The sequence below is a fragment of the Lithobates pipiens genome, unplaced genomic scaffold, assembly GCF_037356315.1.
Source record: "Lithobates pipiens isolate NorthernLeopardFrog02 unplaced genomic scaffold, aLitPip1_a1.2 Scaffold_18, whole genome shotgun sequence".
NCBI lineage: Eukaryota > Metazoa > Chordata > Amphibia > Anura > Ranidae > Lithobates > Lithobates pipiens.
The window spans coordinates 562037150-562159045 of NW_027507758.1; the positions used below are offsets into that span (position 1 = coordinate 562037150).

Sequence of the window (121896 nt, forward strand, 5' to 3'; positions counted from 1 at the left end):
GCTAAAAAAAATATATATATAATGTTTTGGGATTCTATGTAATTTTCTAGCAAATAAATGATGATTTTTACATGTAGGAGAGAAATGTCAGAATTGTCCTGGGTGCTCCAGAATGCCTGATGGCGCTCCCTGCATGTTGGGCCTCTGTATGTGGCCACACTGTGTAAAAGTCTCACGCATGTGGTATCACCATACTCGGGAGTAATAGCAGAATGTGTTTTGGGGTGTAATTTGTGGTATGCATATGCTGTGTGAGAAATAAACTGATAATATGACAATTTTGTGAAAAAGAAAAAAAAAGTAAAAAAAAAATCTGGATTTTGCAAAGAATTGTGGGAAAAAATGACAACTTCAAAAAACTCATCATGCCTCTTACTAAATACCTTGGAATGTCTTCTTTCCAAAAAGGGGTCATTTCTGGCATGTTGGGGTCTCAAGAATTGAAATAGGCCATCAGTACTTCAGGTGTGATCAATTTTCAGATATTGGCACCATAGCTTGTGGACTCTATAACTTTCACAAAGACCAAATAATATCCACCAATTTGTACTTATTTTTACCAAAAATATGTAGTGGTATAAATTTTGGCCAAAATTTATGAAGAAAAAATTACTAATCTGCTAAATTTTATAACAGAAACGAAGAAAAATTCTTTTTACATAATTTTCTGTATTTTTTCTTTTATAGCACAAAAAATAAAAAACCCAGTGGTGATTAAATACCACCAAAAGAAAGCTCCATTTGTGTGAAAAAAAGGACAAAAATTTCATATAGGTCCAGTGTTGCATGACTGAGTAATTGTAATTCAAAATGTGAGAGCACCGAAAGCTGAAAATTGGTCTGGTTATTAAGGGTGTTTAAGTGCCCAGTGGTCAAGTGGTTAAAGATGTGTATATTTTTAATTTTGTATCAGCACCTAACCAGTATGTCCTGAGGATGCTATCAAATTGGGAAACGTATTTACAAGCAAGCATGGAGAAATTCAATGATCTAACCGTCTAATACATACACACATTGTTTTCTTTGTTATGGATCCTTTTTCATATGCATTTCAAAAGATTAATCTCCAAAATATGCCCCTTTCTGAGCAATGACAAAACAAAGCTCTTAACTCACTACCTGGTCATCTCTTGCCTCGACTACTGCAACTCCCTTCTCACTGGATTACCTTTACATAGTCCATCACCCCTTAAATCCATCATGAATGCTGCTGCCAGATTCATCCACCCTACCAATCGCTCTGTGTATGCTACTCCTCTCTGTCAATCCCTCCACTGGTTTCCATTTACCCAGCAAATTAATTTCAAAATACTAACTACTTACAAAGCCATCCACAACTTAGCCCCCAGTTACATTACTAGCCTAGTCTCCAAATACCAACCTACTCGTTCTCTTCATTCCTCTAAAGACCTCCTGCTCTCTAGCTCCCTCATCACCTCCTCCCATACTCGCTTCCAGGACTTTTCCAAAGCCTCTCCAATCATATGGAATGCCTTACCCCAATCTATCCAAATATCTCCTACTCTACTAGCTTTTATATGATCCGTAAAAAACCTTCTCTTTAGAGAAGCCTACCCTACCCACACCTAACAACTGTTTTTTAATTTTCTCCATCAGTTTATTCCCCACAGTTATTACTTTTTGTTCCACTTAACCCTCGTTTCTAGATTGTAAACTCTAATGAGCAGGGTCCTCCGATTCCTCTGTATTGATTTGTATTTTAAGTGTACCATCTGCCCCCATGTTGTAAAGCGCTGCACATCTGTTGACGCTATATAAATCCTGTATAATAATAATCCATACATCCATGACTGTTTTATAGATTATCTGTTGACCTTGTCAAGCTATAGGGTGTTGTCTGTTTTGTCATAGGTTTTTAATGATTTTGTAATAAAGCGTATATATTTTTATAGAACTTACTGCCTCACGATATGCCCACAAAGTCTGCCCTTTTTCTTATATAGTTTTTTTACAAACTTATTCAATCCATATATAGCAATATTATAAGATTCCTAATGCTTTTTTGAATTCCGCTGCTAGTCCAATTGCTTTTACACTTCCAGGTCTGTCCCATTCCCTTACCTAGAAAAACCTTTAGGCTGTTTTCACACTGGGGCGGTATTCAGGCGTTACAGCGCTAAAAATAGCGCCTGTGTAGCGCCTGAAAAAAAACGGCCCCTTTCACTCCAGTGTGAAAGCCGGAGGGCTTTCACACTGGAGCGGTGCGCTGGCAGGACAGTGAAAAAAGTCCTGCTAGCCGCATCTTTGGAGCGGTGAAGGAGCGGTGTATTCACCGCTCCTATACCGCTCCTACCCATTGAAATCAATGGGACAGCGCGGCAATACCGCCGGCATAGCGCCGCTGCAGCGGCGCTATGCGGGCGGTTTTAACCCTTTCTCGGCCACTAGCGGGGGTTAAAACCACCCCGCTAGCGCCCGCAGACCGCTGCTAAAACGACGGTAAAGCACCGCTAAAAATAGCGGCGCTTTACCGCCGACGCCCGCACCGCCCCAGTGTGAAAGGGGCCTTAGGGATTGTTCACACCACTTGTGGTGCAGGAATACATGCAAGAGCATGCATTTTCCTTGCACTGCAAGCAAACACACTACTCTCTGCAGATGTGCCCAGCTGCCACAACAACTCAATTGAAAAAAAAAAACACGCACTCCCACTTTTTAGGCAGCCCATTGAAATGAATGGACTGTCGAAAAAATATATTGTAAACAATGTCCCATTCACACAGGTGCTCTGGCTGTTACAGCAACATGAAAGAGTGGGTTGTTCCTGTGGCTGGATCCATCTGTTACACTATGGGGACACAGCAGCTGTATGAACACAGCCACAGGATTTAATCTAATAGGTGTGCAGGTCTGGGTGAGTGGTCATAAATGCACATGGTCTGTGTTCACGGCCGTACACCTGCACCCACATGCTTGACAAATTAGGACCTATGGCTGTGTGCCCACAGCTCCAGCCACATAAACCACCAACTGACACTGTGCAGGCCACAGCACCCATGTGAATGAGACCCAACACCTCATTCACACAGTGCTTTATTCACTCAATACAGTTTTATCCTTTAGATTTAGCAGGAATTATTTACCTTGTGCCCGCTAATAATGATTTTAGTGTATTTTTAGCAAAAATATAATTTTGATATTTTCAGGTAGGCTGTACGGGGCCCCATGATATCCAACAATGGCCCTGGATACCATACTGTGATTATTGGGATGACTTAATATTTGCAACTGTACACAAGATGAATGGATTAATTGATATATGAGGAGATTATATCACGTGTATTGATCTTATCAAATATTTTAATGCTAATAGCTAGCTACCATAGTTTACTACTATCAACTGAACAGGTGTTATGTGGCATGAATCATAACTGCTAAAAACTATAAGAGTTGTAGATCATTTGATAGTTTAAAAAAAAAAAAAAAAAAAAAAAAGAGCGGCGATAAAGGCAAGACATTTGTCTTTGTAGAGTGATCTTTTTTTCTACAATGAAACCACAGTAGAATAGGACACAACAAAGGAGGAGGGAACAGGAAGCAGAAATGGAGAAAGCATTGAAAATGATTGAGAAGTCTTATATAGTAGGACCAGATAAAAAACAATCCATGAAAAGTCAGAAAGAGCAGAAAAAAGGGCCTATAGGAAACCTAGCTAATCAAGGAATAGACTCTCTCAATCAAACAAAAACCCATTGTGAAGGAAAGTAGTGAACTACTGGTAAATCTGGACACAATGGAAAAAAATTGCAGATGGAGCATGAAACCGTACAGACATCACAGATCCCACGAGTCTCATGGGGGTTGGAGGGGAGATCGATTGCAAATACGTCTGTGGTATCTGTAACAGACTCAAGTGGATGTAGAGACACCAGATTATGAGATGAACAGACAAGAAATAGACGAAACACAAATAAAGATGTAAATATACAGCGGAATACCCCCCCCCCCCCCTTCCCCCGTAATGGAGGAACCAACCTTGAGAGACTTTCTTATGGCAGTACAGGCCTGTAATAATTCCCTGTTATTAAAAAATCAGATATCAGAGCTAAAAAAAGATATCGTAACTATGAGAATCAGAAAATATGTGAAATAACTACTGCGGTGGAAATGAGAGTAGGAGAATTGGACTCAATATCGTTGATAAAAAAGGATACACATTTGATAAAAACACAGATAAGGGATCAAACTCAAAGAATGGAAGAAATGGAGAATAGACAAAGATGCAATAATGTCTGTATACTAGGTCTACTGGATCAAGAGGGCGGCCAATGAGCGGTTACATTTTTTGAAAAATGGTTAATGGACATTTTTGGGGGGGAGAGATTCTCCAAAATGTTTGCAATAGAGCGAGCACATCGTATAACAAGTCATGCCCCCTCCGCTGGAGGTAGACCCAGGTCAATTATTATTAGATTATTAAACTGCCAAGATAGAGATAATATATTGTCTAAAGCAAGACAGAGAGGCAGAATTGAGTATAATGGCAAGAAAGCGTCCTTCTACCCAGACTTCTCGGTAGAAGTACAGAAGCAGAGGGCGAAATTTAAGAAAGTTAAGCGGCGATTATTTGCACTAAAGATTAAATATGCAATGTTGTTTCTGGCCGAATTATGTATTACAGATGGGGATAGAGTTACATTTTTTGATACACCAGATGCAATTAATACGTGGCTGGATAGGAGGCAGGAGTAGATTGGAAATGATGATTGAAGAGTAGACAAGAGAAGCCGGGGTGAGAGGGGGATTTTTCACCTCCGGAGCTTTTTTTAAATTTTTTTTATTTCCCATGGAGGGGGGGGGGTCTTACTCCTCCTCCCCCATCTGGGTAGCTATAATGGTACAGATGTAACGTTGGAAATGGCTACAGTGGGCCCCCTGTATGGGTATGTTGAAGTATGAAGAAGTATGTTGTTGTAGCTGATCGGAAGGAAAGGACTTTCAGCTCGGAATGGTAGTGTACAGATACAGATTGAAGTGAGATGGGAGGGGGAAAGGGGGATGGAAGTAGTAGGACTTTATGTAGTGAAGGAGGATGGGGGGAGGGGGGGTGGTTACAAGGGTGGGTGGTGTGTGTTTTTTGTTTGTTTTGTTTTTTTAATGATATTTTTGTATCTTCTCTATACTCTCCCATCTCCTCCTCCTCATCTGTCCCTCTTGGCTCCCTCTCTCTCCCCCTCTCCTACCCTTAGGGGGTCTCTGCTATGCCCCATAGACTCTCATTCTTTGTTCTTATTCTTGTCTTTTTTTGATGCAAGATGACAAGTACAAGGAAAGTGATGTTATGGAATGTCAGAGGATTGGGGGATAACAAAAAGAGATGTGTGGTAAAAACTAATTGAACTCTATGATCCTGCAATAGTCTGCCTGCAGGAAACACATAAGGGGAATGAGGATGACAAAATGTTTCATACATTTAAATATAAATATGAAGTTCATGCTGCATATTCTACATACTCCTGTGGAGTATTTTAATTTACCTGTAAGCAGTGTATTAAAGATTAGTGATGGACGAACTTCCGACGGGACGTTTCGCGAACGCGAAATGCGAACGGACCCAAACGTTCGCGAAACCGACCGTTCGCCGCGGGCCCCATTGACTTCAATGGGAGGCGAACTTTGCAAACCTTCATGTCGAATTTGCGGCCACGTGGTAATTATTAGGGGGTAAAACGTAGTCCCACCATCTGGACAATGACATAATACATGTATGAGGTGAATTTGGGATCGATAACTACAAGCATTTTTATTTTATTTGGGAAATTGTTCTAACAATTCAGGACTATGGAGCTAATGAAGGCAATGGAGGAGAGGGAAGGTCAGGGACCAGGGTAGGCAAAGAAGAGGGTGCAGGAGATGATCACCAGCAGCGTGACATACCGGAATGACACATGCACCGTGATAGAGGCATCTGACAGCAGCACCGTAATACAGAGCACTGACAGCAGCACCGTGACATACAGCGCTGACAGCAGCACCGTGACATACAGCGCTGACAGCAGCACCGTGACATACAGCGCTGACAGCAGCACCGTGACATACAGCGCTGACAGCAGCACCGTGACATACAGCGCTGACAGCAGCACCGTGACATACAGCGCTGACAGCAGCACCGTGACATACAGCGCTGACAGCAGCACCGTGACATACAGCGCTGACAGCAGCACCGTGACATACAGCGCTGACAGCAGCACCGTGACATACAGCGCTGACAGCAGCACCGTGACATACAGCACTGACAGCAGCACCGTAAGCAGCCCCAGGAGGAAGTCAGCACAGCACAGGGATGGTGTGATCCCCTCATAATAAGAACCCCCAGGAGGAAGTCAGCACAGCACAGGGATAGTGTGATCCCTTCATAATAAGAACCCCCAGGAGGAAGTCAGCACAGCACAGGGATATCATAAGCAGCCCCAGTAGAAATATGACACCGCTCAACCTCTTCAAAGAGGAGGGTAGGGGCATATAGTACGGTGTGCTTTTTTGGGTCAAGGAAGTGAGCCAAATGAATTAAGAAGGTCTGTGTGCTTGATTAAAAAAATAGTTTATAGACATATACATGGTCTACTGGTCACATGTGTTGAATTCCTCCGAGATCCATGCCTCATTCATTTTTAGAAATGTGAGGTAGTTAACACTGTGGTGAGCTAGGCGAGTACGCTTATCGGTCACAATCCCCCCTGCTGCGCTGAACGTCCTTTCGGACAGGACACTGGATGAGGGGCAAGCCAACAGTTCGATTGCAAATTGGGCAAGCTCTGGCCAGAGGTCAAGCCTGCCCACCCAGTAGTCTAGGGGTTCATCACTCCTCAGAGCGTCCACATCGGCCGTTAACCCAATGTAGTCGGACACCTGACGGTCTAGGCGTTCCCTGATGCTGGATCCGGATGACACCTGTCGATGGGTCGGCTGAAAGAATGACCTCATATCCGAAGTCACCAACACATCTTCAAACCGGCCTCTTCTTGCAGGCGCTGTTGGATTGGTACCCGCAAATCCTTCTCTGGGAGTGGGAATTGCTCCTCTGCCAGCGCACGCAAAAGCAGAATGCAGCATTTCTCGAAGCAAGGCCTGGAAGTGCTGCATTCTGACAGCCCTCTGCGACGGCGGTAACATTTCCGCCATTTTGTGTTTGTACCGGGGGTCTAAGTACGTTGCCACCCAGTACTGGTCCTTGACCCTCATGCTTTTTATACGGGGGTCCCTATTAAAACACTGGAGCATGAAGGCCCCCATTTGCACTAAAGTGGAAGCGGTGTGGTGGCCTGGCTCCTGCTCATCATCCAGGATAATGTCGTCCTCTTCATTCTCCTCTCCCCATCCTCGCACAACAGGGATCCCAGAAAGGTTTAAAGCATGCTCTTCTTGCTCCTGCTCATCCGCCCCGGCACCATCCTCCTCTGACTCCTCATCAGACTCCTGTTGTTGACTTGTCTCAGATAGAGTAGCCCCCCCTGGGAATTCATCCAGCATTGCGACTTCCTCATCTTCCCGCTCCTGCTCCTCCACAGCCTGATCAATGACACGACGCAATGCACGCTCCAGAAAGAAGGCATAAGGTACCATGTCACTGATGGCGCCATGGCTGCGACTGACCAGTTTGGTGATCTCCTCAAATGGCCGCAGAAGTCTGCATGTGTCGCGCATGAGCAGCCACTGGCGCGGTGAAAAAAAACCCAGCTCCCCAGAACCGTTTCTTTCGCAGAGTTCATACAGGTAGACGTTAACTGCACGTTTCTGCTGGAGCAGCCTATCAAGCATATAGAAGGTTGAGTTCCATCGCGTCGGGCAATCGCAAATAAGACGTCTGACCGGCAGATGGTGTCGCCGCTGAATGTCAGCAAGGCGAGCCATGGCCGTGTAAGATCTTCTGAAATGGGCCGAGATTTTCCTTGCCTGCCGCAAGATGTCCTGGACCCCAGGGTATTTGACAAGGAATCGCTGCACGACCAAGTTTAAGACGTGTGCCATGCACGGCACGTGCGTGATTTTGCCCTGTTTCAATGCGCTAAGCAGATTGGCACCGTTGTCACACACCACTTTACCAACTGTCAAATTGAGCGGTGTTAGCCACTCATCTGCCTGTGAACGCAAAGCTGAAAGGAGTGCCGGGCCAGTGTGGCTCTTTGCTTCCAGGCACAACAGACGCAGCACGGCATGGCAACGTCTCACCTGGCATGTGGAATAGGTTCTGGGGAGCTTGGGCGGTGCAGTGGAAGAGACGCTAGCAGCGGAAAAGGAGGAGGCAGCTGAGGAGGAGAGGGAGGAGGATGGAGTAGGAGGAGGAGAAGAAGAGTCAGGCCTGCATGCAATCCGTGGCGGTAAAACCAAATCTACACGGGTGCCACGGGTTACATGCTTGACGGCCGTCAGAAGGTTCACCCAGTGGGCAGTAAAACTGATATACCTTCCCTGCCCGTGTTTGCTAGACCACGTGTCTGTGGTCAGATGTATCTTGGCACCGACACTGTGTGCCAGAGATACATTCACTTGCCGCTGAACATGGCCATATAGCTCTGGGATGCCCTTCTCTGAGAAATACTTCCTTCCTGGGACCTTCCATTGTGGTGTTCCAATGGCCACAAATTTGCGAAAGGCCTCCGAGTCCACCAGTTTATATGGCAGTAGTTGGCGGGCTATGAGTTCTGACAAGCCAGCCGCCAACCGTTGGGCAAGAGGGTTATCCGGCATCATCATTTTTTTACGCTCAAACATTAGGCCCACGGAAGCCTGCCTTTTTGCAGAAAAATGTGAGCTTGGCGTGATGGAAGGTGGAGTGGAGGACAATTGTGAGGAGAGAGGAGAAGGAGAAGTAGAAGACGAGGCTGGACGGTGAGAGCCTGCAGTGTGGCTTTGTGTGTTCCGTTGCTCCCACTGGGCTCGGTGATGGCTGCTCATGTGCCTTCTTAAGGCGGTCGTCCCTAGGTGAGTATTGGGCTTACCGCGACTAACGCGTTGACTGCAAAGATTGCAGATGGCAACGCTATTGTCAGCAGCGGACACGTTAAAAAAAGCCCACACTGCGGAGCCATGTGCCGGTGTCCTGGGAGCGCCAGATGTGACCGTACATGGTCGATGACTCGCTCCTGATACATTTGCAGTCTGCTTTGTCCCTGCTGTGCAATGTAAGTCATTGCTGCTTCTCCTCCCTATCTGCTGGTCCATATCTCCCTCTGAACTCCCCTCCTCTTCCTCTCTTGTGGGCACCCACGTGACATCACTAGACACGTCATCATCAACGTCACCTTCCCCACCGCTATAAGTAGAGATCTCGGAGTAGGCAGCAACACCGGGGACCAACCTCCTCCTTGGGCTGATCTGGGTACTGGCGTCAGACTGCTGAGTAGCGCTTGTTGCTACCTCCTCTTCCTGATCCAATACCAAGAGTGGCTGCGCATCAGAAATGTCCTCTTGATATGGATCGGAAAATAATTCCAGTGACTCAAGCGGAAGGTATGTGGTGGTGGTGGTGGTGGTCGTGTTGTTGGTGGTAGTGTCTTTGGGGGTGCACATAGCAGAGAGTGAAGAAGAGGGTGCAGATCGAGAGGATGAGGAGGGTGCAGAAGAGTAAGGCTGAGCGAGCCACTCAACCAAGTCTGGTGCATCCTTTAAAGTAATTGAACGCACCTTCTGCAACTTCCCACTTTGGCTCAAGCCTGTTGCTCCTGCCCTACCCCTACCACCCCTGCGGAAGGGCCTGCCTCTTCCTCTGCATGTCATTTTTTAAATGACCCTGTGACAAAACTCTTAGTCCCTATACCGCTGAAGGACTGCTGCAGTATAGGTGAGCGGTCAGCAGTGGTGCACGTCAACCCTATCTATTGTGGACCTATAGCGGTCCTTACAGAACAGCAGACTGTACCGCACTCAAGCCTATGTACCGTAGCACCCTATACCAAGTTACCAGTCCTTATAAGAACTTTTGTGGACCAAGCAGGTTGTGTATTAGTGTTTAGCAGACTGTACGTCAGTCCCTATACCGCTGAAGGACTGCTGCAGTATAGGGCAGCGGTCAGCAGTGGTGCACGTCAACCCTATCTATTGTGGACCGATAGCGGTCCTTACAGAACAGCAGACTGTACCGCACTCAAGCCTATGTACCGTAGCACCCTATACCAAGTTACCAGTCCTTATAAGAACTTTTGTGGACCAAGCAGGTTGTGTATTAGTGTTTAGCAGACTGTACGTCAGTCCCTATACCGCTGAAGGACTGCTGCAGTATAGGGCAGCGGTCAGCAGTGGTGCACGTCAACCCTATCTATTGTGGACCGATAGCGGTCCTTACAGAACAGCAGACTGTACCGCACTCAAGCCTATGTACCGTAGCACCCTATACCAAGTTACCAGTCCTTATAAGAACTTTTGTGGAACAAGCAGGTTGTGTGTTAGTGATTAGCAGACTGTACGTCAGTCCCTATACCGCTGAAGGACTGCTGCAGTATAGGTGAGCGGTCAGCAGTGGTGCACGTCAACCCTATCTATTGTGGACCGATAGCGGTCCTTACAGAACAGCAGACTGTACCGCACTCAAGCCTATGTACCGTAGCACCCTATACCAAGTTACCAGTCCTTATAAGAACTTTTGTGGAACAAGCAGGTTGTGTGTTAGTGATTAGCAGACTGTACGTCAGTCCCTATACCGCTGAAGGACTGCTGCAGTATAGGTGAGCGGTCAGCAGTGGTGCACGTCAACCCTATCTATTGTGGACCGATAGCGGTCCTTACAGAACAGCAGACTGTACCGCACTCAAGCCTATGTACCGTAGCACCCTATACCAAGTTACCAGTCCTTATAAGAACTTTTGTGGACCAAGCAGGTTGTGTATTAGTGTTTAGCAGACTGTACGTCAGTCCCTATACCGCTGAAGGACTGCTGCAGTATAGGGCAGCGGTCAGCAGTGGTGCACGTCAACCCTATCTATTGTGGACCGATAGCGGTCCTTACAGAACAGCAGACTGTACCGCACTCAAGCCTATGTACCGTAGCACCCTATACCAAGTTACCAGTCCTTATAAGAACTTTTGTGGAACAAGCAGGTTGTGTGTTAGTGATTAGCAGACTGTACGTCAGTCCCTATACCGCTGAAGGACTGCTGCAGTATAGGTGAGCGGTCAGCAGTGGTGCACGTCAACCCTATCTATTGTGGACCGATAGCGGTCCTTACAGAACAGCAGACTGTACCGCACTCAAGCCTATGTACCGTAGCACCCTATACCAAGTTACCAGTCCTTATAAGAACTTTTGTGGAACAAGCAGGTTGTGTGTTAGTGATTAGCAGACTGTACGTCAGTCCCTATACCGCTGAAGGACTGCTGCAGTATAGGTGAGCGGTCAGCAGTGGTGCACGTCAACCCTATCTATTGTGGACCGATAGCGGTCCTTACAGAACAGCAGACTGTACCGCACTCAAGCCTATGTACCGTAGCACCCTATACCAAGTTACCAGTCCTTATAAGAACTTTTGTGGACCAAGCAGGTTGTGTATTAGTGTTTAGCAGACTGTACGTCAGTCCCTATACCGCTGAAGGACTGCTGCAGTATAGGGCAGCGGTCAGCAGTGGTGCACGTCAACCCTATCTATTGTGGACCGATAGCGGTCCTTACAGAACAGCAGACTGTACCGCACTCAAGCCTATGTACCGTAGCACCCTATACCAAGTTACCAGTCCTTATAAGAACTTTTGTGGAACAAGCAGGTTGTGTGTTAGTGATTAGCAGACTGTACGTCAGTCCCTATACCGCTGAAGGACTGCTGCAGTATAGGTGAGCGGTCAGCAGTGGTGCACGTCAACCCTATCTATTGTGGACCGATAGCGGTCCTTACAGAACAGCAGACTGTACCGCACTCAAGCCTATGTACCGTAGCACCCTATACCAAGTTACCAGTCCTTATAAGAACTTTTGTGGAACAAGCAGGTTGTGTGTTAGTGATTAGCAGACTGTACGTCAGTCCCTATACCGCTGAAGGACTGCTGCAGTATAGGTGAGCGGTCAGCAGTGGTGCACGTCAACCCTATCTATTGTGGACCGATAGCGGTCCTTACAGAACAGCAGACTGTACCGCACTCAAGCCTATGTACCGTAGCACCCTATACCAAGTTACCAGTCCTTATAAGAACTTTTGTGGACCAAGCAGGTTGTGTATTAGTGTTTAGCAGACTGTACGTCAGTCCCTATACCGCTGAAGGACTGCTGCAGTATAGGGCAGCGGTCAGCAGTGGTGCACGTCAACCCTATCTATTGTGGACCGATAGCGGTCCTTACAGAACAGCAGACTGTACCGCACTCAAGCCTATGTACCGTAGCACCCTATACCAAGTTACCAGTCCTTATAAGAACTTTTGTGGAACAAGCAGGTTGTGTGTTAGTGATTAGCAGACTGTACGTCAGTCCCTATACCGCTGAAGGACTGCTGCAGTATAGGTGAGCGGTCAGCAGTGGTGCACGTCAACCCTATCTATTGTGGACCGATAGCGGTCCTTACAGAACAGCAGACTGTACCGCACTCAAGCCTATGTACCGTAGCACCCTATACCAAGTTACCAGTCCTTATAAGAACTTTTGTGGAACAAGCAGGTTGTGTGTTAGTGATTAGCAGACTGTACGTCAGTCCCTATACCGCTGAAGGACTGCTGCAGTATAGGTGAGCGGTCAGCAGTGGTGCACGTCAACCCTATCTATTGTGGACCGATAGCGGTCCTTACAGAACAGCAGACTGTACCGCACTCAAGCCTATGTACCGTAGCACCCTATACCAAGTTACCAGTCCTTATAAGAACTTTTGTGGACCAAGCAGGTTGTGTATTAGTGTTTAGCAGACTGTACGTCAGTCCCTATACCGCTGAAGGACTGCTGCAGTATAGGGCAGCGGTCAGCAGTGGTGCACGTCAACCCTATCTATTGTGGACCGATAGCGGTCCTTACAGAACAGCAGACTGTACCGCACTCAAGCCTATGTACCGTAGCACCCTATACCAAGTTACCAGTCCTTATAAGAACTTTTGTGGAACAAGCAGGTTGTGTGTTAGTGATTAGCAGACTGTACGTCAGTCCCTATACCGCTGAAGGACTGCTGCAGTATAGGTGAGCGGTCAGCAGTGGTGCACGTCAACCCTATCTATTGTGGACCGATAGCGGTCCTTACAGAACAGCAGACTGTACCGCACTCAAGCCTATGTACCGTAGCACCCTATACCAAGTTACCAGTCCTTATAAGAACTTTTGTGGACCAAGCAGGTTGTGTATTAGTGTTTAGCAGACTGTACGTCAGTCCCTATACCGCTGAAGGACTGCTGCAGTATAGGGCAGCGGTCAGCAGTGGTGCACGTCAACCCTATCTATTGTGGACCGATAGCGGTCCTTACAGAACAGCAGACTGTACCGCACTCAAGCCTATGTACCGTAGCACCCTATACCAAGTTACCAGTCCTTATAAGAACTTTTGTGGAACAAGCAGGTTGTGTATTAGTGTTTAGCAGACTGTACGTCAGTCCCTATACCGCTGAAGGACTGCTGCAGTATAGGTGAGCGGTCAGCAGTGGTGCACGTCAACCCTATCTATTGTGGACCGATAGCGGTCCTTACAGAACAGCAGACTGTACCGCACTCAAGCCTATGTACCGTAGCACCCTATACCAAGTTACCAGTCCTTATAAGAACTTTTGTGGAACAAGCAGGTTGTGTGTTAGTGATTAGCAGACTGTACGTCAGTCCCTATACCGCTGAAGGACTGCTGCAGTATAGGTGAGCGGTCAGCAGTGGTGCACGTCAACCCTATCTATTGTGGACCGATAGCGGTCCTTACAGAACAGCAGACTGTACCGCACTCAAGCCTATGTACCGTAGCACCCTATACCAAGTTACCAGTCCTTATAAGAACTTTTGTGGAACAAGCAGGTTGTGTATTAGTGTTTAGCAGACTGTACGTCAGTCCCTATACCGCTGAAGGACTGCTGCAGTATAGGTGAGCGGTCAGCAGTGGTGCACGTCAACCCTATCTATTGTGGACCGATAGCGGTCCTTACAGAACAGCAGACTGTACCGCACTCAAGCCTATGTACCGTAGCACCCTATACCAAGTTACCAGTCCTTATAAGAACTTTTGTGGACCAAGCAGGTTGTGTATTAGTTTTTAGCAGACTGTACGTCAGTCCCTATACCGCTGAAGGACTGCTGCAGTATAGGGCAGCGGTCAGCAGTGGTGCACGTCAACCCTATCTATTGTGGACCGATAGCGGTCCTTACAGAACAGCAGACTGTACCGCACTCAAGCCTATGTACCGTAGCACCCTATACCAAGTTACCAGTCCTTATAAGAACTTTTGTGGAACAAGCAGGTTGTGTGTTAGTGATTAGCAGACTGTACGTCAGTCCCTATACCGCTGAAGGACTGCTGCAGTATAGGGCAGCGGTCAGCAGTGGTGCACGTCAACCCTATCTATTGTGGACCGATAGCGGTCCTTACAGAACAGCAGACTGTACCGCACTCAAGCCTATGTACCGTAGCACCCTATACCAAGTTACCAGTCCTTATAAGAACTTTTGTGGAACAAGTGAGTTGTGAATGTTTAGCAGACTGCAGCAGAAGGGCAGCAGTCAAGTATAATATCCTTTCTATATTTGGAAGAAAGAATATTATACATGTACAAGCCTATTACTGTACCACTGATACCAGTCCTGAAAAGAACCTTTGTGGAACTAATAATAACAGCAAGTCTTTAAAATTACCCTCACTGCCTGACAACACTGCTTCCTTCCTGTCCCTATACAAATTGGCAAAAAAAGAGAACGATTAGTGGTTACTGGAACAGCTCTTTTGTGGACCTTGATAGTAACAGCTAATGATGATGATGATGATGATGATGATGATGAAAGACTAATCTGGCTGTCCCTGTAGCATACACCGTCCTTTCCCTTTCTCTAAACTAACAAAAGACACTCAGGCTGCTGCAAGAATCAGCAGCACAGCAAACCTATCAACACCTAACACCTATACCAGTCCTGAAAAGAACTTTTGTGTACCAAATAGCTAGTGGTTTATCTCTCCCTACTCCACACAGGAACCTGTCCCTATCTTAACAGAAGAAAGAATGTAAAATGGCCACCGGATCGGGTGTATTTATAGGTTAGGGGGAATGTACAAGTGTCCATGTGCTGTCATGTCTCAATTGGCTGTCCTGTATCACATGATAAACGTGTCACCAAAGGTTAAAGTTCTTGTATACATTAAACACGTAAGTCCGCCGCGGCGAACGACGGAAAAAGGCGTTCGAACGTGCGGACCGCGAATGTCGGAAATTCGCCGCGAAACGACCGCCGGGCGAACCGTTCGGCCATCACTATTAAAGATCTGTTTGCCTAAATACTGCCCTGTATCCTCTGCTTTTTGCTGGTTAAGGTAAGAACGTTTTCTTTCAGCTATATTTTTCTTGTCTTCGTTTATGGCATCTGCAGGTCTCTTAGGGGTCTAAGTCTTAAAGGGGCAGGCAAAAAAAAAAAAATGTATTATTGTTTATTTTTCTGTTTATTGGTATTGCGAGAAAATTATTTTTTTATTTTCCCTTCAGTCTATACTGTCTACTCTTTTCCATGGAGTCCACTGCCCACTCAGACCGCCGACAGCAAGAAAGGTAAGAGGCTCTACCGCCATGAGTATTGAAGAAGGGGAGAAAAAAAAGAGTGCCGACTGCTAAGATGCTGCTTTTTTTGGCAGCCCTACCAGAGCAAGAGGAGCGAGTTCCAGACATGGAAGAGGGTCAAGTCGCACTTCTAGTAGAAGATCACACAGGAGTCACTCCAGGTCCTCATCTCGTCAGAGACATGGTCGCTCTCATCTCAGTCATTCGCACCACAGTCACCCTCGGCATAGCCGGTCGGACCACAGGAGGTCTCCTTCCTCTCATCACAGCCATCACGCCAGACCCGCAGCTAACGCCTGCTGGATATGCGGCGCACCAGCCCTGCCAGAAAAACTCGCCTGCCGTTCTTGCTTCAATGAAGCAACTAAAGAGAAGGAGGCGGACGCAAGAATAGCTACTGATCTTATAAGGGAATCAGTACGGGAATCTATTTTGGAGACAACAGCACCCGCTATGGATGTGGCAGTCCCCAGTACATCCGCTGCGCATCCCTATCACTCCCAGGCTTCAGAATCATCTTCTGATGACGGCCAGGAGATGTCTGCAGGGTTTGATTTTTCGTTGGTGGAGCCCTTTGCAAGATCAGTCAAAGAGGCTATCGGCTGGGAAGACATTATTACTGAGCCTCAGAAAACTCGCAAGTATTTCCCCAATTTAAAGAGATGCCCAGAGTCCTTTCCGTTCATTGAGGAACTCGGAGATCTTATTAAGGACGAGTGGGAATCAGACAAACAGCCAAGCATTGCTAACAGGCTAGCAAAAATGTATCCTCTAGACGAATCAAAGGTTAAACCTTTAGTTAATGCTCCCATAGTGGATTCCTCCCTGATGCGTCTGGCCCGTCATGTCACCTTACCTATCGAGGACGCAGTCTCTTTTAAAGATGTACTGGACCGTAAAATGGACTTGGAATTAAAAAATGCGTATTCCATGGCAGGGGGTTCCTGCAGGCCGGCTATTACCACGGCGGCGGTGGCAAGAGCAATTTCGGGATGGGCGGCTAAGATAGAGAAGGATCTTCTAGATGGTACAGAGATGGAGAAAATAGTTTCTTCTTTGCAAGAGATCAGATTGGCAGGTGACTTTGTAGCGGAGGCCTCAGTGGACATCATAAGGTCCTCGGCCAAAACAATGTTGGCATCGGTGACAGCAAGGAGGGCCTTATGGCTGAAACCATGGATGGTCGATACAGCATCTAAAATTAATTGGTGCAAAATTCCTTATGATGGCTCTAATCTTTTTGGTGCCAAACTAGACTCGGCCATTTCCAAGGTCACAGGAGGGAAATCTGGGCTGATTCCCTCCGATAGAAGACCCAAGGCTCAGAAAGGGCCTTCTTTTAGACGCAATCTCCCGGATAAGTGTAGGGAGTCCAGATCCTACCGTCCCGGCAAAGAGTTCAGAAGAGATTGGAAAAATACTAAACCTTCCTTCCTAAGAATGCAGAAGACCAAAGCTACACCTGCAGGGGAGCACCCAAAACCTTTTTGAAGGTTTGCCCGCCCACCCAGCCCAGGTGGGCTCCGGGCTAAGGGGTTTTCTTCAGATCTGGACAAGACATATACAGGACATTTGGGCACTGTCCACAATCAAGTATGGGCACAAGTGGGAGTTCATGAACAGGATTCCAGGAAACCACTTTCAGGCTACCAGACAACCATCCACACTATTCAGGAGAAATCTCCTTGTAGAATATGTAGCGGATTTAAAACAAAAAGGGGGCTATTGTGGAGGTTCCATCGGCTCAAAGAGGGAGAGGTTTCTACTCTCCTTTATTTTTGGTGAAGAAAAGGACAGGAGATTTTTGTCCAGTATTGGATCTCAAAAGGCTCAACAGGAACATCAGAGTAGAAGCCTTCAAGATGGAGAGTCTCCAATCCATGCTCCTAGCAATAAGTCTGGGCGATTGGATGCTGTCAGTAGATTTGTCAGACGCCTATCTTCACATCCCAATCCATCCGGCTTTTCAAAAATTTCTTTGATTCGCCATCAATCATTGCAATTTTCAGTTTCGGTGCCTTCCATTTGGCATCTTGTCAGCTCCCAGGACATTCACCAAAATTCTTTTACCATTAGTGGCATTCCTCAGAGGGAAAGGTCTTAGAATTCATCATTACTTAGACGACATCCTACTTTTTGCAAAAAGTCAAGAGTTATTGCTTCAGCACCGAGAAATTCTTCTTTCAACCCTCCACAACTTCGAATGGATCGTAAATTGGAAGAAAAGCAGTTTACAACCCACTCAGAAGATGGTGTTCCTAGGAGCACATCTGGACACCGAACTGAACAGAGTTCAACTCCCACAGGCAAAGATTCAGCCCCTAATTCAAAAAAATGCGGAGGCTGCTGTCAGCAAATCATCTGTCAGCCAGGGTCTGTCTGAGTATGCTGGGATCCATGTCGGCTACCATACCCATGGTGCAATGGTCCCACTGGCACATGAGGACCCTGCAAAACTCCTTTCTCAAGCAGTGGGATGGAGTGTCCATGCATCAGATCATTGTCATCTCAAGGTCGTTGAAGCGATCAGTATGGTGGTGGACACACCAAAGCAATTTAGAAAGATACAAGCTAATAGTCCCTCCGGACCCAGAAGTGGCGACTTCGGATGCTTGCCAGAGCGGCTGGGGAGGCCACTATCAGGATCTAGCAGCCCAGGGCCAATGGCAGTTCCAAGCCCTAGGAGTGGTTTCCAATATATTGGAACTCAGGGCGGCCTTTCACGCCCTGACGGCATTCACGCCTCTACTTTTGGGAAAGAGTGTGCTTATCAGGATGGACAACAAGGTGGCAGTATCTTATGTACAGAGAAAGGGAGGTACCAGAAGTGTTACTCTAATGAAGGAAGTTCGTCCCATTTTAGAATGGGCCCAGATTCACCTGGCGGACTTGAGAGCGGTGTATGTCCCAGCAGCGCAGAATGTATTGGTCGACTATCTGAGTCGGAGATCGTTGTCCAACGAGTGGTCTTTGAGTCCTCAAATTTTTTCTCTCCTGACGGAAGCCTGGGGGACGCCAGAAAGAGACCTAGCAGCCATACCTATAAACACCAAATGTCGCAGGTTCCTGTCAAGGAATCCGTTTCCGTCAGCCAAGGGAATAGACTGTCTGGTCCATCCATGGAATTTCAAGTTAGGGTGCATATTCCCTCCTACTCCATTGATTGCGAGGTTCCTATCCAGACTTCGGAGGTCCTCAGTGTCACGGTCCCTACCGTGTATTTTGGACAGCCAGGTGTAGTCACGCCTCAAGTGGCTCTGGGTGGTATTGAACTCATGACTGCCAGTAGTTGTTCCCGTTACCTTACCTCTGAGCCACACCTCAGTTCTATTCTGCCTGCTTTCCAGCCATGTCTAGTTTTGCATTAGTACTGTGGGCAATTCTGTTTGTACCTTTCACTCTTGGATCAGCTGTGGCAGGTTACCTAATCAGCTAGGATATAAAACACTGCCTCACTCTGAGGGCTTTGTCAGTTCATTGTCTCTTGTTGCCAAAGGTTCCTGAGTTCCTGAGTTCCTGAGTTCCTGAGTTCCTGAGTTCCTGAGTTCCTGAGTTCCTGAGTTCCTGAGTTCCTGAGTTCCTGAGTTCCAAGACTGACCCCGGCTACCGACCCTGGCTTGTATATCGTTTATTCTGTCTTCTGGAATCCCTGACTACGGCTTTACCTGGACAATCCTTTGGCAAATTCCTGTCAAGCCCCCGTGCACAGATTCACAGCCCAGGTAGCTTATCTGTTTGTTACTGTGGGCTGTGTTTATTTGCAAGGGTGAGCCTACATCTCTGCAACATGGACTCCAATCTAGGTAAGCCCTTACACTCAGTAACAATAACCGCAGTGATTCCATTCTGGCCAAGGAGGCCGTGGTTTACAACCCTTCTGCAACTCAGTCTCCAACCGCCAATTCCTCTTCCACTAAAACCAGACCTTCTCTCACAGGGACAGTTCCTCCATCCAACTCCTGAGAGGTTGCATCTGATGGCCTGAAAATTGAGAGGTCTAGACTGAGGGCGAGAACAAGGCTGTTCTCAGGAGGTAATTTCTACCTTAATGCAGGCTAGGGAAGTTTCTACTAATTCCATCTACCCAAGGATTTGGGAAAAGTTCTGCCTCATGGCCCAAGAAAGAGATTGGAATCCTCTTTCTCTGGAACCGCCTCAAATTCTGGAATTCCTTCAGTCGGGAATTAACAAAGGCCTCAGTTCAAGTACCCTCAAGGTGCAGGTTTCTGCTCTTTCCGCTAAAACAGGCACAAAATGGGCTTTCCATCCCCTGGTCATACAATTTCTTAGAGCTAGTCTGAAGATAAAGCCTCCTAGGAAGCCTATTTTCCCATCTTGGGATCTGTCAGTAGTTCTCCATGCCTTTTCCAATCCACCATTTATTCCTGTGGAGTCTATTTCACTATGGGACTTGACTTTGAAACTTACTTTTCTAATTGCCATAACATCAGCCAAGAGAGTGTCAGAAATTCAAACTCTGGTTATTTCAGAACCTTATTTGTTTTTCTTTCTGGATAGGGTAGTTCTTAGACCCTCAGATCGTTTCATACCCAAAGTGGCTTCTTCCTTTCACTATAACCAAGATATTGTACTTCCATCCTTCACTGATGATCAGGGAGAGCCTCATCCGCTGGACATTAAAACCACCATCACCAACTACTTGTCAGCGACCATCTCCTTTAGGAAGATGGACTCTCTCTTGATTATTCCTCATGGAACCAGACGCGGGCAAGCAGCTTCCTCACGCACTATTGCAAGCTGGTTGGTGAGAGCCATTAGAAAGGCATATTCCACTAAGCATTTGGCAATTCCAGAAGACATCAGGGCTCATTCTACTAGGGCAGTGGCTACCTCCTGGGCAGCATATTGCAGGGTTTCTCCGGAGACGATTTGTAGAGCAGCAACCTGGTCTTCTGAACATACTTTCTTTTCTCACTAAACTCTGAAGTTTGCCCATTTGTCCTTGGCAGATTTTGGTAGATCTGTTATAAGAGCGAATTCTTCGGCATTGTAGGAATTAAATATTTTTTGCATTTACCCACCCGTCTGGCGAGTTATTTCCCAGTGTATGCTGCCATGAAGGCGTCAGGAAAATGGAAAATTGTATACTCACCTCTCTGTAATTTTCCTTTCCTGACACATCTTCATGGCACCACACAATGCCCTCCCGTTTTTTTTTGTTTATGATGATATTTACAGAGAATGCAGCGGGGGTCTCCCCTTCAAATTTCTAGATAACCAATCCTGTCAGGTTGTGGAGGCAGAGTCACAACCCAAGTGTTTGGTGCCATGAAGATGCGTCAGGAAAGGAAAATTACGGAAAGGTGAGTATACAATTTTCAGTTTTTTTTCCTTGCGAAATGACACTTTGTGCAGGGACAGTTCTAAGCACGAGAAACATGCGACCCTTCACAGGTATACTATAGATACCCCCCAGGTATGAAATTTAAAGGAATATTACACTTTTATTGTTTCACTTTAATCATTATTAAAATCACTGCTCCTGAAAAAACGGCCATTTTTAAAACTTTTTTGTTGCATTGATCCATGTCCCCTGGGGCAGGACCCGGGTCCCCAAACACTTTTTAGGACAGTAGCCTTTAAAACTAGCACTTTAAATTGTGAACGTTCGAGTCCCATAGACTTTAATAGGGTTCTAAAGTTCACACGAAGTTTAGGTCTGTTCGCAGGTTCTGGTGCGAACCGAACAGGGGGGTGTTCGGCTCATCCTTAGCGAACAGTAACTCAAGTAACGACTCGTTACAACCAAGGTGTGCAGAACACCATCTCTGAATGCACAACACATTGAACCTTGAAGCAGATGAGCTACAGAAGCAGAAGACCACACCTTTGACACGTCTGTCAGCTAAGAACAGGAAACTGAGGCTACAATTGCGATTCGCACAGGCTCATCAAAATTGGACAATAGAATATTGGAAAAACGTTGCCTGGTCTGACGGGTCTTGATTTCAGCTGTGACAATCACATGGTAGTGTCACAATATGGTGTAAACAACATAAAAGCATGGATCCATCCTGCCTTGTATCAACTGTTCAGGCTGGTGGTGGTGTAATGGTGTGGAGGATATTTTCTTAGCACACTTTGGGCCCCTAAAGCCCCATACACACTATCAGATTGTCTGCTGATTTTTTCCATCAGATTTACCAAAACCATATAATATGAGGTCAAACCTTAGGGGTTTCAATGTGTATGCAATCAGGCAGGCCCTTCTACTACATGGTTTTGGTAAATCTGAAGGAAAAAATCATCAGACAATCTGATAGTGTGTATGGGGCTTTAGTACCATTTGAGCATCGTTCAAACGCCACAACCTACCTGAATATGGTTTCTGACCACGTCCATCCCTTTATGACTACAGTGTACCCATCTTCTGATGGCTACTTCCAGCAGAATAATGCACCATGTCACAAAGATCAAATCATCTCACCATTGGTTTCTTGAACATGACAATGAGGTCACTGTACTCCAATGGCCTCCACACTCACCAGATCTCAATCCAATAGAGCACCTTTGGGATGTGATGGAATGGAAGATCGGAATCATGGATGTGCAGCCGACAAATCTGCAGCAACTACATGATGCTATCATGTCAATATGGACCAGAATCTCTGAGAAATGTTTCCAACACCTTGTTGAATGGATGCCACGAAGAATTAAGGCAGTTTTGAAGGCAAAAGGGGTCCAATCTGGTACTAGCAAGGTGTACCTAATAAAGTCGCCAGTGAGTGTATAAGCAATATATTTTAATAAGAGCAGTTCACACCGATGTGGTGAGCTGATGTGTACTGCCCTGTGCGTTAAAAAATAAATAAATGGAATTCTGGGCTAATCTTAAAACTTTTCCATCCTAACACCTATACCATCTAACCTGTGGAATAAAAATGCACATACTAAACTATTTTCATGCTGCTCTGGTCCTGGTCACGTCATCGGGTCCCCTGCGTTAACCAGTGCCGGCTACAGGGGAGAGAAGTTAGTGCCCAAAATGGATGGGCCATACTAAACCTATGGGTGATGTCACCGCACAGGCATAACCAGCTGTGGTCGATAGCTCTGTCTATGCCCCTGCACAGGCCAGTGCACATCAGCTCACCACATTGGTGTGAACTGCTTCCAATAAAATATATTGCCTTTACAGTGGATAACAGTGACGGTGCACCCATTAAGGGCGCATAGGCGCCACCCCCTCTATGTAAAATGAATAAGATTCATTCATTACATGAATCAATCGATGGCCGCTCTAGCCACCCCCTATTCAGGCATCCAGACACTTTTCGGATGCCGGGTGCCTGAATTACAGCATCGAGGGGTGTTCTTTTTTTTAAAGCACCCGATTAGAGCCATAGGCTCTAATAGGCTTCAAAAAAGGTGAACTGCGAGCGCAGAGCATTGCGCTCACAGTCCAGCCAGGTGTGTTAGCAAAGCAAATGGAGGGGGGCGCAGTGGCTGCATAATATGGACACAGAGGGTGTATATGGTGGGCACACTTGGCTGCAGCTGATGCGTCCCCCCCCAAAAAAAAAATTTGAGCACTAGCAGCCACTGGTGTATAAGCACTGTCACGTGATGATCAAAGCATGCCAGCACACCTGGTGTGTGTTGTGTGAACCATAAAGTGTATCTACAACTAAATACTTCAACTTAACGTTAAATGTTGTGGCTTAGTTGTTTTTTTTATTCAACCTTGTGGTGACAACCTTTACCCACTCTACTAAATCTATGGCGGGACTGCATTGTCACTCTAGGACAGAAATCATTGTAAAACTGCAGAACACCTCCCTCTCTCTATACCTTCAAAGCATAGGAAAGGATTTTCTCAAATTCACAGAGAGAGCTTGAAACAATGCTGACAATTGTGCTGTGCATGTGAAGCACGTAGTAATATATATTTTTTTCAATTATTTGTTTCAGCTCTGTGCTGCTCATCTGCTCCAGCCTCTTTCAGCAACTTCCTATCTATATGCACTTGTTCCATTGGCTACACATCATTGCCGTGGACTGGTTCCCCAACAGTATGGGTGCACACAGGCAACAAGAATTTTCTGAAGGCTGATAATGGCTGCTCATGTGTTTCTTTAATGGCCACATGGACTTTGTTCTGAAAATGCTAGTTGTCTGGCTGTCAGTGTTTTCCTACATGCCATACTCTTGGTACCAGAGCAAGCATGCACATTAGAAATTGAATCTTATTAATATAATCTTTGTCATTCATTAAAATGCCATATGATTTACATTAACCATTTAAGGTTTTATGTGATTCTTTACATTTTCCATGATAAATGTACAGTTATTGTTTGAATTTTCCATATTCACATATATTACCTTAAACTTCTGTATACTGTGTATCTTCTCACATGTAATTGCAACAGTTTATTATTTTTTTTATATCAATAAAAAATAAAGTGAATCTGAATTTCTGATCTGCATACACCTTCCAGTATGTTGTCTTAGACTGGCCATACATTTTACAATTTTCTTATTAAATGTTCCTTTAGATTTACCAAAAGCATATAATGTGATATCAAGCCTAAACACTTTCAATGTGTATGCAGTCAGGTAGGCTCTTACACTACATAGCTGAAGTTAAAGTTAAGGCTCCTTTCACACCGGTGCGCTTTGCATGCCCCACAGTGCTAAAAACAGCGCCTGCAAAGCGCCCTGAAATAGCTGCTGCTGTGTCTCCAGTGTGAAAGCCCCGAGGGCTTTCACACTGGAGCATTCAAAAAAAATCCTGCAAGCCGCATCTTTGGAGCGCTGTGTTTACCGCTCCTAAAGTGCCCCTTCCTTCAAAACAATGGGGCAGCTCTGCAAAGCGCCACTACAATGGCGCTTTGTGGGCGGTTTTAACCCTTTTAGCGGGGGTTAAACCACCCTGATAGTGGCCGAATAAAGCCGCTAAAATGGCGGTAAATCGCCGCTAAATATATCGCCGCCTTTACCGCCAACGCCTGCGACGATCCAGTGTGAAAGTAGCCTAAAGGAATTTGAACAAGAAATTTGTGTAATATATGGCCAGCCTTAGAAAGCATTGCAGACTTTGGATCAGCATGACATGCAGGAAAATGGCATTTCCAGGAGAGGTGTACAGTTATCATGCTCTGAAAATACAGATTGCTATTGGAGGGTTCAATAAAACTGACAGCTTTACAAAGATTGAAAAAACCTTTCTGTACACCCATCTCCTATACAATGTGAAGCCATATAGAGGGTAACTATGTGCCTGCAGGCTGCCAATCACAGGCATGTTTTTCTAATAAAAAAAAATACTTTTATATAAAAATAGTGCCATTTATACTGTTCATAGGATAATGCTATTTCCTTATATAGCGATCCTTTAATTGCCAAGTGTATCAATAAGAGATACATACCAAAATCAAGTAAAAACTTTGCTTCCTCTCTGGCTGGGAAAAGTTTTGTGAAAGCCTGCACAACCCCAATCAGAGCTCATCAGTGACAGCTGTGTGAACACAGTACAGCCAGACCTCTGTACATTAACCCCTCATTGTCTGAACACATTGCATGCATACTAAACTGGAAAGAGACGCTTCTGAAGGTAAATTGATGGCTGCGTCACACATTTTTAGGACCGATTTACACTAACTGCATTATAAATGCTTTGCTTAGCATAATAGTTATTTTTTATTTTTTTTGTACATTGAAGTGTGACAAATTGTAACTTTTTTTGTGGTCTTTGCACAACAGTGTGTTGCATTGCAGTGACCTGCAGTGTCCTGTGGTGAACTGTGGAAAAATTCAGTAGGTCTGCATTTTTCAAAAGTGCACAACGCACCCACTTTGTGGTGTGAATAAGTCATATGTGCCTTTGTGGTGCCTGGCATTGATTTGGTGCAAATGCCAGTCATCGCACACAGTGTTGATGAACACTTGGGCTAGGTTCACATCTATGCATATGCGGTTGATGCATTTTTGTAGCACATTTTCTAATATATTTAGCAATTTTTCATGTGCATTTTTGATATGTTTTTAACCCCTTGTCTACTGGGTACTTTTACCCCCTTCCTGCCAAGTCCAATTTTCAACTTTCAGCGCTGTCACACTTTGGTTGACAATTGCAAGGTCATGCAACAATGTAGCCATATGACATTTTTATAACTTTTTGTTTTCACACAAATAGAGCTTTCTTTTGGTGGTATTTAATCACCATTGTTTTTTTTTAATTTTTTGCTAAACAAAACCAAAAATGTTTCATAGTTTGTTATAAAATTTAGCAAACAGGTAATTTTTCTCCTTCACTGATGTGCACTGATGAGTTGGCACTGATGAGGAGGCACTGATGAAGAAGCACTGATAGGTGACACTGATGGGCACTGCTGGGCAGCACTGAGAGGTGAAACTGATCAGGAGGCACTGATGGGCATTGATTAGCAGCACTGGTGGGCACTGTGGAGACTGCAATGATAATGAGGACACTGAGAATCAGTGCCCTCGTTAAGGCTGGATTCACACCTATGCATTTTTAATGCTTTTTGCATTTTGTAGATTTGCACTACAGTCCATTTAACATGGTTTCCTATGGAACACATTATGTAGAGTAAACCTGCAAAATGCAAAAAACACTAAAAATACATAGGTGTGAATCCAGCCTAAAAGTGTAGATGTCCCTTCAGGCCTGGTTCACTCCTATGCAGGTTGCAATTTGCACATTCCAGGTGCATTTTGTGTTTTTCAATGCACATTTTTGATGCATTAAAGTCTATTGAACCAAAAAACAGAAAAAAGTCACTGCCCCTTTCCATAAAATGCACAGATGTGAATGTGATCCATAGGAAACCATGTTATATGGAGTGTAGTGTGTTTCTGCAAAACTGAAAACACACTATAAAATGCATAGGTGTGAACCAGGCCTTAACAGAAGGTGGTTATCAGCTCTCCTCTCCTCACACTGACTGCATGAGGAAAGGAGTGCCGGTAACCAGCTTCTTTTTACATTGTTATCAGCTGTCATTGGACACAGCTGATCACTTGGTAAAGGGCCTCTGTGAAGAAGGAAAAACTCAGTGAGAACAAAGCGCACCGCAATGGTCTTGAGGGCAGTGCGATCACAGGCAAAGTAAGCCCACGCTGTAGCCATCATTTGGCTATAGCGCGAGTGGGAGGTACTTAATTCCTTTTGCATTTTCTGAGAAGTGGGATCTGTTCTCATGCAAGAAATCTCACCAAAAAAAAGCATGAACATGCATTTTTCATACAATTCAATTTGAAGTCTATGGAGCCAAAAACTCACTGTGCTGTATGTAAAAAAAATCCTTACACCTTTACAAAGACTGTATTGCAGGAAACTTCATAGATGTGTACTGGACTAATAGGAAAAAAAGGTAAATGGATTGTAGTGCGTTTCTATGCATCTAAAAACACACAACAAAATGTATAGTTGTAAACGTAGCCTAGGGCCGGCCATACACGCAGGACCATTTTAAGGCAGGGCAAAAGGGTCTGCTGCCCTGGGCCCCGTCATTGTTGTGGGGCCCAGAGTAGCTGCCTCATACTTGCCAACTATGCCAGTTTAAATTCCCTTATCCCTTGAGGTTTTAGTCCCATGCTGTGTCCCGATATCTCAGTGTAAAGTTCTGTTGCAGCTGCCCAGCTCTGCCCTTTTGCCATGTATAGATGACTCACCTATAGACCCTGTGTTTACATGTAAATAACCTGCATTGACATGTAAATAGCAGTGGCCCCCTGAGGTTATATCTACCAGCACTTCTGCTGAATGCTGCCCACTGCTGAGCATGATTGAAAGTCCTACCTATTACTATAGTCATTAAGCCTAACATCAGCCTGTTCTGCAAAGGTAAGCAAATTGGAGGTGGAACCTTCTTCAAAATACCAAGGTGCCACAGCACCCTGAATTTTGGTGCATGTGAATACGCACATCTCAGCCAATGGATGAGGGTGTCATTAACAACTATTGGCACTGCTGTGTATCTGCTAAAGGGCAGCATGTTTCTGTGGTGTCAGGAAAGTGACTTTGCATGTATGTATTCTCGACACACACAAATGTGAACACAGGCTAAATGTCTCAGTTACATTGGTGGTCAGTGTAAATCTTCTCATTACATTGGGGCTTGGTGTACAATCCTTTAGTCACACTAGTGACCAGTGTGAAGGTCCCCCTTACATTGGTGGTCAGTGTAAATCCCTCTTTACATTGGTGGTTACTGTGAATGCTCCTATTACATTGGTGGCCAGTGTAGAAACCCCTCTTTATAGTGGCAATCGTTAAAAAAATCCAAACTTGCATTTGTGGTCAGTTTAGAATCCTCCCTTATATTGGTGATCCATGTAGAAGCCCCCTTTAAATTTGTGGTGAGTATAAATCCCCCTTTCATTGGTGGCTAATGTAGAAACCCCCCTTTATTGGCTGTTGATGTAAAATCCCCCATTACATTGGTTGTCAGTGTACATTTCCCTTTACATTGGAGTTAAGTTCAGAATTTTCCTTACACTGTTGGTCAATGTAAATCCCCTTTTATATTAGTGGTCAGTGCAAAATTTCTCCTAACATTGGTGGTCAGTGTGGAAGTGTCACCTTACATTGGTTTTCAGTACAAATCTCCTCGACAATGGCTGTCAGTGCAAATTCCCCCTTACATGGAGGTCATTGTATATTCCCCCTTACATTGGTGGTTGGTGTAAATGCTCTAATTACATTAGTGTTAGTGTAGAAATCTCTCTTTTCTATATGTGGGTGGCAAAAAATCCTCTGTTACATGGTGGTCAGTGCAAATATATAGAAATAAAAATAAACTCAATATATTCCTGTGTATTTGAAATTCATACTAGTGTCAGGTGTTGTAAATCATATGTTAGTGTTAGGCCTCGTACACACGTTATGAAAATCAGAAAGGAAAAGTCTGAAGATGAGCTTTCTGTGGATTTTCGGATCGTTAGTATATTGCATTCGACAGACGATTTGGCTTTTACATCAGACAAAAGCTGGATGTGCAGGCTATAAAATTTTGGTCTGGTGTGAACTCAACGTCTTATTTTCGGATGGTCAGTACAGAAATCCATCACACAAAAGTCGAAAGTGCAAACACGCATGCTCGGAATCAAGGAACGACTGGGAAGAGTTTTTGTTCTTGAAAACTACTGTTGGTAATCTAGAATTAACATTCGGGATGCAACAATTGATGAAATGTCAAAATTCTCATCTTCTTTAATGGGATAATAATGAAGCTGCTTTTAATGCCAAACATATTTTAAAAGGCATTTGTTTTGTATGATCTGAAAATCGCGAATTAACGCTCACCAAACTTCCACTAACATGAAATTAGCAGAAGGGACCCAAAGGGTGGCGGTTGAGAAATTAACTTCCTTTTTATATTCTCATAGTACGTCACTACGTTCGTGTTTGTCAAATGATAATTTGCAGCTAGCTAGTATGCTAGACAAAATCCTGCACACGCCCTTTTGACAAAAATCAGACGTTCGGTCGTCTAACAATCAGACCGTGTGTACGAGGCTTTAGAAACACATTTTTCATTGGTATATATGCAACCGCTAAATATTACTAAAAAAACAATCCATATGATATAAGTTCATAACCATGTGCAAAAATATCCCCAAAATAGACAAATAAAGTCCATTGATGTTTGATTAAAAAAATCAAAAATAAAATGACCAGTGCTCTTTAAAATGCTTCAAAATATGAAGTTAGCAATTCATATACAAGTTCATAAACATTTGTAGAAAAAATATACAATATATTTCCTCATTATTGAAAAAATAATTCTATTAGTAACTGATAAAGTGACAGGTACTCTTTAACCACTTGCCGACCGCCGCACGACGATGTACGTCGACAGAATGGCACGGGCAGGCATATGGGCGTACCTGTACGTCCCTGCCTTCCCGCGGGTGGGGGGCCCGATCGGGCCCCCCCCGGTGCCTGCGGCGGTCGGTATTCATTCGGGAGCGATCCGGGATGAGGGGGCGGCCATTCATTCATGGCCACCCCCTCGCGATCGCTCCCGACGAATGGAAATCCTTCGTGACATCACTTCCTCTCCTGTAATGTAAACACAGGAGAGGAAGTGATGTAATCTCTCCTCCGTGTCGGTATTTTTCGTTCCGGCACCGAGGAGAGAAGATCGGTGAGTTGCACCAACACGACACTTCACAGTAGAACATGCCAGGCACACTCACACCCCCCCTTTACCCCCGATCACCCCCCCCAATTACCCCTGCCCCCCCAGTCACAGTGACACCAATGAATTTTTTATTTTTTTGCATTGGTGTCATTTGTGACTGTAATAACTGTTAGGGCAGTTAGGGTTAGCCCCCTTTAGTTCTAATGTACCCCTCTAACCCCCCCAATAAAGGTTTAACCCCGTGATCACCCCCCGTCGCCAGTGTCACTAAGGCTGGGTTCACATTGCAGCGGTTTATGAGAACGGATGTGATTCGCACCGCACTGCAGTGCAAATCACATCCGATCTCTGCGATTTGAGTTTAGCCATTCGCTGCACCCGCCGCACCCGCCGCAAATTCGCACGGGACCCTTTTTTTGGTCCGCAGCAGAATCGGATCGCATGGGTGTTCACACCATGCGATCCGAGTTTGCAGATCGCACTGCGATATGCGAACTGATCTGGGGGTGTCATTAACATTTCACTGACACTCCCAGCAGTTCGCATAGGGCAGTGTGAACTGCCGCTGGGAGGCATGCGATGCGGGAACCCGCCGCGGATTCGTGGCGTTCCCGCATCGCTCCAGTGTGAACCCAGCCTAATAAGCGATCGTTTTTCTGATCGCTGTATTAGTGTCACAGGTGACGCTAGTTAGGCAGGTAGGTATTTAGGTTCGCCGCAGCTTTTTATAGCGCCAAGGACCCCCATATACTACCGCATAAAGCCCCCTGATTGCCCCCTAGTTAACCCTTTCACCAGTGATCACCATATAACTGTTACAGGTGACGCTGGTTGGTTAGTTATTTTTTTATAGTTTCAGGGCACCCGCCATTTATTACCTAGTCTCACTAGTGTACCCCTAAATTTAGGGGTGTCTACTTTCCAAAATGGGGTAATTTGGGGGGGGTTTGTGCCATCTTGGCATTTTATGGCCTTCAAAACTGTAACGCCCTTAGAAAGCCTGAAGGCGGTGCTTGGTTTTCGGGGCCCCGTACGCGGCTAGGCTCCCAAAAAGTCCCACATATGTGGTATCCCCGTACTCAGGAGAAGCAGCAGAATTTATTTTGGGGTGTCATTTCACATATGCCCATGGCATGCGTGAGCAATATATCATTTAGTGACAACTTTGTGAAAAAAAAAAAGTTTGTAATTTTCCCGCAACTTGTGGCAAAATATAAAATATTCCATGGACTCAACATGCCTCTCAGCAAATAGCTTGGGGTGTCTACTTTCTAAAATGGGGTCATTTGTGGGGGTTTTGTGCCATCTTGGCATTTTATGGCCTTCAAAACTGTAATAGGTAGTGAGGAGTGAAGTCAAATATTTACGCCCTTAGAAAACCTGATGGCGATTCTTGGCTTTCGGGGCCCCGTACGCGGCTAGGCTCCCAAAAAATCCCACACATGTGGTATCCCCGTACTCAAGAGAAGCAGCAGAATTTATTTTGGGGTGTCATTTCACATATGCCCATGGCATGCGTGAGCAATATATCATTTAGTGACAACTTTGTGAAAAAAAAATAAAAAAAAATTAAAGTTTGTAATTTTCCCGCAACTTGTGGCAAAATATAAAATATTCCATGGACTCAACATGCCTCTCAGCAAATAGCTTGGGGTGTCTACTTTCTAAAATGGGGTCATTTGTGGGGATTTTGTGCCATCTTGGCATTTTATGGCCTTCAAAACTGTAATAGGTAGTGAGAAGTGAAATCAAAAATTTACGCCCCTTAGAAAGCCTGAAGACGGTGCTTAGTTTTCGGGGCCCCGTACGCGGCTAGGCTCCCAAAAAGTCCCACATATGTGGTATCCCCGTACTCAGGAGAAGCAGCAGAATTTATTTTGGGGTGTCATTTCACATATGCCCATAGCATGTGTGAGAAATATATCATTTAGTGACAACTTTGTGTAAAAAAAAAAAAAAAAAAAAATTTTTTTTTGTCATTATTCAATCGCTTGAGGCAAAAAAATAAAATATTCAATGGGCTCAACATGCCACTTATCAATTTCCTTAGGGGGTCTACTTTCCAAAATGGGGTCATTTGGGGGGGTTTTGTACTGCCCTGCTATTTTAGCACCTCAAGAAATTAGATAGGCAGTCGTAAACTAAAAGCTGCGTAAATTCCAGAAAACGTACCTTAGTTTGTAGATGTGACAACTTTTGCGCAAACCAATAAATATACAGTTATTGACTTTTTTTTTACCAAAGACATGTGGCTGAATACATTTTGGCCTAAATGTATGACTAAAATTGAGTTTATTGGATTTTTCTAATAACAAAAAGTAGAAAATATCATTTTTTTTCAAAATTTGCGGTCTTTTTACGTTTATATCGCAAAAAATAAAAATCGCAGAGTCAGTCAAATACCTTTAAAAGAAAGCTCTATTTGTGGGAAGAAAAGGACGCAAATTTCGTTTGGGTACAACATTGCATGACCGCGCAATTACCAGTTAAAGCAGCGCAGTGCCAAAGTGTAAAAAGACCTCTGATCATTTAGCAGCAAAATGGTCCGGTCTGAAAGTGGTTAAAAGTGCTTCCGTAGCCGTGTATACTAAATTCATGCGTTGTGCTGGTGCTCCAACTCATGCTCCCCCTTCTTTTAACGCACTCACCAGAGAACTTTCCCCTCTGGGGGTAGAGCGCTTTCACGGCACACGCTGGCTAAAACAGCAGACCTCAGATCCACAGTTGGTTTGTTGCTCCTCTTTCCTTTAGCTTTTCTGAATTGGTTCACGTCAAAGCCCTCAGGTTAGTTTGTGACTCAAGACTTGCTGGGCTTTTTCAGGTGGAAGAACTGTTATCATGTTTGTTTTGGTGGCCCCATCTCTTTACACAAAGCTTCTCTACTGCTATCCATTTTTGCTGGTCACCATTGATCCGATAAAAGCAAATCAACCACCAATATATAAGAACTATAAATAGCCAAAACTTCATATAGATTACAGAGTAAATCAGCATTTTGTTTCACAAAAGCAATCTTCATCAGGGTTAAGGAAAGGTGGTACATTCTGAAATATAAATAAATATACACCGGGTTTAACACTGGCTATTACACCAACATTATAATATACACTATTGGTAAATAACTGACAAAGTCATAATCAATATTAGAGTAGGCATCGCCAACCAGCATGAGTTGCAACATCTCCAACAGTGGGAAGCACTAAGAAGGCCAAACAAGATCTTGGAGGTCTTGTTTGGTATCATTTGTGCTTCCCGTGGTTGGAGAGGTTGGAGATCATGCTGGTTGACAACAACTATTCAGATTTTGAATATTAATATTATACAGGATTTAGCACCAACCGTCTGCACAGTGTTTTACAACATAAGGGCAAACAGTTACAATATCACTCAATACATGAGGAATCAGAGAATTTGTAATTTATTTACCAGTAGTGTCTACTATAATGTTGCTGTATTATCCAGTGTTAAATCTGATGTACAGTATCTCACAAAACTGAGTATACCCCTCACATTTTTGTAACTATTTTATTATATCTTTTCATGGGACAACTCTGAAGAAATTACACTTTACTACAATGTAAAAGTAGTGAGTGTACAGCTTGTATAACAGTGTAAATTTGCTGTTCCCTCAAAATAACTCAACATGCATTACACCCCTAAGTGAAAATGTCCAAATTGGGGCCAAAGTGTCAATATTTTGTGTGGCCACCATTATTTTCCAGCAGTGCCTTAACCCACTTGGGCATGAAGTTCACCAGAGCTTGACAGGTTGCCACTGGTGTCCTCTTCCATTCCTCCATGACGACATCACGAAGCTGGTGGATGTTGGAAACCTTGCGCTCCTCCACCTTCTGTTTGAGGATGCCCCACAGATGCTCAATAGGGTTTAGGTCTGGAGACATGCTTGGCCAGTCCATCACCTTTACCCTCAGGTTGTTTAGCAAGGCAGTGGTCATCTTGGAGGTCCGTTCGGGGTCGTTATCATGTTGGAATACTGCCCTGTGGCCCAGTCTCTGAAGGGAGGGGAACTGGATAATAGGCAGAAGGATATCACGTTGATGGGAGTACATACTGTAGATTTTTTCCAGTGAGCGTCTTTCAGCGGAGGCATGAAATGTGTGATACTGAGAGGTGTCTAAGAGAGTGGTGTATGGGTTTGGAGAGTGTGGAGCAAATTTTCAGGGGGTGCAGATTTGCGCAGATTTGCTAGGGTGGTATGGGAGAATTAAGTGAGAATGATTGAGGATTTGACTGGTTTGAAAAATTTGAGGTAAGAGATGGTAATGTATGGGTTGTGGAAGTTAGGAAAGAAGGACTGATGGTGAGAGTGGGAGAGTGTTATGGATGTTAGTGAACTGTGTGAAGGAGTGTTTGTGGGATTTTAATTTATTTTTTTCAAAATGGAATGTTTGTGTGAGAGCACGTTTGGCTGTATGGTATGGGTACCATGATTGATAAAGATGGGGGTGCAAGAGTTTCAGTATTTTTTGTTTATTCTTTGGCGTTATGTTTACTAAGATCATAATTTTTGATATGTCTTGTGTTTTTTGACACAATGGGGTAAATTTTACTAAGGCCCCTTTCACACTGGGGCAGTGGGGGCATCGGCAGTAAAGCAGTGCTATATTTAGCGCTGCTTTACCGTTGTTTTAGCGGGGCTATTTGCCGCTAGCAGGGCAGTTTTAACCCCCGCTAGCTGCTGAAAAGGGGTTAAAAGCACCTCTGCAGCGGCGCTTTGCCGGCGGTATAGCCGCACTGCCCCATTGACTTCAATGGGTAGGAGCGGTTTAGGAGCGGTGAATACAAAGCTCCTTCACCACTCCAAAGATGGTGCTAACAGGACCTTTTTTTACCATCCTGCTAGCTCACTGCTTCAGTTTGAAAGCCTTGCGGCTTTCACACTGGAGTGAAAGGAGCCACTTTTTTCAGGCGCTATACAGGCGCTATTTTTAGCGCTGTAGCGCCTGAAAAACATCTCAGTGTGAAAGAGGCCTAAGACTAGTGAACTCAGAATTTGGTGCAGCTGTGCATGTTAGTCAATCAACTTCAAACTTCAGCAATTAACCTTTGGAAATAAAACCTGGAAGCTGATTGGTTTGTAAACAGAGCTGCACCAGATTTTGCACTCTCATTTTAGTTTTAGTTTTCTTTGCTTTGCAATATGCAATTTTTCTTCTTAGAAATTGTAAAATGAGAGTTTTCTTCATTGCATTATGAAAACGAATGATGTTCTGATGTTTCTTTTATTGTTGCTGACTCCTGCTATTTCTTTTCTTTTCTTTTTAAGGTAGGACATTTGGATGTGGAGGGATAGGGAGAAAGTGAAAACAGATAAAATAAAACTAAGTTTATTATGTGAGAGTAAAAGGCCAGAAATATTTTTCGGACATGCAGCAATTTTACCAGGCTACAATGATGAGAGAGTGTAGGAAGGTTTCATCATTCTAAAATATAATGTCGCGTACACACGTAGCCGTCTATCCAACGGACTTAGTCTGGCGGACTTCCCGCCAGATTGTCCGTCGGACTTTCCGAACGGGCTACTTGCCCACACACGGCACTTTTTCAGCGGACTAATACGGCGTACTAAGTCCTCCGTACTATCCGCTCTACTTTTGAAATGAACGGACTCGCCCACGCACGCGGAGGAAAGTCTGCTCCTTTCGAGCGGGTCTCCATGAAGGCGGGGCCTGCGAAGGAGACGTCGCTGGCCCGGCCGCCTGGTATGGACTTAAAGGGGAACCCCAACGCCGAAAAAAATCGGCATGGGGGTTCCCCCAGGTCCACATCAGACCCTTGTCCAAGCACGCTAACCGGCCGGCCAGGAAAGGGGGGGACGAGCGAGCGGCCCCCCCTCCTGAGCCGTACCAGGCCGCATGCCCTCAACATGGGGGGGTGCCTTGGGGAAGGGGGGCCGTGCGGCCCCCCCACCACAAAGCACCTTGTCCCCATGTTGATGAGGACAAGGGCCTCTTCCCGACAACCCTGGCCGTTGGTTGTCGGGGTCTGCAGGCGAGGGGCTTATCGGAATCCGGGAGCCCCCTTTAATAAGGGGGCCCCCGGATACCAGCCCCCCACCCTATGTGAATGAGTATGGGGTATAATGTACCCCTACCCATTCACCTGTGAAAAAAGGACAAAAAAAACACAGCACAGGCTAAAAATAGTTTATTGCACAGCTCCGGGGGTCTTCCGTCTTCAGGGGGTCTTCTCGCCGGACTCCTCCGCTATCTTCTTCTAGCTCTTTTGCTAGCGGAAGAGCCCGGCTTTCTTCCTCGCCGTCGCCCTTCTTCCGACTTCGGGGGTCTTGTCCCCCTCTTCGGTTCTTCTGCCGGGCCACCGCGCCTTCTTCTAGCTCTTTTACAGGCAGTGGCCCGGTCTTCTGTCGCCGCTGCCGCTGTCGCCGCCTTCTGTTCTTCTGTTCTCTTCTTCTTCTTCTTCAGATGTTGCCTCGCCGAGTCCTCCGCTCACAATGACGGGGACAGGGCATGCGGCGACTTATATAGGGACATCGCCGGATGATGTCCCCGCCTATTATGATGTCACAGTCCCAGCATCCTCTTGGACTGTGACACCGTAATGGGCGGGTACATCATCCGGGATGTCCCTATATAAGTCGCCGCGTGCCCTGTCCCCGTCATTGTGAGTGGAGGACTCGGCGAGGCAACATCTGAAGAAGAAGAAGAGAACAGAAGAACAGAAGGCGGCGGGTAGGGGTACATTGTACCCCATACTCATTCACATAGGGTGGGGGGGCGGTATCCGGGGGCCCCCTTATTAAAGGGGGCTCCCGGATTCCGATAAGCCCCTCGCCCGCAGACCCTGACAACCAACGGCCAGGGTTGTTGGGAAGAGGCCCTTGTCCTCATCAACATGGGGACAAGGTGCTTTGGGGTGGTGGGGCAGCGCGGCCCCCCCTTCCCCAAGGCACCCCCCATGTTGAGGGCACGCGGCCTGGTACGGCTCAGGAGGGGGGCCGCTCGCTCATCCCCCCTTTCCTGGCCGGCCGGGTAGTGTGCTCGGACAAGGGTCTGATGTGGACCTGGGGGGACCCCCACGCCGATTTTTTTCGGCGTTGGGGTTCCCCTTTAAGTCCATACCAAGCGGCGGGGCCAGCGACGTCTCCTTCGCGGGCCCCGCCTACCTGGACACCCTCGCTCGAAATGAGCAGACTTTTCTCCGGGCGGGAAAAGTCCGCTCATTTCAAAAGTACGGCCGAAATGCGAGTCCGGCGGGAAGATTGGAGTGCAAAACTACTTTCTAAGTCTTCAGTTTGCCGGACTTTTCCACCCGCTTGTTTGATCGTGTGTACGTGGCATAAGAGTATGTTTTCTCAGAGCAGCAATCCAGAAAAACTGAACTGGTTAAATGGACAGTATTTACTATTTATTAGCTAAAATAAACTAAGATATTTTTGCTTTACTTTTGTTAATATGTATCAATTAGAAAATAGGTTACAACTGTTTTGTGTTGCCTTTTTATTGATTATACTGGTTACCACCTATATGCATACCTATCGTGGTGAATTCATTATTTTCTGGTTCTTGTCTGTATTGATACACTTTCTTCTTTACTTATTACTAGATATATTTATTTTGTGCTGATACAAGCCCCAAAGTGTCTATCTATCTATCTATCTATCTATCTATCTATCTATCTATCTATCTATCTATCTATCTCCAACAAAATAAATAGTAAAAAAAAATTGACAATAGATATTTGCAGAACTTTTATTTTTTTACTTTTTCTTTTGGAAAGCAAAGGCACTTTATACAATTAAAATTAAATCATGAATAAAATAAACACAATTAATAAGTGCCTTAGCCTAATAGGTTTCTATAGAAAAATAATGTATATACAATTATTAAACTCAATGATGCACTGAATCCAGTATTAAATTATGGTCACCACTAAAGGCCACTAAAAAACAAAAAAAACAAAAAAAAACTTACAATTGTACTCATGTAGTTTATTGGATTTAATTAGTTGGTGAATTTGGTTGAGATACATTATTCATGCATGTGGAAATGTTTCTGGCATTATCCTCAAAGAATCCAATTGTGCTGCTGTTATCACTGACATTGACAGTTTTTTTAAATAATACAATGTAACACACTGGTAAAAGGTGGCATCCTATGATGCCAAAGATAGAAGAAAGAATGGCGACTATTTGTACTGCGGAGAGGTACATGCCCTTTGAGTTCTTATAGACAGGAATAAAAAGAATCCAAACAAACATATAGACAAGCATGCTGAAGGTGATACTTCGGGCCTCGTTGTATTTCTCTGGTAGTTTCCTTCCCTTATAAGCAAGAAGGAAGCAAGTTAAGGCAAGCAACCCAATGTACCCTAACATGATACCAAAGGCCACGTAAGATCCTTCATCACAATACTTGATGATGAGTTGAGGTATGCTGTTATCGGTCATAGGAGAGGGGCTTTTTAAAATGAGCCACACTAAACAAATAACAACCTGACTACCGGTTAATACAGCCACAACAATGATTGAGCGCTGGCGAGTAAAGTTACCTATTAGCTTACCCTTTTTGGCTGACTCAAAAGCTATGAGGATCATGATAGATTTAATTAGAATGCAGTTGACAGCAAAGGTGAAGCTAATGCCATACAGGGGCTGTCTAATCTGGCAGACTACAGTATTCGGCTCTCCAATGAAAAGCCAAATGCTTGCTGAGCTAAATATTAGGGACACTATCAGAAGGTATGCGTAATGACCGCCTGCAGCCTTAACAGAGGAATTGTTAGCATTTTTCACAAAGAGGATTCCTATCAATAGTAGGACTACAATTACAAATGAAGCAAAAGTAAGAAAAGTTACAGCAAATGGGTCCTTCCACTCCAGATATTGAACCGTCTTATTTTCACACCACGAGCTTCCATTTGATGACCACTGATGGGAGGGGCACACAAAGCACTCATCCATGTCTGGAAAAATTAGTTATAAAAAATATATATATATTTTTGTTATTATTTGCATGCATTTTGCAAATGAACATTCAGTGCATCAATTGGAACCTAAAGCAAAGATGACCATACTGTGCCTTCCCTTCCTGTTGGAGCTGAGATGGGTGGTGCTGGTGTGTTGGACTCTACAATAGCCGGACCAATGTAAATAGGAAAAATTACAACTATTGTTCACCAGCTCTTAGGTTTACTAAGGTATGGTCAATGGAAAACTTTAAAACAGAAACACATGATTGGCTAACTTAATCACTTGAAAAAGGACATCCATTTTATTTGGGTACAGTGTTGCATTACCGTGCAATTGTCAGTTAAAATAACGCATTGCCGTATCACAAAAAATGGCTTGGTTATGAAGGGGGACTCCACTTTAAAAATAAAATATAGTAAATAGAATTTTTTTTATTATTATACATACAATTGTTACACAAGTCACATTGTAAAAGTCAATGTAATATGGTAACCTTGATGCATTTTGTACACAGACTGTCATTTCCTCCTTGTGTGATGTAAAAACTGATTTTCCCAGAAGTCTGCACTAAGATGCCTAAGTCATATTTTAGGCATCTCTGCAATAGAAATGTCAATTTTGATAAGATGCTCCCCAAAGGTCAAGCACATCTGCAGGGATGCTAACACTGCAGCTTTCCTCATTAGAACTCAGTAAGTGCATCAGCTGATTAATAATGAACCAGACACTTCTATTCAAAATGAATATGAGATCAGTCTGGTGAAACGAAAAGCAATTTCTTCACAGACACAAAAAGTGGTAATGTGATACCCTTCTCTTTAAATTCTTGCAGTGTACATCAATCTACCAGAGGCTTTTTTTTTTTTACTCTAGATTAATAAGAGTTTAAACATACTGTATATATATACACACACACACACACACACACACACATATATATATATATACAGTATCTCACAAAAGTGAGTACACCCCTCACATTTTTGTTAATATTTTATTATATCTTTTCATGTGACAACACCTGAAGAAATGACACTTTGCTACAATGTAAAGTAGTGAGTGTACAGCTTGTATAACAGTGTACATTTACTGTCCCCTCAAAATAACTTAACACACAGCCATTAATGTCTAAACCGCTGGCAACAAAAGTAAGTACACCCGAAGTGAATATGTCCAGATTGGGCCCAACTATCCATTTTCCCCAGTGTCATGTGACTCGTTACAAGGTCTCAGTTGTGAATGGGGGGCAGATGTGTCAAATTTGGTGTTATCGCTCTCACTCTCTCATACTGGTCACTGGAAGTTCAACATGGTATATATATATATATATATATATATATATATATATATATATATATAATGTATATACAGTATCTCACAAAAGTGAGTACACCACTCACATTTTTGTAAATATATTATTATATCTTTTCATGTGACAACAGTGAAGAAATTACATTTTGCTACAATATAAAGTAGTGAGTGTACAGCTTGTATAACAGTGTAAATTTGCTGTCCCCTCAAAATAACTCAACACACATCCTTTACTGTCTAAACTGCTAGTAACAAAAGTGAGTACACCCCTAACTGAAAATGTCCAAATTGGGGCCAAAGTGTCAATATTATGTGTGGCCACCATTATTTTCCAGCACTGCCTTACCCTCTTGGGCATGGAGTTCACCAGAGTGTCACAGGTTGCCACTGGAGTCCTCTTCCACTCCCCCATGATGACATCATGGAGCTGGTGGATGTTAGAGACCTTGCGCTTCTCCACCTTCCGTTTAAGGTTGCCCCACAGATGCTCAATAGGGTTTAGGTCTGGAGACGTGCTTGACCAGTCCATCACCTTTACCCTCAGTTTCCTTAGCAAGGAAGTGGTCGTCTTGGAGGTATGTTAGGGGTCATTATCATGTTGGTAGACTGCCCTGCGGCCCAGTCTCCGAAGGGAGTAGATCATGCTCTGCTTCAGTATGTCACAGTACATGTTGGCATTCATGGTTCCCTCAATGAACTGTAACTCCCCAGTGCTGGCAGCACTCATGCAGTCCCAGACCATAACACTATCACCACCATGCTTGACTGTAGGCAAGACACACTTGTCTTTGTACACCTCACTTGGTTTCCGCCACACACACTTGACACCATCTGAACCAAATAAGTTTATATTGGTATCATCAGACCACAGGACATGGTTCCAGCAATGCATGTGCTTAATCTGCTTGTCTTTAGCAAACTATTTGCGGGCTTTCTTGTGCATCATCCTTAGAAGAAGCTTCCTTCTGAGACGACATGCAGGCCAATTTGATGCAGTGTGTGGCATATGGTCTGAGCACTGACAGGCTAACCCCCCACCCCTTCAACCTCTGCAGCAATGCTGGCAACACTCATTTGTCTATTTTCCAAAGACAACCTCTGGACATGACGCTGAGCACGTGCACTCAACTTTTTTGGTTGACCATGGCAAGACCTGTTCTGAGTGGAACTTGTCCTGTTAAACTGCTGTATGGTCTTGGCCACCATGTGGCCGCTCAGTTTTAGGGTCTTGACAATCTTCTTATAGCCTAGGTCATCTTTATGTAACACAACATTTCTTTTTTTCAGATCCTCAGAGCGTTCTTTGCCATGAGGTGCCATGTTGAACTTCCAGTGATCAGTATGAGAGCGATAACACCAAATTTAACACACTTGCTTCCCATTCACACCCGAGACCTTGTAACACTAATGAGTCACATTTCACCAGGGAGGGAAAATGGCTACTTGGGCCCAATTTGGACATTTTTACTTAGGGATTTTGTGTAATTAATACCTCGCACCACAAAAATGTATTCTAATAAATTAATTGATATATATGCAAAGAGCTGCTAATCCCCTACCTAGGTATAATATATCTAGTGCAATATGAAAATAAATGTGATGGGGAGTGCTAAATTACTGTCAATAGTTATCAGTGAATAACCATATGAACAATATACTAATAAATATATCTATAAATATATATGCCTTGATTGCTTCTATTAGTGAAAAATCTCTAATAATAAAGCCAGTGATAAATCAATGAACTGTGTACATATGGTGAACGTGCTAAATAATGGTATATATATCATCCAACAATGTATTCACAACATATGCTGAAAAATTTGGATTCAACAGTGAGTTCACACCATAGCTGGAAAAAAACAAAAATTACAAAACATACCAAAAATAACACAAAAAATAAAACAAAACAAAAAAATTGTCCAATGTAGAAAGCTACAAAAGATGTAATTCTTCCACTTTTAAGATGAGCCACTTTTACCGACTAGATTGTTCACCCAAAGTGCTCTGTGAATGGATGTCCGTTTACCAGATGTCGTTGATATTTTCGTCCATATTGCAGCAAGTAAAATCTTGCTAAGGCTATATTTGACCTTCTTTTAATTAAAAAGGACAATGACTTCTGGTAAGCGGACATCCATTCACATGGATGCGAATAGAGCAAAAAATAAAAACCACAGAGGTGATCACATACCACCAAAAGAAAGCTCTATTTGTGGGAAAAAAGGACATCAATTTTGTTTGGGCGCAATTGTCAGGTAAAGCTATGCAATGCTGTTTCACAAAAAATGGCCTCATCATTAAGGCGGCAAATCCTTCCAAACTTAAGTGGTTAAAGTGGAACACTGCAGTAAGTAATCATATACAGTTATTCGTATTCCTGATTAACCTTAACTATGACATAATGATGTAAGCTACAACAATGTGGGCCCTCTGATTCTTCTTGTATTGAATTGTATTGCAACGGTTTTATCTCCTTCCATTTTTTAAAGTGCAGTGCAAGCTGTTACATAGTTACACAGTAGGTGAGGCTGAAAAATCCACTTCAACCTGTGTGGTGTGTATCAGTGTCTATAATGCATTCCCATATCCCCTATCGCAAGTCCCACGGACTCGATGTCCACAGGGATCTTTTGATTGGTACTCACCTCTCTGCCGGCTTCCGGGTCTTCAGGGAGTTCCGTCTGAGATCCGGTGACGTCACGGACATCTACATCACTGGACTACTCCCCCCTTCCCCAAGTGCCCCTGTCTGCTAACGAAGGAAAGGGGGGAGGAGTCCAGTGACATCAAAATTCTGATTGAATGTAACTCATACGGGGGAGCAGCTATGCATAACATCACCCGCTGCTGCCCTACCGAACTAACACGATTGTCGGCTTTACATGCTGTGTTTTTATCATCTTTATATGAGTAGTTTGTGTTTGAACACAAAAAATAAATCTTATACTTAAGCGGTGAGCACATAAATCTTTTCTTTCTACCCATGACCTGGCGTCCTTCCTGAGATCTAAGGAAATGTGAGAGAAGTTGATGGTCCGTGTTAACCCTTTTGATACCCGCTTGCATGACCACCTGTTTGCACAGGGGTCCATGCCATAAGATAAGAGTGATTAGTTAGGCCAGAGGTGGAGGGATTGTCACACTACTGTGGAAAAAAAATTACTTATGTCAGTGTTACAGTTTGAATTTAAAACATATTTGTGTGAACTGTGAAATTAAGTCATGGATTGTGGAAACTAACTAGTGTCGGGTGATTGTATATAGTGTATACCACATTTGCCACTGACTAATGCAGAGTTGCAACGCAAGGAGATCATCTAAAAGTAGTTGGATCTGTATGTGCATTATAATCCAATAAAAATTAGTCGATTAATCGATTAAAAAAAAAATCAATTAATTGAACACGAAAATTTTAATCAGTAACAGCCCTATTTCTTTTTCTTGTGGAAAAACTGTGGAAAAAAGGCATTGTGTACAGTTGCCTTCTTTGTGTCATCTGTAACCATCCTCATCTTTTAAGTGTGCAATGTGCTCTGTTTTTGTCTTTTTACTGATAATATATCTAAAAAACTTTTTTGGGTTATGTTTACTTTCTTCCACTATGTGTCTCTTGTAATCTTTTGTAGCCACCTTGATTGCTATTTTACATTTCTTGTTGCATTCCTTATAGCGATGGAATGCTGGTGTTGGCCCATTCCCTTTATCATTTTTAAAGGCCATACTTTTCTCCTTGATGAGTCTACTCACATTACGGTTTAACCACCCTGGTATAAATTTTGCTCTTCTATATTATTGCCCATTGGAATGCACTGCTTGATACCTTTATTTAATATGCTCCTAAAGCATTCCCTTTCTTTTCTGTGTTCAATGACTCCAAAATTTGGTCCCAATTAACCACTTGCTTACTGGGCACTTAAACACCCTTCCTGACCAGACCAGTTTTCAGCTTTTGGTGCTCTCACACTTTGAATGACAATTACTCAGTCATGCAACACTGTCCCCAAATGAATTTTGTGTCCTTTTTTTCCCACAAATAGAGCTTTCTTTTGGTGGGATTTGATCACCTCTGGGTTTTTTTTATTTTTTGCGCTATAAATGAAAAAAGACCGAAAATTTTGAAAAAAAAAATATTTCTTTGTTTCTGTGATAAAATTTTGCAAATTATAATTTTTTTTTCAGAAATTTTGGCCACAATTTATACTGCTACATATCTTTGGTAAAAATAACCCAAATTAGTGGATATTATTTGGTCTTTGTGAAAGTTAGAGAGTCTACAAGCTGTGGTGCGAATCGCACAAAATTGATCACACCTGATGTACTGGTGGCCTATCTCATTTCTTGCGACCCGAACAAGTCAGGAAAGTACAAATACCCCCCAAATGACCCCTTTTTTGAAAGTAGACATTCCAAGGTATTTACTAAGATGCATGGTGAGGTTTTTGATGTTGTCATCTTTTTCCCACAATTCTTTGCAAAATTAAGATTTTTTTTTTTTCTCACAAAATTTTCAATGTAATAGGTTATTTCTCTCACATGGCATGTGTATACCACAAATGACACCCCAAAATACGTTCTGCTACTCCTTCTGAGTATTATGATACCAAATGTGTGAGATTTTTACACAGCCTGGCCACATACAGAGGCCCAATATTGAAATAGCACCATCAGGCGTTCTAGGAGCATAAATTACACATTTCATTTCTCAACCACCTATTACATTTTTGAAGGCCCTGGAGCACCAGAACAATGGAAATGCCCACAAAGTGACCCCATTTTGGAAAGCTAACACCCCAACGTATAATCTATGAGGCATAATGAGTCGTTTGAATGGTTCATTTTTTTCCCAGAAGTTTTGGGAAAATGTGGAAAAAAAATGAAAACGCATTTTTTTTACGCAAAGTTGTCCATTTATAAGATATTTCCAACACATAGCATGTAGATAGCAAAAATGACACACCAAAATACGTTCTACTACTCCTCCTGAGTATAACGATACCAAATGTGTGAGACTTTTACACAGCCTGGCCACATACAGAGGCCCAATATTGAAATAGCACCCTCAGGCGTTCTAGGAGCATAAATTACACATCTTATTTCTCAACCACCTATTACAGTTTTGAAGGCCCTGGAGCACCAGGACAATGGAAATGCCCACAAAGTGACCCCACGTGGCACTGACGACACGTGGCACTGACAGATGGCACTGGAGGCAGATGGCACTGGAGGCAGATGGCACTGGAGGCAGATGGGGCTGACAGATGGGGCTGGCAGATGGGGCTGGCAGATGGGGCTGGCAGATGGGGCTGGCAGATGGGGCTGGCAGATATCGCTGTAAGATGGGGCTGGGGCTGGCACTGGGGCTGGCACTGGCAGATGGCACTGGCAGATGGTGCTGGCTATTTGCTCTGGCTAATTGCTCTGGCAAATGGGGCTGGCAGATGGCACTGCAGCTGGCAGATGGCACGGGCGCTGGCAGGTGGCACTGGCAGATGGCACTGGGGCTGGCGGCACTGGGGCTGAGGGCACTGGGGCTGACGGCACTAGGGCTGACGGATGGCACTGGCGCTGGCAGGTGGCACTGGCGCTGGCAGGTGGCGCTGGCAGGTGGCACTGGCAGGTGACACTGGCACGTGACACTGGTGGCACTGGGGCTGGCGGCACTGGGGCTGGCGCCACTGGGGCTGACGGATGGCACTGGCAGGTGGCACTGGCAGGTGGCAGGTGGCACTAGCAAGTGGCACTGGCGGCACTGGCGGCACTGGTGGTGGCAGGTGGCACTGGCAGGTGGCACTGGCGGCACTGGCACTGGGGCTGACGGATGGCGCTGGCAGGTGGCACTGGCGCTGGCAGGTGGCACTGGCGCTGGCAGGTGGCACTGGCAGGTGGCACTGGCACTGGCGTCACTGACGGCACTGGGGCTGACGGCACTGGGGCTGACGGATGGCACTGGCGCTGGCAGGTGGCACTGGTGCTGGCAGGTGGCACTGGCAGGTGGCACTGGCAGGTGGCACTGGGGCTGACAGCACTGGCGGCACTGGGGCTGACAGCACTGACGGCACTGGGGCTGACGGACGGCACTGGGGCTGACGGACGGCACTGGGGCTGACGGACGGCACTGGGGCTGGCAGGTGGCGCTGGCAGGTGGCACTGGCGCTGGCGGCACTGGCGCTGGCGGCCCTGGGGCTGACGGCACTGGGGCTGACGGCAGGCACTGGCGCTGGCAGGTGGCACTGGCGGCACTGGCACTACTGGCAGATGGCACTGGGCTGACAGATGGCACTGGCACTGGGGCTGACAGATGGCACTGGGCTGACAGATGGCACTGGCACTGGGGCTGACACTGGCACTGGGACCTTGCACTGGGATTGGCACTGGGGCTGACACTGGCACTGGGGCTGACACACAGATCGCTCTCCCTCCTCACACGCTGTCTCTGTGTGAGGAGGGAGAGACACTGCAATGGGAGATGATCTCATATGTTTACATATGAGATCATCTCCCATTGGCAGCTGCGATCGCGCTGGGAACGGCCGCTTTGATTGGCCGTTCACGGCGATCTGTATTTGCCTGTCTCCGGGAGACACGGCGAATACAATACTTCCGCGATGCGCGCCCCCGGCCGCGTGCATTGCGGAAGTAAACACCAGGCCGTCCAGGGATGGCCAGGCGAAGGAACCCGCCCGCTCTAAGGCCGTCATTCGGCTATAGGGCGGGTGGGAGGAGGTTAATATCATGTAGCAATAACCGTAGTCCAGAAAAATTAGCTTGTTTGAAATTTAGTGTTTTTGTACCACCCATATGCCTCCTTTTCCTGTGATGTATGGTAAACACGATCATCCTATGATCGTTAGATCCCAAGCTGTCCTGTATCTCTACATCTGAGATCAGACTTGGATCGTTGGTAATTAGTTGATGAATCCACCATTTGGGGCATGAAGTTGTCCTGTAAAACATTCATGAGATGACAGGCCTTTAGTGAGTGAGCTATTCCCTTTGCCCAGTCGATGTCAGGGTAATTGAAGTTCCCCATTTTGATTACATTTCTCTGTTTCCCTGTCATTTCTAAGTGAGATGGTAATTCCAGCTCCTCCTCCTCCTTCATGTTGGGTGGCCTATAACATACCCCCACTATTAATTTCCCTCTCACCTCCTCTCTTTGAAGTTCTACCTATATTGATTCCCCCTCCCTCCTAGTTCCATACATAATGTCGCTCCTCTTTACCACCCTTACATCACTTTTTACATATAAACACATCCTTCCCCCTCTTCTACCTTCCCTGTCATTTTGATACAAGGAATACCCCTGTACAGTGGGGATCGAAAGTTGTGGCACCCCAGGTAAAAATGGGTATCAATGTGCATAACAAAGCCAAGGAAAGATGGAAAAATCTCCAAATGGCATCAAATTACAGATTAAACATTCTTATAATATGTCAAAAAAAGTTAGATTTTATTTCCATCATTTACACTTTCAAAATGACAGAAAACAAAAAAATGGCGTCTGCAAAAGTTTGGGCACCCTGCAGAGTTAATATCTTGTACTGCCCCCTTTGGCAAGTATCACAACTTGTAAATGCTTTTTGTAGCCAACCAAGAGTCTTTCAATTCTTGTTTGAGGTATCTTTGCCCATTCTTCCTTACAAAAGTGTTCCAGTTCTTTGAGATTTCTGGGCTGTCCGTCACTCACTGCTCTTTTAAGGTCTATCCATAGATTTTCAATAATGTTGAGGTCAGGAGATTGTGAAGGCCATGGCAAAACCTTCAGTTTATGCCTCTTGATGTAATCCCCCGTGGATTATGAGGAGTGCTTAGGATCATTATAAATTTGTAGAAGCCATCCTCTCTTTAACTTCAGCTTTTTCACAGATGGCATCAAGTTACCATCCAAAATTTGCTGAAATTTTGTTGAATCCATTTTTCCTTCTACTCGTGAAATGTTCCCTGTGCCACTGGCTGCAATACAGCCCCAAAGCATGATTGATCCACCCCCATGCTTAACAGTTGGACAGAGGTTCTTTTCATTAAATTCTGTGCCCTTTCTTCTCCAAACATACCTTTGCTCATTCCGGCCAAAAAGTTCTATTTTAACCTCATCGTTCCACAGAACTTGTTTCCAAAATGCCTCAGGCTTGTCTATATGTTCATTTGCAAAGTTCAAACGCTGAGTTTTGTGGTGAGGACGTAGAAGAGGTTTTCCTCTGATGACTCTTCCATGAAGACCATATTTGTACAAGTATCTCTTTATAGTGGAATAGTGTACCACAACTCCAGTGTCTGCCAGATCTTTCTGGAGGGATCGTGCAGTCAAATGTGGGTTTTGAATTGCTTTTCTCACAATCCTGCGAGCTGTTCTGTCTGATATTTTTCTTGGTCTTCCAGATCTTGCTTTAACTTCCACTCTTCCTGATGACTGCCATTTATTAATTACATTCCGAACAAAGAATATTGACATCTGAAAACGCTTTGCTATCTTCTTATAGCCTTCTCCAGCTTTGTGAGTGTCAACTAATAGTGTCAACTATTTTCAGTTTCAGTTTTCTGCTTAGAAGAACCCATGGTGCTGATTGTTGGGGCAAGGTCAGATGAGTCTGGCCATTTAAAACCTTTGAGATTGACATCACCTGGTCTTCCCAGACAATGATTGAGAACAATCCATGACTCTGGCAGGTCTCAGCTTTGCAAAGGGGGCAGTGCATGCTATAAATGCTGCAGGGTACCCAAACTTTTGCAGACGCCATTTTTTTGTTTTCTGTAATTTTGAAAGTGTAAATGATGGAAATAAAATCTAAGTTTTTGACACATTATAAGAATGTCTAATCTGTAATTTGATGCCATTTGGAGATTTTTCCATCTTACCTTGGCTTCGTTATGCCCATTAATACACATTTTCACCTGGGATGCCCAAACTTTTGATCCCCACTGTATATTGGCCAGCACAATGTGTGAGCTGTCAAACCAAGTTTCAGTTATTCCCACAAAGTTTAAGTCTTCCTCATGTAATAGCATCTCCAGATCCACTATTTTGTTAGATGGACTCCTAGCATTTGTGTATACGTCTCCTAGTGCTGCATGAGTACATATTGTTTTCATCCCTTGTTTTTCCGGGCTTTTTCTTTGAATTTCCCAATCACTTACCCCGTGATTAGTTGTTATAATTATATTTTCACTGTTATTACTATTGCTGACTCTATCACCCTCTGTTACACGCTCCTTATCGACTATCGCTTTTTCTGATCTCTCTCCCCAACACCTAGTTTAACCACTTGCTGATTGCCCACCATCGTTTTACGTTGGCTGTTTGAAGTGGAATATCATTGTAATGGCATCAGCTAGCTGCCATAACCCCAGTATCCACTTCTTCAACAGGCAGTCGGCATTCAGATAAATGTCTCAGCTGCGGTTTCGCCGCAAGATCACTTTTATCATTCCTCCTTTGCAGCTTGCCGGCATCGCTGGCAGCAGCTGAGCCAAACAGATCCTGTCCCCTCTGTGGTATGGAGCTGAGTGTCCCCCTGTTCCCTCTGTGTTGATGGGGACAAGGGCTTCAACCCCACAACCCTTGCCCAGTGATTTGGCAAGGGCTTATCGGAATATGGAAGCCCCCTTTAACAAGGGGACCCCAGAACCCGCCCCCCATGTGAACGGGTATCGGGTACATTGTACCCCTATACATTCACCAAAAAAGTGTCAAAATGGTAAAGGTTACAGTAGACAAATCGGGACAAGTTCTTTTAAAAAAAATAAAATACATTTCCCACAATGTCCATTCATCTTCGATCACAGCACCCGACAGACCAAGGAAAAATAAACAAAAAAATAAATCCACCTCCATGGAAGGCTCCCGCTGACTGCAAGCTTTTTGCATTGACATCTGTTATATAGCTGACCCCGCCCCCTCTCACATCACTGGGTGGCCCCAACCTCAGCTATATAACAGCTGTTGATGCAGAAATCCTGCAGTCAGTGGGAGCCTCCTATGGAGGCAGAGTTTTTTCTTTTCTTATTTTCCCCTCAGTCCATCAGACGCTGTGATTGAAGATGAATGGACATTTTTTTTTAAAGAAAATCCCAAATTTTCTACTGTAATTTTTATACTTTTGTTGGTGAATGTGTAGGGGTACAATGTACCCAATACCCATTCACATGGGGGGGCAAGATTTGGGGGTCCCCTTTTTAAAGGGGGCTTCCAGATTTCGATAAGCCCCCGCCCGCAGGCCCCCACAACCACCAGTCAAGGGCTGTGGGGATGAGGCCCTTGTCCCCATCAACATGAGGACAAGGTGCTTTGGGGGGACCCCAAAGCACCCTCCCCATGTTGAGGGCTTGTGGCCTGGTATGGTTCATGAGGGGGGGCACTCCTGCGGCCTGCCAGGTTGCGTGCTCTGATAAGGGTATGGATTAATGGGAAGACCCCCACAGCATTTTTTCATACCAGATCTGAAGGGCCTGATATGGTTTATGGGGGGGGACCCTCACGCAATTAAAAAAGGAATTGAGGGAACCATGAATTCCAACATGTACTGTGACATACTGAAATAGAGCATGATCCCCTCCCTTCAGAGACTGGGCCGCAGGGCAGTATTCCAACATGATATCGACCCCAAACACATCTCCAAGATGACCACTGCCTTGCTAAAGAAGCTGAGGGTAAAGGTGATGGACTGGCCAAGCTTGTCTCAAGACCTATACCCTATTGAGCATCTGTGGGGCATCCTCAAAGAGAAGGGGGAGGAGCGCAAAGGTCTCTAACATCCACCAGCTTCGTGATTTTGTGGAAGAGGACTCCAGTGGCAACCTGTGAAACTCTGGCGAACTCCATGCCCAAGAGGGTTAAGGCAGTGCTGTAATATAATGGTGACCACACAAAATATTGACACTTTGTGCCCAATTTGGACATTTTCACTTAGGGGTGTACTTTTGTTGCCAGCGGTTTAGACATTAATGGCTGTGTGTTACGTTTTTTTGAGGGGGCAGCAAATTTACACTGTTATACAGACTGTACACCCACTACTTTACTTTGTAGCAAAGTGTCATTTCTTCAGTGTTGTCACATGAAAAGATATAATAAAATATTTACAAAAATGTGAGGGGTGTACTCACTTTTGTGAGATACTGTATGTTTTTTTACATTTTTGTGCATTTGTTTCTTCTCTCACCTAACATTAAAATTATAGACTGATCATTTCTTTGTCAGTGGACAAATGCACATAATCAGCAGGGGATCAATTCCTTTTTTTCGCTCACTGTACATTTATATCCAGTGGTTATAGCCGATGCTGCAAAACTGGGCCTGACTGAACATAATACATTTATTAATCTGCCCACAAGATGGTAAACCTATCATTGTAAAGTTCAGTATGCCAGTGAGATCCCATTATACCTACCAGGCATGGGGGAGTAGGTGTTTTCTGCACATGCAATACATTCATAGCAGCAGCTGATAAATGAATGCTTCTTGAAATACCCAGGCTTGCATGTTGCCGTACAGTTAGAAAAGGGGACCTGCAAAATAAAATGGCATAATTAGAACCAAACAAATATAAAACCTGCAATTAAATTGCAGAAAGTTTTGGAAAATGATGCAATAACAGTTTGGCTTAGGCCCCTTTCACACTGGGGCGGGAGTGGCGTTGGCAGTAAAGCAGCGATATTTTTAGCTTTTAGTTTTAGCGGCGGTATGCGGACGCTAGCAGGGCGATTTTAACCCCCACTATCGGCCAAAAAAGGGTTAAAACCGCCTGCAAGGTGCCGTTGCTGCTGGGAAACATGTGAGCCCTCTCAGCGATGACAGTACAGTGCTAGAGGGGGTCATTCCAAGGTCAGTATTTCATAATGTGCTAGTATGCTAGCACATTATGCGATTACCTTGCAGGTTGTTTTTTTTTTTTTTTTTTTTTTTACAACATCCGTGGTTTACAACCACTTTAATGGAATTCCTACCTTCATGACAGCATACCACAACACATGGTAACACATTACCATATGTTGTGATGTACTGTTTTGCAAAAAATAGTACATGTACATGCATTTTGGTGCTTTTAGCAGCTAAAGCAAAGCAAAGCATTGCTCAAATGCCAAGTCAAGTTTATTTTCATTGTTTAGGGTATGGTGCCAATCAGATGAGCTCTCTCGTGAGTGACCACAGTGTCCATGGTTCAGGTGAATCCTGGAAGTGCACAGCACTGGATCCTAGAAGAGTTAAAGAGGAAGTAAACCTTGATGAGTTTACTTCCTCTTTCATTCCCTGCAAAGGTAAAGCATAATGGACTACTATGCATCGAATAGTAGTCCATTATATGTGACTTACCTGACACAGGAGCCAGAGAAGTCAAGGCATCCATCTTCTCGGTGGGTCTCGCTGCTCTGCCGCTGTCATTCGACGAAGCCGCAATGACGTCACTCCCGCGCATGCGCACAGGAGCCGCCACTCGTGGCATATCGACGTTGACCACGGCATGCTCAGTGCGCCTGCGCACCGCTGTCTATGGCGCATGCACCGTAGACAGCGGTGCCTGTCTTTTGGCAAATATCTCCTAAACCGTGTAGGCTTACCTGTAGGTCAAAGTTGGTTCTAAGGGTTTACAACCACTTTAAGTGTGATATAATGAACACCAAAGCATTCATCATATTGTACAGATCAGTGGTATGTAAGTTACAGCACAATGTATAACCTGGGGTGGTCCAATGTTTGTAGTGTAAATTGGAGTGTACAGATTGAAGAATATATTATTCACAGTGTAGAATGTGGGGGTTTCAGGAATATTTAATGTACAGCACAGGGTACAGATTGGGGAAGTGGGGAAACTATAATGAAAAACGCATCTATAAAGAGGGTCATTCATAAATATTCATAAATATGTAACATGCTGATTAATGTACAGGGTAGAGTAATGACAAGTATATAGCTTAAAGCACAACATAAAGAGCGGGGCAGTCGGGAATTTATCATTCACAGAACAGTGTACACAGTGGGCTGGTCAGGAGCATAGAATGTACTGCACAAAGTACAGAGTTGAGTACAGATTGGGGTGAACAGAAGTACTGGTTGTAATATACAGTTCAATATAAAGTATGAGTGTTATAAAAGATGGTTATTCTTTATTACATGTAGCCCTGGTTCCTGACGAGCAGGAGCTATTGTTTCTGAAAAGTTAACTTGCCTGAAGCCACAGTTGGGCTTCGAGATTATTTCTCTAAATTTCTGGTTTCAGTACCAGTCCAGCTGGGTTGCACTGGGTTCTCCTTGACTGCATGTGTCGCTGTCACCGCAGGCAAGAGTAGAAACGCAGTCTAGATGGATGCATTGAATGCCACTTATCTCTCGGAACCAGCCCAGTGGGAGTGTTTCCTGCTGTGCATTCTGGGGGATGGTATTTAAGGTACCGACACCATGTTGGCGGGGGATTACATTCTGTCTGTTTGGTTCTGGTGGGTCCTCCTGACCCAGCCCCATGGCCCTCCTGGCCTGGGGTGCGGAACTATACATCCTGTGTCTCGGGGCTGGCTGGCCCGGGATGACGCAACTGAAGGGATAGGCCCGAGTGAATTTCGGAGCCTACTGATCCAGGGATGGTCCTGTGACGTCTCATCAGAAGGGAGAGGCCCAGCAACTGAAGAACCCCAGGTGAGGACTCATTCAGGAGAAGACTGTGCACAAGGCTGGTTTCTCTGGGGGAGCCTGGAGGCTTAGTTGAAGGACACAACCTGGATCAACACTCATACGGTATCGCCAGATCGGCTGAGAGAAACTGGTACTGTATGTCAGTTCTTTAAATTTATCCACATCCCTCAGTAACGCTCAAGTGTATCTCACAAGTCTGTGGCAGAGACTTTACCGAGCATCCCACCAGTTGCTAGGCCTAGCGAGAGAGGTCTATCCGGGGGTTGTTGAATACAGTTGTGGAACAGTTTTATTCTCTGGATTCTCTTAATACTTTCACCCTGCAATTTAAGTGCCTGAACTCACCCCTAACCCTCTACCCTCCATTAAGAGACTTTGTTTTTCTAAATAAATAACCCAAAAGAGGATTCAGTGTCAGTTTCAACATTCTTTGGGCCATCTACCACGGGATCCCCAAAACGGAGAAGCAAGCAGGTGAGGTAACGGTAAGCCCAAATCAAACCAGCAGCTCCTTCAGGGGTTAGTGCTACATACACATTATATGTAAACAGCTGGCACATGTACTTTCTTTAGAGCAAGCAGGCTATTATTATCTATGCATTATGCACATGAAATACATCACATGCACAAAGATACATACCAGACTCTCATCAAAGATGATCTTTTAGATCTGTTACAGAACACTATGCAAGGAAATAAAAATGGTGCGGGCCCTGCCACCCAAGTGTATACCAGACCCTTAATCCGAACATACAGCCTGGCTGGCTAGGAAATGACAGTTCCCTCGTCTCACTGAATGTTCCCCCCCACCTTCATTCCCCTAAAATCTCTACATGCTCACCTCACCTTCAATCCACTCTACTCTCTCCATCCTCACCTCACTTTCAGTCCCCACACCACTCTCTGCGCTCACCCCACCTTCAGTCACCATACCGCTCTCCATGCTCACTTCATCTTCAGTCCTCACACACCGCTCTCCATGCTCATAGTCCCCTTCAGTCTTAATTCTCTCTATGTTTACCCCACCCTCAGTCCACTCACCTCTCTTTATGCACATCCCACTTTCAGTCCTCTCACTTCTCTCCATGCTCACCTCACCATCAGTCCACTCAACTCTCACTATTTTCTTCCCACCTTTGGTCCATCCATCCTCATCCCATCTTTAATCACATCACCTCTCTTCATGTTAACACCACCTTCAGTCCCCTCACATATCTCCATACTCACCGCACATTCCACCTTCAGTCCCTTTTCTCCAAGGTCCCCTCACTTTCAGTCCCCTCACCTCTCTTCATGCCCCCACTATCTTCAGTCCTCTCTCCATGCTCACCATGTTGGATTGGATGGCTGATCTCTGCTCTATTTAGACAGCAGGAGTAAGCAGCACATTGTGTAATCATAGAAGCCAACAGTCGCAATGATAACCAGCCCCCTGGCCCCCATGTTGAACAGTGTATGAGATGTGCTTTGATTTCACACTGTAAGACAGATGGGCTAAAGCCAGCCATAGATGAAAATTGCTTGATTCCCCCATCAACACAGTCAGTGTTGATGGGGGAATCCCTACTGTGAAGCCATTGTGTTCTCCTGCAGGGGGGCTGGGGGAGCCGTCCCTGTCAGGAGAATACAGTGATTACCGCTAGTGGCTATATTAGCCACTAGCAATAATCACATGTAACATTTGATAAGCTTGTTGTACCTAAGTTGATTGATCTCTTTGGGTACATTCAGCCTGCCCATACATGGTTTAAATCTCAGCCAGTGCCTGCTGAATTGGCCGAGATCCAAACCGTCTATGGCCTGCTTAGATTGTGGAATAATTTACAGGGACTTAAAGTGGTTGTAAACCCTTACAAACCCTTACAAACCACTTTGACCTACAGGTTTAGGAGATATTTACAAAAACACAGGCACCCCTGTCTATGGCGCATGCGCAGTAGACAGCGGCGCGCAGGCGCACTGAGCAGGCCGCAGATCACTGCAATATGTCACTCGTGTCGGCTCCCGTGCGCATGCGCGGGAGTGATGTCATCGCGGCTCCGGCGAATCACAGCGCCGGAGCAGCGAGACACGCAACTCACTCCGGGATACATGGCAGCGGCGAAGATGAAGATGGAGCACCGCTCCGGGGGCTTCGTTCGCTATGCATACTAGCTCATTATGCATTTGCCTTGCAGGTTGCATTTTTTTTTAATAGCCTTTACTTCCTCTTTAAGGATCCACTAGAGTAATTGGTTTGGTTCAGCTGTCCCTTTTGTCTATATTTTTAAGGTGGCCATGGTCACAGTCATACAATATCTCTCTGACAATGGCAAAATGAATTATTAGCGTGGGGTGGGATTAGGTTTTTTTATTTCCTTTGTCTACTTGTACCTGTGACACCTGCATCCTCTCCTTTCTTTTCATGATGTCGCCAAGGCACCAAGATTCAAAAAATCTCCCCAGTGAGGACCTCAAGAGCAATAAAAAATTGAAATAGATTCTGATTTTTACCTATTTTTGAAAAAATGAAAATACAAGTTTTTGGCTGGAATTTAGCTTCAGGATAAACTAGAAGCCCAACTAAGAGCATTGTGATGACATCCCCTTAAGGGGCAGGTCCACAATGCTTTGCACTCACTTGATGTAATCATTCAAGGTGCTGGGGTTTCATTCAAACTAGAAGACTGATGCCACGTACATGATCAGACTTTTCGACAGACTAAGTCAGACGGAACGAATCCGACGGACAATTCGATCGTGTGTGGGCTTCATCGGTCCTTTGCTGTCTAAAAATCAGATAGACTTTAGATTTAAAACATGTTTCAAATCTTTCTGACGAACTCAAGTCCGGTCGAAAAATCCATTCGTCTGTATGCTAGTCCGACGGATGAAAACCAACGCTAGGGCAGCTATTGGCTACTGGCTATGAACTTCCTTATTCTAGTCCGGTCTTACGTCATCACGTTCAAATCTGTTGGACTTTGGTGTGCTTGTGTGTGGCCAAGTCCGTTCATTCGGACTCCGCCGAAAGTCCGTCTGGAAGACCATTGGACCTAGTCCGTCGGAAAACCCAGTTGTGTGTATGCGGCATTAGAATGTTTAATGTTTAAATGGAATTAAGCAGGAGAGCAATGGAAAAGAGGTTGGGATTGCAGCCAGAGATGCTTTTGGCACCTTCAGGGCCATTATTATTTTTAATTTGCCCAAAGCTGAACTCTACCTTGAACATTTTATCTTATCTGATGTCATAACCATAGCCCTTGTCTAAAATTTTCATTCAGAAAAATAAATCTATTGCACAATATAACAGAGCTATGATTAAATTAAACATGTATTATTTGTCATTTGTTTGTTAGCTTGTGTTACATACCGAGCCGTTGACATTGTTCCAGACAAGAATACTTTGGTTTATCGTTAGATTTTGATTGACTGTGTTGTACTGCCCGACAATAATCATTTTAACAGATTTATCCATCAATTGCCAGTTATACAAATTATAGCTGCGTAACACTTCCCCAAATGAATTAAAGTGGAATGATTTACCATTGTAGGTAAAGTTAGTTTTCCTTAATTCTGCAAGGAGCTGTAAAATAAAAATGACAATGATCAGCCTTTTTTTCAATAACATTAACAATTATTGTCTACTGCATTAGTTACACCTGATTTTTACTACAGCTGGGAGAATCTGCCTTTGCTTGATTTGCCAAGGGCTTAGGCCGCGTACACACGCGCGGACTGTTTGCCCAACCTTGTTCGTCAAACAGTTTCGGCAAACAGTCCGCTCAAAATTTGCATGAGCGGACTTGCCCACACACGAGCGGACTGTTTCAACGAACTGTTTGCCAAACAGTCCGCTCAACTTTTGAAATGAACGGACTCGCCCACGTAAGGCGGAGGCAAATCCGCCCATTTCGAGCGCGTGTACAGGTAGGCGGGGCCCGCGAAGGAGACGTCGCGGGCTCCGCCGCCTGGAATGGGCTTAAAGGGGAACCCCAACGCCAAAAAAAATCGGCGTGGGGGTTCCCCCAAAGTCCACACCAGACCCTTGTCCGAGCACGCTACCCGGCCGGCCAGGAAAGGGGGGCGAGCGAGCGCGCCCCCCCTCCTGAGCCGTACCAGGCCGCGTGCCCTCAACATGGGGGGGTGCCTTGGGGAAGGGGGGGCCGCGCGGCCCCCCCACCCCAAAGCACCTTGTCCCCATGTTGATGAGGACAAGGGCCTCTTCCCGACAACCCTGGCCGTTGGTTGTCGGGGTCTGCGGGCGGGGGGCTTATCGGAATCCGGGAGCCCCCTTTAAGAAGGGGGCCCCCGGATACCGGCCCCCCACCCTATGTGAATGAGTATGGGGTACAATGTACCCCTACCCATTCACCTGTGAAATAAAGTACAAAAAAAAACACAACACAGGGGAAAAAATATTTTATTGCACAGCTCCGGGGGTCTTCCGTCTTCGGGGGTCTTCTCGCCGGACTCCTCCGCTATGTGTGTGTAGCTCTTTTACTAGCGGAGGAGTCCGGCTTTCTTCCTCCCCGCCGCCGGCCTCTTCTCCCGACTTCGGGGGTCTTGTCCCCCTCTTCGGTTCTTCTGCCGGGCCACCGCGCCTTCTTGTAGCTCTTTTACAGGCGGTGGCCCGGTCTTCTGTCGCCGCTGCCTTCCGTTCTTCTGTCGCCGCCTTCGGTTCTTCTGCCGGGCCACCGCGCCTTCTTGTAGCTCTTTTACAGGCGGTGGCCCGGTCTTCTGTCGCCGCTGTCGCCGCTGTCGCCGCTGTCGTCGCCGCCGCCGCCGCCGCCTTCCGTTCTTGTTCTTCTTCTTGTTCTTCTGCTTCTTCTCCTGGAGATGTTGACTCGACGAGCTCTCCGGCCGGAATGCCAGAGCCGCGCTGTGCGGTCACTTATATAGTGACAATGGGGCGGTGTCACATGGTATATGTCACATGGGTTGGTCACATGGGTTGATGTCACATGGGGACTATGACATCGTAAGGGGGCGGGGTCACCATGTGACCAACCCATGTGACATATACCATGTGACACCGCCCCATTGTCACTATATAAGTGACCGCACAGCGCGGCTCTGGCATTCCGGCCGGAGAGCTCGTCGAGTCAACATCTCCAGGAGAAGAAGCAGAAGAACAAGAAGAAGAACAAGAACGGAAGGCGGCGGCGGCGGCGGCGACGACAGCGGCGACAGAAGACCGGGCCACCGCCTGTAAAAGAGCTACAAGAAGGCGCGGTGGCCCGGCAGAAGAACCGAAGGCGGCGACAGAAGAACGGAAGGCAGCGGCGACAGAAGACCGGGCCACCGCCTGTAAAAGAGCTACAAGAAGGCGCGGTGGCCCGGCAGAAGAACCGAAGAGGGGGACAAGACCCCCGAAGTCGGGAGAAGAGGCCGGCGGCGGGGAGGAAGAAAGCCGGACTCCTCCGCTAGTAAAAGAGCTACACACACATAGCGGAGGAGTCCGGCGAGAAGACCCCCGAAGACGGAAGACCCCCGGAGCTGTGCAATAAAATATTTTTTCCCCTGTGTTGTGTTTTTTTTTGTACTTTATTTCACAGGTGAATGGGTAGGGGTACATTGTACCCCATACTCATTCACATAGGGTGGGGGGCCGGTATCCGGGGGCCCCCTTCTTAAAGGGGGCTCCCGGATTCCGATAAGCCCCCCGCCCGCAGACCCCGACAACCAACGGCCAGGGTTGTCGGGAAGAGGCCCTTGTCCTCATCAACATGGGGACAAGGTGCTTTGGGGTGGGGGGGCCGCGCGGCCCCCCCTTCCCCAAGGCACCCCCCCATGTTGAGGGCACACGGCCTGGTACGGCTCAGGAGGGGGGGCGCGCTCGCTCGCCCCCCTTTCCTGGCCGGCCGGGTAGCGTGCTCGGACAAGGGTCTGGTGTGGACTTTGGGGGAACCCCCACGCCGATTTTTTTCGGCGTTGGGGTTCCCCTTTAAGCCCATTCCAGGCGGCGGAGCCCGCGACGTCTCCTTCGCGGGCCCCGCCTACCTGTACACGCGCTCGAAATGGGCGGACTTTCCGAGCGGGAACAGTCCGCTCATTTCGAAAGTACAGCGGACAGGCCCACACACGGGCGGACTGTTCGCTCAAACACAGTTTCAGCGGACAGTTTTTCGGAATTTCCGAAAGACTTTGTCCGTCCAACTGTCCGCTGAAACTGTCCGCTGAAAGCCCACACACGAGCGGACTGTCCGCCCAAACACTGTTCAGCGGACAAGGTTGGGCGAACAGTCCGCCCGTGTGTACGCGGCCTTAGCGAATCCTGTTTGAAATTCAGTAAACTTAAACTTATTGGTGAATCCCGTCATTAAAGTAAAACTAATGGCTAAATATATTTTTTTCATTTTAGATAGAGTGAAGCCCCTGTACACACATGGGACCAACGTAGGGAGACGTCAGGTGGTTAAAAAAAAATCGTCCAACTTTTGGCCCATATGTGTTTGTTGGTCTGTCCGACAGAAGCCAGCCGTTTTGGCGGAGAGCACTGATTGGAGTGTTCTGGCGAGGGGACGCCCCCCTGTCAGAACAAAACAGCTCAGCAGGGGAGATTGCATACTAAGATTGCATAGTTAGTACAGAGCTGTCAGATTTTTTAAATGCAACCTGCTGGATTGAATGGAAAAAAAACAGAAAGTGTGTACCGGGCTTAAGGGAGGGTTATAACTCCTGTCAGTTTATTTTGCCATCTGTGTTAGGGAGATTTACCTTTATTTTCTGTCTCATAGCCACAATAGGAAGTAAGAAGAAATTCCCTGAAAGTGAAGGGGATTCCTGGTTGTTAACAGAGTCACCAGGATAAGCTCCCTGTTGGAGGATTTCCCCTCTGCTTCTGTTCTAGTGACACGCCAACATTTAGGATTTTCTTTCACTTTCAGTCTCAGTGATAATTGTAAACAGGACAAACTGTCGCTAATGGGAACCAAGATATGTGTGTAAGCCACTCCGGCTGTATAAGGAATGACATCCTGTGCCCACCGCTGTGAGTGCTGGCCGGCAAGGGAGCTTGTCTATGCCCCAAGTAATGGTAGCCAGTGATGGGGGTCCTGGGAGCCACACATCAAATCAAAACCTGCTGTGTGATAGTGAATGACAGTCTCAGCCTTGTTGGGGGTCCAGGCTGAGACTGCCATTCATTATCACACAACAGGCTTTTGACTTGATGTACGGCTCCCGGGACTCCTATTCACTCTCTGTCGCTAATGGGAGCACAGACCGCAATAAAAACCTAACGTTCTAATTCTTCACTCTACCCAAACTTTAAAAAAAGATTTGCCTTTGTTTATACTTTAAATTCTGTTTATTTTTAAGGATAATAAGCAAAGTTCTTCAACTCGTTGTTCAACCGGCTTCTGTCGAATGCGCATGCTGGATAAACCAGCAGCCGACCGACTCCCGATCAGAGATTTCAGTCAATGGCGGAGAACGCTGATCAGAGTGTTCTGGTGGGGGGGCCATCCCCCCTGTCAGAAAACAACAGCTCAACAGAGATCACTGGAGTAGCCTCGCATGGTGTCTCCGACCGGAGCTGTTAGTTTTTTTTGTGCGACCCAAAAAACTGTAATGCCACGTACACACGATCAGAATTCCGGCCAGAAAAAGACAGATGAGAGCTTTTCATCAGAAAATGCGACCGTGTGTATGCTCCATCGGAATTTAGCTGTCCGAATTTCTGCCAGACAAAAATTGATAGCATGTTCTCAATTTTCCCAACGGAAAAATGTTCTATCAGAAATTACGATTGTGTGTATGCAATTCCGACATGCCAAAAATCACGCATTCTCAAATTCAACTACGAGACAGAAGCTATTGGCTACTGGCTATTGAACTTATTTTTTCTATTCCCGTTGTACGTGTTGTACGTCGCCGCATTATAAACGATCGGAATTTGGTGTGACCATGTGTAGGCAAGACAGCTTGAGCTGAATTCTGTCTGGAAAACCATCAGAGCTTTTTCCGATGAGAATTCCGATCGTGTGTATGCAGCATTCGTGTGTACCTGGCTTAGCTATTATTTTTTAGGGGTGGGGGGTGCAATGAATGGAAATGGTATAATGGGATGGTTTAGGCACACGCTGATCTTGTTGTTTTTAATTCTTTCAAGCAATGCAGGGCTGCAAACAAAAGGCAACTGCACAAAGGGTTAGCAAGTAACATGTGAATGCTTTACTTTTAGTATCTTAAACCTAAAAAAAGATTCTATCTACAAAAAATCAAACATTTCTTAAAGAAACGAAAACCCCAAAGTGACACACCCAAAACAAGTGTCTGTTTTAAAGATGCCTAAAGTGTTACTAAACCCACAACAGTAAAATCAGTCTGTAGATGCAGTACAGCATGCTTGTTATACTCACTGTGGAACCTAAGGGGTTAATCATCTGCATTGTGTAAATAGGCTGTTTGATCCTGTATGCACAGATCCTCTCCTCCTTGCATTGTCTCCAAAACATATCTGGATAAGACAAAGGACAAAGTAAATTGAGTCAGGCTGCACATGTACAATTTGGTGTGTATTGCTAGAGAGTTTTTTATTTTGGGGGGGCATGTGATCAGCAGAGGGCCAATCAGCACTGTCCGGACAGAAGGTCAGGTGTCCAGCATCCTGATAGGACAGCCAGTGCATTATGAAAACTCCTCCTACAAGCTTTAACCAGGTACTTATAGAAGTCACAAGACTGCTATATACTGCTGATGGGAAAATGTATTTAGCAGTTTATATTTACTAAAATAATTGCATTTTCATGTTCTGTGTACTGTGGCAGACCAGATATAGTGAATGCAGAGTCCTGGGTTTAGTAACACTTTAACCCTTTCATGACTAAGCCTATTTTTGGAATTTGGTGTTTAAAAGTTAAAATCCATATTTTTTGCTAGAAAATTACTTGGAACCCCCAAACATTATATATATATTTTTTAGCAGAGGCTCTAGAGAATAAAACGGCGATAGTTGCAATATTTTATGTCACACGGTATTTGCGCAGTGGTGTTTTAAACGCAAATTTATGGGAAAAGGGACACTTTCATGAATAAAAAAAAAAAAACAGTAAAATTAGCCCAATTTTTTTGCGTAATGTGAAAGATAATGTTACGCCGAGTAAATAGATACCAAACATGTCACACTTTATAATTGCGCGCACTTGTAGATTGACGACAAAGTACGGTACCTAAAAATCTCAATAGGCGACGCTTTAAAAAAATTTTACGGTTACCAGGTTAGCGTTACAGAGGAGGTCTACTGCTAGAATTATTGCTCTCGCTCGATCGCGGCGATACCTCACATGTGTGATTTGAACACCGTTTACATACGCGGGCGCGACTTCCGTATGCGTTTTCTTTGCTTCGCGAGCTCGCGGGGACGGCGGGCGCTTTGAAATTTTTTTTTTAATTTTTTTATTTATTTTATTTATTTTAAAATGACTAAATTGTTTTAAAAAAATAAAATAAAATTTGATCACTTTTATTGCTGTCACAAGGAATGTAAACATCCCTTGTGACAGTAATAGGTGGTGACAGGTACTCTTTATGGAGGGATCGGGGGTCTAAAAGACCCCCCACCCCTCCTTTACACTTCAATGTATTCAGATCGCTGAAAACGGCGATTCTGAATACCGGATATTTTTTTAAAACCGGCGCCATTGGCAGCCGAGTAAACGGGAAGTGACGTCATGACGTCGCTTCCGTGTTTACGATGAGGAGACTGGAACGAAGCCGATTACGACTTCGTTCCAGTTCCTCCCCAGCAGCCAGAGCCGACGGATCGCTAATCGGTGCTCCCGATCGAGCGGGAGCACCGGTAACAGCGGCGAGAGGCGGCGGGAGGGGGGGACGTCCCCTCCCGCTCCTCCGGCATAACAGCCGAGCGGCTTTTAGCCGCATCGGTTGTTATGGCTGGAAAGCCAATCGCCCGCTGTAAAAAACGGTACCGGGATGATGCCTGCAGGTGCGGGCATCATCCCGGTATACCCCCCGGAAGCCGAGTACGCAGATCTGCGTACGCTCGGCGGGAAGGGGTTAAGGTCATTGTACCTATATTGTAGCAATTGCTACATGAATGAATGAATGTTCACAAACACACCAGAAAGAACATAAAGGAGGAGGATTACTGCACAACTGTGGGACATGATTTCTCAAAAATAAAATATTCTATGGAAGACATGAATGTTTTGGATCCTTAAGGGCATTTCTAAAAATTCTCAGGAAAGGAAAACTTATGAACTATTTATGATAATTCTGTTTGATTCATGAGGTAATGGACCGAAGGTGGACCTCAGGTTTCTAAATCACTATCTAACAGTTGTTGAAGTTGTGAACTTTCTCACCTCTGTGCCTTGCTCCCCCTCTTTCACATTCCACAGCTCCATTATTTGCTCTTTATCTTATCAATTATTTACCTTTGTCTGCTTGTGTCCTTTCTTTCCCCTCTCAGAGACTTTTGCCTTGCTAGTTTGTCTTCTTGGTGGAACTTTTGTAAGTCAGTACTCTTTGGACATTAGAAGAAGCCCAAAAAGGCTTGTCCTAAAAATGTAACTGCTAATCTGGCTATACAGTCAATCTACTAGTGTTTTGCCAACTTTAGTGCAAAAAAGTGTAGAGATACCCCAGTAGGAGCCGCTTAAGTTTGTTCAGTCCATTACTCTGCCTCTCAACCCCAGTAAGAGCCCATTCACACAGGGGCAACTCCTGATCCGACTTCAGGTCGCCCCTAGTCGCCTCAGGTCGCCTCAGGTCGGACAACATTTAAAAATCAATGTAAGTGAATGAGAGCCGTGTTAATGCACACTACTGAAGTCGCTCCGACTTCAAAAAAGGTTCCTGTACTACTTCTATCCGACTTGTAGGCGACCGGTACCCATTGATTTCAATGGAGGTCGCCTCCAAGTCGGATCTCTGTCTATACGGAGGCGACTTTGACAGAATTATCAGCTCTCAAGAGGGAACTCCACGGCAAATTTCTGAAAAAAATTCGGCGTGGGTTCCCCCTCCGAGAGCATACCAGGCCCTTAGGTCTGGTATGGATTCCAAGGGGAACCCCCTACGCCGAAAAAACGGCGTGGGGGTCCCCCCCAGATCCACACCAGACCCTTATCCGAGCACGCTACCCGGCCGGCCAGGAAAGGGGGTGGGGACGAGCGAGCGCCCCCCCCCTCCTGAGCCGTACCAGGCCGCGTGCCCTCAACATGGGGGGGGTGCCTTGGGGGAGGGGGGCGTGCGGCCCCCCCCACCCCAAAGCACCTTGTCCCCATGTTGATGAGGACAAGGGCCTCTTCCCGACAACCCTGGCCGTTGGTTGTCGGGGTCTGCGGGCGGGGGGCTTATCGGAATCCGGGAGCCCCCTTTAATAAGGGGGCCCCCGGATACCGGCCCCCCACCCTATGTGAATGAGTATGGGGTACAATGTACCCCTACCCATTCACCTGTGAAATAAAGTACAATAAAACACACAACACAGAGAAAAAGTATTTTATTGCACAGCCGGGGGTCTTCCGTCTTCGGGGGTCTTCTCGCCGGACTCCTCCGCTATGTGTGTGTAGCTCTTTTGCCAGCGGAGGAGTCCGGCTTTCTTCCTCCCCGCCGCCGGCCTCTTCTCCCGACTTCGGGGGTCTTGTCCCCCTCTTCGGTTCTTCTGCCGGGCCACCGCGCCTGGTCCGGTGGCCCGGTCTTCTGTCGCCGTCTTCCGTTCTTCTGTCGCCGCCTTCGGTTCTTCTGCCGGGCCACCGCGCCTTCTTATAGCTCTTTTACAGGCGGTGGCCCGGTCTTCCGTCGCCGCCGCCGCCGCCTTCCGTTCTTCTCCTTCTTCTTCTCCTGGAGATGTTGACTCGACGAGCTCTCCGGCCGGAATGCCAGGGACGCGCTCCGCTGCCTCTTATATAGGGACAATGGGGCGGTGTCACATGGGTTGATGTCACATGGGTTGGTCACATGGGTTGATGTCACATGGTGACCCCGCCCCCTTACCATGTGACATCAACCCATGTGACCAACCCATGTGACATCAACCCATGTGACACCGCCCCATTGTCCCTATATAAGAGGCAGCGGAGCGCGTCCCTGGCATTCCGGCCGGAGAGCTCGTCGAGTCAACATCTCCAGGAGAAGAAGAAGGAGAAGAACGGAAGGCGGCGGCGGCGGCGACGGAAGACCGGGCCACCGCCTGTAAAAGAGCTATAAGAAGGCGCGGTGGCCCGGCAGAAGAACCGAAGGCGGCGACAGAAGAACGGAAGACGGCGACAGAAGACCGGGCCACCGGACCAGGCGCGGTGGCCCGGCAGAAGAACCGAAGAGGGGGACAAGACCCCCGAAGTCGGGAGAAGAGGCCGGCGGCGGGGAGGAAGAAAGCCGGACTCCTCCGCTGGCAAAAGAGCTACACACACATAGCGGAGGAGTCCGGCGAGAAGACCCCCGAAGACGGAAGACCCCCGGCTGTGCAATAAAATACTTTTTCTCTGTGTTGTGTGTTTTATTGTACTTTATTTCACAGGTGAATGGGTAGGGGTACATTGTACCCCATACTCATTCACATAGGGTGGGGGGCCGGTATCCGGGGGCCCCCTTATTAAAGGGGGCTCCCGGATTCCGATAAGCCCCCCGCCCGCAGACCCCGACAACCAACGGCCAGGGTTGTCGGGAAGAGGCCCTTGTCCTCATCAACATGGGGACAAGGTGCTTTGGGGTGGGGGGGGCCGCACGCCCCCCTCCCCCAAGGCACCCCCCCCATGTTGAGGGCACGCGGCCTGGTACGGCTCAGGAGGGGGGGGGCCGCCCGCTCGTCCCCACCCCCTTTCCTAGCCGGCCGGGTAGCGTGCTCGGATAAGGGTCTGGTGTGGATCTGGGGGGGACCCCCACGCCGTTTTTTCGGCGTAGGGGGTTCCCCTTGGAATCCATACCAGACCTAAGGACCTGGTATGCTCTCGGAGGGGGAACCCACGCCAAATTTTTTTCAGAAATTTGCCGTGGAGTTTCCCCTTGAGCTCATTCTCTGCTTGGCCGCGGCAAAAGTCGCCTGGCCTGGGGCGACTTGTAAGTCGTCCCAAGTCGCGCTTGAAGTCATCACAAGTCGTTTTGAAGTCGTCCCAAGTCGCCGCTGTCAAGTCGTGTCCAAGTAGCCTGATCAAGTCGCCTACAAGTCGTGTTGCCCCTGTGTGAATGGGCTCTAACAGTCTCAGCTCCCTCTGGCACACCTGGCAATAGTGTAAGTGCAATAACCAAAGAGAAACACACACGTAATGAAAAAACATAGGAATTGTCTTTACTGCAATATTTCTATGGAAATATAACAGACAGTAACAGTATATTTTCAAGTAATCAACTGGAGAGCAATAACTGAGATTAAGAACAATATAGTTCAATACTATATTCAGGCTGCTTTCAGGGGATTCCAAACCTGAGAATGTCCCCAAGAGCAGAGGCACACTTAAATGGCAAATAAATCACAATATGACACTTTATGTTGGATTGGTTACCTCTACTCAAATTTGGCTCTGAGTCCAGGCAGGAGGAGAGCAGAAGACTGACCCTCTTTATGTCAGATCTCTCTTTTGTCTCCTGACTAGGGATGAGCCGAACACCCCCTGGTTCGGTTTGCACCAGAACTTTCGAACGGACCGAAAATTCGTGCAAACTTTTGAAACCCATTGAAGTCTATGGGACTCAAACGTTCAAAATAAAAAGTGCTAATTTTAATGGCTAATATGCAAGATATTGTCCTGAAAAGGGTTTGGGGACCCGGCTCCTGCCCCAGGGGACATGGGTCAATGCCAATTTATTTTTTTTAAACTGCCATTTTTTCGGGAGCACTGATTTTAACCACTTTCGGACCGGACCATTTTGCTGGTAAATGACCAGAGGTCTTTTTACAATTTGGCACTGCGCTGCTTTAACTGGTAATTGCGCGGTCATGCAATGTTGTTGATTTTTATTTTTTGCGATATAAACGTAAAAAGACCGCAAATTTTGAAAAAAAATGATATTTTCTACTTTTTGTTATTAGAAATATCCAATAAACTCAATTTTAGTCATACATTTAGGCCAAAATGTATTCAGCCACATGTCTTTGGTAAAAAAAAAGTCAATAACTGTATATTTATTGGTTTGCGCAAAAGTTGTCACATCTACAAACTAAGGTACGTTTTCTGGAATTTACGCAGCTTTTAGTTTACGACTGCCTATCTCATTTCTTGAGGTGCTAAAATAGCAGGGCAGTACAAAACCCCCCCAAATGACCCCATTTTGGAAAGTAGACCCCCTAAGGAAATTGATAAGTGGCATGTTGAGCCCATTGAATATTTTTTTTTTTGTTTTTTTACACAAAGTTGTCACTAAATGATATATTGCTCACACATGCTATGGGCATATGTGAAATGACACCCCAAAATAAATTCTGCTGCTTCTCCTGAGTACGGGGATACCACATATGTGGGACTTTTTGGGAGCCTAGCCGCGTACGGGGCCCCGAAAACCAAGCACCGTCTTCAGGCTTTCTAAGGGGCGTAAATTTTTGATTTCACTTCTCACTACCTATTACAGTTTTGAAGGCCATAAAATGCCAAGATGGCACAAAACCCCCACAAATGACCCCATTTTAGAAAGTAGACACCCCAAGCTATTTGCTGAGAGGCATTTTGAGTCCATGGAATATTTTATATTTTGCCACAAGTTGCAGGGAAAATTACAAACTTTAATTTTTTTTTTTTTTTCACAAAGTTGTCACTAAATGATATATTGCTCACACATGCTATGGACATATGTGAAATGACACCCCAAAATAAATTCTGCTGCTTCTCTTGAGTACGGGGATACCACATATGTGGGACTTTTTGGGAGCCTAGCCGCGTACGGGGCCCTGAAAACCAAGCACCGCCTTCAGGCTTTCTAAGGGCGTAAATTTTTGATTTCACTTCTCACTACCTATTACAGTTTTGAAGGCCATAAAATGCCAAGATGGCACAAAACCCCCACAAATGACCCCATTTTAGAAAGTAGACACCCCAAGCTATTTGCTGAGAGGCATTTTGAGTCCATGGAATATTTTATATTTTGCCACAAGTTGCGGGAAAATTACAAACTTTAATTTTTTTTTTTTTTCACAAAGTTGTCACTAAATGATATATTGCTCACGCATGCCATGGGCATATGTGAAATGACACCCCAAAATAAATTCTGCTGCTTCTCCTGAGTACGGGGATACCACATATGTGGGACTTTTTGGGAGCCTAGCCGCGTACGGGGCCCTGAAAACCAAGCACCGCCTTCAGGCTTTCTAAGGGCGTTACAGTTTTGAAGGCCATAAAATGCCAAGATGGCACAAACCCCCCCCCAAATGACCCCATTTTGGAAAGTAGACACCCCTAAATTTAGGGGTACACTAGTGAGACTAGGTAATAAATGGCGGGTGCCCTGAAACTATAAAAAAATAACTAACCAACCAGCGTCACCTGTAACAGTTATATGGTGATCACTGGTGAAAGGGTTAACTAGGGGGCAATCAGGGGGCTTTATGCGGTAGTATATGGGGGTCCCTGGCGCTATAAAAAGCTGCGGCGAACCTAAATACCTACCTGCCTAACTAGCGTCACCTGTGACACTAATACAGCGATCAGAAAAACGATCGCTTATTAGGCTGGGTTTACACTGGAGCGATGCGGGAACGCCACGAATCCGCGGCGGGTTCCCGCATCACATGCCTCCCGGCGGCAGTTCACACTGCCCTATGCGAACTGCTGGGAGTGTCAGTGAAATGTTAATGACACCCCCAGATCAGTTCGCATATCGCAGTGCGATCTGCAAACTCGGATCGCATGGTGTGAACACCCATGCGATCCGATTCTGCTGCGGACCAAAAAAAGGGTCCCGTGCGAGTTTGCGGCGGGTGCGGCGGGTGCGACACGAATTCAGCCATACTATCTGTATGGCTGAACTCGAATCGCACAGAGATCGGATGTGATTTGCACTGCAGTGTGGTGCGAATCACATCCGTTCTCATAAACCGCTGCAATGTGAACCCAGCCTTAGTGACACTGGCGACGGGGGGTGATCACGGGGTTAAACCTTTATTGGGGGGGTTAGGGGGGTAACTTAGAACTAAAGGGGGCTAACCCTAACTGCCCTAACAGTTATTACAGTCACAAATGACACCCGCCAGGTGATCAGGGGGTTAAACCTTTATTAGGTAATAAATGGCGGGTGCCCTGAAACTATAAAAAAATAACTAACCAACCAGCGTCACCTGTAACAGTTATATGGTGATCACTGGTGAAAGGGTTAACTAGGGGGCAATCAGGGGGCTTTATGCGGTAGTATATGGGGGTCCCTGGCGCTATAAAAAGCTGCGCCGAACCTAAATACCTACCTGCCTAACTAGCGTCACCTGTGACACTAATACAGCGATCAGAAAAATGATCGCTTATTAGGCTGGGTTCACACTGGAGCGATGCGGGAACGCCACGAATCCGCGGCGGGTTCCCGCATCGCATGCCTCCCGGCGGCAGTTCACACTGCCCTATGCGAACTGCTGGGAGTGTCAGTGAAATGTTAATGACACCCCCAGATCAGTTCGCATATCGCAGTGCGATCTGCAAACTCGGATCGCATGGTGTGAACACCCATGCGATCCGATTCTGCTGCGGGCCAAAAAAAGGGTCCCGTGCGAATTTGCGGCGGGTGCGGCGGGTGCAATGCGAATTCAGCCATACTATCTGTATGGCTGAACTCGAATCGCACAGAGATCGGATGTGATTTGCACTGCAGTGCGGTGCGAATCACATTCGTTCTCATAAACCGCTGCAATGTGAACCCAGCCTTAGTGACACTGGCGACGGGGGGTGATCACGGGGTTAAACCTTTATTGGGGGGGTTAGGGGGTGCATTAGAACTAAAGGGGGCTAACCCTAACTGCCCTAACAGTTATTACAGTCACAAATGACACCAATGCAAAAAAAAAAAAAAAATGACATTGGTGTCACTGTGACTGGGGGGCAGGGGTAATTGGGGGGGTGATCGGGGGGGTGTGAGTGTGCCTGGCATGTTCTACTGTGTAGTGTCGTGTTGGTGCAACTCACCGATCCTCTCTCCTCGGTGTCGGAACGAAAAATACCGACACGGAGGAGAGAATACATCACTTCCTCTCCTGTGTTTACATTACAGGAGAGGAAGTGATGTCACGGAGCATTTTCATTCGTCGGGAGCGATCGCGAGGGGGTGGCCATGAATGAATGGCCGTCCCCTCGTCCGGGATCGCTCCCGAACGAATACCGACCGCCGCAGGCACCGGGCGGGGGCCCGATCGGGCCCCCCACCCGCGGGCAGGCAAGGACGTACATGTAAGCCCTTATGCCTGCCCGTGCCATTCTGTCGACGTACATCGTCGTGCGGCGGTCGGGAAGTGGTTAATGACGATTAAAGTGAAAAAAAAAAGTGAAACATTCCTTCAAAATTTGGTGCCGGGGGGGGGGGGGGGTGTCTATAGTATGCCTGTGAAGTGGCAAGTGTTTCCCGTGTTTAGAACACTCCCTGCACAAAATGACATTTAATGGAAAAAAAGTAATTTAAAACTGCTTGCGGTTTTAATGTCATGTCTGGTTCTGGCAATACGGATGAAAATCATTGAGAAAAAAAATGGCATAGGTAGCCCCCCTGCCCATTACCAGCCCCTTTGGGTCTTGTATGGATATTAAGGGGAACCCCCGTACCCAAATAAAAAAAAGGAAAGGCGTGGGGACCCCAGGCCCTATATACTCAGAACAGCAGTATACAGGCAGTGCAAACAAGACAGGGACTGTATAGGTTTGTTGTGTTAAGTAGAATCTGTTTGTAATTTTGAACTGGTACATTTTTAAAGTGTAACTCCAGTCAAAAAATCTATTTTTCAGCTTTTTGGAAAACATAGGGAATGCTTATCACCCCTGTATAAATTTTTTTGGCCATCCGTCTTTTTTCATCTCAATTTCTGTTGTCTCCTTCCGTTTGCAAGTAGTAGACGTTTGTAAGTTGGATGTTTGAAAGTAGGGGCCTGCCCTATATGCTCTGCAGAAATGTGGGCCTAAGGTGTTGGTGTTGTCACAATGCTATAAGCCCTCAAAGTGACTCTTGGTGGGTGCTGGGTGGGTGCAGGAATGGGCCCTGCTGGGAAATATTATATCAAGAATTGTAATTACATGCCCCTGTTAAACAAGGGCTGGAAAATTGGGCCTTAGGCACTGCTTGCTGGTGGCACGACACTGAAACCTCTCCCATATACTCTAGTTGGAGTGCAGGAATAAGCCCTGCTGCAAAGCATTGCATCCAAACTTGTAATTACACGCCCCTGTTAAACAGGGGCTGAAAAATTGGGCTGGTGGCGTCACCCAGAACCAAAAATGTTCTTCCAAGCTATCAGCGGGATCATTGAGTAGGAAGAGGATAGTCAGCCAACATAACAGGACAGTCACTCAGCATTAGCATAGGCAGTCTTGAAAGGATGTGACATTTCAGGAAAAATTATTCAGTTACATCAGCTTCAGGTGCTTGGTAGCTGGTGATGATCCAAGACTGATTCATCTTTATGAAGGTCGGTCGATCGACCGAGTCGGTGGACAGGCGCACCCTGTGATCGGTTACAAAGCCATCAGCGATGGTTGCTGGAACCGATCATACCTTGGAGCTGTGGACTAAAAAATGGCTGCTGGACACTGAAGGCTAATATAACAAAAACCTCAAAAGCACATGGCCCTGCTAATTCTAACCCTCCTCATACACCACTGGCTATGAGTTGTGAAGACACCGAATTCGGTTTCCCCTTTGATCACCCTGGTACTGAAACCCTGCTCAATGGAGGGAGGTATGGGGTAGTACAGAATAAGAGAGGCAAGCGTAAAGGAGGGCAATTACGCCAGGGAGGTATTTTTGAATCATCATACAGACAATACCCATGGAATCCCCCACAGGAGGACTCAGGACCCTATGGGAATTATGGTTATGGGGGTAGTTCTGGTTGGGGTTTACATAATGAGATCTCAGGTGTTGGTTATAATGAACAACAAAACAACATGGGACCTTTTAATATGTATAATAACAGAGGGAGATGGAGGCACCCCTATCCTAACCCCCTGCCCCTTCAGAACCGTTTTGCACCATTACAGACTGGTCCACAAAGAGGTGGGGATTTTCCCAGGGCACAGAGAGGTATGGGGAGAGGGGCCCTTTGTGTCCCCCCCAATCCAGGGGGAAGGGCAAATATGGCCCCCCTAACTCCCAATCCAAACAATGCACCAATACAGAAAAGAAAACTCGGAGAGGTAGGAGAGGAGGCAATCGATTTCAAAAAAGTTAAACCCCAGTAGGTGCAGGGATCTATAACTTGAGAGGGGTAACCCTGGATGAAAATTAGATTAAAGTTTTAGACAAAGGTCTCAAATATGCCCCTGTTCGCAATTTAAATACATTTCAGACATATATTAGTTTAAAAAAGTATGTCAGGAACCTAAATATCAAAAAATACCATCTATCCAACACTATGGGTAGGATGGAATCTGACAAAACAGTGTCATCAAGTTTACATTCCACTTTTCAGAATAAGTCAGTATTTAACCCTCCAAACTTAGATTCTAAACATATAGAAGTCTTCAAAAACATGGTCAGTAAGGACCTGGAAATTTTGAAGATTCGTAAGGTCAAAGACCCAGAGTTTATCAAGAAGGGTATTAAATCTTTGTCCGCACATAAGGATCTAGTGATACGACCTGCTGACAAGAGAGGGGGTTTGGTTGTGCTGAGCAAATCATATTACAATAATGAGATGGAGAATTTACTCCAAGATCATAAAACTTATGTGAAACTTAACAACGACCCCCATGATGTAATTTTAAAATGAATTACATTCCCTGATAGCCCGTGGTAAACATATTGGTGTTTTGAATTCCAAAGAAGCATCATATTTAGATCCTCTTTTTTACGTCACCCCGGTAATTTACTTCCTTCCAAAAATACATAAGGATAGTGTAAACCCTCCTGGCCGACTGATTGTAAATAGGATTGACTCAGTCTCATCGAGACTGGGTCGTTATATCTATGTTTTTCTTCAACCTATGGTAGTCAAGACTAGATCTTTTCTGGAAGACACCAAACGTGATTCAAATTCTAGAAGCCCTCACAATCTCTCCATCTAGTTTTCTCATTACTGGAGACGTGAGCTCCTTATATGCTATGAAGATGCTTTGACTGCAGTCAAATGGGCATTTTCAGAACTGTCAAGGAGGCATAAGAACTTTATTTTAGACTGTTTGGAGTTCTGCCTATCTAAGAACTATTTCTGGCATGGCAGGCAGTTTTATTTACAAACAAGAGGTGTCGCTATGGGGGCTCGTTTTGCTCCCAGTGTCGCCAATCTATTCATGGCTAACTGGGAGGAAGATGTTCTCTTTAAAAACAGACCCCCCCCCCCCCCCGAGCTCATTTGTTATCAACGTTATATTGATGATATCGTTATGATTTGGGAGGGAGAAAAATCTAATTTGGAATGTTTTATGGATAGACTAAACTGTAATTACAGAAATATAGTTCTATCTTGGAATGTAAGTGTAGATCGAATAATCTTTTTAGATCTAGATTTCACAAAAGATGGGCATAATATCAAAACAATCAATCATTTCAAACCTACTGACCATAATGCATACATCCCCCTTGGGAGCTGCCACCACAAACAGTGGTTGTTGCAATATCCCAAAGGGACAATTTGTACGTATAAGACGCAATTGTACGTATGAATCTGATTATCTCTCTCAGGCTCAGGTCTTGTCAGCCCATTTTGCACAGAAAGGGGATGATAATTCTAGCATAAAAAAAGATATGGAAGCTGTTCAGAAAATGGATAGGGGCCTATTGGTATCTGATGGCCCCAGAGACAAAACAAATATCTCTAGTAATATCAGAATGGTGCTTGATTATAATGTGCAGCATAAACAATTTGAAAAAATTGTGCGAAAATATTGGTCCATTCTTAAACAGGACAAAATATTGGGACCAGATTTGTCTGAGTTTCCCCAATTTGTTTATAAAAAAGCTCCGTCCCTTCGTGATAGACTCGCCCCTGGAGTAGTTGATCCACCTATCCTACATGAAAACAGGATTTTTAATCTCCTAACTGGTTTCTATGCGTGCGGGCAATGACCGCCTTGTAGGAAAGTTAAGAGCAACATGAGGAAAAAGAAAGAGTTCATAGCAACTGCGACCAAAAAAAGTATCAGATTAAAGATTTGATCACTTGCTCCACATCTGGAGTGGTTTACATGATGGAATGCAAATGTGGCCTCCAATATGTGGGAAGAACTTGAAGACCATTGCATGTTCGAATAGGAGAACACATTAACAACATTAAAAAAGGAGAGATTACACATAATGTTTCTAAGCATTTTAAGCTGTTCCATGATAAAAATCTGGCAAAATAAAAATTCTGGGGTGTTGAGAAGATTACCCGCCACTGGGGGGGGGGTAACTTCATACGGCAGTTGAGCCGCCTAGAGTCTTTCTGGGTCTATGAGACCCAGGTGGGGGTCCTAACGGGACTTAACATGGAGTTTGACTTGAACTGTTTTATATCTGATCGTTAATGCATGCACAAAATGTTTTATATTTGATCGTTAATGTATGTATAAATTTATTTATGCTGTAAAAGGAGGTTGCAGTGACACCAGGTTTCGAATTAAAATTATATTTTATTTTATATAAAAAAAAATAAAAAATTATAAAAAAAATGTTGTGATGGTTTTGTAATTCAAATTTTGTTTGAATTTCCAATTGGGGTACGGAAAACGTTCTCTAAAAAATAAATTTTTATAGGCACTACATTGTATGATTTCTTGAGGAAGTGATTCCCAGCAATGAATGGATGTTGACAGATGGGTGCATTTATTTGCCCATTTGTTTCCACTAGGTGGTGTTGTGCTCACCTTGAATGCACATGCTGTTTGTGATAGTTAATATAATAAGATCTCTTAGTTTGGGAGGGTTAGGTATATGATGAGTTTTTGTTCATCTGCCTCCCTTTCTGTGCATTTTAACGGGGTGCTGTGGGTGGGATGTGCCCCTTTCTGTGTTGCGCTGTGGGGAGTCTCTGCCTGTTGGTGTATTTTTGCACCTTGTTGCATTGTACCTGGATGACGTCCATCCCCGTTTTTTATATGTCCCTATGGCAGGCCTTAGGGGGTGTGGCTATTACTGTGGGGGTGGAGGCGATTGTGCATACTGATTGGGCGGCCGCCTTGCATGGCATTCTGTTGCGTCTCGTGTGGAGTGACGCTGGCGGTGCTGTAGACGGAGGTGTCGTGGGAATCGTTCAGGTCATGTGACCGTTCTTTGTCACATGACCGCGAGCCTATCCATTGGCTGCACCTTGTCGCGTCATGCTTGCAATGACGCTGATGTTGCAGCGAGGATAATAGTCATTGGCTGAGCACTGTAGTCACATGACGGAGTCTTATCATGTGACCTTTTCTGGTCATGTGACTGTATCACATGACGACAGCGATTTTGATACACACAGCGTTTGTGGATTGCTAAGGTTGAATAAAATGTAAGTAAGAAAAGCAATTATAGCAAATTATTGCACTAGCTTATACTTCCAATTTTGACCATTTTTTGCTGCACTATCCTCATGAGACCGTGAATATAATGCTATGGGGAATAATATTGGTATATAGAAGGGAAGTATTTAAATGACCTGAGAGTGCCGACCTGTGATTGGTTAATGAGCTTGTACTCAGGTGAACCCAGCAGGTGACACTAATTAGGGGGGTTATAAATTAGTAAATGGTTGCAAGGGCCTCTATATCTGCTGATGAAGTCCCGCTCAGGACGATACACGTACGGCAGGACCCTGGAACGTCACTGCAACCATCTTATCGCATTTTTTACCTTATGGAATTTTCTGTCGATGTTTACAAACCAGCACTAGGCTTTAGTGCTCTATATGTGAGTACCTGTTCATTTTAATAAATTCCGTGTTTTATCCATACGGTCTGCACTATATATATTTTTTTGATTTTATGATACTGCACTTTGGAAATACTACAACGCTAATCAGGAAGCCGAGTTTAATCGACCTGGGCCATTGGAATCTTGATGTGGGTCCACTGGAAGTGGAAAATGTCTGCTTGACCTATCTGTTAAATCAGGGGTCCATTCCTTGAGGTGAGTGGCTGGGCTGTCTGGTGGTGGAATCACTGAGTTTGTTGACACTTTAGAGATATCTATGTGAGCTTGTATCAACACAGAGGAACTCATCACTGTTGTCCGTTGCTATTTAAGCTCCCTCTTTATAAAACTTTTAATTTTATTTCGTCTCTCATTTGTTGAGGAATTTTATTAGGATATTTTAGTGCTGCACTATCTCTGTTACTAAACGCATTGCACAGACCTTTCTGCAAGGCCTCCCGGAGATGTCTCATCCGCTGCTCCCTCTGCGATGGCAAGTTAATGTCTGCAACCTTGCCCTTGTACCATGGAGAGTGGCTAGCCAGTAATGGTCCCTTTCCTTGATCCAAAGAATAAGAGGATTCTTCCGCAGGCTTTGCAGGATCAGGGAGACTAGCAGCGTAGGTTAGCTGAGGCATTCTGTGCGGAGTCCTCTGGGTCACTAAGGACAACATGATCCGCAGCCACCTCCTCCCAGCCACGTACAAGTCCACAGGTTTCTTAGGACTGTAAATCATCCCTAAAAGACTGCTGCTGCTGCTTCTGATACTGAGTGCCAGGCTCCACCTCCATGCTGACACAATCCTACTCCTACTCCTCCTACTCCTCCTCCCCCTTGTCCTCTTCCTGTGTGATGGGTGGGACAGCAGGAACACTGTCTGGATGAGAGGCAAGGAAGTCCTCCTCTTCCTGCCTCTATTTTGCCTCAAGTGCCCTGTCCATTATTCCACGGAGCGTGTGCTCCAACAGGTGGACAAGAGGTACAGTGTCACTGATGCATGCACTGTCACTGCTCACCATCCTCGTGGCTTCCTCAAATGGTGACAGGACAGTGCATGCATCCCTGATCATGCCCCACTGGCGTGGTGGAAAAAAACAAGCTCCCCTGACCCTGTCCTGGTGCCGTAGTCGCACAGGTACTCATTGATGGCCCTCTGCTGCGTGTGCAGCCGCTGCAGCATGGCCAACGTTGAATTCCACCTGGTGGGCATGTCACATATAAGATGGTTTTTGGGCAGGTTCAACTCCTTTTGGAGCTCAGCCAGCTGAGCGCTGGCATTAAATGATCAGCGGAAATGCACACAGACTTTCCTGGCCTGCCTCAGGACATCCTGTAAGTTCGGGTACCTGCCCAAGAACCGCTACACCCCCAGGTTAAGGACGTGAGCCACAGAGGGCACATGGGTCAGTTGTCCCTGTTGGAGGGGTCGGAGAGGAGGTTGGTGTCTTTGTCGCAAACCACCATTCCTGGCTTACGCTCGCGTGGCGTCAACCACCTCTCGGCCTGCCCCTGCAGAGCTGACAAAATATCTGCCCCAGTGTGGCTCCTGTCCCCCAAATAAACCAGCGCATGGCATCTTTTTGCCTGTGTACTTGCATAGCCCCTTGAACGCCTATGGAGCACCGCTGGTTCTGAGGACAAAGCACTGGAAGAGGCCATGGAGGAAGAAGAAGAGGAGGGGGTGGAGGAAAGAGGTGTGTCACAACCAGTAGTAGCATTTTGGAGGCGTGGTGGAGGAACAACCTCCAACACTACTGCAGCTTGTCCTGCATCCTTCCCAGCTGCCAGAAGAGTGACCCAATGGGCCGTGACAGATAGGTAACGTCCCTGTCCATGCCTGCTGGACCATGAGTAAGCACTAATATGCACCTTATCGCTGACTGCCCTGTCCAGCGAGGCATGGACATTTCCTTCCACATGCCAGTAGAGAGCTGGAATCGGCTTCCGTGAGAAAAAGTGGCGTTTGGGGACCTGCCACTGAGGAACCGCACATTGCACAAACTCACGGAAGAGGGCAGAGTCTACCAACTGAAAAGACAGAAGTTGAAGTGCTAGCAATTTAGCCAAGCTAGCATTCAACCTTTCGGCATGTGGATGGCTGGGAGTGAACTGCTTTCGACGGTCCAGCAGCTGGGGCAGGGACATTTACCTGCTACAATCAGACATCGGTGTACTGCTAGCAGAGTTCCCACAAGTACTTGGCTGTGACACACCTAATTCAACACCTTCATTCCTCTCAGTGCAGGTTTCAGAGAGGACTGAAGGTCTAGTGGGGTTGGAGATCCCAAATGATGAGGAGCAAGGAGAGGTCCGCTTTGTTCTTTGGTGTGGGTCTTTAAGGTACGATTGCCAACAAGCTGCATGGCAGGTCAACATATGTCTGGTCAAGCATGTGGTGCCCAAGCGGCTGATGTTTTGGCCACGCGAGATAAGCTTGAGACATATGTTGCAAATAGCAGAGGTGCAATCTAATGCACTGGTCTCAAAAAAGGCCCACACCAAAGAACTTTTGGAATAACATGCAGAGGCAACGCCCTGCACAGGCGGAGCTCTGCGGTGTGATTCAGATGGTGGGCTGCCCCTAAGCTGGCCCCTCGGAGGGCATCCTGCCTCATTGGAGATGTGCCTCCTCCTCCTCTCTCCTCTCAGGCACCCACGTGGAGTCATCCCCTCCCTCTTCATCACTGGAGCAAACCTGGCAGTATGCTGCAGCTGGTGGAATATGACAGAAGATTGCTGTCCTTCTTGAGCATCCCCTCTCTCTGCGCTCACGCTACTGCCTTCCTCTAGCTGGGTATCATCATCAGAGCCTTCAAAACGCTGGGCATCCTCCTGGAGCATGTACCCAACACTCTGCTCAAACAGTTCGGGGGACTCCTCAGGAGGACATGGTGGGTCTAGGGAAGGAGTGACTGATGACATTGAGACGAGGGAAGAAGACGCGTTGGCAGCTGCTTTGCTAGTACCCTGAGCCTGGGTGAGAGAGGATGGGGAGGATGAGGAGGGCTTGGTCATCCACTCTACAAGTCTTTGGCATGATGCGGCTCAACAAGTCCAGCTGCCGAAAATAAGGACAAGCATGTCCCATGGCCACGTGCTGATGACGATGCACCGCGTCCATGACCAGCACTGTTGTCTCTAGACACAGAGCCTGCTGGCCCTCTTTTATTGGCTTGTGACTGTCTGCCCCTCCTTTTTGGCCTTCCAGACATAGTAATGGCTTGCAAGGAGATGGGAAAACCAGCAATTGGGTAGTGTATACTGTGCTGGAGGCACACAACACCCACTGTAAATGCTGCAAATGTCTGTATTAGAGAACACCAGCAATAAAGGGAAGCTACAGGTGTATACTGTGCTGGAGGCACACAACACCCACTTTAACTCCTGCAGATGCCTGTATTAGAGAACACCAGCAATAAAGGGTAGATTCGGGTGTATACTGCGCTGGAGGCACACAACACCCACTTTAACTCCTGCAGATGCCTGTATTAGAGAACACCAGCAATAAAGGGTAGATATAGGTGTATACTGTGCTGGAGGCATAAAACACCCATTTTAACTCCTGCAGATGCCTGTATTAGAGAACACCAGAAATAAAATGTAGATTCAGGTGTATACTGTGCTGGAGGCACACAACACCCACTTTAACTCCTGCAGATGCCTGTATTAGCCCTTGTACACACGGTCGGACATTCCGACAACCAAATCCGTCGGATTTTTTCCGACGGATTTTGTCTGAAACTGTTGCATACACACGGTCGGACAAAGTTGTCGGAAAATCCGATCGTTCAGAACGTGATGACGTTATTTCGTTATGACGGGACTACGTTCACGCTACTAACCAATAGCTTTGGTGTAGGAATTTGATCTGAGCATGCGTGGCACTTTGTCCGATCGGAATTCTCTACACATGATCTGACAAGGTCCGATCGGAGCATGTTGTCGGAAAATTTTATAGACAAGTTGGAAAACTTGGTCCGTCGGATATTCCGACGGAAACAGTCTGATGGAGATCACACACGGTCGGATTATCCAACAATATGGTTCGATCGGACACATTCCGTCGGAATCTCCGACCGTGTGTACAAGGGCTAAGAGAACACCAGCAATAAAGGGTAGATACAGGTGTATACTGCACTGAAGGCACACAACACCCACTTTAACTCCTGCAGATGCCTGTATTAGAGAACACCAGCAATAAAGGGTAGATTCAGGTGTATACTGCGCAGGAGGCACACAACACCCACTTTAACTCCTGCAGATGCCTGTATTAGAGGACACCAGCAATAATGGGTAGCTACAGGTGTATACTGTGCTGGAGGCACACAACACCCACTTTAACTCCTGCAGATGCCTGTATTAGAGAACACCAGCAATAATGGGTAGCTACAGGTGTATACTGTGCTGGAGGCACACAATACCCACTTTAACTCCTGCAGATGCCTGAGAAAAGAACACACTATCCCTGCCTATCCTTCTATCCCTGCACGCCGGAACACACTACACAAGGCTGCCACACTGGCGGCCTTATATACTGTGGGGCGTGTACTAAACCCCCTGAGCTATAATTGGCCACAGGCATTCTTCTTGTGGCCAATTATGGCTCTCCTCGCTGCCTGCGCTGTGATTGGCCAAGCATGCGGGGTCACAGTGCATGCTTGGCCAATCATGAGCCAGCAATGCACTGCAATGATGCAGTGCATTGTGGGCCATGAGCACCACACAAATTTGGCACGAATGGCCCATAACTTTCGGTATTCGCCGAACGGGCGAACAGTCAGTGTTTGAGTCGAATGTGCGTTCGACTCAAACACCAAGCTCATCCCTACTCCTGACACCACAGGCCCAACGACAAACACTGTACTGTATTCAATTCACTATGTAATTGCTTGACTTCCCTGATAAACTATCCCGCACACCCACTGCATATCAGTATCTCACAAAAGTGAGTACACCATTCACATTTTTTTAAAAACGTTATTATATTTATTCATGTGTCAACGCTGAAGAAAGGACACTTTGCTACAATGTAAAGTAGTGAGTGTACAGCTTGTATAAGCCCTTGTACACACTGTTGGACATTCCGACAACAAAATCCGTCGGATTTTTTTCCACTCAGAATAGGCCTCACCATGGTCGACCAAAGAAGTTGAGTGCACATGCTCAGCATCATATCCAGAGGTTGTCTTTGGGAAATAGATGAATGAGTGCTGCCAGGATTGCTTCAAAAGTTGAAGGGGTGGGAGGTCACAAGCTGTACACTCACTACTTTACAGTGTAGCAAAGGGTTATTTCTTCACATGAAAAGATATAATAAAATATTTACAAAAATGTGAGGGGTGTACTCCCTTTTGTGAGATACTGTACAGTAGTATGTGTGTGCGGGCCCATATGGCACTAGTAGCTTCAGACCTTTTGGAGAAAGATGAGGCTTTGTATTTTCAACTAGCCAGGGACGTTTTTAAGGCAGGGCAAAAGGGGCAGCTGCCCTGGGCCCTGTCATTGTTGTGGGGCCCAAAGCAGCTGCCTCATACTTACCAACTATCCTGGTTTATATTCCCTCATCCCTTGAGGGTTTAGTCCCGTGCTGTGTCCTGATATCTCAGTGTGAAGTGTTGCTACTAATGCTGCCCAGCTCTGCCCTATTGTTGTGTACAGATGACTCATCTGCAGACCCTGTGTTTACATGCCAGTTACCGGCATTCATATGTAAATAGTGCCGGCCGGCGTCATTGATATGTATATCATGCCCCCCTGAGGTCATATCCACAGTAATCTCTAGCAACCAAGCAACAAGCACAAATCATGTGCTGTAACCACTAGCTATTAGTCAGTGAGCCACAATGTGTGCTGTAACCTCTAGCAAGCAGTCAGTGAGGGGTAATGATACACCGTAACCTCTAGCAACCAGTCAGTGAGCGGTAATGATACACTGTAACCTCTGGCAACCAATCGCAATAGCTGCCTGATCTGATTCAGTAAACTGATTTTGAGTCTAGCTGCTATTTGTTGTATGTCTCAGAGCAGGTGGAGAGCAAAACTGTATGAGGGGGGGCCCCAAGAAAAGTTTTGCCCAGGATCCAATCAATATTAAAGACGGCCCTGACTCTTATTGGTGCACTTAAACTCCTGGAAAGCAAGGGCAAACAACACAACTGGCCCAGATTATCAAGTAAGGAATGCAGGATCTTCCTCAGCAAGGTGAAAGAACAATTGTGTCTGTAAATAGTGGATGAGTTGAACACCCCCCGGTTCTGTTCACAGCAGAACATGCAAACAGGCAAACAATTCACACGAACACCATTAAAGTTTATGGGACACAAAGGTAAAAAATCGAAAGTGCTAATTTTAAAGGATTATATGCAAGTTATTGCCATAAAAAGTGTTTGGGGGCCTGGGTTCTACCCCAGGAGACATGTATCAATGCAAAAAAAAAGTTTTAAAAAACTGCTGTTTTTTCAGCAGTGATTTTAATAATGCTTAAAGTGAAACAATAAAAATGAAATATTCCTTTAAATATTGTGTCTGGGAGGTCTCCTTAGTCTGCCTATAAAGTAGCACATCTTTCCCATGTTCATAACAGTACCACAGAAAAATTCCAAAAATGTAATTTAAAACTGCCTGCGGCTGTAATGTGTTGTCAGATCCCGGCAATATAGATAAAAATCATTGAAAAAAATGGTGTGGGTCCCCCCCAGTCCATTACCAGGCCCTCTGGGTCTGGCATGAATAGTAAGGGGAGCCCCGTGCCAAAATGTAAAAAAAATGGTGGGCCCCCCCAAAATCCATACCAGACCCTTAAGGTCATGTGACAAGATAGGGGTAGGGTCACTCGTTTACATCACTAGGTGGTCCCTCCTTCAGCTGTCATCATGAAAAGGCTGCAGTCAGTGGGACGCCTCCCATGGAGGCGGAGTATTTCCGGTTTTTTTCAAGGGGCCGTCAGCACTGTGATTGAAGATGGATGGATATCATTGGGGCACTTTTTTTTTTTAAATAAAGGACTTGTCCAAAACTGTCTCCTGTCATTTTTACTTTTTGACACTTATTTGGGTGAATGAGTAAGGGGGACAATGATTTTTATCGGTATTGTCAGGATCCAGAAATATATTACAGCCGCGAGCAGTTTAAAATTACATTTCTTTCTTTAGAAATGCAATTTTGCTGCTCTCATTCATGACATTTTGTACGGCCGCTATTTTTAAGGAGCCTTATATAGTGTGGGGTGTGGACTCAGAGTGTGCTGTGATTGGCCAAAGCATGCAGGTCAGCTGCCATCAATGCACTGTGATCTCGCAGTGCATTGACGGTCTCGCAGTTCATTATCAGGCGTTCCACGGGCACTCAAATTTCTCACAAACACCTTATACTATTCTAAATTTGGCGAATGGGCGAACACCGGATATTCAAGTCAAACTTATGTTCGACTCAAACATCGAGCTCATCCCTAATACAATGTCTCTGTGAATGAATGGCCTTATCCTTTAGCCCTGTGGCAATACAAGTGTCAGCAAGATGACTAACAGCAAGGATGTCTGTATACAGTGTCCATGTAATTCTGTCTGTGTGCAGTGTCCTTGTTTCCTGCAAATGGGCAAAAGCCCTCTCACCCAATCCTGCGGCCAAAGCCCAAACGAACGTCCTGGAACAGGCAGGATCTTCTAGTGAACCGACTGGTCACTTCACACTGGAATGCTTCACATCGTTGGTGCAGGTGCATCTTGATATGTACCTGAGATCCCCCTCTCACAGGCTGGATGTCCCGACTGGCTGTGGATGCCTTAAATCATATGGTGGACTGATCTGGGAGGCAGACCCTCTCCCCTAGGTCTAATCTCTTCCCTTGCCTTGTGTTGTCTTAAAATCCCTCAGCAAAGCAAGATGGAGCCTTTAATTCCTCTTCTCCAAAGCATGTTGGCTCTTGTAGTTCCATACAGTTCAATCTGAATGTGAAACTTAAGTCCTGGAACTACAATTCCCTTTATGCTTTGCTCCCTAGTGGTGAGCACTCTGCTGACAGGATGTGATGACACAGAGTCTTAGCAGGCACTAGAGGGAAACAGTCTCATGGCAACAAGGTTGCAGAGTGTCTTCTGATACTTCAGGTAAGATAGCCAGCTCCCTGCTACAAAAGTATCGGACAGAATTATTTATATTTTTTAGAAAAGGTTAGAAACAAAAAAAAAAAGAGTTTTAACCTTAAAAGAGGCCATATTAACCTAGTATAAACCTAGTATAAAAACCAACTCTATGAACAGATGTTTAGTACCAAGTGAATTCTGCTCTTTTAGCACATATATATATATATATAATTATTTATATTTTTCAGAAAAGGTTAGAAACAAAAAAAAAAAGAGTTTTAACCTTAAAAGAGGCCATATTAACCTAGTATAAAAACCAACTCTATGAACAGATGTTTAGTACCAAGTGAATTCTGCTCTTTTAGCACATATATATATATATATAGCCTTGCTGAAAAAATGCCTTGCTATGGACAAAATAAAACCAAAAATGAGCATTGATCTGAAATTAACCACAAAAATACCCTGAAAAAGCAGCAAAGGGGTAGACTGCCAAACAAGAATTAAAGTACAGTATCCTTGTGCAGTTTGTCAGTTTTCTCTATCCTTTCCTTACAGCAGCTTTCAATACACTTACACAGCTTTGCTGTGCAGCTTAATAGTAAAGGAGATAAGTACCCTTATTGGCTTTCCTTTTTTTTTCTAGAAATTTATTTTTATTGCTTTTCAGGCTCTTCTGAGCGTGCTTGTCATAGTTCAAAGGCCAGACATGGTTTAAGAAAATTCTCATATGCAAATCTGCACATTTATTCACCGGGACTGTGAATCTTGAACCTGCAGGATTCACATTGAACCAATGATATCAACAAGCCTAAATTTCACTCCTAACTACAAATATACAAATAGCTAACCATGTGGCTAGAAGTGAAAGCATACAAACATTGTAAAACAGTTGAGTATTTTTTTTGGCCAAACAATTAAATGGTGTAGATCTGTGTTTTAAGCAGTTCTGAACATGCATGACTGTTGGTCCCTGGTCTTTTGCAGTATCTAAAAATTAGGGATCAAAATAGTGAATCAGGATTTTTAAGTTTAAAAAAAGATTTGTGGATAGTAAGCAAACTGCAATTCATACCTTACTATGGGAAATTAGTTGTATCAAATTTGGGTGCATGGTTGTTAGTGACAGGCCTACAAGGGATTAAAGTGGATATGAACACACTCTTGTCAATTATTATTATTATTTTTTTTTCTTTTTTTGCCACTTCAGCGATTTCTCTAGAGGGACTTGAATCAACTTTCCGTTCATTTTTGTCCCTTCTCGTCTTCACATCATCGTAGCATATATCATTTGCTCTTATGCATTCCTTTTATGTGCAATTCCATCTTAATTTAGAAAAGTGCTTAAAAAACATTCATATAGCAAACTTCAACCTTTAAATCCCCCCCCCCCCATCCCTCGCTTAACAATTACTGCTTTACTTAAAATGTTGTTTCCATTCCTAGTCTATTCCTATTTCCCTTCTAGATCTTAAGCTCTTACTTGTTCTGCATAGCTCCATGTTTTTTTAAACTCTCTCCAACTTTTCCATTTGTTTATTATTGCGGCTCTCTTATCTCCATTACTATCACTTAGGTTTTCCATGATATATGTTTCTTCCACTGCATCTATCCACTCCCAAATTGTTGGACACTCCACTTCCTGCCATCTCTTAGGAATTGGTATTTTTGCTGCATTTAAAAGGTGTGGTATTAATGACACTTGATATTTTTTTACACCTCCTTCTATACCATGGAACAATACTATCCACGGATCTTCTGCAATTACTGTTTTAGTAACTTCTTTTACATAATATAGAATCTTTTTCCAATATTTTGTAATTTTAGGACAACTCCACCATAGGTGTGCCATTGTTCCTACCTCTTTGCAGCCTGGCCAACAGTCCCCTGATTTGTCCTGTTGGAATTTGCTAATCTTATCTGGAGTAGCATACCATTTAGCTAGACATTTATAATTAATTTTGGCGGTTTTACTGTCGGATGGCGACCTGTGTGTTAATTGGAATATTTTTCCTATTGTTGTTTTATCAATCTGTGTTCCCAATTCCCTTTCCCATTTCTTGACAAATAGCAGAATCCCCAGCCCGTCTACCTCCAGAAAAAGTCTATATAACCTAGATACCTTTAGGTTTATCTGTGGTACAGAGCCGCTCCAACGAAGTCAGCTCATCCTCAGATCTTATTGTTTGGGGTAAACGCTTGATGAAGTGGGCCAGTTGGAGGTACCGCCACTCGTCAATCAACATTAATTCCCTATTGTGTTTTAAGCTGTGATATGATACTATTTTCCCTTCTTTTATTATATCTCTTACTTGTGCCCTTTCTTTTTTTCATCCAGTTCCCCCCCCTATAACCTTTCTTCCTGGTGCAAAGTATTCATTCTCTTTCAGTGCTATTAATGGTGAATTATAGTGCCCATTTATTTGTTTATACACCCCATCCCAAATCTTAAGTGCATTACGTGTAAATTCATTTGTATTTAGATTGAGTGTCCTATAATTTGGAGGGTTCCACACGATCTTGCTCAATTGTGCCTTGCTATCCGTGTCTTCTAAGTTAACCCACCTTTTCTCTAATTTATTCTCTCCATTCGACTATTCTCGACAGCACTATTGCCTTATAATATTTTTGGATATCTGGGACTGCTAGCCCTGCTCGTTTTTTTTTTTCCTGTTTCAATATTAAGAAGGAGACTCTTGGTTTTTTATTTTTCCAAACAAAATTCATTATTAAGGATTTAAGCTTTGTTAGATAAAGATTAGGTAATGCTATAGGCATCATCTGGAATTTATAAAAGACCTTTGGTAAAATAAACATCTTTAAAGTGTTATTGCATTCTAACCATGAGATCGGTCTATTTACCAGTCTTTTACTTTCAGTTTTAATTTCGTCCAACAGTGGGATGTAGTTTAATATATATATCTTCTTCAGTGAATTTGACAACTTTATTCCTAAATATTTTAGTTCTTTTCGCCAAGGGAATTTACATTCCTTTTGAAGCTTCCGTTCTTCGGATTTACATACGTTAATATTTAAGACCTCAGATATGGCTTAGTTGATTTTAAAGTTTGACAATTCACCGTAATGTTTTATGACCTTTATTAATTTGGGCAATGTGTTACTTGGTTTACTTATTTAAAACAATATGTCATACGCGAATGCTGCCAATTTATGTTCCTCATTTCCAACCTTAATTCCGGTTATCTCTTGGTAATTTTGGATCATGGAAAGTAGTGGCTCTAAGGATAGCTCATATAAAAGGAATGATAATGGGCACCCTTGTCTCGTCCCATTTTTCATCTCTAAAGGAGGGGACGATGTACTATTTATCTTTATAGTTGTTATAGGATTATAATATAATGTGTTAATCTGCTGGACTATTTTTGGTCCAACTCCCATTGTTTCTAAGGTCTGGAACATGACTCTCCAGTCTACCCTGTTGAAGGCTGTTCTGGGCATCCGTCGACAGAAGTAGGCCTGGGACCCCCATTTTCTTCATCCGCAACAGCAGAAGCAAAGTTCTCACCCCATTGTCCCTTCCCACCCTTCCTGGAATGAACCCCACCTGGTCCGGGTGTACCAGTGAGCTCATCAGGGCCTTCATCATGCCTGCCAATATTTTGGCAAATAATTTTGTATCTGCGTTTAGCAACGATATTGGCCTATAGCTAGAACACAACGTCCCATCTTTCCCCTCCTTATGGAATACAGTTACAGATACAGAGCTACACTCTCATTAATTATAAAGTACTGCCATAGTGCTGAACTATAAGGATATACATGTCTCCTGCATGTATCCTTACCTGTCAAATGTGTCCTGTTTAGCAGTTTGAAGCCCCCAAAAACAGCAGATTCAGTGGACGGGTCTGTTATCTGCGCTTGGTGGGCGGGGTCATGATGTCAGCAGACTCCCCGCCCACCTCTACACTCCCTTTGGTCAGAGCATGCAGGAGAGGTAGAGCGTGTTCTGGGTAAAAGCAGAGCGCGCTCACAGCCCCCTGTCATAAGTTCATACACACATCAATGTCCAGTAAAAGTGGGGGTTGATCGGTGTGATGGGATAGCTGTGAGCACCGATCCCCCCCATACCTGGCTTTTCATCATCTGCTTCTTTCCCTCCCGCTGCTTTCACCTGAAAAGCCATGCGGGGTGATCGGTGCTCCCAGCTGTCTACGTCGCACCGATCATCCCCTACTGTCCTCAGTGTCTTCCTCCAGCGCCGTGTCCCTCTCCGTGTGTCCACATCCCCCTGCTGTGTCTTCCTCCTCCACCCCCTCATCCCCCGCAGCTGCGGGCTGCGAGGGGGGTGGGGATCTGTCAGGATGGAGAGTGGAGAAAGGGGGTCTGGTATGTCAATGAATGGGACACAGAGCGTTCATTACTGATCGCTCTGTAACCTGTGATAACTGAGCAGAGTAACCTGTGTGTTACTCTGCTTCAGTTTATGAATGGACAGGAGCTGCTGTCTCCTCTCCATTCATTTTCAAGGCAGAGAAAGGGATTGGGGAATCTGTATCCTCTGTCCCTTTCTCTGTCTCAAATGGGAGATGTCAGGGATCTCTGTTTAGACCCCTGCATTGTCACCAAAGCCCCCATCAGGGCTGATAAAAAAATAAATAAAGGCAGCCAAACCTGTGAGAGCTGGAGGGGAGGGGAGGGGAGAGGAGGGGGATGTGAATTGTGAACTTTTTACACAGGATGTGCCTGTCTCAGGCTAGTGCATGAAATATGTAAATAACCTGTCACAACAAGCAAGGGGGAGGATTTGACTAAAGTTTTCTCTGTTTGTCAAGATTTATCTCACTGAACAATAAAAGAGGATTGCTCAGAGCTGGATTAACTCTGTGCACAGATGATAGAAAATCTTATTCTCTACATTGTGACATATAAAAAAAAAAAAATCAGGTTTACATCCACTTTAAGGTTTGGTATTATGATCCTTAAAAAAAAACATTGACTACAGAATAAACAGGTAAATACTGGCAATCCTAACAATATATAGGGAAAACTGTTTAGCTGTGGCACTACATAAATAACAAACTGGCAATTGTTTTAGTGCATGACCAACAAAGAGGACGTTTTTAAACGTTTTTACAGCTGCTGTTTTTGGCTTCAGACATTTTTTTTCTACAGTTCATAAACTCTCCAAAATGTTACCCTATGTGTCCATGCACACATAGGCTGTTATCGACTGTTTTTGGCTGGGGTGTTTTTTGGCTTTAAAAAACCCCCCAAAACTAGTGGGTTCTAAGTGGAGTTTTTTAGCTGTAAAAACACTCTAATGTCAAAAAATGTGGTTAAACGCTATTAAACTCTCAAAAACGTTTGATTCCATAATAAAAATTGCTAAAAACGCTGAAAAACATTGAAAAAACGCACTGCAAAGCTACTGGCGTTTTTATAATATTATTATAACATCCGCGCATGAGGTCTTACAATGTACAGGCAACAAACTTAGAATCTATACAATATGTGGGCAACAAATTGGTTATAATTTAAATTTGGAGCCAATAAATGGTAAATTTTTACAATATATGGCCAAGAAACAGGCATAGTTACAATATGAGGGCAGTAAATGGGAAACTGTTATGAATTGAAGGCGACAAACAAGCAACCAATATGTATATGTGGGCAGCAAATGGGCAATTATTACCATATGTGGGCAAGAAAGGGGGCTTTAGTTTCCACTTCCTTCTGGCCACACATCCTACGTATCCCAAGAAAGGACATGGAGGAGACAGCATCTCCTCCTGGAACCCTTCTCTATAGTGTTGGCTTGCTGCTCCATATGCTGTGTTCTTGGGGTATCAAGATTGATATCACAATTCCTGTCAGCCAGTCGTTCAAAAGCCAAAGGGCTACATAGCCCAAACACCAGGTATATTTTTGCTGGCTGCATTGGTCTGGTGTATCAAGAACACTGCTTCTAACTTCTCTTGTCTGATAACAGTCACTGGTGTGGTGGTGATTGGAGGCACTGTGACTGAACACACTATTAGGGCCTGTTCACGTGTGAGGTTGGGAGGCAGCAAAACCTCAAGGTTAAACTGCCCTTCAACTGTGACCTTTATGTATAAAGGCATTGGCCAAAGGTGTACCAATACCATGGCTATGATGCTTGGCTTTGCAGTTGTGGATGGAATTATACCCCTCGTCACTTTCAGTGGGCATAATGCCCACAGATTGATCCTACTAAAGAGAATGGGACACATGTGAGGGGTCCAAGAGATTAAAGGAGGCAGTGAGGAGGTGATACGACACCTCCTCACCACCTGTCAAATGCTCTCTGAAGAGTGATCTGAACACAAATCGCTCTTCAGATAGCACCAAACATGTGAGCATGTCCTTATGGTGACACTGGGACTGGTGTGGCGATTACTGGGGGCACTGTATCTGGCTGCACTGGTCTAGTGACATTGTACTACTGTGGCAGTAATCAGAGACAATGGCTGGCTGCTCTGGCATACAGTGTCCTCAGAGAAGCCAGCCATCATACATGATTATATTACATGCAGCTATTGTCTCTAATCACTAGCCACAGCAGTAGACTGTCACCATAGTGACACTGCAGAATGCAGTCTCAGCCTCTGCTTCTTTAGAAGACTAATAGACTTGAGCTTATGAGTATTTAGTTTGTCCTTTTTGATTTACTAACCTTGCGTGGTGAGACTTGGAGATCCTTGTCACAAGTTCCATCTTTGCATATTATATTTTTCAGTGCTTGGGCAATGGCTGTAACAGACAAGGCTGTAGAATATGCTACTTCTGAAAACTGAACCAAATAATCATCATTTTGCCGAGAGACATCGTTCACAACGCAGGCTAATGGAGATTTGTGCATCGCTGAAGCAGGAACAGGACAATTGTCAGACGTTGAGTTCAAACACCTTAGATAGTCTCTATAGTCTTCTGAGCATCCAAATCTCCACATTTTGTATTCATCAAGAATTTCACTTGTAGCTATGTCATTAGAGTGAAAAAGGTTTTTAAGATAATCGTCTATTCCAGGAATAAAACCACTTGTAAATGTGAATCCAAATATTGTGCCCACCTTTTCAATACCTTCTATACTAGCTACTAATTTGGAATTGATCCAATTGTCACTTGCAATCCAAATTTTAGATATATTCTGATTGATGACTGCTCTAAATAGCTCGGCCATGATAGAATCCTTTGCGAAGCTGATTATCACCTTGGTTGTACTAGTTTTGAGATCATTTATAACATTATTTAGGCTATTAGGCTGGGATGGATGTCTTGCATAGGATGGGACAGTTTTCACAAAGGCTGTACATACTTCATTGTCTACAAAGAGGGAGCTCAGTAAGTTAACAGCAGAGCGTCCATATTCATCATCACTGGCAATGATTCCGATCCAGTTCCACTTAAATGCTTTAATCAGATCCATGATTGCTTTGGTCTGGTAATAATCTCTAGGAATGGTACGGAGAAAGGACGGATATCTAATTTGATCACTTAGAATATCAGCAGATGCTGCTCTACTTATCTGTAATGACAAAAGGAAATAATCTTTATTTAATGAAACATTAAACAATATATTAAAGATGTAATTTTTAGGCTTGAAGAAAAAAAGTGAAGCAACACTTATTTTCATAGAATGAAGACTGTTATATCCACATGAAAAGGGACAAAACTGAAGTGAACTTGCTGCTTTAGTATAATCGAATGCCTATCACATACAGATCCTTTCACACACTCCTACCAGATAACCACGGAGCTAACCCCAATTCTAAACACTTTAGTTTGTGCACCCAATCAGTCTGCCTGGGCACTAGGGATGAGCTTTGAGTTTGAGTCGAACTCATGTTCGACTCGAACATTGCCTGTTCGCCTGTTCAGCGAACAGTGAACAATTTGGGCTGTTCGCAGCAAATTCGAAAAGCTGGAACACCCTGTACAAGTCTATGGGAGAAATCTAAAGTGCTAATTTTAAAGGCTAATATGCAAGTTACTGTCCTAAAAAGTGTTTGGGGACCTGGGTCCTGATCCAGGGGACGTGGATCAATGCAAAAAAAAAGTTTTAAAAATTGCCGTTTTTTCAGGAGCAGTGATTTTAATAATGATTAAATTAAAACAATAAAAGTGTAATATTCCTTTAACCACTTAAGGACCAGGCCTCTTTTTCAGATTTAGTGTTTACATGTTTAAAACAGTTTTTTTTTTTGCTAGAAAATTACTTAGAACCCCAAACATTTTATATTGTTTTTTTTCTAACACCCTAGAGAATAAAATTGCAGTCATTGAAATACTTTTTTTCATTCCGTATTTGCGCAGCGGTCTTACAAGCGCACTTTTTTTTTAAAAAATTCACTTGTTTGAATAAAAAAATAAGACAACAGTAAAATTAGCCCAATTTTTTTTATATCGTGAAAGATAATGTTACGCCAAGTAAATTGATACCCAACATGTCACGCTTCAAAATTGCGCCCACTCGTGGAATGGCGTCAAACTTTTAGCCTCAAAAATCTCCATAAGCAACATTTAAAAAAATTCTACAGGTTGCATTTTTTGTGTTACAGAGGAGATCTAGAGCTACAATTATTGCTCTCACTCTACCAATCGCGGCAATACCTCACATGTGTGGTTTGACCACCGTTTTCATATGCGGGTGCTACTCACGTATGCGCTCGCTTCTGTGCGCAAGCTTGTCGTGATGGGGTGTTTTTAAAAACCTTTTTTTTCTTATTTATTTTAATTGATTTTATTTATTTTTACACTGTTTAAAAAAAAAAAAATGGATCACTTTTATTCCTATTACAAGGAATGTAAACATCCCTTGTAATAGAAAAAAGCATGACAGGTCCTCTTAAATATGAGATCTGGGGTAAAAAAGTCCTCAGATCTCATATTTGGACTAAAACGCAACAAAAAAAAAAGAAAAAAAAACATTTAAAAAAAATACACCTTTAAGAGGTATAGGCGGAAGTGACGTTTTGACGTCGCTTCCGCCCTCCTATGGTATAGAGACGAGTGGGGGCCATCTTAGCCTCGCTTGTCTCCATACCCAGCTAGCGAAAGGACCCAATCGCATCCGCCGCTACCGACGGCTCCGGTAAGCGGCGGAAGGTGCGGGAGGGCGGCGGGAGGGGGGTGGCACCTCTCCTGCCACCGATAGCGGTGATCTCGCGGTGAATCTGCCACGGAGACCACCGTTATCGTACAGACGACCGGCGCCTGAAGAGATGGATATCTCGGTTGTGGCAGCAGCTGCTGCCGTTACTGAGATATCCATCTTCAAAAATAGGACGTACATCGTCGTGCGCTGGTCGGTAAGTGGTTAAATTTCATACCTGGGGGGTGTCAATAGTATGCCTGTGAAGGGGCGCATGTTTCCCGTGCTTAGAACTGTCCCTGCACAGTGTCATCTCCGCAGGAAAAAAAGTCTTTTAAAATCACTTGCGGCTATAATCAATTGTCGGCTCCCGTAATGCAGAGAACACTCAATGAGTGTTCTCTGAATTACCGGAGTCGACAATTCATTCATTGATAAAAGAAAAAAAAAAAGCGTGGGGTTCCCCTGAATTCAATTACCAGGCCCTTCAGGTCTGGTATGGATATTAAGGGGAATCCCGCATCAAATAAAAAAAAATTGATGTGGGGGGTCCCCCTAAAAATCCATACCAGACCCTTTATCCGAGCACGCAACTTGGCAGGCCACAGAAAAAGGGGGAGAACGGGAGAGCGCCCCCCCCCTCCTGAACCGTACCAGGCCACATGCCCTCAACATTGGGAGGATGCTTTGGGGGTCTGTGACCCCTCAAAGCACCATGTCCCCATGTTGATGTGGGCAAGGGCCTCATCCCCACAACCCTGGCCGGTGGTTGTGGGGGTCTGCGGGCGGGGGACTTATCAGAATCTGGAAGCCCCCTTTAACAAGGGGATCCCAGATCCAGGCCCTCACGTTTGAAATGGTAAGGGGGCACAAAAGTACCCCTACCATTTCACAAAGAAAGTGTAAAAAATGGTTAAATAAGACAAGCACGCTTTTGAAAAATTCCTTTATTAAAAATAAAAAAAAATTAAAAAAAGATTCCAGCGGTGCTAATCCACTCTTGCTATCCAGCAATGGATGATCATCTCTCCAGGCTCCAGCGATGGCTGATCTGATCCAGCGACGGGTGATTTTCAGTCCAGCACAGTCCATCCATGCATCCATCTTTTGTCTCCACTGAGGAGACACTGCAGGGATCCCAACGCTGACGTTTCTTATATTAGGAAGGCGGGGCCACCCGTCACCTGACCCCGCTCCCTCTGACACTAGTGAGGGAAGCCAGGGGTTCCCCAATGACGTATGGGTGACCCCGCCCCCCTCTGATGTAACGGAAACCTGCGTTACAACTAGAAAACAGCAATAGTTAATAATAATCACTTGCAGAATTGAGCGACAGCGATTTGTGGGGAAATTCGTCATCAAACACTAAATCTAATGACAGCGACAATTCTGCAAATGAGCAAATTTCAGTGTTTTTGAATTTGATTACATTATTGAATAATTTTTATTATTATTTATTATCATTATTTATAATATTATAAGCTTTATCATACCCGGGATGTCTGCTAGACTCTGGTTTGAACAGATTTAAGAGAGTTATTCCTAAGAATTGCAGACCTACAATATAAAATGCCAAATTTCCATGCAAAATAATTGTACTGCTTTCAGCACCTAAAATCATGACTAATCATACTGCCAGGGAGGTTAATAGGGTTCTAAAGTTCACACGAAGTTTAGGTCTGTTCACAGGTTCTGGTGCGAACCGAACAGGGGGGTGTTCGGCTCATCCTTACTGGGCACTCCCAGGAGACAATCCAAAATACTGTCCAAGTTACACAAAGTCCAAATTATTTTCATCCAGCAGTCAGCCACATTCAGCAACCTTTTTTCTTTCTGGGACATCATGTGGTTATTTTAAGAAAAGTATATCTCCTTTAGCTCAATTTCTTTTATACCATTTTATTGATAATTTTTCCATGTGATGCCTGACAGTTTTGTCCTGTATTGAGCACACTGTGTTTCTCATAAATATTCATTGAGAGGTCTGCCCATGTCCCTCCCCTATAGATTCCTGAGATTCTTCCATATCTCCAGTTTTGAGAAAGGTCATCATGGAGAGATGCAGGGTGGTGTGCGGACGTGACACGCTGCTCTGAGATAGAAGGAAGGGGCCAGGCGATGCCGAACAAGCCAAGTGAGTGTGGCTCTGGGAGAGCTAGAGGGCTGTGCGGAGAGAGCTGACAGGCGGAGGCAAGCAGCGTGCTGGAGAAGCGGCTGAGCGGGGAGAGAGTCCGGGAAGCGCTGACTTATTTTCTGCCTGGGCAGCCCCCACGTGTTACCGCTGACCGCCTTTAACCCCCCCTCGACCGCCTTCCTTCCCTGCTTATCTGGGCGTTTGATGGGTCTGGGAGCTGAGTATAGTGTGCCCCTGACCCTGCATACGATATGCAGCAACAAAGTAGGCGTCTGAGCAACTGAAAAGCTGTAGAAGAGGCAGTTCATCCAGCACAACCCTTCCATCCATTCATCCATCCATCCATCCAAGTGGCGGAGTCTGCTGTCCTCTTCATCCATATATCCTGAGTGGGTAAGAGATTTGGAGACCTGGAATTTAAGGTGGCTGTGAATTGACTGTCTGGTTGTCTTGTTGTGCTCGCTGGCCTCGGGAGGAGTGGCGATTATAAAAAAATAAATAAAATATGTGTGGGCATTTAGAGACTGTTTAATTGTAAATTTAACAAGTGAGGCCATCCTTGCCATCCTACCCCTTTTTATCCCATCCTACCCAGGGCTGGTGCTACCACTAGGCAAACTAGGCAACCGCCTAGGGCGCAATGCTGCCTAGGGGCGTTCGGCCACTTGTTTCCCTCCGCATCTGCATGCTCTGCAGGCTGCAGCATGTAACTATATCAGTATCAGGCAGCTGCTCCGTCCAACCAGTAGTGTACTTAGAGGCGCAGTGCAGCACTGGAGCCAGCGCTAAAGGAAGCAAAGCCCATGCTCCCTTAAAAGCGCCACCTCCTGTCACATGGGTCAGGCAAAGGGGGTGGGGGTCAGTGGTGGAGCCAACAGGGGGGGGGCGATAAAATGAGGTTTCGCCTAGGGTGTCAAAAATCCTTGCACCAGTCCTGATCCTACCTATGCGATTTCACCTTTCCAAAGTTAGAAAATCAGTTGGACTGTAAACAGTAATACTCGAGAGGTGTATTTACTTCTACATCAGAGAGAAAAACAGCAGGTTATGGGAGGGTACCTTGAGTGATTTTGAACTGATGCAGTACTCCAACTAAGAAAGTGTGGGCGCTAAAAGGTATAAAAGTGCTGTTAAAAAATATAGCTGAAATGGTAACGATGAAATTTGAAAATCGGTGATACCTGTCCTAAAGTACCATCTGGTGTTTAGCCTGTGAGTAAATCACAGCTTATTAATTACTGTATTATATTGTGAGTGGCTTTCCTCATTATTTCTAAAGGGGGGTTCAGATTGAACTAAAGATGTTCCGACCCTAGAAATGGATAGGCGGGTGAAAGGTCACTGGAATAAATATAAACAGTTTCAGGAGTAATAAATCAATATGAAGGGGGACGGACTCCAAGAATCAGCGTGAAAGCTTAAACACGAGTTCAATCCAGAAATACCTCAAGGAGGACAACTCAAGGAGCCCAGGGATGGAAAAAAACAACTAACCACAAAAGAAGAAAAGAGAGAGTTAGAGAAACAAAGGATAGAACAGGAAAATCAAGCCCGGGAAGAATTTGAGATGGAGGGTGCGGAAGCTCGGGTAGAGCCAGAGGATATGGGAGAAAAGGGGGAGATGGCACAGCTACCGACAAAGTCAGAAATGTTGAAAATGTTCAGCAATTTAGAAGCCGTTATTAAGCTGGAAATTAATAACGTCAGAAGCGACATGTCCCACCTGCTAAGGAGAAATAGAGGAAAAGTCAGAAATACAAGCACAAGAATTAAGGGGCCTGAAAAACCAAGTGGAGGTGTTACAGAGAAAGCAAAAGGACATTCTATATAAATTGGAGGGACAGGAAAACCATAGTAGGCGCCAAAATTTGCGTATTAGATCAATCCCAGAACAGCAGGGAGAAGATCTGATGGGGAAAATAAAAAGGATTTTCCAGCCACCAATGGGGAGGGGGGATGGAGAGGATTTAAGAATAGACAGAGCCCATGGAATTAGGAAACCCCCTGGATTGAGAGAGGACATACCCCAGGACGTTATAGTGAAGTTCCACACATTTGAAGATAAACATAAAATCTGGACTAAACTTAGAGGGGTCCCATCTTTACAATATGATGGAACTGAAATACAAGTATTTTCGGACTTATTGGCAGAAACTTTGTCATGGAGAAAGAGATTAAAGCCCCTTTTTGGGCAACTGAGGACTGCCAATTTGAAATACAGTTGGGGGTTTCCGTCAGCCTTAGTGGTATTTAAAGAAGGGAGGTCGTTCAGGTTGAAACCTATGGATGAGCTAGATGAGTTTTGCAGGAATCTGGAAATCACGGTCCCTAGTGTGTTGGGGGAGGAGGGGGAGTAGGGAGAGGAAATAATAAAAAGTACATTTTTGAAATCTTATAAGGTGGGTGAGTGTGTAGGCAGGAGATGTTCATTCATGTGGGCCCGTCTCCCCCTCCCTCCCCTCCTTGTGTTTTTTTTTGTTTTTTTGTTTTTTTGGGAGGAGGGGATATGTGGGCTGAAAACATGGAGATTATTGAAGGATAAGGGGGAGGTGGAAGAACTGCCCAAGAGAAGAGAAGGAAAAGAAAAGAAAAGACAGTGATGCTCTTATGGACTCCTTCTGTTTTATAGAGTCCAGCAGAGCCTGAATTACAAGTTGGCATGGTCTGAGCCCCACCCTCTGGGGTAGGTATCTCCGTCGTCATTAGATAAAATGCCTAACGTGAGATATAGGACCAGTAAGGTCGTGAAGGGGGGGGTGGGAGGTGGGGGGAATGGTGGGGGTGGGAGGCCGGGGGAGGGGGGGACATGCACGTAACCCAGATTATTATGTGGATTGAGAGGATGGATAGGAGTGGATGGGGATCCCAATTGGTTAAGAGTGGGACTCACTGTGGAACCAGGTAGAAAATGGAAATAAAATTCATGACATACAACGTGAGAGGCCTAGAATCGTATGGGAAGAGACTTAAAATCCTTAAAGAAATCAAACAGCGATCTGTAGATGTAATATTTTTACAAGAGACTCACTTAACTCACTATACAAATATTAAAATATATTCAAAAGAGTACCCCACTTGGTTCTACAGTGACTCCTCCACAATAAGGGGTGCAAAGGGGGTGGCAATTGGGTTCTCGGAAAGGATTAAATTTATGGTCTTATGCCGCGTACACACGGTCAAACTGTATGACGTACTTAGTCTGGCGGTGTCACATGGCTTTATGTCACATGGGTTGGTGTCACATGGTGACCCCGCCCCCTTACGATGTCATAGTCCCCATGTGACATCAACCCATGTGACCAACCCATGTGACATAAAGCCATGTGACACCGCCCCTTGTCCCTATATAAGTGGCCGCGCAGCGCGGCCCTGGCATTGTGGCCGGAGAGATCGTCGAGTCAACATCTCCTGGAGAAGAAGGAGAAGAAGAAGAAGAAGAACGGAAGGCGGCGGCGGCAACAGAAGACCAGGCCACCGCCTGTAAAAGAGCTATAAGAAGGTGCGGTGGCCCGGCAGAAGAACCGAAGAGGGGGACAAGACCCCCGAATTCGGGAGAAGAGGCCGGCGGCGAGGAAGAAAGCCGGACTCCTCCGCTAGCAAAAGAGCTACAAGAAGATAGCGGAGGAGTCCGGCGAGAAGACCCCCGAAGACGGAAGACCCCCGGAGCTGTGCAATAAAGTATTTTATCTCGTGTGTTGTGTTTTTTTTTTATACTTTTATTTTACAGGTGAATGGGTAGGGGTACATTGTACCCCATACTCATTCACATAGGGTGGGGGGCCGGTATCCAGGGGCCCCCTTATTAAAGGGGGCTCCCGGATTCCGATAAGCCCCCCACCCGCAGACCCCGACAACCAACGGCCAGGGTTGTCGGGAAGAGGCCCTTGTCCTCATCAACATGGGGACAAGGTGCTTTGGGGTGGGGGGGCCGCGCGCCCCCCCCTTCCCCAAGGCACCCCCCATGTTGACGGCACGCGGCCTGGTACGGCTCAGGAGGGGGGGCACTCGCTCTGCCCCCTTTCCTGGCCGGCCGGGTAGCGTGCTCGGACAAGGGTCTGTTGTGGACTTGGGGGGGACCCCCACGCCAATTTTTTTTCAGCGTTGGGGTTCCCCTTTAAGTCCATACAAGGCGGCAGGGCCAGCGACGTCTCCTTCGCGGGCCCCGCCTACCTGGATACCCGCTCGAAATGAGCGGACTTTTCTCCGGGCGGGAAAAGTCCGCTCATTTCAAAAGTACGGCGGACTGGCATACACACGGCCGGATTGTCCGCCGAAATGCGACTACGACGGACAGAATTTCGAAAAAAAATAAATTCTTAGTACGCCGGACTGCACGCTGAAAAAGTCCGCTGAAGCCCACACACGAGCAGACTGTCCGCTGAAATGTGTTTCGGCGGACTAAGTACGCCATACAGTCCGCTCGTGTGTACGCGGCATTAGATAGAAAGATTGATCCAGAAGGACACTATGTGTTCATTAAAGGTCAATTGGGAGATGCGCTATTTACACTGGTTAATGTATACAGTCCAAATAAGAACCCTATCTGTTTTCTAAATAGAATGTTGACTATATTGAAGGAATTTTGGATTAGACCCTAAGCTGGACAGTACGTCACGTGCACAGGGGATGAGCAAGGAACAAATAAAAAGGATAAAAGCTAAATTGCATCAAATCAAATTAATGGATGCATGGAGGGTTAAACATGATGGATTATACCTTCTTTTCCCAGGTTCACAGGACGTACTCAAGGCTGGACAATTTTTTTGTAGATTATAAAATACTGGAGGAGTTAGGGGCGGTTAATATTGAAATAATGTCTGTATCTGACCATGCTCCGGTCACTATGGAGATGAGGATTGCGGGGATCCATAGGACACCGTTTATGTGGCGGCTGAATGAAAGTTTATTATTGGATGCAGAGGTAGAAGACAAAATACGGAAGGAGATAGAGGTTTATTTTCTGAATAATGATAATGGTGAAGTGACAGCTGCTATCCTCTGGGAAGGGCATAAGGCGTATATAAAGGGGATCCTAATCTCCATAGGGGCCAGGAAAATAGGGAAAGTGAAATGAATATTAAAATTCTTACGGAAGAAATCCACGGGTTAGAAATACAACATAAAAAGCAGGGGGGGGGGGGGGGCGGTTCTCACAGGTAATCTTACAGGCATTGGTCTTTAAAAGAGAGGAATTAAAAGACATTATGGAAAATATGGCCAGGAAAGAGATAAATAGGATAAATAGGATATCGCAGAATCAATATCTATGGGGAAATAAGTCTGGTAAGCAGCTCGCTAGGACGGTAAAGCAGAAAAGAGAGGTCAATTTTATTAAGAAGATTCAGAATAGGGTTGGGGACTTTATATATACTACTAAAGAGATAGCACAGGTGTTTAGGAACTATTATGAGGCCCTGTATACTATAAAGAAGGGAAGTCCGGAAGGACTGAATGGGGATGCAAAGATACAGGAGTTTTTTGAGCATAGTGCGCTTAAAACAATATCAGAGATTAATAGGGAGTTTATGGATAGGCCAATAACCGAGGAAGAACTATTTTATGTGTTGAAAAAATCCCCCCCGGGCAAAAGCCCGGGTCTGGATAGGTATACAACTCTGGGCCTTCTTTAAGGCAGAAGGGGCAGCTGTCCTGGGCCCTGTCATTGTTGTGGGGCCCAAAGCCGCTGCCTCATACTTGCCAACTATCCCAGTTTACATTCCCTTGTCCCTTGAAGTTTTAGTCCTGTGCTGCTACTAATACTGCCCAGCTCTGCCCTATTGTTGTGTAAATCATGTAAATACTGCCATTCATATGTAAATAGCAGTGACATGCATATGTAAATAGCTGAGGCCAACTGCATTGATATGTAAATAAAGGCAGCATTCATAGGTATATCATGCCCCCCTGCAGTGAGGAGAAGATGTGCTGTAACCTATAGCAACCAGTGAGCAGTATTACTGTACAGTAATCTTTAGCAGCCAATCAACAAGCAGAAATGTGCTGTAACCTATAGCAACTAATCAGTGAGCCTTAAGGAGTGCTGAAACCTCTAGCAACCAGTCAGTACACAGTAATGATATGCTCTAACCTCTGGCAACCAATCACAATCGCTGCCTGATCTGCTACAGTAAACTGATTTTAAGTCTAGCTGCTATTTATTGCATGTCTCAGAGAAGGTTGAGAGTGAAATTGCGTAGGGGGAGGGGGGCCCTAAGAAAATTTTTGCCCAGGGTCCAATCAATATTAAAGGTGGCCATGATACAACTCTATATTTAAAAAAGTTTAAAGACATCCTGGTCCCTAGGTTATGTAAATTCTGGAACCAAGTAGGTAAAGAATGCGACATGGGGACAGAAGCGTTGCTTTCCTCAATAACATTAATATTAGATTTAAAGAGAGGATTAGTGCATTGGTTCACCCAGACCAGGTAGGTTTTGTATCAGGTAGGGAGGGCCGGGACAATGGAGTCTGGGCCTTGATGCTAATATAGGCAGCCAAGAATGAAGGAAGCCCCAGTCTATTCCTGTCAATTGATGCTGAAAAAGCTTTTGACAGGGTAAACTGGGGCTTTATGTGGAAAGTACTGGAGGAGATGGGGATAGGACCCAGGATGATAAGTTGGATCAAAGTATTGTATAGGTGTCCCCAAACAAGGGTGAAGGTGAATGGGCACTTATCCTCTCTGTTCAGGATGAGAAATGGAACAAGGCAGGGTTGCCCCTTGTCCCCCTTATTGTTCATATTGACACTTGAACCTTTATTGGCCCATATAAGGAATAGTGTGGACATAAGGGGGATAAGAGTGGATCAAGAAGAACATAAATTGGCAGCTTTTGCCGATGATGTGTTATTCTTCATTTCGCATCCTAGGACATTGCTCCCCAATTTACTACGAGTTTTGGAAAAATATGGAGATCTCTCAAATCTTAAAATAAACCCCATGAAGTCTGAAATACTGAAAATTAATATAAATAAGATAGAAGAAGAGAGATTAGGGAAAGAATTCCACTTTATCTGGAAACAGGACATAAAGTACTTGGGGATTAGATTAACAGATACTCTGAGGAAAATGTATTTAATAAATTATATCCCGCTCTTAGATGAGATTAGAAGAGAAGTTAAAAAATGTCATTATCCACACGCTTGTGGTTTGGTCGTATAAACGCGATAAAAATGATGATAGCTCCCAAAATCCTCTATAAATTTCAAATGCTCCCATCAAAGGTGCCACAATCTTTTTTTACAACTTTAAAAGGTATCATCTCCAGATATATATGGCAGAATAAAAGACCACACATTTCAAGTGCTGTTTTGTTTTTAAATAAAAAAAAGGAGGCCTGGCTGCCCCCGACTTTAAAAAATATTATTTTGCGGTAGTAGTGTCACGTTTAGTAGAATGGACAAGAGAGAATATTGGAAAAAGATGGAGGGGTATAGAATTTAGTATGAGTAGGACACATTTGGTCACATAGTATGGAACCCACCACATTTTAGGGAATTAGGACCGGACACACATGAAATCACCTATACTGCATTGAATATATGGGATAGGATACATGCACAAAAAAAATGGAAATATAATTCCCCACTAATTTATTTAAAGGATAATGTGTTTTTTGCACCCGGGATGAGGGAGGTTGGGGGAAACTGGATAAAAAAAAGAGTTACAAGTGAAGGATATAGTAGAAAAAGGAAAAATCTGCACTTTTCAGAATCTATTAGGTGACACAGAATGGTGGAAACTTGATACATGGAGGTATAACCAGGTGAAAAAATTTGTGGAAACTTTACCCGACCCATTTCGTTCAGAAAAGGAATATACAGGTATGGAAAAATTGATAGCATAAGGAAATATCAAAAATAGTATTGCCTATATTTATAAAGTGGGGTTGGAGGAAGAGAATGGGGAGGTTCCTCCATGTATCAAGAAATGGGAAAAGGAAATAGGCACAATGGATATGAGTATTAGACTAAGTAATATTTGAAGAATGACACACGAAACGGCACTGGATACGAGGATGAGAGAAATAAATTATAAATGCTTAGCGAGATGGTACCTTACTCCGGATAGACTGAGCCGGTATCAATCGGAAACTTCCTCCAATTGTTGGAGAGGATGTAAAATGGTTGGTACAATGGCTCATATAGGGTGGGAATGTCCCACCATAAGATACTATTGGATAAGGTTTCTGACATTGACAAAAGAGATAACAGGTGAATCTATCCCTTTTGACCCATGGGCCTGTCTATTCCACGAGACGGATAGACTGATGGGGTTATATAGGGCCTCATTGGTACCAATATTATTAAATGAAGCCAAGAGATTGATCCCAAAAAATTGGCAGAAACCAGAAAGCCCAAAGATAAGCAAGTGGATAAATGGAATAAATTATATCCAAAAAATGGAGAGGGAGCAATATAAAGAGAGGGAGGAGGAAAGGAAAGTGGATAAGAAGGATAAATGGAAGGGGTGGGAGGACTTTAAAAACTCATGGAGATATGTGTGGGAGATAACCCAAGAGACCTAGAATTAGAGTTAAAACGAGCATATAGCGTAAAAGGCAGGATCAACTAGATGGACTAATAGTCTAGAGGAGGCGTGCATGGCGGGGGGGGGGGGGATGGGAAATAGGGGAGGGCATTGGAAGGGACTGTGGATATATATGCGATGTAATCTGGATGTATTGTATTAGTTACCCTTTTTGTATTGTTTTTATTGAGAGTGTAAAATTGAAAATTTAAATAAAGAATAAAAAAAAAGAGAGAAAGGGAATGGCTATGCATTCCCTAACGTCTGACTTCATCCTGCTTCCGGCTTCCATCTCAGTAAGCTGGTTTACTCGGCACTTACACGACCAGCCACTTCCTAAAACACACTCTGCATTTCCTGGCAGTTCTTCCCTGGTGAACTCTGCATATGGTACACAGCTGCTTTCAGGTGCTTCTCTGCTAGACTCGGCCATTCCCTTGGCAAATTCTGTATATGGCCACGAGCCAATGGCTGCACTGCTTTCAATCCATTCACTCTAGCCAATCAACGGACAGGGTGAGCAGCGAAGAGGATGTCGGGGCGAGCGTGGGACTTTCGAGGGATCAGGTAAGTAAAACGGGGGGGGGGTCTGGGGGAGCCGTCATTCTCAGATGTTTTTTCACCTGAATGCATTAAGGTGAAAAAACATTTACCTTTACAACCCCTTTAATTAATTGTAACCACATTGCTACACTTAAAGGCACTTCTCTTCTCTTTTATAATTAGTTGTGACATGACGCTACTTGTATATCAAGACATTGCTTCTTTAAGTCAAAATGTTTTTAAAAATGTTGCTTGTCTTGCAAAACGCTCTCAAACCAAGTTACTCTCAAACAAAAGTTTTACTGTACTCTGATTCAGAAAAGCTGCAGCCATTTCAGGAGTGACTGTATAATCTTGGACATGCATTTTTGGACTTGTCTACTTGAGCTATTTTGCTGCACCATCATTAGAGGATACCCCTTTCCTCCTCCTCCCATTTCCCTCCCCATTATCACTAAGTTTGTTAGCACCATATACTGTTACACTTTACCCTTCATAGTGTGGTAGAAATGCAAGGAGACCATACAGGAGGTGCAAAAGAAATCTAAGAAAGGGTCTGGTAATGAGTATCTGTACTTAGCTTAGCGAGGGGAGAAGAACAGCTCATCTGGTAGATTGAGGATCTTCTGAGAATACTATTTACTTGATTTGGGCTAAATGCCAGATTGAAGAAACCAATCCACTCATCTCTAGCAATCACCTTTATGACAATCAGGACATTATCTTTTTAATCGTCATCATTTCCACCATATTTATTATCAAAACTATTAACTTCATCATCATCATTCATGCATTTATGTCATCTGGGTACCTGTTATGTATACTTAATAGAGGGAACTACAGCATTACCTGAGGTATGAAGTAACTGCTTAATATCCTTCCTATGCTGATGGAGTTTTCAGAAGACACTTCTCCTATAACAGCTTTTATGGCAGGTATGAACTCTGTGCTGTTACACTGTGTAGAGTTGTTTATTGCAAAGATTTCTGGCAGTAACTTCAGTGTTCCCTGAACAGCTTTAAGAGGATCAGAACACGAGTCATAGATCTCATAGCCCAGCTTGATTCCTTGCAAAAGAGTGGAATTGTTTATCTTCTCAATTGTATAGATCATTGACAAAGCATCAACCATTATTCGCAACTGTAACCTGAAGCAGACACAGAGAGACAGGTGAAAGGAACAAAAGGGTTGGTTATGTAGTCCTGGATGTTAGTAGTGAGATTACAACAATGGCAACTAAACTACAACTTTTAGGACTACATTGATTAACATGTGAAAAACATATTAACATCATACAGAATGAAACTGGTCAGAACCAAGGAGCTCAATGCATTAACATTTTTTCTGTGAGAGCTATTTTTGCATTTTCTTTGCAGTAAAAAGCACAAGTATATACCAAATATGTCAATCCCTAAAACTGCGCTCGCCCATGCAATAGGGACAAACCTGGAGACTCAAAATTGTCCAAAGGAGACACTTTTAAAGTCTTTACAGCTCATTACTTTAGAATTAACTGGATGTTAGGGATTTGATACCAGCTTGCATTTCAACGACCAGTGACTCATTCTCACCCAATACATGGACTCAGTCCTGGATTCCCAACTGACAGGGGAATGTAAACAAACAGCAGAGATAGTGTAAAAAAAAAAGTGTGGTTCCCCCCAAATCCATGCCAGGTCCTTTAGGTCCAAGATTTATTTTAAGAGAGATTCCATTGAAAGAAAAAAAGGCATAGGGTTCTTTTTATTTATACCATACATGGTCTATGACCTCACCCAGAGACCCCATCCCTTTGCTTATATTGATTGGCAACGGGGATTGAGAGATGATAGTCAGTGGGAATCAAATGGGGTTTAGGACATGTTGGTGGCTGGCAGGCTTCTTCTTTTGACAGGCTGGCAGGTATCACAGTTGTGTGGATCTACATTGCTGGATGACTTGATTGATGGTAAATTTACATGGCGGTATCTTTTTTTTTAATTAAAGGACTTTTCTAAAATGTGTGTGCTTACTGACAATTGACATTCACATGAGGGTTGGGTGTCTGGGGGCCACCATATTTTTAAAGGGGGCTTCCAGATTCTGATAAGGCCCCTTCCCACGACCACTGGGCCAGCACTGTGGTAAAGAGACTACTGTTCTCATCACCTTATTGACAATGTGCTTTTCTAGGAGGTCCCCCTAGTAAGGTACCCCCCCATGTTGAGGGCATGTGGACATGTTGAGGGTATATGGTTTATGGAGGGGGGTATGTGCTCATCCCCTCTTTTTCTGGCCGTTGGGTAGGTGCAGCATGCTGTTTAGGGTAGAGAACACACACAGAGTCCCAATTTTCCCAAAACGATGTATTGTAGAACTAATAAACAGTACAAACAGGCATGGTGAGGAGGCTCATCTGACTAGAGCACTTACAACAATTCAATGTAGAGACATTGGTGTTTGGTTCCAAGCTGCTAACACCATTTGCCACGACGAGCAGAGTGGGGTCTGGTTGGTCCAACCCAATGGGAATGCTTCCTGAGCAGGTTGATTCAGTCCCTCCTCTTTCCCTATTCCACTAGAACCTTTCTCTATTGCTAATGTTGTCCCTGACAGATAGGTGATCTGTCTCTACACTAGCCACTTGCATAAAGCACGTTAAAACCCAGGGACAGGAATTTAAAAAGACTCTGCTTAACCCAAGATGGCCACCACGGCCAATGGGGTTCAGAGCATCCAATCTGATCACTGATCCAAGTGACCAAGGAAACCAGGGAGAAATCCAGTTTTCTCGATTTCCTCTCCCAGCTGCATTGCCAATACGGTTGAGTACCACCTGCAGTGGGGAATTTAGATTGCACCTGCCTACACTTCCCTTTCTTTGAAAGATGCTGTCCTCGGCATTGAACAGAACAAAGAACATTACAAAAACAGCAATAACATAATTATGGTTACACAAGAAAACTTAAGACAACATAATCAGAATACTTTGCAGGAAGTTGCCTATGGTTAGACCTAATTGGGCGGTGGACTACAAGCAGTCCCACTGCCTGAAGATCACTGCGCTGTATCTAACAGCCATTTGCTTTCTTGGGAGGATGGCTTGTGCTGCCATGCCAAGAAGCATTGCACTTAGGGTCTTTCTGCTGGATCAGAGCCCACTATTCTCAGGTGTGCGTTTTTGGTGGGTCCCACCTGGGGTGCTGCTGAATGACCTTTGAAAGCGTAAGTGGAGATGGCTGAGGGTAAAACAGGAGCGCCACCACATCTTCCTAGCTCATGTCCATGTCCTCCCCTGGGCGCTCTACAAGATAGCGAGAGAGAGTGTCTGCATGTCCATAAAATTTTCCCAGCTTGAAATTTGTTTTGTAGTTGAAACTAACGTAAAATATAATTTAGCTTGGCCCAGTGCCATGTGTGATTCCTCCACCCTAAGTAGAGGGTAGGCATCCTGGTGGGGACAGGCATTTAAAGTGGAGTTCCAGTCAGAAAACAAATGTAACATTATTCAACTCCAATCAATAAAAAGAACAAAATTTGGAAAAAAAATTTTTTTACTCACCTCTGTCTCTTCCTCTTCAAGGCGCCTGACGTCATTTCCCTTGGCACCCGTGCTCGCTAGTGCTCCTGGGAGATGTCTGTCATTATTTCCCAGGAGTTACTGGGCAGCGCTGAGGGCTTTGTTGCCATCACAACGGGGTGGACACTTCTGACGACGCCGCCCATTGTGTTGGCAACATCCGAAATGTACAGCGCTACGCCGTACGTGTGGCGCATGCGCGAGAACAGGCAGTGCATACTGGTGCTCAGCTGTACCACAGCTTGGAAGATAGTGCTTGTGGGCATCATAGGAGGCGGGACATTGTATTAAAGAGGCCACCGAGTAAACAGGAAATTATCACTGTATGTAAATCTTTTGTCACTCATCCTGCCCCCCTCCCTGTCCCCCCCGAGGCATCAGTAATCTGTCATGAGTCTACATGGCAATGGTGAGGCTGAATTGATGGGCAATGGTTAGACTGCCGATGGGCACTGACCCTTATTTTGCTTCAAAGTACTTTATTTTAAAAAAAAAATTCCTGAATCTTCCCTCTTAAAGTGAAGGTGTGTGTTTTATGCCTATGCATGTTATATGCTGAAAAACATATATAAAAAAGAGGTGAATATCATAATGAAAAATGTAGGCAAAACATGTGTGTGACCTTTTTATCTCTCATGGCTTTAACATATGCACCATAACTGAAACCTGGCATCAAAATTTTGACTCAGCTTTTCCTGCTGCCCTCTCACATGGTGGCCTCTATTGGACTCACTCCCCCAGACCCAGTGGACAGAAAGGAGGTGGAGTTGGATTCCTCCTATCCCCACAAAGCACCTTCAAAGTTCTTTCTTTCCCTCCCTCTCTTCTTTTGAGATGCACTGCATTCTTCTGTTTTCTCCCATTTCTCAGAGGATTTCAGCAATTTATCGGCCTCCTGGACCAGTATTGTGCCTTTTTGATGACTTTGCTGCCTGCCTACCCTACTTTCTCTCCTTTGAAATAACCACTATCATTCTTGGTGACTTCAATATTCCTGTCAATGTTAACAGCCCAGCTACAGCTCAACTTCTCAACTTAACCTCATCTTCTGACCTAACCTAATGGACACATACTTCTACTCACTCCAATGGTAATAACCTCCACCTTGTATTCTCCCATCTCTGCAATCCTGGCAACCTCACCAACACCCCTTTCCTCTCTCTGATCACAACCTCATCAGTTTCACTGTATCCTTGCCTCCAACTACCCATCCCTCTAAGCAGCAAACGATTACTTGTAAGAACCTTCACCACTTTTTTTCCTTCTCTTCTCTATTCTGCTTCTGACCACCTATATGGCATAATCTCTCCCCTGTCCTGTCCTATCCTGGCCACCTCTGTCTACAATAGTTCACTATCATCACCACTGAATGCACTTGCTCCTCTAACCACACGCAGTTTCAGGCCCCGACTGCTACAACCCTGGGGAACTGACAACACTAGAAATCGCAAGAGACATTGTTGTGCGCTTGAAAGACTGTAGCGTAAAACCAAATCCCTGCAAGAATTCACCCTATATAAATCTGCCCTTCTAAAATACAATTCCTGCCTCCATGCTGCCAAACAAGCCTACTTTGTCTCTCTTATTAATACCTTGTCATCCAGTCCCCGTCGGCTCTTCTCAACCTTTAACTCTCTGCTTTGTCCCCTACCCCCTCTGCCCACGCACTCACTGCCCAAGGGATTGCATCAATTTTGTCTTTGAAGTGATTGCCAATTTGTCAGGGCACCTTCACTGTGCGTACATCATCCCCACCAAACATACCTTGCCTAACAGCACATTCAACACTCTCCTCTTTTTAACTGGCTACTACTACTACTATTACTAACAAAACTTTTCTCAGATGTCCACCTAACCAATTGTCCCCTGGATCCTGTTCCCTCACAATTACTGTGGTCAACCTCTTCTGCTATCCTATGCTCCCTCACTCACATCTTCAATCTCTCCCTCTCAATTGGCACCTTCCTCTCCCCTCTAAAAAAATGTGCAGATGTTTACACTTCCAGTACACTTCCAGTCATAGCAATATTAAGGCTTTTTTGGATCAGGCTTAAAATTGTATCCCTTAACATCATCCAATATTATTGTGGACATTGTCTGGATTGCTTGCAAAATATTTTGCAAGCAGAAGGTCTACATTGTACCATTTAATATAGGATTCGTTTGTGTATTCATATGTTTTGGCTAAATTTTTTATTATGATATTCACCTCTTTATATATGACTTTGACTCTTAGTGTTTAGTTAGCAATGGGTATTAGCACTGTTATTATTTTTATTTGACTAGTATCATGCCACTGTGTTTTTTAATTGTTTGGTATTTGTTGCGGCAGCTGGCTTTGTTGTTCAATGGCAGCTGCCTCCCTTTGCCTATATATAGGTCAACCAACATGGCACTGTTATGGCCTGAAGAAAGAGCGCATGCTCCGCAACACGTCACCATGTCCACCCATTACATGCGGCTGTGATGTCACATCCTCCTGTACTCGGCATTCTACGATGATCAGGAAGCCCTGGGAGCCTCCGGCACAGCTGAACAGTGGAACCACAGCCTGATTCCACCTGGCGGACTGGGATTGGGAAAGCAAAGAGATTTACAGATAGCATTATATAAATGTTTTTACTTCGCTTTTGTGAGTGGATCATTTTTTGAGTATTAAAGTAATTTATAATCTACTGCACATAGCTGGGGCTTGTCCTTTTCCCTCCTTGTAGCACAATCTGTTCCTCCGGCAGCATCATAACCGCTCGGCGGACGTCATCCTCCAGGGAGTTGATGGCCAGCTCTGCGATCAGCCTGGTGGGATTCTGATGTGCAGTGCTCTCAAGTCGCTCCTCCCACTCTGTTGCACCCATTAAACTTAAGCTCTAAGGCCAAGGCTACTCCCAAACGGTGCCATAATTGTCCCTGATCCTCCTTCCACACCTGCTGCAAAGAGGGGAATATCCTGCTGACTGCAAGAAAGTGTTGGGTAGGTGCAGCATGATGCGGTAAATAGAGAACACTCTGAGTCCCAATTTGACAAAAATCATGTATTGCAGAATTAGTAAACAGTACAAACGGGACCAGCGGATAGGCTTACCTGACTTGGGCATTTACAACAGTTTAATGTAGAGACAACGGTGTGTGGTTTCCGAGCTACCAACAGCATCTGCCACAAAAAGCAGAGCACAGCCAGCTGGTCCAACCCAATGGGGAAGCTTCCTGAAGAGGTACACGTTGTCTCTACTCTTTTCTTACTTCACCGGAACCTTTCCCTACTGCTAATGCTATCCCTGACAGGTGGGTGACCTGTCCCTACACTAGCCACAGAGGCTGCTCTCTAATTAGGCTAATTAGGTGGTTGCCTAAGGCCTCGCACTCACAGGGGCCTCACGTCTGCCTAATTTGACAGCCGCCACTTGATGTTCACTGTTCAGGACCGTGGCTGACAACAATGCTGTTGCTGCTATGCTGCGCTCCGGTCTGCAGAGGATTAAATCTGTCTGCAAACTCCATGACCAGACATTGGAGAGAGGACAAAGCTATGGCTGTGTCTTGGGGAGGAGGTGGGGCCAGTTCTGTGTTGTCTTGGGGAGGAGGAGACTTGAATATTTTCACTGAACCCAGAGGCGTAGATCTCCCCTCCCCCCGTCACGCCCACTAGAGTGCTCCACAGAGCGGTACCCACACACCTGGAGGAGCCATCCCGGCTTCTTGTAAGGATTGGCGAGGAAGGTTCTGGGGAGGAGGCTTCACCAGGGCTGGATGGAGCCGATGGAAGTGGGAGGTAGGAGAGAAGAGGTGTCCGGCCGCCCCCCTCTTTGAGGCTGTCAATCAGGGCGGGGGGTCTGGGACTCTACTATGATACAAACCCCTTCTGCAGCCAGCGACCACCAGCATGAGAGAGAGCCATCCCCCATACTTGCTCTTCCAGCATCCAGCCTCCCTCAGCCACAGTGACCAGCCACTATATATCCACCCCCTGTCCCCATCCCCTCAACTCCCTTCCACCCAATTATCAGTGCCACAAGCAGTAAGGGCAGCTCAGTCCTCTGCCAGTGTCCCAGTGTGCCCACCTTTGATTGACAGCCCCTCCCTCCACCCTGCCCTCATCTCCACCTATGCAGAGCTCCACTGCAGGGGGGTTGGGAGGTCCCAGCCTAGGCCAGTGCTAATCCTCAGCCATGGTGGCTCGGGCATACTGCATCCTGCGCTGGCACTGCCTTCTCCTTGACTTCTCTGCTGCTATCTCTCGCCAGGAGCTCTCCTTCTAAGCGAAGTCCCGTGGGACCTACTGCTGCCCGACAAGGATGAAGAGACCTCTGAGGTGGTGAAACTTGCACAGTCCCTTCTGTTCTATGAGTCCAAGTTCAAGGAGCTCTATGTGACACCAGCACTAATAGAGAAAGGTCACTGAGCGCAACAATGAGATAGAGAGCACAGACACCCTCACCGAGATAGAGAACACAGAGATGGAGAGCACAGATGCCATCACCAAGATAGAGAGCACAGACACCATCACCAAGATAGAGAGCACAGACACTATCACCGAGATAGAGAACACCAAGATAGAGAGCACAGACACCTTCACCGAGATAGAGAGCACAGACACCATCACCGAGATAGAGAGCACAGACACTATCACGAGATAGGGAGAACAGACACCATCACAGAAATAGAGAGCACAGACACCATTAATAAGATAGAGAAAACTGACACCATCACCGAGATAGAGAAAACTGACACCAGCACTGAGATAGAGAAAACTGACACCAGCACCGAAATAGAGCACATTGCAAAAGGGGTGCCCTGGGGGGATTTTATGGGCAAAGAATGTTAGCCAGAATAGGGAGTAACAAGCGTATAAAAATATAAAAAATGTATTAAATACAAAATAGTAATAAAGTAGGTACATAGGGTATGTAAACCTAAAAACAAATTAGTCAGACTGGATAGTTACATAACAGCTATATGCCAAAACACACAGTTGATCTCATGGTAGGAGGTCAAATGGAGTGCGTGTGCATAGAAGTCCCAATGTTTCGGAATACCAAACGGCCATTGGGAACTCGTCCCCACGTCTGTAGTCGATATTCGTGGGCCCAGGTGAATTCTATGCCGGCAGGGATGTTTCTTATCTCACTCACGGCATGCAACGCAATCATTTTGGCACCAGCAACCGTACATCATCAGTGCTGTGGGGACGCATTCCCAGCCCCCCAGCCAATATCCAGAGCATTCTCTCATGCGATGGGGCATTCTAGGGATTGAAGCCCCTCCTTCATGTGAATCCTGATGTGCACTTTAATTTGTTAAAGATAGTTTTATTACAGAAAACTGCTTATTTCTAATCAGCCCATGAAGAAGGAATTTATTACTCATACCTGTATTACGAAACATGTTGGACTTCTATGCCCATGCACTCCATTTGACCTCCTACCATGAGATCAACTGTGTGTTTTGGCATATAGCAGTTATGTAACTATCCAGTCCGACTAATTTGTTTTTAGGTTTACATATCCTATGTACCTGTTTTTCTACTGTTTTGTATTTAATAAATTTTTTATCTTTTTATACACTTCTTACTCCTTTTTCTGGTTAACGTCCTCTGCCCATAAAATCCCCCAGGGGAACCCCCTTTTGCAATTTTCTCTTTTGTACTGGGCTGTGGCAAAGGTTCTCAGCATTATACCTATAGGTAGTTTTCCGATAGAGTGCGTTGACACCAGCACCGAGATAGAGAGCACAGACACCAGCACCGAGATAGAGAGCACTGACACCATCACTGAGCTAGAGAGCACTGACACCATCACTGAGATAGAGAGCACTGACACCATCACCGAGATAGAGAGCACTGACACCATCACCGAGATAGAGAGGAATGACACCAGCACGTTAAAGCTCTTAATATATGCAATTTATACAGTTAATTTAGGTTTTGCCTAAGGCCTCACAAAGCCTAGAGCCGCCTTTGACTAGCCACTCACATAAAACATGGTAAAACCCTGGGGCAGGGACTTAAAAAGACTCTGCGTGACCTAAGATGGCCACCAGGGTCACTTGAATCCAACATATCCAACTGGATAACTGCTCCAGATGACCAAGGAAACCATAGAGAAACCCAGTTTCTCTCAACTTCCCCCTAGCTGCATTGGCTCTACGGTTGAGTGCCACCTGCAGTGGAGACTGTAGACTGCAACTGCCTACATGGCTATCTAGGCTTAATGCTTTTGTAAAGGATCTGGCATGGGTTTTGGAGGGACCTATGCCATTCTTTTCTTGTATTTTGCATAGGATTCCCCCTTAAAATACTGTATATATAAGACTCATTTAGATCTAGTATGGAATTTGTTGAGGACCCCACACTGTTTTGTTTACTTTCTGTGGGATTTCTCTTAAAGTGTATACCAGATTTAAAGGGCTCAATAACCACAAGAACTAAGAAGGAAAGTCTGTGATGACTTTGCAGGACCAAAGAATGAACTTCACCTGGGGATGACACTAGCATCCAGTTTTCTGGAATTGCTGGCTAGAGCCTGGAGCCCTGGTTGCCTATTGAGATCGCAAAGCTACTATAAACCAACATAAGTGGCATTTAATGTATCCTTATTGTACACAGAACAGGCTCGTTCATTAAGAAGGTTAGGTAGTGTGTGCATGTGTGATATGCATCTCTGTAATACTTCCAAAGTCTTCTATTGTTTTCCTACAATTGTAATTAATGTGTATGTACAGCATTATTGTTTAGTAAAGCATATTAATATAGAGTTTTATGCTTCCTTATTTTACTTCAAAGTGACCTAAAATTATAGAAAACACAGCAATCAATACAGCATCAGAACAATCCCAGTATTTGATGCTGGGAGTAAGTGTGGGGTGCCAGGATGAATGAGTATGGACTGTAAATTAGTCTAAGTTTGAGCATGCTCTTCAAAATGTTTAGAAATTGGTAAAAGATACTTGTCATCTACCAATTGAATGGTGGTCCTGTGCAATCCAATCTTTTATTTTTCTAAATGTTCCCCTTATGTAAACCACACATACATTCCTAAATTGCAATAGATAAATGGCAAATGCAGTAATATCTTATTTTATGTAATGGCACACATTACAATTTTTTAACCATTTAGGGGCACTGTATACATATCAGCAAGGGCATGATCCCATGCATTTAGAACTCATGAAGGTATGTTTGGCATCTAATGTAGGCATCTTATAGTTTTGATTTCACAAGGTAATCTATTAGGCAAAAATTCCACTGAAAAGCTTGTGGAGGTGCCACTTGCAACATAAAATCTCTGAATATGGCTCTGACACACACCAGAGTTTTTTTAATAACAGAAAAAAAATCCTACTCAGTGGGTGATGTAGTGATGAAAATTGAAGATGAAAATGGAATCCTCCGCTCTGGGTTTCTGTGATGTATCTTGTTAATCTCACTCTCCAGGGTGTATAATTTCTGTCTGGGGCATCCTCTACTCCCTGTAGAACAGCGAAGCAAATATTGAAGTGGAGAGAAATCTAGAGCATATGTTGTTGGACTATATGTACACTGGCCACCCCTAAAAGTAACTCTCCTGGCAGCAGAAAAACACTAAACATGATTTGTCTGCATTTGGGAGAGAGAAGTTTAACTGCTTCTAAACTCTGCTGCTCCTAAACTCTGACAAAAGTCCATATGTACATGGACATGTAGGCTTTTATTGAGGTGAGTTTAGGGGCTTTGGCAAAAAACTCCTAAACTCACGTTTAGAAGCAGCAGTGTTACGAGAGGCTTTCCCTGAAGTTATGTTGTGTATTTTCTTCCAATACAGCTGCAAGGTGCTATGCTGCCAGCAAATATGGAGCATCGACCCTTCATACCAACATTGGTCTGAAACTTATGAAAATATTCTATGAAGGAGTGATGGTGTCCTATACCAGTGAAAATATATCTTGTAATTGTGTTCTTCTGTTGTTACGTTCAAAAAGCCTGCAGATTGTTTCCCAATCCTTATTCTGGCAAGGAAATTCCTAAGTCGGTTTACCATTTGTCTGTGTATTGTAAGGAAGTTTTTAGTGAAGTATCAAGAATAATGAAATAGATATTCAAAATGAGTCTTCGCGGTGACTTAGAAGTACAGAGCAGTTAAAAAAGGCAAGAGTGATCTGCTGTATACCTATCTGATCCTGCAATGATTTATGAAATGCTGTTTTTGAAAATAAGACCACATGGGGAATTGCGTTTGGGTGTCTGGGTGAGCAAGTTCAGATTATGAACAGAAAGATCCAACTCAAAAGAAATGATTAGATTAGCATAGCAACAAATTTACAGTATGATTTAAAATTGATTATGTCCCAGGGGCGTGATTAAGCCCTGGGGAAGGGAAAAACATGTTGGAGGCATGGCTTGGATGAATTGAGCTGAGGCTGCTTTTATCTGCTATCCACTTGGCCTGGACGAGGTGTGCGGTGGCCAGGCTAACTCTTCCCATTTCTACAGCATGTTTTAAAAGCTGGTTACAAATGCATGTAAAGTCTGGGTTGGCTAGAAGTGGAGTCAGGATATGGCAGTAGATTTACATATTGTATGAGAACAGTGTAAAGTCAGTCCTATTAATAGCTGTGTGTTCAACTGTTGTGAGTTACTATTCTGCTTGTTCAAGCGAGACCCAGTCTTTGATCACTCATTGAATCTGCCAGTTCACTATCCTGGACAGATGACAGGCTCTGTAGTAGAGTGAGCCACATCTTTTTAACAAGTTATGGACCAGCATATTATACCTTCTTGTCCAGGCAATTTTTTTAGGTTTTAGTGCTGTAATAGCTTTACAATTAATCGACCGTGCACAACCGTACGCAAATAAATGTTATTTAAAAATGTGTGAGACATATAGAGCTTTCTTTGTGTGGTACCATATTTATCGACATATAACATGTGCGTATAGCATGCACCCCAAGTTGAAGAGGGAATTTTAAGGAAAAAACTTTTAAGAGGTAAGTTTAAGGAAAAAAACTTACATTTAAATGCCCATCAATGCAGCCTTATCAGTGCAATTTGTAACCTTGCCCCCAGTGTCCGTTGCAGCCTTGTCAGTGTCATTTGCAGCCTTGCCCCCAGTGTCCATTGCAGCCTTGTCAGTGCAGGCTTTCCTTAGTGTCCATTGCAGCCTTGTCAGTGCAGCCTTGCCCCAGTGTCCTTTGGAGCCTTCTCAGTGTAGCCTTGCCCCAGTGTCCATTGAAGCCTTGTAAGTGCAGCCTTGTCCCAGTGTCCATTGCAGCCTTGTCAGTGCAGCCTTGCCCCCAGTGTCCATTGCAGCCTTGTCAGTCCAGCCTTGCCCCAGTGTCCATTGCAGCCTTGTCAGTGCAGCCTTGCCCCAGTGTCCATTGAAGCCTTGTAAGTGCAGCCTTGCCCCAGTGTTAATTGAAGCCTTGTAAGTGCAGCCTTGCCCCAATGTCTGTCACGTACCTTCTAGTAGCGAGCCCGGATTGCGGAGAGAGGCCTCCTTTACGACTCCCACTACTGGTTTCCTGGCAATGTAACAGGCAACACAGGAGTAAGGAGGGGTACAGGTGCCTGGCAGGATCAACAGATGGGTAGGATGGGTAGGCGAGGATCAGTGAAGCAGGTGATTACAGTGAAGGGATCAGCAGGTAGTTAATAGCAGATACACAGTTCAATGGAGCAGGTAACTTGGAGATAACAGTGCAGGGAAGCAGGTCACTTGTAGCAGGTGAACAGTGTAATATACACAAGTGCTTGCAGCAGATAACAGTCAATATAAGCAGGTACTAGAAGCAGATGGATAGTGTAATACTAGCAGATCACTTGTAGCAGATAACACAATCCAGTATAAGCAGGTGACTTGCAGCAGACAGGTAGTTCAATATGAGCAAGCACTTATAGCAGATGAACAGTTCAGTATAAGCAGATTATTTGCAGCAGATAGGTAGTTCAATATGAGCAGGCACTTATGGCAGATGAACAGTTCAGTATAAGCAGGTTATTTGCAGCAGATAGGTAGTTCAATATGAGCAGGCACTTATAGCAGATGAACAGTTCAGTATATAAGCAGGTTACCCTTCTAGCAGACGGATGGTCAGAGCAAGCCGAATCGGATACCAGGCAGGAACGAAGTACAAGGGAACAGGCAGGAGAATAGTCACAACAAGCCGAGGTCGGGTGCAGGCAGGCCGGGTCAAACAGGAACAAACAACACGGATCAGGTCTCACAGGTATAACGCTGTTGAGCAGACAGCAAAGACTGTTGGCAAGAGGCTGGTTTAAATAGGCCGTTTGGCGCCAATACGGACGCACGCACGCGACCGTGCGCGTGCCCGCGCACGCGCACCTGTGTACGAGCGTAAGGGCGTTCGTACGATCGTGCGTACCCGCGACGATCGTACATTAGAAGACCTGGAGGACAATCTCTTCGTGAGATTTTCATGACATTGCCCCCTCCCAAGGGGCAGCCTCCGGATGCCCTTTTGGGCAAACTTTTCCGGATGGGCCCTTTTAAAGGATCGAATCAAATTTTTCGCATGAATGTTGTCCTCAGGCTCCCAGGAGTTCTCTTCAGGACCATATCCTTTCCATTTGATTAAGAACTGGTTCTGGTTTCCTCTTCTTCTGGATTTTAGGATGGCTTCAATTTCAAATTCTTCTTCACCATCAACCAAGATCGGATCAGGAGGAGTGGTTTTTCGGTTAGGAAATGGATTGGGAGTGAAAGGTTTCAATAAGGATACATGGAATACCGGATGAACCTTTAGTGAGTCTGGAAGTTCTAGTTCAAAAGCAACTTCGTTAATCTTCCTTTTGACTGGGAAAGGTCCTAAAAACTTGGGACCTAGCTTCCTTGAAGGACACGCCATTTTCAAGTTTACCGTGGATAGCCACACCAAATCACCAGGTACCAGTACTAACTCTCCTCGTCTCTTCCTGTCAAAGGTTGCCTTGTTGTGCTCTTGAGTTTTAGTCATTGTTTCTTGTAGAAGTTTGTTGTTGGTTAAAAAAAAGTTTATATTTTCCTGGACCGCAGGTACTGAACATTCAGGAAGGGAGTTGGGTAAAAATGAAGGGTGGAAGCCATAATTGGCAAAAAAGGGTGTCTGTTTGATGGCGGAATGGAGAGAATTATTATACGCAAATTCAGCTACCGGAAGTAGGGAGATCCAATCATCTTGTGCAAAAGAGGAAAAACAGCGTAAATATTGTTCGAGAGTTTGGTTTGTCCTCTCAGTCTGCCCATTGGACTGAGGATGATAAGCGGATGAGAACGATAGCTCAATATTCAAGGCCTTGCAGAGGGACTTCCAGAATCGAGAGGTGAACTGTACTCCTCGATCCGAAACTATATTGGCTGGTACCCCATGGAGCCTAATTATTTCTTTGATAAACACTTGTGCAGTTTCAGAGGCTGAAGGGGTACCCTTCATGGGAATAAAATGTGCCATCTTTGACAGACGATCGACCACCACCAAGATAGTGGTATGATCGTCTGCCGGAGGCAATTCAACAATGAAGTCTAGAGACAGCATTTTCCATGGCCTGTCCGGAACAGACAACGGTTTAAGGAGGCCCCAGGCCTTGGTTTTACAGTTCTTACTCCTAATGCACGTAGTGCAGGTGTTCACGTATTTCCTGCAATCCTCCCATAACTGAGGCCACCAAAAAGTACGCTGTACCAAATCAATGGTTCTAGTGATACCAAAATGTCCGGCGAGTGCGTGGTCATGACACAGCTCTAGAACAGATACCCGCAGAGTTTCGGGGATGTAGATCTTGTCTTTATACCACAGTAACCCACCTCTGGTTTGTAGTTCTGGTTCTGAGAAGGGTCTTTGTCCCATGGAGGCTTGTCTAAGCCGAGAGAGAAGATCTTCCTGAAGCAGAAGGAAATTCCCAGGAGCGAGAATGGTATCCGGAGGAGAATTCTCCTGGGACTTGTGGAACATCCGTGACAAGGCATCTGGTTTTATATTCTTAGACCCTGGGCGATACGTCACATGGAAAGAGAACCGGGAGAAGAAGAGTGCCCACCTGGCTTGTCTTGGTTTTAGTCTTTTTGCAGATCTTAAATACTCCAGGTTTTTGTGATCTGTAAATATTAGAATTGGATGAGAAGCTCCTTCCAACAAATAACGCCATTCTTCTAATGCGGATTTAATGGCCAACAGCTCCCGGTCTCCGACATCGTAATTTTTCTCGGCTGCAGATAACTTACGTGAAAAGAAAGCCACAGGATGAAGCAGGGCCTTAGTTCCTTGTCTCTGGGATAATATAGCTCCTACGGCGATTTCGGATGCATCCACTTCTAAAACAAATGGCAGGGAGGAATCTGGATGTCTTAAAATCGGAGCGGAGGTGAAAAGTCCCTTGAGAGTCTCGAATGCTTTTTGAGCTTCAGAGGTCCAATGAAAACGGGTTCCTTGTCTAGTTAGTTGTGTGATGGGTGCAACAATAGCTGAGAAACCTTTAATAAATTTGCGGTAGAAGTTGGCGAATCCAATAAAACGTTGGATTCCTTTCCTGTCTACAGGAGTCGGCCAGTCCAAAATCGCAGCAATCTTCTGGGGGTCCATTTTTATACTCTTACTAGAGATGATCAACCCCAGGAATGGTATACTTTCCTGTTCGAACAAACACTTGTCTGCTTTTGCATATAGTCCATGTTGGCGGAGCCGACCCAACACGCTTTTGACGTGCTTGCGATGGGCTTCAAGGGAGGAAGAAAAAATCAAAATATCATCTAAATAAACGACAGCAAATAAGTCCAGAAAGTCCCGGAGCACATCATTGATAAAGTATTGGAAGGTGGCGGGGGCATTACACAAACCGAAGGGCATTACCAAATACTCGAAGTGTCCGAATCGGGTACGGAAAGCAGTCTTCCACTCATCTCCGGCCTTGATACGGATCAAGTTGTAAGCCCCACGGAGATCGAGTTTAGTGAACACCGTAGCAATTCCCAGTCTTTGGAATAACTCTGGAAAAAGAGGGAGAGGGTACCGGTTCTTTATAGTGATGTTGTTTAATTCACGGTAGTCTACGCAGGGTCGGAGAGTGTGGTCCTTTTTCTCAACAAAGAAAATACCTGCACCTGCTGGGGACGTAGACGGGCGAATGAACCCCTTCTTTAAATTTTCTTCGAGGTATTCTTTGAGTTTCTCCTGCTCTACCTCTGTTAAGGGAAAAACCCTTCCAAACGGAATCTTGGCTCCAGGAAGTAAATCAATGGGGCAGTCATAAGCCCGGTGGGGCGGGAGCACCTCTGCCTTTTGTTTACTGAACACGTCCAAAAATTCATGGTAGACTTCGGGAATGGCTTGACGTAAATCAATCTCTGAGTCAATAGATAATAAAGTTGCTGGTCTCAGAGAACCGGATGAACCACAGAACTTCTGG

At 44.9% G+C, this 121896-nt stretch overlaps 1 protein-coding gene and 1 long non-coding RNA gene across 2 annotated transcripts; one reads left to right on the plus strand and one right to left on the minus strand.

The window, feature by feature from the left end:
* Positions 1-37749: 37749 nt before the first annotated feature.
* LOC143988990 (G-protein coupled receptor family C group 6 member A-like) lies at positions 37750-106157 on the minus strand. Its single transcript, XM_077488972.1, is given in 5 exon segments — positions 37750-38732; positions 51438-51555; positions 57027-57239; positions 91344-92195; positions 105818-106157. Coding segments are annotated over 5 exon segments (2448 nt in total). The 5' UTR covers positions 106100-106157.
* On the plus strand, positions 76083-111207 carry LOC143988991 (uncharacterized). The gene is made up of 2 exons (XR_013276952.1): positions 76083-76205; positions 110860-111207. It is a non-coding gene; the product is annotated as an uncharacterized LOC143988991 (long non-coding RNA).
* Positions 111208-121896: the final 10689 nt, after the last annotated feature.